This window comes from Myxocyprinus asiaticus, chromosome 28, assembly GCF_019703515.2.
Source record: "Myxocyprinus asiaticus isolate MX2 ecotype Aquarium Trade chromosome 28, UBuf_Myxa_2, whole genome shotgun sequence".
In the NCBI taxonomy this organism is placed as follows: Eukaryota; Metazoa; Chordata; class Actinopteri; order Cypriniformes; family Catostomidae; genus Myxocyprinus; species Myxocyprinus asiaticus.
This window is the reverse complement of record NC_059371.1, coordinates 36,127,891-36,232,877: the sequence shown is the minus strand read 5'-3', so window position 1 is coordinate 36,232,877 and position 104,987 is coordinate 36,127,891. Positions and strand designations below refer to the sequence as shown.

Here is a 104,987-nt window from a genome sequence, read left to right as displayed (position 1 = left end):
AGAGTTCAGACATCAATATTTGGTGGAATAACCCTGATTTTCAGTCATAGCTTTCCTGTCATTTTCTGCAAATAAATGCTCTAAATGACAACATTATCATTTGGGGAAAATGTTGTCAGTACTTTATTCTATAAAGAAGTTAATTTTACTCAAACACATACCTAGAAATTGTAAATCCAGAGAAACTGGTAATTTTGCCAGGTCTCTTAATTTTTTTCCAGAGCTGTATTATATCTTGTCATGTGACAGCTGAGAATACATGCTTTTTACACTGCGAGTCTGGTGTAATATTAAAAGATCTATGGTAATTATTTTATATAAACATAATAAAATACACACTGATATCCTTACAATAAATCACATTTAATGCAGTGCTGTGAAAAAGTGTTTGCCCCCTTCCTAAAATCTTCTAATTTTGTGTATTTTTCAAACTAAATTGTTTTAGATCTTCAAACAAGATAACAAAATTAAGGCAACCTGAGAAAACACAATATGCAGTTTTCAAATATATATATATATATATATATATATATATATATATATATATATATATATATATATATATATATATATATATATTTTTTTTTTTTTTTATTTTATTTTATTTTTTTTTTTTTTTATTGAAGCAAAGAAGTTATCCAACACCTATATCACCCATGTGAAAAACGAACTGCCCCCTTAAACTTAATAGCTGGTTGTGCCCCCTTTAGCAGCAACAACTGCAACCAAACGCTTCCGATAACTGGAGATCAGTCTTTCACAACGCTGTGGTGGAATTCTGGCCCACTCTTCTTTGCAGAACTGCTTTAGTTCAGCCACATTGGAGGATTTTCGAGCATGAACTGCCCGTTTAAGGTCCAACCACAGCATCTCAATCAGGTTCAAGTCAGGACTCTTACTAGGCCACTCCAAAACTTTAATTTTGCTTCTTTTGAACCATTTAGAGGTGGACTTACTCCTGTGCTTTGGATCATTGTCTGCTGCATAATCCAGGTGCGCTTGAGCTTCAACTCACGGACTGATGACCGGAGGTTCTTGAAGCAGCAAAGCATCCCCACACCATCACAATACCACCACCATGCTTGACCGTAGGTATGATGATCTTTTTGTGGAATTCTGTGTTTGATTTAAGCCAGATGTAACGGGACCCCTGTCTTCCAAACAGTTCCACTTTCAACTCATCAGTCCAGAGAACCTACCAAAAGGTCTGAGGATCATCAAGGTGTGTTCTGGCAAAATTCAGACGAGCCTTAATGTTCTTCTGGGTTAGCAGTGGTTTTTGCCTCGCCACTCTTCCATGGATGGCATTTTTTGCCCAGTGTCTTTCTAATAGTGGAGTCATGAACAGTGACCATTTATTGATGCAAGAGAGGCCTGCAGTTCCTTGGATGCTGTCTTTGGCTTTTTTGTGACTTCCTGGATGAGTCGTCACTGTGCTCTTGGAGGAATTTTGGAAGGTCGGACACTTCTGGGAAGGTTCACTACTGTGCCAAGTTTTCTCCATTTGGAGATAATGGCTCTCGCTGTGGTTCTTTGGAATAGAGGCCTGCCCTAGTCCCGTGGGACCCGACACAGAGTGCGGCATGGGACAAGTTTTGCTTGGTGAGTGCGGGGGCGGGCGGTAAGACACTCATGTGTGTGCAGGTTGCGGGAGAATAAAATTATTCGCGGGGATCCCGCAAAATAGAAATATCTAAAAAGAAATAAATTGTTATTTATCTATTGCACAAAAGCACCAACAACAACTTAAAAAAAAGGGCGCAAGGACGGTAGCTCATTCATAACTCTTTCTGGCGCGCTCCATATTTAAGACATCAGAGACAGAAATTTTAATGTAAGAACATAGTATTTAAAGACACCTAAAATAAAGTGAGACCTCACTTAATACAAACCTTATTTTAATCTTCAAAATACAACGTTTAATATAACATAATATAACTCCAGGAGCGGGAGAAAATAAGATATATTTTTTTGCGGGAGCGGGACAGAATCTAATGGGAGCTGCAATGAATAATCTGTCCTGCACAGGTCTCTACTTTGGAGTCCCAGAGCCTTTGAAATAGCTTTGTAACCCTTCCCAGACTGATGTATTTCAATCACCTTTTTCCTCATTATTTCTGGAATTTCTTTCAACCTTGGCATAGTGTGCTACTGGGTGAGACCTTTTAGCCAACTTCATGCTGCTGAAAAAGTTCTCTTTAGGTGTTGATTTGATTGAACAGGGCTGACAGTAATCAGGCCTGGGTGTGTCTAGTCCAGCTGAACCCCATTATTAATGCAGTTTCATAGATTTGGGGATTTAGTAACTAAGGGGGCAAATACTTTTTCACACAGGGCCCGTTGGTATTGGATAACTTTTTTACTTCAATAAATAACATTATCATTTAAAAACTGTATTTTGTGTTTACTCAGATTGCCTTTGTTTTATGTTAGATTTTGTTTGAATTTTTGACAAATTTAGTATGATATATACACAAAAACAGAAGAAATCAGGAATATTTCTTTTTCTTTGAAAAATACTTCTTCGCAGCACTGTAAATTAATCAAATAAATAACAAAATTACAAAAAAGTTACAATGATAATTTTAGGCTATTTTAATTAAATACTGTATATATATTTACCATAGATAGCTCATACATAAATCTAACAGATTATGAAATATATTGTAATACAGTCAAATACAATTTGTTTATATTACTATGTCTGAAATGTTTATGTTGAGGACTATGTACAGTACACTAAAAAAATATTAATTTATTCACACATTATGCAATTTAATAACAAATATTTGTTAAATTAATTTATAAATTACATCATAAAATTTAAAAACTAAATATAATTTAAAACCCACATTTATTATGGTTTGTGGTTTAAAGGGGAAATGATGACATATGAAGACCTTCCCATCTGCGATAAATACTCGCAGGCACCAGTCAAGAATTTATCTGAAGACAAAGGTTTTATATTCCCCATTTAGTTAAAGAAGAGACACAGTTTTGAAAATCAACAGAGCAAAGGGCAACAAGAATCCTGGTAAGAACAAAAGTCTGTAATTGTTTACTATATTCTCATTTGTACACATTACATGTAACATTAGATGACTGATGTAACCTTTCTCACTTGTTCTTTTGAAAAGGTGAAGATTATATTAATGTCTGAGTTGCCTCTCACATCGTCTGCAAAGAGTTTAACTCAGTTTAACCTGGCTTTGATTGGTTAACAACCTACCCCATTGGTCTGCTACCTACAACAACATGACTGTTGAGAATACAACAAATTATATTAATTTTGAATATGACTATGAATATGAAGATCAACTGTGTCACAAAGAAACAGTGCAGAAAGTTGGATCCATTCTCATTCCACTGTTTTTCACACTAGTGGTTGTGCTGAGCTGCTTCGGTAACATCCTTGTTCTGGTTATTTTAGCACTCTACGAGAGTCTCAAATCTCTGACCAATGTTTTCATCCTCAATTTAGCTCTGTCAGATCTACTGTTCACTTTTGGACTTCCATTCTGGGCATCTTACTACATTTGGGGCTGGACATTTGGAGAAATTGGCTGCAAAACCGTAAAATTCCTGTTCTATCTTGGGTTTTACAGCAGTGTGTTCTTCTTAACTCTGATGACTATTCAGCGATACATGGCAGTTGTTCATCCTCTGTCGGACTGGGAGAAATGCAGAGGGTTTTCAATCGCCCCCATTATCATGTGGATCCTGAGTGGATTGGCTGCACTGCTGGGCTCACTTCGTAGCAAAGTCCTACAAGAACAATCAAGTAACAGCACATATTGTGAATACGACAGTACTGAAGTGAAACATGCCATTATTTATTTTCAAAATGTTTTTTTCTTTATTGCATTTGTGATTATGGGTTTTTGCTATACTAGAATGCTTCAGACGATAACAAAAGCACGTACGAATAAGAAACACAAGACAGTTAGACTAATTTTCTGTATTGCGCTGGTGTTTTTTGTTGGTTGGGCTCCATTTAACATTGTTATATTCCTAAGATCTTTGACCGATCATGGTTTATACCCTTTCAGAGAATGTGAAATAAGCATTAACCTCGACTATGCATTTTATGCTTGCCGACTGTTGGCTTTTTCACACTGTTGCTTAAACCCTGTGTTTTACGTTTTTGTTGGTGTAAAGTTCAGGAATCATTTGAAAATGATACTGCAGAGTATTTTTCAGCAAAAAAAAAACTTCAATTCCAACCAAAGCAGATTGGCAAAAATTCATTCGCAGGGTTCACTGTACTGACAGAAATCTCAAGTACTTTCTCCGAATGCAACGAGCCAACCATGAGTTCTAAAATACTGTGTGTAATTGAGAATTAAGTTATTTCATTACTCTCTGGAATACTTGAGTGTAATTGGTCAATCGTGACATTCTGCAGTCGAATATTTTTGTATTGCAACAGCTCAACTATATAACTGTTTGTTGTCCCAGGCAACCAATTTTGTATAGCTGTGCTAATTTCACGTCTTTTGTACCTTCATAGAATATATACACTGTACAGTATATGAATTGGAGAGGTCGAAATGCTAAATTGTATAGCAGCTGTAGTCCTGTCTTAAAGTTAAAAGAGCCGATCGCTTGTTTACTCTGGCTTGTAGACTCTAGTCATGCACTAGCTGGACTAGCATGACAAATACTGTAGTTTTTTTGTTTTGTTTGTTTTTTTTACATTATTTGAGCTACAAACGCACCATTTATGATACCGATGTTGTCAAACTTTTTCCCCTGTTTTGAAATGTTATTTGAATGTTGTTTGTTCAACAGTTTTAGAGATTTTGGTCTGTCCCCATTCAATTAAATGGGTGCTGTACTAGCATGACTGGAAATTGCTAGCTGGAGGCATTTTCAAAATGGCCGCAAATTGAACTGACTTCCAATAAAGGGACTTTTTCAAGCTGTCTCTTTCTTCTCACATAAAATTATTTCAATTCAAAATGATTTCATTATATTTATTTTATTTAATAAGCATGCTATTTTACAGTCAGCCGCTGGAAATTTTAGCAAAATAAACCCCTGCAGGATGATACTTGACCCCCCATGAAATCATAGAAAAACAAATATTTTCTGTTAGTTTATAATGAAACTTCCACTTCACCTCACAGTTTCCATTATGAAATAAACTTACATTTTCACCAGAGTCAAATCGTAAAACTGTATTTCCACGAAACAACACTTAACACCAGCCAGAGCTCATCAATTAGTAGCAAGTTTTTTTCTTTCTTTTTTTTCTTAAACAGGAACAGGCTGTCTGTGAACGAAATGGAAAGCGACCGACCACAGTTTTAGTTTCAAGTTTTAGTATCAACAAAACCACAGTGTTCAGCTCTGTTGATGTACAAGTCAAGTCATCAAGTCATTTTTATTTGTTTCGTGCTTTTCACATCACATCATTTCAAAGCAGCTTTACAGAAAATCATGCATTAACAGAAATGAAACTGTAATATCTATAAAGTCTTAGAGTCATCATTGTGTAGTTTGATTAAATATGATTGTAAATTGTGTATAAAAATAAATAAATAAATAAATAAATAATTGTATTTAGAACTAGTGATGTCCAGTTCATGAACGATTCATTCTTTTGAACCGGTTCTTTTTAGTGAACGAGTTGAACTAGTTCACCAAATAGAATCGTTTGAAACAGTTCGTGTCTCGAGTCAACACTGATCCACAATTTACTCTATCTTAACCTGTCTCTCGGATGTGTCTGACACTCCGAATCGAAATGAGCCGATAACCGAGAGTAATATGATCCTACAACTGGTGATATCTGCTTTTGCCAACTCTTCTTTGTAATTAACCGCTCCAACTAGTTCACAAATCGGACTGAACGCTGGGGTAGCAACAGCTCTCGAGTCAACAGTACAATGAGTTGCTCGTAACAGTTCTCGAGTCAACAGTACACTGAACTGAGAATCGCATCTTTCGGAGGTGTCCGACATACTGAGAACCGATGAGCTGCTGATATTGAGCATGTGTATGGTTAAGGGGCAAAATGTATGTTTCAGATGTATTTTGCTGAACATGTTCATGAGAGTGTAACTAATAAAACATACTGGAAATATGTTTATGACTTGATTGTATTATCGTTTTATCAACATATGAAGATGATCCAGTCTACAGCTCACGAGTCAACAGTACATTGAATCGATCACAGCAGTTCTCGAGTCAACAGTACACTGATCCGAGGACAGCAGCTCTTGAGTCAACAGTACATTGAATCGATCACAGCAGTTCTCGAGTCAACAGTACACTGATCCGAGGACAGCAGCTCTTGAGTCAACAGTACATTGAATCGATCACAGCAGTTCTCGAGTCAACAGTACACTGATCCGAGGACAGCAGCTCTTGAGTCAACAGTACATTGAATCGATCACAGCAGTTCTCGAGTCAACAGTACACTGATCCGAGGACAGCAGCTCTTGAGTCAATAGTACATTGAATCGATCAAAGCAGTTTGCGAGTCACCAGTACACTGAACTGAGAATCGCCACTTTCAGACATAATACTGAGAACTGCTGATCAGTGAGCAGCTGATGAGCACGCGTGAACCGAGGACTTGAATGAGGGGGCAAAACTTTTCAGTCGAGAGATGTAAACAAATTTTACTATTGAGTATTGTGCATGCATATTATATCTGAAGTTGTGATGAGCTGGATCATGGTTTCTGTAAAAAAGGGTGAGTTGATTAAGACTAGTTTATTCACTTTTTATGCTTTAAACGTGTAGAACATTCACGTTTGGATTTCAGTGTCAGTATTGGGTGCTTTAGGTGCAAAACTTTAATGTAGGATTATTGTAAAATCACTGAATGAAACACTGATGACAATAAACAGCCTTATTATTATAACTTATTTAAATCAAATGTTATAATCAGCAATATTCCCTTACATATGGCTTTATTGAATGTGTTAGTGATTGTATTCTACGACGCCGGCGTGTTAGCATTATATGTAGTGACGTCATTACGTGATGACGTAAATGAACTGGTGAATCGGATCTGGCCAGCTCTGATAACCTCAGGATACCAGTCCTTTCAAACCTTTGTTTGTAGTTAACAAGATTTTAAAATTAATAAGAAATGTAACAGGTAGCCAATGTAACGATGAAAAAAAATGGGGCTAATATGATCATATTCCTTGGTTCTAGTCAGCACTCTGGCTGCTGCATTTTGAACCAATTAAAGTGTATTTATTGAACTTGCAGGACATCCTCCCAGTAATGCATTACAATAGTCTAGTCTTGAGGTCATGAATGCATGAATTTAGATTTTTGGCATCAGTAACAGAGAGTGTGTGTCATAACTTAGCAATATTTCTGAGGTGGAAGAATGCTGTTCTACAAACACTGGAAATTTGATTTTCAAAGGACAGATTGGTATCAAATATAACACCTAAGTTCTTCACTGTAGAAGACGATGTAACAGTACATCCATCGAGAATCAAATGATATTTTAGCAGCTTATTTTTAGAGGTTTATGTTCCAATAATTAGTACCTCTGTTTTGATGGAATTGAGTAGAAGGAAATTTCTGGCAATCCAATCTTTGATTTCACTGATACACTCTGCTAATTTGGAGAATTGTGAAATTTCTTTGGGTTTCGAAGAAATATAAAGTTGGGTATTGTCGGCATAACAGTGGAATCTTATTCCACGATTCCTGATAATATTTCTCAGGGGAAGCATATATAAGGAGAAAAGCAGAGGCCCTAAAAACTGATCCCTGTGGTACTCCATACTCCATACAGCTTTTGTTTGATTTGACAATTCCTCGTTTGCACAGACAAAGTGGTAGTGGTCTGCTAAATATGACCTAAACTGTGCTAATGCAAGCGAGGAGTTAATAATATTAAGAAGAGGTTCTAATATTACAGGGAATATCTCTTTTAAGAGCTTAGTTGGTATTGGATCCAACTTCCGGCACCGTAACGAGTGGCAGCTTGATACAACAGCTCTCTCTTTTTCTTTTTGCATTCGACTTTTTTCTTTTTTAAGTTTGTGTATTAGTATTAGTTTTTTAGTATTATGATAATATATAGATTGCTTGTTGGATTACGATGAGCAAGACAAAGAAGAACATTGTGACTAAAACAAAGACAAAGAATGCCATGACTATTGAACAACAATGTATAATGGTCTATTCACATGAGGAGCTCCTTCAGTGCCAGAGTCGAGCGGTTGCATGTCCAAGGGAGATTCCGGTGGAGTTAAGAATACAGAGAAGAGGAGCGCATACCGGCTTGTTGGTGAGAAAAAGGAAGATGGATAGGAGGTGGAGATACAAGCCGTGTTTTCCCACTGTTGTTATGGGGAATGTGCATTCGCTGACTAATAAGATGGATGAACTTTTGGCCTTGGTGAGCGGACAGCACGAGTATCGGGAGTGCAGCGTGTTATGTTTGACGGAGACATGGCTGAACGGGAAAATACCTGATTGTTCAGTGGAATTGGATGTTTTTGGATGCTACCCAAGCCATGTTACTATGAAGGGTACTGTCTGTACGCCTGATGTTGAGCTGTTGGCCGTCAGGTGGAGGCCATACTATCTGCCCCAGGAGTTTTCGGCCGCTACTGTTGTCATTGTTTACATTCCACCTTCGGCAATGGCACGTGCCCTTGACGTCATTCATTCCACCATTGCAGACCTGCAGACATGACATCCAAGTGCACTTTTTATAATAAATTAAGACTTTAATCATGCCAAAATTTCGAAGACTCTGACCAATTTTACCTAGTATGTAACCTGCAGCACTAGAGGGGATAAGACCTTGGATTTGCTGTATGCTACTGTTAAGGAAGCGTACAGTGTCACCATCCTTCCTCCCCTCTGTAAATCAGACCACTGTCTTGACACAGCTTACTCCTACACATACGCCTGTTGTTAGGAGACAGTCTATCATTTCCAAGACTGTGCAGCTGTGGTCTGTGGAGGCACAGGAGGCTCTGATGGAGTGCTACAGGATAACTGGTTGGGAGTTGTTTCAGGAAATTCATGGGGATGACATCGAGCGTCTCACTCAGTGTGTAACTGATTACACCAGGTTCTATGAAGAGAGTGTTGTCCCCACCAAGAAGGTTCGCTGTTTTCCCAATAACAACAAGCCTTAGATTAATAGGGACATTAAAGCCCTGCTGAATAGGAAGAAGAGAGCCTTTAGGACTGGTGACAGTGAGGAAGTTAAGAAGGGTATATAGAAGGAGCTGAGGAGAGTTAAGGAGTGTTATAAAAATAGGATTGAGGGGAAGCTGCAACAGAACAATCCAAGAGAGGTGTAGAGGGGAGTAAAGAATATTACTGGTATGAAAGGGTCAGAAAGTATAGTGGAGGGGACAAAGGGATGTGCTAATGAGTTAAACCAGTTTTTCAAAAGGTTTGAATCAGCAACACAGGTTGAAGTTTCCTCCATGTCTCTTTAAATGTCCTCACTCACACCCCTATGAAGGCAGGCCCCTCTCATACCTCGGCTATCCCCTCCTCTACAGATCTCCCTGTGGCACCACATGATGGGGTATGACAACTACAGCTGATCTCTACCAATTAGTAGATAATGCTGCCCATCCCTTAGAGAACGATATTACAACACTTCCCACATCTAGGAAGATAGCATTACCAACACAATCACCCTCCACCATACTCTTAACTACCCCAGACATAATGATCACGAATGATCAGGTGAGACGGAAGCTCACTAAGATTAGGACTAATAAGGCCAGAGGACCTGACAACATCAACCCGCAGGTGCTTCAAGTCTGTGCGTAGCAGCTGGCAGTAGTGTTTCGACATCTTTTTGTCCTCTCCCTGAGACTGCAAAGGGTGCCTAAAATTTGGAAGACATCCTGTATTGTCCCCATGCCCAAGAAAAGACACCCTGCTGTACTCAACGACTTCAGGCCTGTGGCCTTAACGTAACATGCAATGAAGATCTTTGAGAGGATGGTTCTGCAACATCTTAGGTCCCTGGTACGCGATTATCAAGATCTGTTGCAGTTTGCGTATCAGGCTGATATTGGTGTGGAGGATGTTATTATTTACATGTTTCACAGAGCTTACACACGTCTGGAGATGCCACAAAGTATTGTGAGGATAATGTTTTTTTACTTCTCAAGTGTTCCAGCCACTCCAGCAGGCTAAGCTCTCTGCGATGCAGGTGGATCAGGACCTTGTGGCATGGATTACAGACTACCTTACCAACAGGCCGCAGTATGTCAGGTTGAAAGGCTGCTTGTCAGATGTGGTGACGTGCAATACTGGTGTACCACAGGGAACTGTATTGTCACCATTCTTATTCACTCTCTACACCTCTGATTTCAGTTTTTATTCGGGAACTTACAGAAGTTCTCGGATGACTCCTCCATTGTCGTCTGTATTACAAATGATAAGGATGAGGAGTATAGAGATCTGATTAAGACCTTTATAGGATGGTGCAAAAGTAATCATCTTCAGCTCAACATTGGGAAAACTAGGGAGCTGGTGGTGGACGTTCGACGTAGTTAGAGGCCCCTCATTCCTGTTACCATAAAAGGAGAGGGAGTGGAGATAATGGATACCTACAAGTTCCTTGGGGTGCAACTTAACAACAAATTGGACTGGTCAGAAAATACTGAGGCCCTATATTTACATTTATGCATTTGGCTGATGCTTTTATCCAAAGCGACTTACAGTGCCCTGATTACAGGGACAATCCCCCTGGAGCAACCTGGAGTTAAGTGCCTTGCTCAAGGACACAATGGTGGTGGCTGTGGGGATTGAACCAACAACCTTCCACTTACCAGTTCAGTGCTTTAGTCTACTGCATCACCACCACTCCTACACACCACTCCTGGGGCAGATATATATAGGAAAGGACAGAGCGGGAAATTCTTTTTGAGGAGGCTCAGGTCTTTTAATGTGTGTTCTAGTGTGTTCTAGGACTTGTGGTGCCAATAAATTAGGTAAGCTGGTGAGGAAGGCAAGATCTGTGGTGGGGATAGAACTGGACAGTGCAGAGGAGGTGATTGAAAAGAGGAAGAGAAGAAAGCTAGAAGCTATTGTGAACAATCCATCACATCTGTCTAAACATACATATTGTGGCTTTTGATGTTTTGTTAAGTTATGTTAGCTCTTCATGATCTATGACAGCGAAGGATTCAAGCTGCTCATGAGGAAAATTAGGAGATACTGTTTTCTGTGGTACTGTGACAGATGATTGCATAATTTCAGTTTTATTTCTGATTATTTCAATTTGATCAGTTAAGAAATTCATGAAGTCATTATTATTGTGCTGCATTGGAATTTCTGGTTCAGTCAAGGCTTTATTCCTAACCAATTTAGGCACAGTACTGAAAAAACACCTAGGATTGTTGTGGTTATTTTTTATGTGTTGTGCCTGTCTATATTTATAGACACTATCCTTCCATGCACCACGAAATACCTCTAATTTTGTATTCTTCCACTTGTGCTCCATTTTCCGAGCTGCTCTCTGGAGAGCATGAGTGTGATCATTGTACCATGGTGCTGGGCTTTTTTCTTTAATTTATTTAATAGAAGGGGGGCGACACTATCAAGAGTGATAGAGAAGACTGTATTTATATTTTCTGATATTACTTCAAGTTCTTCTAGACTTTTTGGCTTATTAAATATATGAGATAAATCTGGAAGATTATTAGTGAAGCTAACTTTAGTGGTCGAAAGAATAGTTCTACCTGAATGATAGTGTGGTGTCGATTTAGTAACATTAGCTAATCGCAGCATACAAGAGATAAGGTCTTTGACATCTGAGATGTCATCGCTCTGCAGCAGAATTTCTATAGTATCAATATCAACTCCATATGACAGAATTAAATCTAGCGTATGATTATGGCGATGAGTTGGTCCTGTCACATTTTGTCTGACTCCAAGAGAGTTTTTGAATATCAATAAATGTTAATCCCAATGTGTCTGTGGTGGTGGGGGCATGGTTGAGCGCCAGCTTGTTAATGGAGAGCAAGATCAGGAGATGAGAACGGTAAGGATCATCACCTGGCATTGATTGTCTCTAACAGCTGTTTGTCACTGCTGTGAGAGTCAGAGACGGATTTAAGAGCGAGCCAGATGCCAGTGAGAGATAGAGAGAACTACAACACACACCCCGAGACTGTGTTAAGCTGTGTGCGTTGAAGTGTGATTATAAAGTGAAGTGCTGAAAAGCCAATTTTGTGTTATAAAATAAATACCGTTTGAGATGGATTTGCCGTCTCCTGCTTCCTCCTTGCAACCCCATTATGAACTTTGTTACACTGGTGCTGAAACTTGTGAATTAAGGGAGGAAGAATGCTGCCATGGATGCCTCAACTCTGGAGGACGTTTTCAAGACCCTCGCCAGCATCCACCACATATACAACATCAGGCCCTCCTCAAGCTGCACACAGAACAGGAGCAGTGGTTTATTGTGCTCCTCCAGGCCCAAGCAGAGGACCGGCAGGTGCTCCGGAGCTTGCTGCACCAGGAGGGTGCTGCCACCACAACCCCAGACCCAACAACCGCCCCGCCCCATGTTCCGCTAGTCAAGATGAGCCCCCAAGACGATCCAGAGGCCTTGCTAGAGCTCTTTGAGCAGACGGCGGGGGCCTGCAGATGGCCGAGCACCCAGTTGGCGGTCTGGTTAATACCACTGTTGTCCGGGGAAGCCCAACTCATGCCGCAGCAGTTACCTACAGAGAACCTCCTGGTGTACGCCGACTTGAGGAAAGCCATCCTGCAACAAGTCGGCCAGACACCTGAGCAGCAGCAGCACCAACACTTCCGCTCGCTGACCATTGGCGAGCACGGCCGCGCATTTGCCTTTGCCCAGCAGCTCTGGGATGCCTGCCAGAGGTGGTTGCTGGCTGAGCAACACGACGTCGGAGCTGTGATTGACCTGGTGGTACTGGAGTGGTTTATCACTCGACTTCCGAGAGAGACGGCAGAGTGGGTCCAGTGCCACTACCCAGCATCGCTCCAAACGGCCATCCAGCTGGCAGAGGACCACATAGCAGCATATTCAGGAGCCGGCGAGCCCCGAGATCCTTCTCTCTCTCTCTCCCTCTCGTCTCCCCTCCTTCCCCTTCTTTCCGTCCTGTTCCTCCTCCACGGAAACAGGTAATGCCCCCTCCCAAACCGGCTTTTCGGCTCTGTTTCCCCTGCCCCTCTCCGCTCTCACTCCCAGGTTGGTGGACCTGCTGCCATAGGCACAAGTGTAGAGCCTGGGCCAGTCTGTTGGAGCTGCAGGGAGCCCAGGAATTTCTGGGACCAATGCCCGGAGATGGAGGTAGAAAAATTGGTTCGGGCCCCCGACGCATCGCAGGCTGCCAACGATCAAGCTGGGACATACCACATACCCGTGAGTATTAAAGGGGGTACATACCAGGCCTTGGTGGATTCGGGTTGCAGCCAAACCTCCATCCATCAATGCCTGGTTCAAGATGAGGCTTTGGGTGCTAGTCACAAGGTGAAGGTAAGGTGTGTGCATGGGGACATCCATGATTATCCTGTAGTGACTGTGACGATTCAATTGCAGGGACAAAAGCATAGGGTCGAGACTGCGGTTAGTTCCCGTCTCACCCATCTGCTAATTTTGGGCACGAATTGGCCAGCGTTTTCCACTTAATTAAGGGAAATTTGTGCAGGTGGGTCCTGAAACAGAGCATCTCGGTGTGGGATTCGTGATGTGCTGGCTGGGGAGGCAGAGCCGGGGCCGTCTACATAAGCTCCGCATCAGGATGTCGTAAGGGAGGGGAAAGTCTTGGCTTCCCCAGCCATTAGAGGATTCCACACCAGAGATTTCTCTCTGGAGCAGATGTGAGATGAGACTCTTAGGCACGCCTTCAACCAAGTGAGAGTGATTGATGGTCAATGACTTAAGCCAGACATTGCACTCGCATATCCGTACTTTTCTATTAGAAATGGCCAGTTGTATCGAGTGATGCAGGACACTCAGACAAAAGAAGATACAACACAGATATATACCGAAGAGCCATCAGGAAATGTTATTCCAGATGGCTCAATATAATCCTGATGGCGGGTCACTTAGGGCAGGAAAAGACACTGGCCCGTTTCTATTGGCCGGGTATTCGCGGGGATGTTCGCAGATGGTGTGCGGCATGCCGTGAATGTCAGCTGGTGAATCCACCAGCCTGCCTTTGTGCCCGCTTCCTCTGATCGAGGTCCCCTTTGGAAAACTTGGTATGAACCTCGTTGGGCCATTAGAATGAACGGCACATGGGCATCACTTTGTGTTGGTTCTGCTGGACTACGCAACGTGATATCCGGAAGCAGTGCAGGATTTAAAGAAGGGTTATTGGCAGATCCCCTTAACACCAATGTCTGTGAGAAAGCAGCCTTCTCCACACTGTTTGGGTTACACCAATTCGTGACCCTTCCGTTCGGTTTGTTTGGGACCTGGCTACATTTCAGCACCTTATAGACCGAGTCCTCAGACTGCATTCTGCATACGCTGCTGCCTATCTGGATGACATCATTATATACAGTAATGTTTGGCAGCGGCATATGCAGCATCTGAGGGTGGTTCTGAGGTCGCTGCGACGGGCGGGACTCACGGCAAACCCCAAGAAGTGTGCAACTGGATGGGTAGAGTTACGGTATCTTGGGTTCCACTTGGGTCATGGGCAGGTGAGTCCCCAAATTGATAAGACCGCAGTGGTTGCAGCCTGCCTGAGACTTAAGGCCAAAAAGAAGGTGAGACAGATCCTGGGGCTGGCTGGCTATTATAGAAGATTTGTGCCTAATTATTCTGATGTCACAAGCCCGCTGACCGATCTCACTAAAAAGGGAGCCACAGACCTGGTCCAGTGGTCAGAGCCATGCCAACAGGCTTTTATGCAGGTGAAAGCTGCGCTTTGTGGCAGGCCGTTGTTACATGCTCCTGATTTTTCTCTCCCTTTTGTTGTACAGACCAACGTGTCGAATCAGGGGTTGGGATCCGTGTTGTCCCTGGTGGTCGAGAGGGAGGAGCACCCGGTGCTGTACATCAGCATTAAGCATTATTAGTTCAGAAGACTCAAACTTATATCCTGTCCTCTAAATAACACCAAAGATTTCACTGTAAATTTCAGCAACACCTCCTCCTTGACCCTTCAGGCGAGGCTCATGTTTATAACAAAAACCTGGGGAAGTAGATTCATTTAAACTAATATATTAATCTGGTTTAAGCCGGGTTTCAGTCAAACAGAGCGCATCCAAATTATGATCTGTGATAATTTCATTTACAATTTTGTTACGTATACAGGTACTTAAAGAATTAGTGGAAAATGGGTGCACAATACAAAAGTATTTTGTGACAGGACCAACTCATCGCCATAATCATACGCTAGATTTAATTCTGTCATATGGAGTTGATATTGATACTATAGAAATTCTGCTGCAGAGCGATGACATCTCAGATGTCAAAGACCTTATCTCTTGTATGCTGCGATTAGCTAATGTTACTAAATCGACACCACACTATCATTCAGGTAGAACTATTCTTTTGACCACTAAAGATAGCTTCACTAATAATCTTTCTTTAGCTAACATGATTTATTTTTCTGGTGCTTTGGTTGCTTATCTGATCTGTTATTACAATAATTGTGGAAGAAGTAGAACAGTTCATTTAATCATGGAGATCTATGGTTTCCTCTTAGCATGAGACATTCAATTATCAACGATATAGGTTGAGATTTGGGGGAGTATGCATGTTACTAACCTGTCTTTCACAAAAACGAACCTCACACATCATTCCAGAGTCATTCTGGTCTGTTTGATATGACGATAAGCAATAAGTTCTTTAAACTTTCAGCCAAGTTATTTTACACAGTTGATCTAACATCACTAATCGACAGGTGCCAGTCCAGAAACGTATAATTACATGCTTTCTATCATCACAGTGATGATTTGCATACCTAATAAGAAGTGTGACAATGACATGAATCAAGATTAATGAAGTTGGATATAAAGTTTTACCAATTGGCATTAAAGATTGTGCTAATGTGCTCTTTTCAAGGTTAAAATTAACAGAAATAAAAACATTTCTGAATTGTGTATTGTTTTAGGATACTCTCATTTGAAAAATTGTAGAAGTGAACTGATTGATATAACCATTTCTTTCTCTTGTTTGATCATCTACAAAGAGTGAAGAACTGAACCTGCATAAATCCAATTTGTGAATCAGTTAAACTGTCTGGATGCTAATCAACATGAATGCTGAGAATACAACAGATGCTTTTGAATATAAGTATAAATATGATGACGACCTGTGTATCAAAGAGGAGGTGGTGAAAGTTGGATTTATTCTCATTCCACTGTTTTTCACACTAAAGGTTGTGCTGAGCTGCACCAGTAACACCCTGGTTCTGGTTATCTTAGACTCTCTCTATATATAACTATATTTTTATAGCACCTTTTAGCAATTTAGCACAAAGTGCTTCACAAAACAAAAAGTCTTTTTAAACAAGACTTCAAAACAGACACAGATTCAGCAGATCTTATATCCCAGGGCAGGCTATTCCATAATCGTGGAGCCTTCACTACAAAAGCTCTTTCACCTTTAGTTTTGCATCTGGATCTTGGAACAGCCAACAGTTCATGACAAGAAGATCTAAGAGATCTAACTGTTTCAAAAGGTCTTAAAAGTTCTGCTAAATAATCTGGCACCAAACCAAGAAATGCCTTATAAGTAATTAATACAACCCTAAAATCAACCCTAAAATGAATTGGTAACCAGTGCAAAGAAGCTAAAACTGGAGTAATATGATTAAAAGTGCAACATTTTGCACTGATTGTAGCCCTGCTAAAGTGTGTTGATTTAAATTTGAAAACAGGGCATTACAGTAATCAAGGTGAGACAAAATAAAAGCATGAACAAGCTTCTCTGTATCCCTAAAACTTAGAACATGTCTCACCGTGGAAATGTTCCTTAAGCAAGACTGAACTAACTTCCTGACATGATATTCAAAATTTGAAGTAGTATCAAAATAGACGCCCAGATTTCTCACCACCTGCTAAATATTTGTGCCTTCCTGATTGAGTGCTGACTCAGTTTGACTTTTTTTAAAACCATGACCGATTATAACTACCTATTTTATCAGTATTTTTTATATCTGCTATACAAGCTTGAAGAACATTTAAATTAGTCAGATCATTGGGATTCAATGACAAATACAACTGTAGGTCATCTGCATAGCAATGAAAATGTATGTTGTATTTTCGAATCACAGAACAAAACGGAAACATATATAAAGAAAACAAAATTGGCCTTAACAGGGATCCTTGTGGAACACAATTTATTGTTGAAGAGGAGGACATCTCATCTCCAACAGACACTACAAATTTCCAATTTGACAAATAAGAAACAAATCAGTCTAAAGCCACCCCAGATATGTCCACCCATCTCTTCAGTGTATCAGTTCAAACTGAATGATCAGCAGTATCAAATGCTGCAGTTAAAACAAGGAACACTAAAAATGGAGCACTCTCCAGCATCCTCCACCATCAATAAGTCATTTGTCACCCTAAGAGGGGCAGTTTCTTTACTCTGGCTTTCTGAAATTTCTCAAAAATACTGTTATCCTTCACTACCTCCAGCAGTTGCTTAGCTACTGCTTTCTCTTATTATTTTAGAGATGAAAGGTCATTTTGAGATTGGTCTATAGTTATTCGAAACTGAAGGATCTAATGAGGGTTTCTGTAGAATCGGTTGAACTATTACAGTCTTTAACTCCTCTGGGACACATCCTGACACAAGCAAGTTATTTACTATAGACAACAAAGTATGGCCTAAAATCCCAATTATTTCCTTGAAAAGCCTTGAAGGAACAACATCTGTTTGGCAACTAGATGGTTTCAAATGATGAACAATTTTATATGCGTAGATCTTGCTCTGAGGCAGGCGAGAAAGAATCCAACGAATTCTCCCTACAACCCGATGTTTCCACACAAGGTAACAGAGGAATAATATATGCCCTTATGTTGGAGACCTTGTTAACAAAAAAAAAAGATTAAAATGTGTTACAATCTATCGGACAAAATGCAGCAACAGACACAGGGTTGATCAGATTATTAATTGTATTGAATAAAAACCTAGCGTTATGGTAGTTAGTAGTTGTTAGTTCAGAAAAATACACAGTTCTTGCAGCTTTAACTGTCTTATTGTACAGCAAAAGTGATCTTTCATATGCTCAAAGTGAACATGAAGTTTAGATGATTTTCAAGCACATTCTGCCTTCCAACACTTTCTCCTTAAAATGTGAATATCATCGTTTATCCAAGGGGATTCTTTACTTTTGAGCTAGTTCTTGTTTAGACACAGACAATTGAGTCTAACAGTGACACACACAAATAACTGAAATCTTTAAACTGATCAGTTGTGCTGGCATCATAAACCCAGTTTTCAGAAGAAGCAGAAAAATGGATGAAAATCTATTTACAATTTCTGGAGTTATAGTATGATATCGATATGAGCAACTTGTCTTACTTTTCATTGCAGTTAATATAATGTGATCTGACACACAAGTGTCCTCTATTTTCAGATTACTCCGCACTAACCCAAGAATAAACATCAGATCTAACGTATGACCTTGATTATGTGTTGGACCAGATACATGCTGCTCCAGATTAAAAGACTGAGTAATGTTTAAAAATATTTTAACCACAGGATCATCAGCCCTGTCTACATGAAAATTAAAAACCTCAACAATAATCATCTTATCATATTTTTTTGATTTTCTCCCCTTTTTCTCCTCAATTTGGAATGCCCAATTCCCAATGCGCTCTAAGTCCTCGTGGTGGCGTAGTGACTCGCCTCAATCCGGGTGGCGGAGGATGAATCTCAGTTCCCTCCGTGTCTGAGACAGTCAATCTGCACATCTTATCACGTGGCTTGTTGAGCGTATTACCGCGGAGACATAGGCTTCACGCTGTTCTCTGCAGCATCCACCCACAACTCACCACGTGCCCCACCGAGAGCAAGAACCACATTATAGCGACCATGAGGAGGTTAATCCAATGTGACTTTACCCACCCTAGCAACCAGGCCAATTTGGTTGCTTAGGAAACCTGGCTGGAGTCACTCAGCATATCCTGGATTCGAACTCGCGACTCCAGGGGTGGTAGTCAGTGTCTTTACTCGCTGAGCTACCCAGGCCCCCCATCTTATAATATTTTAAAACCAAATCAGAGAGCAGTTTTGAGAATTTATCCCTAAAATTGGTATTATAATTTGGAAGACGATATATCACACAACAAAATATAGGCTCTTTACCTGTTATTTTAAACTGAAGAACTTCAAAGGAAGAGTACGAGAGTCTCAAGTCTCTGACCAACATTTTCATCCTCAATTTAGCTCTGTCAGAATGTAGAATGTGAAAGAAGCACTGTTGGCTTTCTCACACTGTTGCTTGAACCCTGTGTTTTACGTTTTTGTTGGTGTACAATTCAGGAACCATGAGAAAATTATACTGCAGAGGATTTTTTTTTTAGCAAAAAAACATCTGTCCAATCAAGATAGACTGGCAAAAAGCATTCACAAGATTCTATGTACTGACAGAAACCTCAAGTACGTTCACCAGTTGCAATGAGCCAATCATGAGTTCTAAAATCCTGTATGTCATTGAAAATTAAGTTAATGCACGGTTCTCTGGAATACTTGATTCTGATTGGTCAATTGTGGCAGTTCGCAGTCAAACATTTTTGCATAGTGACCACTATACTATATACGGTTGACCCAGGCAACCGATTAACTGGATAGCAGTGCTAGTTTCATGTCTCTTATACCTTTATATACTGTATATGAATTGGAGAGGACATAATGCAAAAGTTAAAAAAGCCATTCACCTGTTTAGTCTATAACGCACGTTAGCAAGATGGGTATAACAAATGCTATTGTTTTTACATTGTTTGGGCTAAAGAAGCACAATTTATGATACCACTGTTGTCAGTTTTTATTCCTGATTAAAATATGTTATTTGAATGTTGTTTTGATCAACAGTTTTGGAGATTTCAGTCATTCCCTATTCAAGTAAATGGGTGCTGTGCTACTGTAGCATGATTGGAAATGGCTAGCCGGAGGCGTTACCAATGTGATTAGATAATACAGTTCCTCAAGTAGTTCATTTACAGTTACACTTAACGCCAAGTAAATATTTTCCAATTTCAGTAAAAATGAGGCCAATTTCAGCTCAATATCTTTGGTCAAATCTCTAAATTTTTCATCAGTTGGTTCCTCTAATAGTAAATCTTCACTCAACTTATCAGTGGCGACTGAATAAAATGCAGAGGGACTGCCGGTTTGTATATCAACTATTCCAGGTTTTAAATCGCTAACTGTAGATGAGTTATGTTTTCTCCCAACTTAACCCTTTGACGCATACGATCACGCCATTTGGTGCATGACGTAATCATACTGCTAAATTCAAATCTGTTTTTGTGCTATGGCTGACACACTGATATCTATGGAAGTGGCAATAACTGAGAAAAGCATTTCAAACATAAATTAACAACATGCTTTACTCATGTCAAACACACATTGTGTAGGTCAATATAATGTTTACTCAATTCTTCTCCCAGTTCACCAGCCACTCACTTTCACATCTTTTGGGAGAAGTGGATGAGTTTACGTAATGTAAATCCGACAGGCTATGACTCTGTGACTGCTTTGCAGCATAAACAAACTTTGCTGCGCCCATAGCCCGTTATAACTTACTGATCATCTAACATGATCGTTATAAAAGTAGTTAAATCATAAAATACATTTACTTACATATATTTAAGAATCAGAATATCATATATTTCACAATCTAGTCAAAAAGTTAATTAATATTTTAAATGAGTAATGGAATAAATGGAATAAAAATGGAATAAAACCGACACATCAGTCATACAGCGCCACTGTGACCGCAAAGTGTCACGTGACAAGCTTGATGCGTCACCATGGAAATAGGATTGTGAAAATAACACACCTTTAAAAAACTCATGTGTGAAAAAGAGATGAGCTGAATCACTGAGAACATTTCAGGTTTGTGCTCCAAAGGAAACTTTAATCCAATTAAAAAATAATGGATTTTCACTTAAGCATCAACTTAAAACATTTAGTCTGTACAAACAAAGACATGTCGTTGTCCTTTTCTGCATATCGCGTCCCCTTCGGCATATTGTGGCACCATTTTGTGGCCCTCTTTAGCCAGTTGTGGCCCGTTCGGCATAACGCGGCCGCCCGTTCAGCCCTGGTGTAAAGTTCAGGAATCATCTGAAAATGATACTGCAAAAGAATTTTCAACCCCCAAAAAATCTTCAACTCCAATCAAGGCAGATTGGCAAAAAATAATTTGATAAGTTCTATGTACTGACAGAATTCTCAAGTACTTTCACCGAATGCAATGAGCCAACCATGAGTTCTAAAATACAGTGTGTAATTGAAAATTGTACGTAGAGTTAATGCAAGACACTCTGGAACACTTTGTTCTGATTGGTCAATCGTGACATTTTGCAGTCAAACATTTCAGTATAGTGAAAGATAAAATACATTATATGGCCAAGACTATGTGATTGATGGACATTTAATTTTAAAACAATAGGATGTTTTAGGTGCTCCGATCCCTGATCGCCAGAGAGGGGGCTGGTGCTGTGACCTCCCCGGAGCCCACCCCACCCATGGCTCTGATGAAGATGGGGCCGGATGATGACCCAGAGGCCTTCCTAGACTTATTTGAGAAGACTGCTGAGGTATGGAGGTGTCCTCCTGACCAGTGGGTGGCCCGCTTATAGCCCCTACTCTCCGGAGAGGCGCAGCTGGCGGCACAACAGTTTCCCACTACCAGCCTCCTTAACTACCAACACCTAAAGAATGTCATCCAGCAACGGGTGGGTCGCAGCCCCGAGCAGAATCATCAGCTCTTTAGATCCCTGAGCTTTGGTAAGCATGGCCACCCGTTCGCTTCTGCCCAACAGCTTCGGGATGCATGCCAGAAATGGTTGCTGGTGGAGGGAACCCGCGGCACTGTGGACGTTGTCGATCTGGTTGTACTGGAGCAGTTCATCTCCCAGCTTCCTCGAGGAATGTCTGAGTGGGTCCAGTGTCACCATCCAGCGTCGCTGGAGGAGGCTGTCCAGCTGGCAGGGGACTACATGGCGGTGTTTCCAGGAGGCAGTGATGCAGTGTTTTTTTCTTCTCCCTCTTCTCTCTCAACCCCCTATGTGTCACTCTTCCCCACCTCCCATCCTTCCCAGTCCCGCCAAGTTCCAGCTCCCTGGAAGTGGGGAGGAGCCCTGCCCAAAACCCATCCCCGGTCCAGGGGACCCCTCCCCTGTCCCTCCTACTCCCCCCGTCTCCCTCCGCTATCCTTCCCAGGTTGACGAGACTGCCCATATGAGTGTGGAAGGAAAGCCTGGGCCGGTCTGTTAGAGCTGTGGGGAAGCCAGGCACTGCCAGGATCGATGTCCGGTGATGGAGGTGGGGACACTGATCCAGATCCCTGACACTCCACAGGTCGCCCCCGATCGGGCAGGGGCATATCAGATACCGGTAAGAGTAAAAGGGGATACACATCAAGCTTTGGTGGATTTGGGTTGTTCCCAAACCTCTATCCACCAACTCTTGGTGCAATTCGGGGCATTGGGTAAGAATAAACAGGTGAGGGTGAGGTGTGTGCATGGTGACATTCACAAGTATCTGGTGGTTACCACTGAGATACAATTCAGGGGAAAAGAGCATAGAATTGAGGCTGCAGTTAATTCCCACCTCACCCATCCACTAATTCTGGGAATTTTAAATAAATTAAAAAATGTATTGAGGAGAATGTGTGTGGATAGGTTCTGCAAAGTGGCATCGCAATGTGTGACATGCGACGCTATGGCTGGAGAGGCGGTACCAGGGCAGTCAACGTCGGCCCCACGTCATAATGACGCAGACAAAGGAATTCCCATACTCAGGTGCCTCCCTGAGGGGGATTTTCCTCTGGAGCAGTCGCGTGATGAGTTCCTCAAGAACGCTTTTGACCAAGTGAAAGCAACTGATGGTCAACAGCTCCAGCCCAAAGTTGCGCTCACATACCCATACTTTTCTATTATTAAAAAGCAGATGTATCGAGTGACGCAGGACACTCAGACCAAAGAGAATACAACTCAGCTATTAGTACCAAAGAGCTGTCGGGAAACACTCTTCCAGGCAGCTCACTATAACCCAGTGGCTGGCCACTTAGGTCATGAAAAGACTTTGAACTGTATAATGGCCCATTTTGTTTGGCCGGGCATTCACGGCAACATATGCAAATGGTGTGTGGCATGCCGTGAATATCAGTTGGTGAATCCACTGGCCACCCCAAAAGCACCATTGCGCCCTCTGCCATTGATCAAGGTCCCCTTTGAGAGAATTGGCATGGACCTCATTGGGCCATTAGAGCGGACTGCACGTGGGCATCACTTTGTATTAGTTCTGGTGGACTATGGAACGCGATATCCAGAAGCAGTGCCTCTACGCAACATCTCAGCACGTAGTGTTGCGGAGGCACTCTTCAAAATTATCTCCCGAGTGGGGACTCCAAAGGAAATCCTCACTGATCAAGGCACAACATTCATGTCATGTACACTACATGAACTGTATGAATTATTAGGCATTAAATCGATTCGCACCAGCGTTTATCACCGGCAAACCGACAGGTTGGTCGAACGATTTAATCGTTCGACCTTAAAAAACATGATTAAGTTCGTACATGAAGACGGTAAAAATTGGGATAATTGGCTCGAACCCCTGTTGTTTGCAGTATGAGAGGTCCCGCAAGCCTCCACGGGGTTTTCCCCATTTAAGCTTTTGTATGGGCGTCGGCCGCACGGCTTGCTCAACATCATACGGGAAGCTTGAGAGGAAGGACCTTCGAATAGCAAAAAACAAATTCAATAGGTTCTTGACCTTAGAGCTCCACACTTTGGGGCAGGTAACACAGGAGAATTTGCTCCAAGCGCAAGAACGTCAATGCCGAATGCACGACAGGGGCACTCGACTACGCAAATTCGCACAGGGAGATAAAGTGCTTATATTGCTGCCAACTTCAAGCTACAAATTACTTACCAAGTGGCAAGGACCCTTTGTGGTCACATGACGAGTTGGAGATCTCGATTATGAGGTTAGGCGAATGGATAGGGGAGGGGCATGTCAAATCTACCACCTCAACCTCCTCAAACAATGCAGGGAGGCAGTACCTGTAGCCTTGGCGGCGGTAGTTCTGGAGAGGGTGGAGCTCGGGCCGGAGGTGACTCCCAAACCAAATTAATTCACCCTGGTCCCTTGTGGAGACATTACCCGGTTGCAAGCTGAATTCACGAATGTGTTTTCACCCCTTCCCGGTCACACAAACGTTATAGAGCACCATATTGAGACCACCCCAGGGGTGGTGGTTCGTAGCTGCCCATATCGTCTTCCTGAACACAAGAAAAAGATCGTTCAGGAAGAATTGGTTGAAATGGGCATAATACAAGAGGCAGGCTGGATGTTACCCCGGCCTGAGTCGGCGGTGAGGGTATGTGGCATGGGGGTGTGGTCATGTGTCTGTTTGCGGGAGAGTGAAAGCAGTAAGGCTCGTCACCTGGGCTGTAATTACACTAACACCTGTCTGTCATTATAGTGATGGCGGAGGGAGACCTGATAAGGCACACCAGAGCATCAGAGTGGGAGAGAGAGTGGCAAAGGAACTGGTGTCTGAATGACTGGCAGCAATATCCAGAGACTGCATTTATATAGTTCTATGAGCCCTGTTTGAGTTGGCCACTGAGAGCCATTTTTCTGTTGACCTGACTGTGTGGAGGAAATAAATACTCACCTCAGCTGTTTGCTGTCTCCTGACTCTATTGCCCACAAACTTAGATTCTTCACAGTTTTCTTTTTCTTAAACAGGAACAGACTGTCTGAATGACATGTAAAGTAACAAACCACAGTTTGTTTTGTATCAACAAAACCACAGTGTGCAACTCAAGTCTATTCACAGGTTATACAGACAACACTTAAGGAAATAGTAGAAAATGGGTGCCAAATGCAAAAGCATGCTAACATGATTTACCTTTCTGATGGGTTTGGTTGCGTTTCTGATCTGATGTTACAAAAATCATGAAAAAAGCAGAGCAGTTTGTTTAATCTTGGAGATCTCAAAGCCACTTTAGTTTCCTTTGTGCATGTGACGATAAATTATCTACAGTATAGGTTGAGGTTTGGGGGAGGATGCATGTTACTAACCAGTCTTTCATAAAAACAACTCTCACACATCACTCCAGAGTCATTCTGGTCTGTTTGAAATGACGATAAGCAACAAGTTTATTAAACTTTCAGCCTAATTATTTTACACAGTTGATCTAACATCACTAATTGACAGGTGTACTGCAATCCAGGAATGTATTAAATGTTTTCATCACAATGAGGATTTGCATAACTAATAAGAATGCAACTGTTTTGTGTGACTATGGCATGAATCAAGATGAACTAAGATGAATCCAAAGTTTTCCACTATGCAAATCTGCATCGTATGGTAAAGTGCTGTTATGCTTTTCAAGGTAAAAATCAACAGAAATAATAAGAATTCAGGTAAAACAAAATGTTCGAGTCTTGTATTTTATATATTCACATTTGAAAAAGTTGTAGAAGTGAACTGACTGATATAAATGTATCTTTCTCTTGTTTGACCATCTTCAAAGGGTGAAGAATTGAACCTGCATAAATCCAATTTGTGAATCAGTGAAACTGTTTGCATGCCCATCAACATGAATGCTGAGAATACAACGGATGCTTCTGAATATGACTATGAATATGAAGATGAACTGTGTATCAAAGAGGAGGTGGTGAAATTTGGATCCATTCTCATTCCACTGTTTTTCACACTAGTGGTTGTGCTGAGCTGCATCGGTAACATCCTGGTTCTGGTCATCTTAGTGCTTAACAAGAGTCTCAAATCTCTGATCAACATTTTCATCCTCCATTTAGCTCTGTCAGATCTACTGTTCACTTTTGGACTTCCATTCTGGACATCTTACTACATTTGGGGCTGGACATTTGGAGAAATTGGCTGCAAAGCTGTGAAATTCCTGTTCTATCTTGGGTTTTACAGCAGTGTGTTCTTCTTAACTCTGATGACTATTCAGCGATACATGGTAGTTGTTCATCCTCTGTCGGACTGGGAGAAATGCAGAGGGTTTTCAATCGCTCCCTTTATCGTGTGGATCCTGAGTGGATTGGCTGCACTGCTGGGCTCACTTCGTAGCAAAGTCCTACAAGAACAATCAAGTAACAGCACATATTGTGAATACGACAGTACTGAAGTGAAACATGCCATTATTTATTTTCAAAATGCTTTTTTCTTCATTGCATTTGTGATTATGGGTTTTTGCTATGCAGGAGTACATCAAGCGATAACAAAATCACAAACCAATAAGAGACACAAGACTGTCAGACTAATTTTCTGTATTGCACTGGTGTTCTTTATTGGTTGGGCTCCATATAACATTGTTATGTTCTTAAGATCTTTGACCGATCATGGTTTATACCCGTTCACGTTATGTAAAATAAGCATTAACCTCGACTATGCATTTTATGCTTGCCGATTGTTGGCTTTTTCACATTGTTGCGTGAACCCTGCATTTTACATTTTCATAGAAGTTCCAGAATCATTTAAGAACAAATCTAAGGAGGATTTACCATCAGGGGCGGACTGGCCATTGGGAGAACCGGGACTTTTCCCGGAGGGCCGGCCACGAAACGGGCTGAAATGGGCCGCCGCGTTAGGAGGAGGCGTGAACCGGCTGAACGATCAACGTAACTTTTAATGTAAAACTCAACATAACACAAACAAAAACAAACACACACACATGCAGCGTGGCCGCGTGCGTCTCTCTCTTTCTCGAACTGGCGTCTCTGGCTCCCCTTTATCTCGCTCTCCTGCTGATCAGCTGATTCATCGCCAGCTGTGCAGCCTCACGGCCCGGCCATGCCCTCCTCCTCATCACAATTTATTTTGTACTTTTTTCTTTTCTTTGTTTTACTATTTTTCTTATTTTGTGACAGTAAATAATATATTCAATATATTTCTTATCAGACCAATGCACACGCCAAAAATGTGGATTTCAGTTTTTCATACTGAAAATAGTTACATATTAGGACTGCTAAAGGTCATTTATTTTATTACAAGCTTTAAAAAAAATTTTTTAAATACTTTTTAAATAGGTAATGCATTTATGCCTACTTCATTTGACATCAAAACGTTTTGCAATACAATTTTCAGTTATATAGTCAGTTATAAACATAAAATATGTTAGTTCAGTGTTTGTGAAGGTGGATATGAAATTCATAAATTCTCCTGACTTACTGTAAAAAAAAAAATAATAAAAAAAAAATATAAACCCATAACAACTATAGATAGGAAAATGCACATTATGCAGCTATGCTTTTGTGAGTTGACTGGAAAGTGGCATTTTCTTCCTTTACGTGACAAAATGTAAATCTGTGTGGTCTTTGTGAAAGGAAGCATAACATCATTGACCTACAAAAACAGGAAACATAAGATTTGAGATCATACCAACTTTATTTCTTTTTTCTCCGTTATTTTTAAGAGGTTAAATATGATAATCAAACAACAAAAATAAAAGCGGCAATGTAGATCTTTATATAAAACATGGTTTGTAAAACCAATACACCTATGTGTATTGGTGTATTACTTTGGGCAGTGGTAGCTCAGCGGTTAAGGCTCTGGGTTACTGATCAGAAGGTCGGGGATTCAAGCCCCAGCACTGCCAAGATACCACTGTTGGGCCCTTGAGCAAGGCCCTTGACCCTATCTGCTCCAGGGGCGCCGTATTATGGCTGACCCTGCACTCTGACCCCAGCCTAGCTGGGATATGTGAAAAAGAAGAATTTCACTGTATATGTGCAAATGTATAATGTGTGATAAATAAAGAAAATTATAAAACCCAATTTTCAGCTATTTAATAACACTGACTGGGCAATTTTGTACTTTCGCTGCTGATTCCAAACTATACCAAACGAAATACAGTATGCAGTGTTTCTTTGAAAAGTACACTACCAGTCAAAAGAAACACTTGATTAAATCTACGTATCTATGATCTATGCTTAAATGCCTGAGAGAATGCCCAGAGTGTGCAGAGCTGTAATCTATAGATGTCTACTTCAAAACTAAAATAAGATTTATAAATATAAGATAAATACCTTTTGATTTATTTAAAAATTTCTATACTTCCCATTAGTGTCATCACGGTACCAACATTTCAGTAGTCCAATACCAATTTCGGTACCACAGCATAAATATGCTAATATGACAATATGCTATTGAACAGTTACATTTCAATATAAGTAATAAATTAAAAGAAATGTATGTTTCCTTCAACTGTTTCTCAATCAAGGATGCATTGTTGAAGTGTTTTTAAGTAGTGCCCTACTGAAATCTGTTTTATTCTTTACCAAATCATGTTTTCCTTTTTATTATTATTATTTTCCAGAACTCCATGTTTTAGAATTTCATTTCATTTCATCATCAAAATTATGTCTAATCAATTAATTCTTAGAACTTTTAACTTTTCAACATGTCATTGCATTTTTTTGCCAAACTTACATTCATCAGCAGCCTTGCTTGTGATATATTACTTAATTATTATTATTATTATTATTATATCATTCCAGTAAATATTACATTTCACTATACAGTTGTAATATATTTCTGTCACAATTTCTTCAATTTCAGGGCTCTAGCTTATTTTTTGAAATGTGCTTTTATGATGATGTGTATTTTTTGCCTGAAGCTTCATTTTCCAGATAAACAGTTTGCAACAGGGAGACTTTTAATGTCTGAAATCTCATCTCTTTACACTGTCCTTTGAGTCTGACAAATTAAATGAGGGACACAGTTTTGGACTGTTTGTGTTTTAGATTAAAAAATGACCATATACACAAACACCAGTAATGTTATGTTTTAAATGTTATTACTGTGAAGCACTTTGGTCAACTCTGTTGTTTTAATTGCTATATAAATAAAGTTGAGTTGAGATTAAAGCGCAAATGCTGTGATTTAATTATATAAATATATAGTTTACATGTGCTGCGTGGTTCACAATAGATTAGTGCTCTGCTCTGTCATCTGATACAACGTGTCGTGAATGATTCCACCGTGTAACAATTTAATTTTTTTGGTTCTTGGGTAGTAAGTGTTATTTCCTAATTGCTTATGCCTCAAAAGTATAGAAAATGGCTATTACTCCCCACAAACTTTGCTTTTGTGACCAGGACAGTGATATTTTGAAATGTACCTATTTTCCAGAACATTCCAAATAGATTCAGTGCTGAGTAAACTTGGAGTAACTTCTAGAACTTTCTAGAACTTTCCAGTAATATCAATAGTAGTATAAATACAGGGGCCTTAAGCCCACCAGTTCAGTTGCCTAAGTGGATACATATCTGCATTTTTCTGAGATGGCATCAAGAGGCTGCAAGCATCCGGCAGACGCATTTTGCCATGTCTGCGGCCAATTTATCAAGATGAGAGCAAAAAAGTACTCTGTGGAAGCATCTGCTAAGATGTGTGAGGCCTACAAGGCATATTTCGGCATGCCTGTCGGGGATCAAGATAAACCCTGGGCACCTCATTTTACCTTCGAGCACTGCAAAAAAAATTCTGGAAGGTAAGATGGACAATTGTTGCTCGGAATTTTGTTATAAAATGTGTTAATTTAAAAAATTGTAAAAGTTTTTAATTTTAAAATGTTTTACAGTTTTCAATGTTATTGAAAAAATATATCATATATGAAAAAGGTTGTGAGAATCTCTTATACATTAGTCATGGGTGAAATAAATGTATTTTTGTAGGATGGTACAGAGGGGAAAATAGAGCCATGAAGTTCGCTATCCCAAGAATTTTGCGGGAACCCACTGACCACTCAAGCAACTGCTACTTTTGCGTGGTGGACCCTTCCAAACGTTGGACTGGCAAGAATGCACCTGCTATCATGTATCCGGACCTTCCTTCATCCATCGCCCTGGTGCCACACTGCCATGAGCTCCACGTACCCACTCCTCCGGAGAGAGATCAGCCGTCTTTAGAAGAGAGCAGCATGTCAGAGAGCGAGAAAGAAGTTGTAGATCCAGATGACAATTTCAGAGGTGGAGCTGAGGGGAGAAACCTATACTACCCCAACCAAAAATACCTCAACGACTTGATTAGAGATCTTGGTCTCACCAAGTCCAATGCTGAGCTTTTGACGTCTAGGCTCAAGCAGTGGAACTTGTTTGATGAAAGTGTGCAAGTTGCAGATCAGAGGAAGCGTCACCAACCTTTTTCCAGCTTCTTCACCCGTCAAGATGGGCTCTGCTTCTGCTCGAGTCTGATCGAGGCAATCGGAATCGCCTTTAACCAGAATGAGTGGCGACTCTTCAGTGACAACTCATCCAGAAGCCTCAAAGCCGTGCTGGTCCATAATGGTAACAAGTACCCGTCTCTTCCCCTGGCTCACTCGGTGCACCTCAAAGAGGATTACAACAGCATCAAGACCTTGCTGGATGCCTTGAAGTATGATGAGTACATCTGGGGGCTGATTCGTGAAAGTGATTTACAATATAATCATAAATCTCGAAAAACTACTCACTTCTAAATCTTTGGTAGTCATTTTTGTATTACTGTAGTATAAATACATGTTAATTTGGATTCATATGTTGGTTTTTTTCAGACTTTATGTGAACGAAAAGACACAAATTCGCCCGTTTTCTCATTGGAAATAGGTACATTTCAAAATATCACTGTCCTGGTCACAAAAGCAAAGTATGTGGGGAATAATAGCCATTTTCTATACTTTTGAGGCATAAGCAATTAGGAAATACCACTTACTACCCAGGAACAAAAACTGTTACATAGTGCTCAGTATGTGTGGAGTTTGTAGTGGATGAGTTAACCAGTTTTATGATTATTTGCACATTTTCTTGTCATACAACAGCACTGATGCAAAAAATGCATATCATATAACAACTGAACTTCTACATGGACATATTTCTGGGGGATATGTGGACGCCATGGGAAGCCCTATAATAAGAAAACTGATAAATACACACACACTCACAAAGGAGGTAATAAGAGACACTCCAATCTAGGGCACAACACTGCTTATGCGCATCCCGAGCACAGTGATGTCCTAATGTAACCAGAGTGCTTCAAAAGTGTACATGTAAGATTATTGTGAGTGCGCAACATGTAGTTCATGGCATTCAACAGTTTTCTTTTTTTCCGCATCATTTTATTAAAGCAGTCCGTTGTCTGTCAGACACCCCAACATAAAGAACCAGCAACAGACTCTAAATACTGTCCACAACACCTTACAAATAAACCTTTGGACTATGCATAATAACAGGAACTTTGCTTACAGCAGGCAATTTAAGGTCCGATCATGACTAAAATTGACATTTATTGCTGAATGCGGCGAATTTTCGAAAGACGCAACTTTTCAAAGTTTACTCATTGATAATAACTACACGCAATGCACCATGCGCTGTCAGCATGCTTAAACATTACAAAAAGTGGCATCTTTAATTCATCACTTTAAAATCACCACAGCTAAAAATATTAAACTTAGTAGTTTGTTGTTGGATGACTAGTGGAGCATCCTGTCCTCAGGATGCATTTCTTTCTAGGACTTCTGTCTGCTTGTTTTACATCTGTTGTCTTCAATCAGTCATTTAAATGCTTCCAAACAGCCGATTTAAGTCGCTTTTTTTGATGGATATGAGCCTGGTAGATCAAATTCCTCTGGTATATTTTGGAATTTGTGTGTTTAAGCTTCAGTTTCACGTGAATTGAAAGTTCATGTTCAGTTTGTGACACATGGCTAAGCACCACCGTCTGTAACCATAGCAACAGCTCCAGTACCCACACAGGCACAAGAGTTTTCCCATTTAGTTTTTCATAAGATTTTGTAAGCCTATTTTATATTAAACAATATTTTTTTTCCATGTGTAAATAAAGCATTTCACGTTTTTTAACCATGGATTCTAAATTCTTACAGTTAAATTAACCATATTCATCATATTTTTTAATCACGGTTAATAGTCTCTAATCACTAATTCTTAAATATGTATACACTGTATCATATCAAACATTCAGAAAAGCATTAGGGTGAATGTTTCAGAAAAAAAATATACCCTTTCAGAAAATTACAATTCTTACCTGCTCATCTGAAATGCCTACTTGCTTTCGTCACCATGAAAAACAACTGATCATTTACTATGGACGCCTTTAACATCTTCATTGACTCCACATATGACTCGTGCAGGGTTGGGAGGGTTACTTTTAAAATGTATTCCACTACAGATTACAGAATATATGCTGTAAAATGTAATTTGTAACGTATTTCGTTAGATTACTCAAGGTCAGTAATGTATTCTAAATACTTTGGATTACTTCTTCAGCACTGGTAGATTTTTTCACTTGTTTTGACTATAAAAGTTCTGCCAGTACAGTAAGACAGAATACACGTTAAAAATACATTCTCTGAAAAACCTAAATATCTTATGCAGTGTTGTTACTAAAACAAGATAAATCAAATTGATCTTGTTTTAAGGATTCTCATCAAGAATAAGATTTTTGTCCTAATGTGAAAGGTCTTACTAGAGAGACAAAAATATAATCGAACGTTTATTTTCTTGATAAAAAAAATATGACCGTGCTTGGTAACGTGCATGTAAAATGGCTAGAAATAGCATTTTAGCTTAGCATAAAGATATGTTCACATGGCAATTTACACAAGGTTTATTTCTATTTCTTCTGCTCCAAACTTTCTTCAAACGTACTTCTCTGTCTGCTCGTATGAATGTAACACATCATAAGAAAGTGTTTCACCGCTGTTCAAATGCACTTTGGATTGCATCATGTATTTGTATAAATGTTTTCCATCTGAAAGGACTAAATATTAAATGAAACAAATGACAGTAAAATGCAAAGTAATCTCTTCAGTAATCAAAATACTTTTTGAATGTAACTGTATTCTAATTACCAATTATTTAAATTGTAACTGTAGTGGAATACAGTTACTTATATTTTGTATTTAAAATACGTAATCCGTTGCATACCCTGCTCATGTGTTATATTTTATGTTTTTTAAATTCATAGGGAAGTTTTGTGTGGGTAACAGACCTACAGACCAAAACTGCACCTTGTCAGCCACTGACTGTCTTGTGAGTTTTATTTCTGCAGGGGGCGCTTGACGCTCTGAAAACAGAATCCTCCAGTCATCCGCATTTAAATCTAAGAATGCTTTATATCTATTTGGAGACATTTTACACTGGATAGTTATTTTTACTAACTGATTAAATTAAAACTGATAATTACAAGGATTCATACCTGTGAATGAAAATCCGCCTTGGCATCATCTATAAAAGCATTTTTAAAAATACTCATCCAGTAATAAATGACTGCGAGGCTGAGTTCGGAATGGCATACTACCCAAGTACGGATTAAGACCTGAGAGGCCCATCGGCTGGTCCACCGTGGAGGCCCCCATGACGTGACTATGTTCACCTTCATATGCTACAGGACGCTTGGCAGATTTGGTTGGATTTTTCAAATAGACGGAAGAAAAGTATGTAGCAATGTCTGACACGGGCAATTATATGTACTTTTTAATTATGAACCGATCCAAAATCATGTGTTATTAATAGGGATGTGCACTGTATTCAAATACCAAAATCACTATTCGGTTATTCTGCACGTGTTTAGAGATCTTCAACCTGATTTGAGTCCGACGGTACCTGACAAACCTTCAGATTTTGGGCCAGGTTCGGGTACATTTTTCAAGTAGCTATAGGGCGAGTTACAGGCTGTTCACACTTGCGTCTGCGCCGTTTTTAAATTGTTTTTCTATGTAAACACGCACTGGACGGAAGTCTTTGATCGTTGCACCACGCCACAAATCAGGACCGTCTCATTTTTTGTAGACACTGCATTAAGTTTAAAAGAACTTTAATATTTATAACCGCATCTCGAGACACCTATGTTCTGTTTCATCATCTGTTGCGCTGCATCAATGCTGGTGTCACACATTACCATTCTGATGAAGTTCAGGTTGCAAAAGGACTTAATGTGACTATTACACGTGATTCCAGATTGTTTTTCACCTGGCAAAGTTCCAGCGCTTCTTTCAGTCCTTCAAATAAACGCGCTGCACCCGTGAGACGCAGATTCCTTGAGCGTGCACTCGAGTGCCTGTGCTCGCGCTGCTGTAGTCCAGCACGCATTCGGCCGAACAAATGGTATTTCACATTTATGTGAATTTATAATAGATAACTCAAAATAAATAATTTATTTAGAGCTCAGGGCCCTTTGGATTCAGAGGCCACTGGGCAACGGCCCAATCGGCCCGGTGGTTAAACCGTCCTTGATACTACCCATACTACTTCTGCCATACAATGGTGGCCAAAAGTTTGGAATAATTTACAGATTTTTCTCTTTTGGAAAGAAATTGGTACTTTTATTCACCAAAGTGGCATTCAACTGATCACAATGTATAGTCAGGACATTAATAACGTAAAAATTACTATTACAATTTGAAAATTACTTCAAAGAGTTCTCATCAAAAAATCCTCCACATGCAGCAATGACAGCTTTGCAGATCCTTGGCATTCTAGCTGTCAGTTTGTCCAGATACTCAGGTGACATTTCACCCCACACTTCCTGTAGCACTTGCCATAGATGTGGCTGTCTTGTCGGGCACTTCTCACGCACCTTACAGTCTAGCTGATCCCACAAAAGCTCAATGGAGTTAAGATCCATAACACTCTTTTCCAATTATCTGTTGTCCAATGTCTGTGTTTCTTTGCCCATTCTAACCTTTTCTTTTTGTTTTTCTGTTTCAAAAGTGGCTTTTTCTTTGCAATTCTTCCCATAAGGCCTGCACCCCTGAGTCTTCTCTTTACTGTTGTACATGAAACTGGTGTTTAGCAGGTAGAATTCAATGAAGCTGTCAGCTGAGGACATGTGAGGCGTCTGTTTCTCAGAATATCTTGTTTAGTTGTATCTGGGCCTTCCACATCTCCTTGTTAGAGCCAGTTTTTTGGCAATTTCAAGCATTGTATAGCATTCATTCCTTAAAACAATGATTGACTGATGAGTTTCTAGAGAAACTGTTTCTTTGTCATTTTTGACATGCCAGTCTATTGCATACTGTGGCAACTCAAAAACAAACACAAACACAATGTTAAGCTTCAGGTAACGAACCAAATATCTTCCAGCTGTGTTTGATATAATGGCAAGTGATTTTCTAGTACCAAATGATCAATTCAGCATGATTACTCAAGGATAAGGTGTTGGAGTGATGGCTGCTGGAAATGGGGCCTGTCTAGATTTGATCAAATATGACTTTTTTCAAATAGTGATGGTGCTGTTTTTTTTACATCAGTAATATCCTGACTATACACTGTGATCAGTTGCATGCCACTTTGGTGAATTAAAGTACCAATTTCCTTCCGAAACAGCTGAAGCTTGTGAACACTACAGTTTGTTGTTAACTAAGTTTTGAAACTCCCATTTACCAGCTACTACCTTAAAATGTAACTAGGAATAGCCACAACACTAACAAACAATCACTTTCATTGTGAAAGCAAGTTTCATTTCATATTTTTTGTACACGTGTACAAGGTTTGAGGTAGGTGCATGTTACCCTCCCATTCCTTATAAAAACACTCAAACATCACTCCCAGAACAGCAATGCTATTTAAGTTTAGCTTTAATTTGTTGCTTAATTTTCTCAGTTTGTTTCAGTTTGCTGACAGTTTGAAGAGGTACTAAGACTGTCAAAATTTAGGTAATTTATTTATTTGTATATTTCGTTTTTAAGTTAAAAATATGTAAATAATAATTATTCAAATGTTTTAAAATAATTATTGAAATATTTTGCTCTATTCTCTATTTTCCATTTAATATTACAACTCCAGTCTATAAAGAGAACATCATGACTGAGGAGTTCACAACAGAGTATTATCCAGAGCCAGACCAACTTTGTCACAAAGAAGAGGTGGTCAAAGTTGGATCCATCATCATTCCACTTTTCTTCACTCTTACGGTTGTGCTTAGTTGCGTTGGTAACTTCCTGGTTCTGGTCATCCTGGTGTTCTACGAGAAGTTAAGCTGCCCGATCAACATCCTAATCCTCAATTTAACTCTGTCAGATCTACTGTTCACTTTTGGACTTCCATTTTGGACGTCATACTACATTTGGGGCTGGACATTTGAAGAAATCGGCTGCAAAGCTCTGAAATTCGTGTTCTATCTTGGGTTTTACAGCAGTGTGTTTTTCATAACTCTGATGACCATTCAGCGATTCCTGGCAGTTGTTCACCCACTGTCAGACTGGAAGAAATACAGAGGGTTTTCAATCGCTCCCTTTATCGTGTGGATCCTGAGTGGATTGGCTGCACTGCCAGGCTCTGTTCGTAGCAAAGTCATGTCACATAATACAAATCTATACTGTGAATATGACAGCATTGAAGTAAAACATGCAGTTGTTTATTTGCAAAATGTTTTTTTCTTTATTGCATTTTGCGTCATGGGATTTTGCCATGTCAGAATGTTTTGGACAATCAGAAAGTCACAAACAAGGAGGCGACACAGAGCTATTAAAATCATTTTCTGTATTGGTTTGGTATTCTTTATAGGTTGGGCTCCATTCAACATTGTTATGTTCTTGAGAACTTTGATGGATTATGGTTTATACCCATTCATAATCTGTGATGTATCTATTCGTCTTGATTATGCATTTTATGCTTGCCGTCTGATGGCTTTTTCACATTGCTGTTTAAACCCAGTGCTCTATGTTTTTGTTGGTGAAAAATTCCAGAATCATTTAAGGGCAATACTGATGAAGATTTGTCCAAAACAAAAACAACTACCAACTAGCCAGACTGGAAAATTGTCCACGATAAATTCTTCTAATTAAAGAATACACCCAGGAACATGTAAAAAAAACACACACACACACACACACACACACACACACACACACACATTGGTTTAGCTATCCTTATGAGGACTCTCCATAGACAATGATTTTTATACTGTACAAACTATAGATTCTATTCCCTAAACCTAACCCTCACTAAAAACGTTCTGCATTTTTACATTTTCAAAAAAAACATCATTTAATATGTTATTTCCCTTGTGAGGACCGCTGGCTGGTCCTCACAAAGCAGGTGATCTCAAGTTTTACTCATTTGGTCCCGACAAGGATAGTAAAACCTGTACACACACACACGCACTTCATTATGTCTCTTTCCTCACTTGGTCAATTTGATCAATTCACATGTAATAATCCTAATTTCAATATTAACATTATCATAATTATTATACTTACAGAATTGTATTAAATAGCATAATTAAATGTAAATACAGAACTAAATTTTATAAAATGTCTTTTCATTGCATCTAAAAGTTGAGAAAATAAAGCATTCTGTACTCTGTGTGTATATATATATATATATATATAATAAATGGGTGTTTTTTTCAACTTTACATACTTTCATGTCCAAGGGGTTGATTTTTATTAAAACAGATTTCAACTTTTTTCCTTTTTGTTATACGAGGGTCTCATTAAAACTAAATTAGAAACTCTTTACCATGTCTTCACTGTTATTTTTTGGTACGTTTCAACTGTCTTTTATGTATAGATTTGATTGTTTTAGCCCTGTCCTCTGGAAATGACACTGTGATGAAAATTTCATGACTTTTAGAAAAACATAAATGACAAAAATGATGCATAAACACTGTTGGACACTGTTACTAGACAAAAAAATAAATAAAAAATTACAAATGTGAAAAATGTTTTAATGAGACTTACTTTCTAGAAGTCCACAGTGTTAAAAGTCCCCGAACTTGAACAAACACCTACATATATCAATCAAAAACTTAAATATATGGTTTTACGAACAACTTAAACAGAAATTAATTCTGCTTTTGAACCGTTTGCCAAAAAAAGAAGAAAAAAAAAAAAGAAAAAAAAATACCCCCTTTTCTAAACAGTTGCTTTTACATGCAGAAGTTTCATCAAGGTTAGTAACTTAATTTTTAACAACAGCCCTCATTTACGGTGACATTTATCCTGTTAGGGATGCATGCAGCAAGCACATTATGTCAAGTTACAAAATGAAGCAGTCTTAGTTGTTTCTGAACAAAACATTTTATTGCTTTTGATCATCTGTACATGCAATATAGATCGAATTGGTCGGGAAAAAATCCTTCAGTTTTTCAATGTGGTACTCAGTGCTGTTGATTTGGTCAAGGGCACATAGGGCTTTATCAGATTTATTTTTTGTTAAATAATACAGAAGATTAAGTATTCACTGAGAACTCTGTCTCTCAGTGAAGTTGTGCTGGTCTTAAACCCTCTCTCACAGTTTCCCAAGATAATGCTGTCAGATTTTGTGCATCTTGTATTAATGCTTTATACTGTTAATGCATTTAGAAATTTATTTTGTGTCTGTTTAGACTTATCTGATATGTAATCGATCCCTGCCTTTATTTGCATTGTCTCTTGTAACTGAAGTCTTTGTTGTTTACAAGGACAAAGTGGATTATAAAGTAGTGTTCCCTATAAAGGATACTTGGTATTACATAAGCCCTCTGTCATCATGATATCACACAGGACTTGGAAGGAAAGTAAAATTAATACATGATGTAGCAGCACTGAAAGGGCTAAACCGACAGCATTTATTGGAAGCTTCATAGATGAACTAAGGATTATTTTTAACACAAAAAACAAATCAGCCCTTAAACAGATAAAGAGGTCACAGGTTACTAACAAGTCATCAAAAAGTTACTTCATCTGATAAGGCAAAGGAAAGACATAGGTAGCAGCATTTAAAATGTAAAGAGATTCTGCTCATTTTTTATTACAATTGATTTTGCGAGATTTCATTCTTTATAGTGGTGCACCGATCAGGAAATTTGAGGCTGATACCGATCTCTGATTTTATTTTATTTTTAAAGTGCTCTTTGCCATACTTTTGAAAGTTATATGCTGCAGTTATATGTTTATGCCCCACACAGTAAAATTACGGTAACACTTTACAAAAAGTTTCCATTTGTTAACATTATTTAAAAACATAAGTTAACATGAACTAATGAACTTAATGTCAGTTACAACATATACTATACATTTTTAAAATCAAAAGTTGTATTAGTTAACATTAATGCACTATGAACTAACAATGAACAATTGTATTTGTATTACCTAACATTATGAAAAAAATACACTGTTCATTGTTTGTTCATACCTAATGCATAAACTAATATAACCTTTTTATAAAGTTACCAAAATTACATTAATTGTGAATTGCTAACATTTATTTGTTTTGAAACAGTTATGAATAGTTCTGTTGTCAATATCAAAAGGTCATTGTGACATACTGGCAATCAGTAAAAACCATGAGAGCATCACACACAGCAGAGGTATGTTCAAAAATAAGAAAAATATATCCATTACAAGCTCTAAAACTGCTCCAGTGAGAAATCATTAATATCTATGATTTGTTTACTGTCTTTGGTGTCTTGTTGTAACACAAATGTTATTAGTGGTATTGTGACCAACATTAATCTGATTTAAATTGGGACGCTCACAGAATAGCGCTGGGATGAGTGGCTGATGAGATATTGAGAGCACCTGGAGAGCGCTTATGTTAAAGAGAGTAAAGCTAAAAGTGCTCATGAAGGCTCAAACAGTCTCTAATCGCTCCACACAGCATCTGATTGTCACGTGTACTCAGATTTGTATTTGCATGTTTATTTGTTGTTTAATTCGTTTTTATACCCTTTAGCAGCCTCTTTATCCTCTTCCTGCTCACAGTGCAGCGAGTCAGAATTACTACCGTAATAACTCTAGACAATGGGCAATTTCGTAATGGGCAATGTGCAATTCTTACACATTTTTAAAAACAAAACGGCATATTCATGTGAATTACATCATGTCTGAAAGTTTAAATTTGTGAATGCTTAGAATTGCCAACAACTCACCCTCCAAAGGCCACTCTGTCATGCTTCAAGGACTAAACAAGCGCTCATTCGTTACAGCGGCACTGTATGCGCAATTCCCTGCATGCTGCAAAAAAGATCGACCTGATTCTAGGCATGATCGGCTGGCTGATTACGGATTTAAGATGAAGATCAGCTGATTTTGATCGGTGGCCGATCGATCGGTGCACCCCTAATTCATTATATTCATTTTTTTATTGGATTATCTTGAATGGATTCTATCGATGAAATAGACTAGTTACAAGTTCCTCTTTCATATCTGTGATTAAAGTTACACAGAACAACGCGGCTAGCCAACCATCAAAAGAGAAGCTCACGAAAAAAATATCTAAGTCACATTTTACCCCAAAATCAAAATGAAGCCTATGTTCTCAAAAGTGATTAAGTGTAAAAAGATAATAGTGATTCATGTAATGTCATTACAATTGTTTTTTATATACATAAATTAAATCATGATAAATTACTGGCATTGCAACAAATACTACCATGACGTATAAATACTTTACAATTTAAATAATATATACGTATTTTTTGGCATTACAGTTATGAAAACTGTGTGGAAACTGTGTACAATGCAAAAAAATGTTAATGGTCCTAATAGGCCTAATTTTCTTTATGCAAAATTTATTATTTCTTTGTTTTGATTTTGGGGGAAAATGTGACCTGGATTTGTGATATTTACTCAAACGTTTGCTTTGTTCAGATTGCGCAGACAGCCGTATGCTGGGGTGCAATGGAGCAAGAGATCTTTGCAACCATACCTGTAGCAAAATTCATCATTTAAGAGGCAAACATCTGTTCAAGCTTTACAAAGAGGGAGGAAAATATGTTCTATTCATTATTAACAATGAATAATTAATTATACAAAATTAAGCAGAGAGTTCGGTCACTCCATTGCTGGCATAAAGGGAGCAAAACTAGGAGGTTTTGCCATAAACCTATGTTAACATAATCACCACTACTCTCTCGTCACACATTCCTTAAGCACTTCATAGGAGTTTCCATGACAGAGACCATACAATTCTTCAAGTATTAGATATGACTTTATAGTCACCAACAAAGAGTGGCCCCACTCCATTAACAGTGGATAATTAGTTTGAGCCGTACCACCTTCAGTTTGGGGAGATTGGAGCGGATATTCAGGAGATCCGTCTCCGCTGTGAGGAGATGGTCAGAGGTTTTTCCTTCTTAATTTCTCTTTGCAGTTTGAGGTGTCTGAGTGTCAGAAGGAGGGAGATACAGTGAGGGGTCTCCCTCTGACTCGTCCTATTTTTCTTGCCTGTGTTGCACGCAGCACTCCCATCATTATTTGTGTTCATACATCATCTGCAATTAAAGGAAATCAAAATCAGATAAATGGGGACATATGTTCTTATGTTGGCTTCACACAGCCAAAATATTTTTATTCTACAGACTGTTTAGGGTTTTTTCAAATTCCTTAAACCAAGACCAAAATTATGAATTGTAACTCCTCCTAGAGCTTTCAAGCTATATCAACCAAACATGGCACAGACCTTCAGACTGTTCTGAATTGTGTTGCTGTATATTTTCTAACTAATCGGAATAATTTTTGCACAGCAAACCATTAAATATCCCAAAACATCCCACAGAGTTACACTGACGGAATATTCCAACACCAAACAATCATACACAAGGCCTGGTTTTAAGTTACAATACAACTCTATACATCTTTCTGACGGTTTTATCTGAAGGTACTTGACTATCCATCTATCTATCCATCCATCTATTGTTTTAAAACTTTCAGACAAAGGCTTTGTCAAGCCAACATCATATCTTTTCCTTGACTAACTTTACCTATAGTTAATATTTAAAGGGGTCATGACATAAGGTATAAAATGGTTCTTGATCTTTTGACATAAGAGTTCATTGTACAATAAAAAAATACTGTATGTTTCAGAACTCAAAACTTCCTCCTCACTGCAAAAAGAGCATTTGTTTGAATCAAATGACTCATCCTCTACTTCCTCCACATTGTGATGTCACACTGTGGTAGACATTTGCATCTGCCCGCCTCTACAACAACACATCAATGCCTATTTTACCTTACCACTTCAGTAGGCCCGCCCAGAAGTGGTGAGCAGTCAGATGGCAAGGAGAGAGCAGGTCAGTCAAGAGCAGAGAGCCAATCATAAAAGTGGCCATTTACTGTCAAGTCTTAAAGGAGAGGCAGCACCAAATCAGAGCGTTTTTGAAAGAGGGTCAGAATGAGGGTGGAAAATCATGTTTTACAAATTGAAAAAGTGAACCTCAAGGAACGTATTAAAATAATAAAAAAGACATGTTTAAGAGTCCAATGTACTACATCCTTGAATGTTAACAACACACAAAAAAAGCCTCTCCCCAATCCATTTACCAAACATAAGCTTCCTTAATGGTTTGTTCAAAAAATTTCCATCACAACCATAAGCACATAACATTTGAAAAACCACATTTACATATCAACGAAAAAAGTAGCAAAGAAAAAATAGCTTTATTCCATGTGACCCACATTTGGTTTTCAACAACTGAAAATGGGTAAAATTTAACAATTCACACTTGGAGCCACATTGAGAGCCATATCTCTCAGGGATTTAACCATATAGGGCCTGAAAAATGAAGATACAAAAGGTAAAGTTTGTTCTGAACCAGAATCTACAAGAATATTAAGATTAATACGGGGCCTGGGTAGCTCAGCGAGTAAAGATGCTGACTACCACCCCTGGAGTTGTGAGTTCGAATCCAGGGCGTGCTGAGTGACTCCAGCCAGGTCTCAAAAGCAACCAAATTGGTCCGGTTGCTAGGGAGGGTAGAGTCACATGGGGTAACCTCCTCGTGGTCGATATAATGTGGCTCTTGTTCTCGGTGGGGCACATGGTGAGTTGTGCGTGGATGCCGCGGAGTATAGCGCGAAGCCTCCACACGCGCTATGTCTCCGCGGTAACGCGCTCAACAAGCCACGTGATAAGATGCACGGATTGACGGTCTCAGATGCGGTGGCTGATTTTAGTAATAGACCTACCTATCTCTGTGTAAAAATAAAATAATGATGCAGCCATCGTTCTAAAGTTCTTTTCTGACCTGTAGTTTTGCTCCAAAATCAAAGGTGAAAATTGTCATTTTGATCCCACTCAACAAAATAATAGATTACTCCGTAAATATTTTTCCATGGCATTTAATACTTTGGCTTTCATCATTATTTATGTTCATCTTTTACCAGTAAAAATAAATATATATCAAAAACTAGATTTTGAGCCAGGGACCTCTGGCTGAGATGACTCAGAATGACCTTTTAACTATTTTAAATTTTGAAGACTGGCAATTTTGGTATGATTTCACGTGGCGTTCTTACCAGCTCATCCAATGTGCGCACGTGTTGAGCACATGCCTCTTCACTGTTTCACAATATCATGTAAACGTGTATTCCTTGCTTTGTCAGATTTTTTAAATAAGCAGAATTTCGAGAGTAATCACGTACTGGTGTGCATGCAAACATGCTCATTGATGTGATAGAAGATGCTAAGGCCTGATTGACTCACCTGCACTCTACAGTGCTGGATTCTCCTCCAGTTCACTTATATTATGTGTGCTGCTGTTCCCTCTGAAGGCCAAGAAGGGAACCCTTCTCTTCTCCTGCTCTTCATTTGCTACCTCCTCTCCGTCTCCTTCTTGACGGGACACTTGGGCCGCCATGGCCTTTATCTCTGAAACAATGCCATTTTCTCTGAGCTGGGCAGCAACACTTGTACTGAAGACAGAAGAAACAGAGCCTTTAATACCAAACTATAATATTTTACATCAAGTTTGTATTTTCTCTGATTAAGCATGGCTTAAAAGACATTATAGTCTTAAAGAAAATGTTGTGAATAATAAACATAAACCTACCACTGAGTGGTTAGTAAATTGATAAGCAGTTGTAAACAGTGCTCACGCTTCTTGTAAACTGATTTATTAAAGCTTATAAAGTAGGCAATGAGTTACAGTTCCCACTGTAACCAGCAGAGGGCAGGAGAGAGACATTCTTCTACATTACTTTGCATTAATGAATTAGTATGATTTGCTCTAAAGTGCCACACAAATTAGGAAAAATAAAATAAATTTGAAGGCAAAAAATATTAGCTGTGCTATAAAACTGAATTTTAATAGTAAACTAAAATAGTTCAGTTAGAACAGAAGTGCAATTTAACACACCTCGCTAATATCAAATAATGAATTAGAGTCATAGAGCTAAAGAGTTACTATACACGGAATTGCTTAAAAGCACAAAAAAGGCCTCGAACAAAAAAATCTCAATATTATTATTGCTTTTTTCTACTGCTGAAAAATCTTCATAATAAAATAAACAGAATAGATTACTTCACACTCACAGCGGTTTAAATCCAGAAAAATCTGTGATTTTCTATTTTTGGCCTTTTTGCCACTTTTATTGATATTATACTGGAGAATGGATCGAAAATGAAGAAGAGGGGCGAATTGGATTGGAAGCATGTGTACTAACCACTAAGCCATGGCTCGGATCGTTTATTATTATGATTTATTATGAAAGTAAGCAGTGCGCTGGACTCACCTGTGACCTGCAAGTGGCAGTATAGGTGTAATGAAGCTGGGGCCCATGTGTCCATTACTGTCACTACGTTCTGTCACAGAGGTTTCAGGAGACTTAGGGGATAACACACTCACTGACGGGCTACTGGATACTGTACTCGCTAAAAAAGAGAAGAGAGAGTGAACTTATGATGTCAGATTCGCAAATGAATCATTCTGTTTATAGCTTTTTAAAAGATTCACTTACCTGAATCATGTCCACTCTGTTGGCTGACATCACCATTTCTCTGAGGAGTTATTTTCTTCAAGTGAAACAGAGTGTGTGTTAGAGAGACAGCCAGTATCTCAAATTATTGGCATCAATGCTGTAAAGGAGGCAGCAATTACATGCAGGTATCAAATCTTACCTGATCAGATCGGCGTGTGCGTTTCATAATTTCTTCAAGGCGCTGTGACGCACAAGAACATACACGATACTTTTCACAAATTGTCAAATAACATGCCAGCTTTCTCAAATTACAAATCATATTTAATTCTATTAATGTCTCAATAAACTGAACTCAACAGAACTAGAAAATTTTGTGTTCACAGCGTTTTGTTGACATTACCTTCTTCCTCTCCAGTCTCTCGGACTCTTCTTTCTGGAAGTGTTTCTCTCTTTCCTGGCGCAAACGCTCTGCCTCTTCTCTCTGTCGAGCCTCCTCTTCCTCTTTCTAAACAAAGGCACACATTTGGATAGACCTCTAGCATATCTTCAACAAAAATTTTTTTTAAATACACAAGATACATTTACTTATTTTTAGGGCTGCCTGAGATAACGCGCTATAAATGTTTAAATAGTTTTTAAATATGTTTAACACTGATCAATTTAATGCACTTAAAACTATTGAACACACTAAAACTGCATTATTCTGAATGCACTTCATTTTGAAAGAAAAACTGCAATTCAAATATAATTAAATATGATATATAATATATTATATATAATTAAAAATATAATTCAGAATATGATATTAATAGCATTAACTAAAAAATAAATTAATTATTTGAGTCTACTGACAGGCCTAATGCTTCAATATATTCTTGTGGCATATTTTGCATTCACATACCTTGAGCGAGTGTTGTATGTGTTTGTGTTTATTCATCTGTCTGGTGTGATTAATGAGTGTGATTGTGTTGTGTGTGTGTGTGTACCTGTCTCTGCAGACATTCAGCCTCTTCTTTCTCCCTCTGTGCTCTCTCCTCCTCTATACGCTTCTCCTCCTCCTCCTCTTGTCTCCTCCATTCTTCTGCCTGCCGCTGGGCCTCCTCCTCTCTCTTTGCTCGCTCCTCTGCCTTTCTGCGTGCCATCTCCTCCCTGCTGCGTCTGTACACATAAAAACACAATGATTTGAAAATGAGTTCAATTCAATAGTTCCATCAATAAAAACTGAATAAATGAGCCGTTGTAAAACAGTCAACATGCTGTGACCGCACACCTTTCTGCCTCTTCCTGTTTTCTCCTCTCCTCTTCTTCTCTCTCTCTTTGATCTCTGGCCTGCCGTCGTTTCTCAGCCAGCAGACGAGATGCTTCTTCAGGATCTGTTGTACCTGCAGAGGGCCGAGCTGATGAAGGACTTCCAGTACCTTCTATACATAGAGGGAGGAACAGAATAAATTATGATTGTTAAATTCAAGCTGAAGTAATGGTGATGAAAGTGATGGTTAATGAGTTATTGAGCATAAATACTGACCTGCAGTGGGTTCAGGTTTAGTTGCAGGGGCCTCTGGTTCAGTTTTAGGAGGGTTGGAATTTGGACCCTGCTCCTCTTTTTTGCCCCCCTCTCCCTCTGGAGCAACTCTCGGGCTCTCTGGTGCCACTCTGTTAGACCTAAGACTGCCAGGCATTAATGAGGGGTTACTAGGAAACAGAGGCATTGATGCGGGAGGAGGTGGAGACCTGGACTTTTTGGGGTTAGGAGTCTTCTGAGGGGGTTTAGTAGTGGAGGTCCTGGGAAAAATTAAAAACAGAATTGTTGAGTGGAAAGTAATTAATCTATTCTCTTATTCTGTCCAATGAAACCCACAGCAAAATTTCGAGGTCACAATTTCCCCTTGATCACTACAGACAGAAAAAAGTACAATTATTTTGCTTTTTATAGCCTATACATTTTCTTCTTTTCCTTCTTGACCATCTTTTCTACATTTATAAATTATAAATAAAATGAATAATAAATAAATACAATTACTAAATTAAAATTAATTTTTGTTTTTATAATTTTTCATCAAAATGTGAAAACGTTCTCTGAAATGACTTTCATTTCTGATGATGTAACCAAGACTGTGTGGGCAGAGAAAACAATATTGACAATTCAAAATCCAATCATGCATTAAAATCAAGTCCCATCCTACATTATTTCCTGCTGAATATTTAGTTTCACACTGAAATGTGTCAAATTCTGGAATGTAACATTATGTTTCTATATAACATTATATTGATATCTGTATATCAAAGGCAATACTGTATGTGCATCTGTGTTCTTGTATACCTGTTGGGAGATGGATTGGTGACCCTGCTGCAATTACTGACAGGTGAAGGAGCTCTCTTAGGTGTGAACGGGGTCAGACTGGGAGTGGGATATGAAAGATTGCTCCATGACTTCCTCACATTGTCCTTATCCTTTCTGTCAACCTGCAAAAAGAAGCACAAAATACGTTTTCATTAGGGATGCACCGAAATTTCAGCCACTGAAATTTTTTTGGCCGAAAATGTCATTTTCGATTTTTGACAGAAAAGGGAAAAAAAAAAAAAAAGGGCAGAAAATCTTGACCAAAATTTTTAACAGAAACCGTTAGTTTAAAATACAGTAACAGAAACACTCACATGGAGAAAAAGCTTTGTTTATGTTGCACATTAAAGTTCATATCCCCACAAGTGAAATGATTGCTCTCTTGGTCATTACCACATTAATAACAAGCATTTTTCAGTGTTCTGGTATTGTGTTATTGTATGTCACGGTCGTTACCATCAAGCTCCAAAATGACATTAAAGAAACATAAAAACACAATTACAGTAGTCCAACATGACTTATGATCAACATGAATTATAATCAAAGTCTCTTGAAGCCATTCAATTGTTTTGTGAATCACAAAGGATGCGTTTAATAAATAAATATACAGTCTGCATTCGCAGCACTCTTCAGTGCATAAGTTCTGGTCTGTCACTGACACACACACACACAGCACATGCTATGATGCGCTGCTTTTTTCAACACTGCGGCTTGCAATATGTGAGCGCTCCACATGAACTCAATCTCAGATGTAGATGCTTGATAGTTCGGTTCACTTAATGCATTGAGAATGGCAACAGAGGAGCATTCCACCTGATGAGAAGCATATTACAACTACTGTGAACTAGCCTACAGACAGAAACGTGAATTTCTTCCTGGAGTGTTCCACCAAAATAAAAGCCAGAGGGTTTTAAAGTTAAGAAATTACAACTGAAATGTTAAGTATAATATAACTATGATTATTATTATTATTAATAATAAAAAACAATAATAATATATTACAAATTACAATATTTAAATCGACTGAGTAATGTGATATCCTTTCACAACTTTTGAAGACAAAAGAGATCCACTAAAGAATCCATTCCACATTTTAGGTTCACATACATTTAGAAAAAGAAAATCAAAATAAATGTGCCAATAGAACTGGAGCCAAAAGAACAATATAAATGTTCACTAAAGATTTTCACCTGGAGCTCCGGCAGCTAATTCCAGTTACATTGTTCAGTCAGTTACAATCAGTCAACATGAACACACCGGCATGCAGAATTATTAGTGAACTGGTGCAAACTTACCTACATCTGTACTTGTAGAGACATTTTCCAAGAACATGTCGTGCAATTTTTTTGTTTGTTTGTTTGTTTAGTTAGTCTTTAAAAAGGAATCAAATCTACTCAAATACTCTTAAGTGTCCATTCACTCATGTGCCATCTGCAGCCATTCACACATCTGCCCAAAGTAAGATGCCTATCACAATTCTTTTGTCGGTATTCTACCCATTAACACGCTGTTATACACCCATCTTTGCAGTAGTATCAGTATCATTAAAAATACAATAATAGGATTATCGGGGCATTTTATGGCCGTGTATTGTGTATTAGCGCATTCCAGGTCTAAAATGTATTTAGCGCATTATCGCATATAGCGCATTATCGCCATGAATGCAAAAGGTAAACTATATAAATTACACATTATCTACTGCATACATGTTACTTTAAATCATTAAGTAGTTAAAACAGCTTCTTTTACTGATCTTGTGTGAATTCTACTCATAGATTGAGGGATGAAGTCATTGATATCACATTTTTAATGTCATATCAGTTGATGTTTTACATGTAGTCTTAAGCATTATCATATGTAATTATCATATGCCTCCCACAGTGGTGTGGCCGATGTCTGAATGTTCATAAACAGTATGTCATTGCTCATCTGTTTCTAACTTCTTTTTGGCTCTGAGCGAAGAACAAAGAAACATTTTGCCTCGAGTGTGCCAGAGCAAGAATCCTGCTTTCCACAATATGACCCCTTTAAACTAAATTAGGGTTATCTACAATAAATGACATCATTTTAGTGTTAGCCCTTAATTGGAGTAAAGTCTGTTGAGGTTCTAGCAGGATCAAGGCAGTGGGTTGGGTACAGCTGGCACCAGCCCTTAAGAGGAAGATTGATGGAGTCTGATACAGGTCAGTGGTTCCAGGGCTTTAAACACAAGTCTCTAATGACACAAGCACCTAACACAATCATACATAAAAAGACTGAAGAATGTGAACCGAACATGGTAAACGAAAAATATTTGTTTTGTGTGATGCAGCATCCAAACCGATAGGTGTCAGTATAAAGTCCAGCACCACTGCTATATCAGCCGCAAATTAATTTCAGACCAGGAATAATTGGGCACAGACACGCAAACTCAAGTTTACAACAACACATGTATAAGCAGGCTTACCAGTATATTCTGAGTGGTCTTTCTGCGAGTGCTGTTGCCTTGAGGAACGTACCCTGCTCTAAGGGGTCTCTCGAGATTAAGGCCAGCTTTGATTGGTCGCTCGGCGCTGTGACACTGGAGGGACTTGAAGGACATCGAGGTCATTGGGTGACAGGAGGCTGAGCGAGGACAAACGGGGATCACTGTACCACGGTCAAGTTTAACCAACCGACCAGTGAGTATTGACAGATAATTAATTTATTCAATATGGAAATGAGGAGCGACAGGGAGGGAGGTGGGAAGAAAAGACAGGTAGGGAAAGGGTGAGTGAGTGAGTGAGTAAATGGAAACAGTGGAAGGAGAAGAAAAAGAGTGTGTATTAGTGTCTACAAACCACTAGAGAGAAATTAGGTAACTCTTGGAACATCACTGATCTGTGAGTCAAAGAAACTGTCAGGCTATGATCGGAATGGCATACTACCATACTACTTGTACTATTTCTGCAGTAGACAACTTCCATTTCCAATGTGACAAATGAAAAGGAAGCAATATCACAATTTTTTAAATACAAACAGTACTGTGCAAAAGTTTTAGGCACTTGTGAAAAATGTTGCATAGTGAGGATGTCTTCAAAAATAATGCCATAAATAGTTTTCATTTATCAATTAACATCATACAAAGTCCAGTAAACATAAAAAAGCTAAATCAATATTTGGTGTGACCACCTTTGCCTTTAAAACAGCCCCAATTTCTCCTAGGTACACCTGGACACAGTTTTTCTTGGTTGTTGGCAGATAGGATGTTCCAAGCTTCTTGGAGAATTCGCCACAGTTCTTCTATCTATTTAATCTGTCTCAATTGCTTCTGTCTCTTTATGTAATCTCAGACTAACTGATGTTCAGTGGGGGGCTCTGTGGGGGCAATGCCATCTCTTGCAGAGCGCCCTGTTCTTCTGTTCTAATCTTTTTTATTTGCAAAAGTAATGTTTGGGAGTCTAAAATGTATTTTTCCTATTGACACACTAAAGCTGAAGATAAATAAATAACCATCTTAAGACAAATGTTTTTGTGAAACATCTTATGTGCCCAAGACTTTTGCCCAGTACTGTATGTATATATATATATATATATATAAACTGATGACTTGGACCAAATAATAAAGCAGCCAATAAGTGCCCAGCATATACATGGGAACTCCTTCAATACTGTTTAAAAAGCATCCCAGGGTGATGTCTTTGCATGTGTGTACATGTCTGCAAATTCTAGGCAAAGGGTGACTACTTTGAAGATGATAAAATATAACATAGTTTTGATTTATTTTGGATTATGTTTAGTCACAACATAATTTCCATAGTTCCATTTATGTTATTCCATAGTTTTGATGACTTTACTATTATTCTAAAACGTGAAAAAAAATTAAGAATGAGTAAGTGTTTCAAAACTTTTGACCGGTAGTGTATATACACACACAGTTGAAGTCAGAAGTTTACATACACCTTAGCCAAATACACTTAAACTCAGTTTTTCACAATTCCTGACATTTAATCATAAAAACATTCCCTGTCTTAGGTCAGTTAGGATCACTACTTTATTTTAAGAATGTGAAATGTCAGAATAATAGTAGAGGGAATTATTTATTTCAACTTTAATTTCTTTCATCACATTCCCAGTGGGTCAGAAGTTTACATACACTTTGTTAGTATTTGGTAGCATTGCCTTTAAATTGTTTAACTTGGGTCAAACTTTTTGGGTAGCCTTCCACAAGCTTCTCACAATAAGTTGCTGGAAATTTGGCCCATTCCTCCAGACAGAACTGGTGTAACTGTGTCAGGTTTGAAGGCCTCCTTGCTTGCTCACGCTTTTTCAGTTCTGCCCAAAAATTTTCTATTGGATTGAAGTCAAGGCTTTGTTATGGCCACTCCAATACCTTGAGTTTGTTGTCCTTTAGCCATTTTGCCACAACTTTGGAGGTATGTTTGGGGTCACTGTCCATTTGGAAGACCCATCTGCAACCAAGCTTTAACTTCCTGGCTGATGTCTTGAGATGCTGCTTCAATATATCCACATAATTTTCCTTCCTCAAGATGCCATATATTTTGTGAAGTGCACCAGTCCCTCCTGCAGCAAAGCACCCCCACAACATGATGCTGTCACCCCATGCTTCACAGTCAGGATGGTGTTCTTCGGCTCGCAAGCCTCACCCTTTTTCCTTCAAACATAAGGATGGTCATCATGGCCAAACAGTTAAATTTTTGTTCATCATTTCTCCAAAAAGTAAGATCTTTGTCCCCATGTGCACTTGCAAACTGTAGTCTGGCTTTGAAGCAGTGGCTTCTTCCTTGCTGAGCAGCCTTTCAGGCTAAGTCAATATAGGACTTGTTTTACTGTGGATATAGATACCTGTCTACCTGTTTCCTCCAGCATCTTCACAAGGTCCTTTGATGTTGTTCAGGGATTGATTTGCACTTTTCGCACCAAACTACGTTCATCTCTAGGAGACAAAATGCATCTCCTTCCTGAGCGGTATGATGGCTGAATGGTCCCATGGTGTTTATACTTGCATACTATTGTTTGTACAGATGAACGTGGTACATTCAGGCATTTGGAAATTGCTCCCAAGGATGAACCAGACTTGTGGAGGTCCACAATTTTTTTTTCTGAGGTCTAGGCTGATTTCTTTTGATTTTCCCATGATGTCAAGCAAAGAGGCACTGAGTTTGAAGGTAGACCTTAAAATACCTCTACAGGGTACACCTTCAATTGACTCCAATTAGCCTATCAGAAGCTAAATTAGGCTTGACATAATTTTCTGGAATTTTCCAAGCTGCTTAAAAGCACAGTTAACTTAGCGTATATAAACTTCTGACCCACTGGAATTGTGATATAGCCAATTAAATGTGAAACAATCTTTCTGTAAACAATTGTTGGAAAAATGACTTGTCATGCACAAAGTAGATGTCCTAAACGACTTGCCAAAACTATAGTTTGCTAATATGAAATCTGTGGAGTGGTTTAAAAAAAAAAATAAAAAAAAATAAAAAAAAGAGTTTTAATGACTTCAACCTAAGTGTATGTAAACTTCTGACTTCAACTGTATATAAACTCAGCAAAAAAAGAAACGTCCTCTCACTTTCAACTGCTTTTATTGTCAGCAAACTTAACATGTGTAAATATTTGTATAAACATAAAAAGATTCAACAACTACACTGAACAAGTTTCACAGACATGTGACTAACAGAAATGTAATAATGTGTCCCTGAACAAAGGGGGATCAAAATCAAACACAACAGTCAGTCAGTATCTGGTGTGGCCACCAGCTGCATTAAGTACTGCAGTGCATTGCCTCATGGACTGCACCAGATTTGCCAGTTCTTGCTGTGAGATGTTACCCCACTCTTCCACCAAGGAACTTGCAAGTTTGCCATAGCCTCACCCTGCGATCCAACAGGTCCCAGACGTGCTCAATGGGATTGAGATCCGGGCTCTTCGCTGGCCATGGCAGAACACAGACATTCCTATTTTGCAGGAAATCACACACAGAACGAGCAGTATGGCTGGTGGCATTGTCATGCTGGAGGGTCAAGTCAGGATGATCCCGCAGGAAGGGTACCACATAAGGGAGGAGGATGTCTTCCCTGTAAATCACAGCATTGAGATTGCCTGCAATGACAACAAGCTCAGTCCGATGATGCTGTGACACAGACCATGACGGACCCTCCACCTCCAAATCGATCCCGCTCCAGAGTCCGACCATCACCCCTAATGAGACAAAACCGTGACTCGTCAGTGAAGAGCCCTTTTTGCCAGTCCTGTCTGGTCCAACGAAGGTGGGTTTGTACCCATAGGTGACGTTGTTGCCGGTGATGTCTGGTAAGGACCTGCCTTACAACAGGCCTACAAGTCCTCAGTCCAGCTTCTCTCAGCCTATTGCAGACAGTCTGAGCACTGATGGAGGGTTTGTGCGTTCCTGGTGTAACCCAGGCAGTTGTTGCTGCCATCCTGTACCTGTCCCGCAGGTGTGATATTCGGATGTACCGATCCTGTGCAGGTGTTGTTACACGTGGTCTGCCACTGCAAGGATGATCAGTTGTCCTTCCTGACTCCCTGTAGTGCTGTCTTAGGCATTTCACAGTACGGACATTGCAATTTATTGCCCTGGCCACATCTGCAGTCCTCATGCCTCCATGCAGCATGCCTAAGGCACGTTCACCCTAGTTTTTATAACTGTGACCTTAATTGCCTACCGTCTGTAAGCTGTTAGTGTCTTAACGACCGGTCCACAGGTGCATGTTCATTAATTGTTTATGGTTGGAAAACATTGTTTAAACCCTTTACAATAAAGATCTGTAAATTTATTTGGATTTTTACAAAATTATCTTTAAAATACAGTGTCCTGTAAAAGGGACGTTTCTTTTTTTGCTGAGTTACTACATATATATATATATATATATATATCTGTATATACAAAATGTTTAATGTTTACTTTACTACTGCATAATTTCTCACATTTTTTTCAATATGCAGTATAGAGTACATTCTGTGAAGTATGTAGCATTCCATTCTGAACAAATCCTAAGATACGTGTGGAACTGGAAAGTTGTGTGCATTCACTTTAATTTAAATCATAAAATTTCAGTCAGTGATGATTCAGTTCCCCATTTTTAAAGCCTTAAATCAAATGAATTAGGTTTACTACCATAAAATCTAATGAGAAAAAAATGCCCAAAGCACCAATTAGTAAGAAACACACATACAGTATACATCACACACGCACAAGCCATTTGAGATAAGTTCTGGCTCCATTTGCACAAACACATCAATTTAAGATTAAGTGGGCAGTAACCAAGTTGCAGAAAGAAATCCTTCTGAAAGAGGTGTTTCGTTTGAGAGCAGAAACGGCTCTCACAGTTCAGCAATACACTCATTCCTGTCTTTTCCTGCTCTTTCTTTTAGTACTTGTTTGCTTGTATATGAATCCACCACAGAGTCACAGATCACATCAGAGCTAAGATTTTCAGCAGACAGTTCTCATGTTACGGTACACCATTACTTAAAAATAGCTTGTTACGGGACTAGCTATTTGAATTACTTGAAAAACAACTGAGCTAGTGAAAGAAATAATTAGGCTCGTAGCGTGGCTACATTTAGTTAGTCCCTCCCAGCACTGCTCAGGTCTGTGTCTGTAATTTTTACTAGTAGTAGTAATATGGGAAGTATTGCTATATTCTGTTGAGGCATAATACAGCACTTTAACCTTACTCATCTCATATGACAGCAGAATTCAGGGCTGTGTACTTGTATAAGTTGTCTTGTTGTGTTTGTGTTCTACCTGCATCTCCAGACAAAGACATGGCGCTGCGACTCCTGGCCAGAAAGGAGTGTGTTGGTGTCTGTAGTCGACAGACTACAGTATTCTCCCATGGGGTCAGAGGCATTCGACGCATACCTGGACAGGCACAAACACACACATTTAATTTTTATTTACGGTCTCTTATATTCTGTCTTAAAAAAAAAAAAAAAAAAAAAACATAATAATATTTCAGATCAGCGAACATAAATGCTAAGCAAATAGCTTCAACATGCTACCAGTGAACAGTCACATCCCAAATGCATTCACCAACTTCAAACCCTCTATTTGCCCAGAGTGAGTTAACCCACTGACATCAGCTGGTGACTGTAAGGCAGGCATTAAGGCTTTGTTTTTGTTTAGTGAAATCAACTAATCAAGGAAAAACATGGTTAGTTAACAGCATTAGTCACAAAAAGGTTGCCACCTGCTGTAGGAATAAAAAAAAATGCAAAATCAAATTGCAAAGATGATGACAGCAGTTAGGGATGCATGATATATTGGTGACCATTTCACTATCAACCAGCACTTTTTTAAATTATCATCACTGGTCATTAGCAGAAGCAGATCATTTCAAGGCTTAATTTTTTTACAACTCAAACAGTAAACCCTTTATCTATGCCACATTTGTTAAGTTTTAAACAGTTATACATCTTTTCTACTGCATATTAAAAGATTTTGATGGCTGATTTCACTCAAAACAATTCTAAATTGGAGCTATTTATAAGATAGGCCAACATATCAGTTATTGACCATAAGATTCAAACAATTAAGGCAAAATTATCTACATCAGTGCATCCTTATTAGGAATGTCTACAGCCAAATGACAGCACAGTTTCCCAATATGAAGCATGCACTCAAGCACACACAGCATAACTAGAGACTATCTCACTATTTTGGTGGATAATGGGATATCTGCAAACTCACTTAAACCATTTCAAATGAACACTGCACAAATACACAATACACTATTACACACCACATTTGTAACTGGGTCATTGACAAATAAGGTTATCAGAGGTGATAAAATCTAGTTTAAAACACACTTCAAATTTGTTGGAATGCAATCTTTGTGTTCATGCTGGTTTCATACATTTTTATAAAAACATTTATAGCATTTTCTACAAAATAAATAATTGTAATGACTTAAAAAATGTCAAGTGGTGTAACCATCAAGTAAAAGGTATTAAAATACTTTTCTTGCACTGTGAATTGACGTGTGTACACAACTTAACTATTAATTTAAAAAAAGTAAAAGATATTCTGAGTCACAAACAAATAAGTTTCCTTAGGGTTACTTCATTTGACCAAACAAAATGTGCCTTTTCATAAAAAGGTCAAAATATCAGTGTTTTATTTTTTTTAAAAACATCACACAGTAATGAGGGTCTAAAAGGGTCCTCTCTGTTTTATTGTTTTTGTCACATCCAGGGTTTTAAATTAACACCTGCCAACCCGCCAAATGTGGGTAGAAATCGTCAGTGGCGACTCCATCACTCTTACTAGCCACTTTGGCAGGTGACGTTTTCAGGGTTTTTCCTGCATTGAAAATTCTGTGAATATCAGGTGACTCCGGCCACTGCCGAAGCAAATTTAATTGTATTCATCTCACATTCAGCACCTTATAAGCACTAAATATGCACATCACTGCGGGGTGAATGAAGCACGCTTTTGTGCGAACCGGCGCAGAGCACATCAGCGTGCTCCAGATATAACATCGTCAGAGCTCTGGGACAGCACAGAGCGAAACTTGCACGATTCAGTCGGGTTTCACTTGATTGTAGTGGCCGGCAGAGACCACAAAACTTATGTGACCCTTTTGAATTCTACTGAGAACATTATAGTATAAAGCACTATGTGGAGGAACTCAAACCTCTCAAACTGCTAGACATCCCCTTCATTATAAACAGCACTGATGACGTAAAGAGGAGACAAATGCACAACATCAGTTTTTAAAATACACATCTTCATATTCATCCTAAAATGTTTTTCTTTCTTTTCTTTTCTTTCTTTTGTTTACTGCAGTAACATTTATTAGTAACAGATATAGATTCATATTAAATATATTATGGTGAATCTATTAGACTTTTTTTATTACAACTCTGAAAGCTGTAGTTAAAAGTTTCTAAATGTGTTTAGGCTATTAGTTTTTGTTTGTTTGTTTATTTAGATGTTTTTTTATTATTATTATTTATTTATTTATTTTTAGAAAAGACTATCTCTACATTAACCTAACCACAGTAATGAGGAGCATCCTGTGGCTATTGCCTTATTATTACAAATGCCACTGTTAAACAATGGTAAACTTTCATATAGGCAAGTACAATTCAGAATGAAGGGGTTTGAACTTCCATTAATTATGGACAAATTATTGACAAAGTTATCCTCCTGTTCTATCCTACTCCTGTTCTAACTGGCCATGTTTGCCTCTAGATATTTTAAAGGTGACTTAAATCATTAGGCCTGTGTCCTGCTAAACTCATATCATTCTCGTTCAAATAAAATGTCCAAACAAATGCAGGCAGTAGTTACAGTCTCCAGTTACCTTGAAATGAGCATCACATCATTGACCCAAATACTGGAATAGAAAGACAGACTGCAGAGTTCTGTGTGTGTAGCACATGTTTGATCCCGGTTGAAACTAATCAACAAAGATTTATGGATGTTTTAAATCCACCTGCTGGTTTGTTTTGAGGGATCTTCTCTCTGGAGATTTGTGTTTTTTTTTTTATCAAGCAAGAGGACGAGAGAGACGTCTGCTTCTGTAAGGCTTGGATCAACAGTACAACACACAAATATTACACAACACACAAATACACATATACACAGAACATACACAAAAACAACAAAAATGTTCAATATCAAAACACAGAGGAGGGGTGGTTTAACTGATGGTCTAATCCCATAAATTCCTGTTAAATTTCACATTAAAATAATCAAGTCCAAACTGTTTGTGAGACACTTATTTCACAATACAAGTCATTATGTGATAGTGTATGGACATCTTGACCCAAAAACAAAAGTACAAAAGAAAGATTTTAAGTAATGAAATAAGTGTATGTTTGCATTTACCTCTATCTGGTGAATTCAGCAGTGTTGCTGAGGACGAGGACAGACGTTTGGAAATGACTGGATCTGTGTGTTTGGACAGATTCATGGTGGACACTGACCGTCTTTCAGCATCTACACATAGACAGACACAACATTCAGCATCAGACGCACAACTCCGGTGCACAAACAAGTGATCAGAATCACCCAGAATCAACCTCTAAACATTGTTGCTAATTCACATGTAAGGGGTTAAAGAATCATAAAGGAGCTCTGAAAGAAATGTTAGCAAAAAAAAAAAGAATTCCAAGGGTCAAAGAGAAGGTGAAATTGGTCATGGTAAACAAAATTATGACTGTTTTTATGCAAGAAACCTTTTTTTTTTTTTTACAAGAAACATTACAAATGAACTTGAGGAAAACAAAAATATAAAAGGCTACAAAAGTGTGTGATACAACCCCTTTAAAACAAAAACTACAGACTGTTACTACAGTACGGACATGTCACTCTATACAAATACTACAAAATAATTACAAGTCAGATCTAACATACTATTGTTCAAGCAGTTCTTTCATGTTTATGTCTCCATGTCAAGTGCTCGTGGTGAAATTTGCAGAAAACTAACTAGTTAAAAGAGCTACGGACTGATGCTATGAGCTCTGGCTAATGCTGCTACTCTGCTGCTCCACACTAAGAGTCATATTCACATTTAGAGCAAAGCTGCTGCTGATGGGCCAAGCTGAAAACACCATGATAGTGCCCCAGCCCAGCTAGATCCAACGGAAAGAGAGCAGACTCATCAAAACCTGGAGAGAGAGAGAGAGAGAGAGAGAGAGAGAGAGAGAGAGAGAGAGGGGCAGGGAAAGACAGAGAGAAGGATGCAGATAAAGAACCACATATACAAAGAGAGAGACATATTGGAGGAGAATATAGAGGGAAACAAAGGTAATGTGCTGTGAGCTCATAGCTCTGAGTCAGCAGATGTATGCAAAGAATTGAGATGCTGTACTGCAAATGTTCTTTTGAATTAGATTCACACTACCACTCTGACATTCACTCACGCAAGCACACACACGTCACAACCAAATGCAAGTGATCAAACAAATAACAGACAGAGGCACACATTAATGAAACAAATATCAGGATTGTAAAGAAAACATGAAATAGCATTCACAATGTACTTAACTTGTGTAAAGGCCTGTTCACATCAAATCCATGACTATTTTGCGAGACGAACTTCCAACGGAAGGTCTAGTCACACAGAGTCCGTAAAATATTAAACTACAGTAGGCAGCGCTGTTGCTGTTCTACAAACCTTCACCCTTCAGCTGCCAATGCTGGAGACAAAAAGCACCTTTTTCCTACTACCCCTGATGCTTTGTGCAAAATATGGGCGTTACTTCCGTTAGGAGGTAAACAAGGTTTAATTGTGTCGTATGTCTATTTATTATTTCGTTGCAGTGTTGGTCATTCATTCATACACCTAGATACGGAAGCACAGACTGATGCAGCTTAATAAGGACAATAACTGGATACCCGTTCATTCTTTATTAGATGGCTGGGAGGCTGATTTAAAGTAGCAGCCTTGGGTTGAAATCATGCCCCTGAGCTCCGTATGGATATCATAACATGTTCCAGCCAAAACGACTTGAACAAAGCATAATACAATACTCAATAAGAACTTGTTTAAACCTGGTCACTCAGATGCATCTCCTGTGACCCCTTGTGTTTGGATTTGGAGGGGTCTCTGATTACTTGACCACATACATCATTCACTCTGTTAGTCTGCGTTGCAGCATAATAAAACGCAAAAATGTTTTGTCAAAAAAAAAAAAAAAAAAAAAAAAAAGCCCATGACTTTCTCCAAAATTCAGCTGAAATTATATCTTCCACCCTGTAACACTGAGCAAAACAAAAAAAAAATTTTGAAGAGAAAAAAAAACAAAAATGTTTGAAGAGAGAAAAAAATGTTTTAGGATGAGAGAAAAAAAAAAACAACATTTAGGAAGAGAGAAAAAAAAATGTTTTTTTGAAGAGAGAAATTATTTTTTTTTGAATTACGAATTTCGATGAACGATTATGAATAAAAAAATAAAAAAAAAACATTCTTTAGAAAAACATGTACTGGCAAATCATTATCACCAGGGACATTTTTAAAGAAAGTGAAGTGTCAATTTTGATTTCATGTTGTCTTTAAAACATGCAAACCAAACTACAGTGAGCCTGTATCAAAACCAGTGCCGTGAGTCGATTAAAATATTTTTAATTTAATTAAATCACAGTTTTTCATAGTTAACAGTGATTAATCGCAGATTTTGAAAGTGCTAAAATTTCACTGTATATACACTTCTCTTGTCAAAATGCATTTATTTTTATCAAAGCTGAAATTATTTTAACTGGGAGAACTCCAACAAGCTAGCCTACCACAGTGGTCCCTTTAAGATTGTTAAGACTTGACGTGCTTCTGTAGTAATTAAATCTGCCTTAAAAAGGCAACAAACTACTTGATTTTTGTTACAAGTTCCATCTGTGTTTGTTTTGTAAGAGGTCCGTTCTCTCACTTGATCGTTTAAATTGATTTGCTGTTTTGTGTGGGTTTGTTGTGTGTGCATCAGTGTAATGTCCCTGGGTGAACACATCGCAAAGGTTCTGCCCAATTTCAGCCAGTGTTCAAACCTCACACAGAGCTGAATAAAATGTCATAATGTGAAAATTGGTAAATGCATTAAACGTGATTAAGAAAAATTAACACGTTAAACATTTTACATTAATCCTGCGTTAATGCATTAATTTTGACAGCTCTACTTAAAACAAACCAATAAAACAAAGACACTATCTTAATGAAGTCACATGACTCTAAAGCCTATACCTAGAAACTCTTTACACTGTATTCAGGTTTTTCATTCTGTGCATGTGTGAGTGTGCGAGTATGTGTTTACCACTGTTGTGTGAGGTGCTAGCAGAAAGTGTTCCACCCCAGCTCCAGCGGTTTGATTTTGGCCTGGCTCTCTGACTCCTCTCCATGGTCCTTCTGATAACGGCTTCATACCGTGCCTGAAAAACACACATAATGAGTATAGATGAGCACTGCTTTCTCTGCAGAGCAATAATAGCTGTAAGCCTGAGAACAGTAAACTTTTAGCACAAGCAGGAAGAACAGTTCAAACTCAAGCTCAGACTGATACATTTCAGAGAGTGCACGAGGTGCGAGCACTGGATATGCATACATGTGTCTGTGAAACCATAAAAAAAATCGACAAAAATACTGTGTATGCAGTGTAAACACAGGATGCTTTTTTGCATTCCACCTGTGCTATTTTTTAATTGCTAGTTAACGTATACAGACAGCTTTGGCTGATGCATTTTTAAGATGCTCTGTTACGTTCAACATATGTCATGCAAAATATTAATGTCAGTTTTAAAATGATGGACCAATGAGAACAAGCTGGTGTCTGGACAAGTATCTGGAGAATAATCAGTGCTTACAGAAGCAACCGTAACATTTGTGCTACATAGAGCCAGGACGATTACTGATATTTTCCCCCAAAGTAGTAGCTAACAGTATTGAAGTAAGTTAGCCTGCTTTATGGATAACTGGCAACAAGCCTAGGCAATAAAACGCATCTCAAGGCCCCTGCATTATGCTCCATTCTCCACTACAGTACAGTATTACTATTTATGCAGGCATATGCTTGATGTAAATAAAAAGATAAACAAACAGGAGGTAGCTTTATACGTTTATTAAACTGCTGAATGATATCTCTCGTAGATCGATGTTTTCTGGTAAGCTCACCTTCTCCTCCTCTAGTTTCTGTCGTCGTTTCTCCTCCACCGCGGCTCGTCTTCTCTCTTCCTTCAGACGCTGCTCCTCCATTTTTTTCCTGCGCTCCTCCAGCTGTCTCTCATGAAACTGTCGGGCCCTCTCCTCTCTCTCCAGCCACTTAGAGCCTTGTGCAGCTGCAAATAAACACAGGCATTTCAATTAATCATTTGGTTTATTTCATGTAATGACTTATGGTTAATCCACACTAATTCTTAAAAACCTTTGAAATTTGAGTAAAAAGTGAAGTGTGTAGTTTTTTTTTTTTTTACCATTACTGTCACAAAAAAGAACTGAAAAAAAAAGAATGCCATTGTTTGAGACAAAGTTGTGATGTTGGGCCGCTCAAAAAGCATGCAATACCATTTGGGGCCACGAGCAACGCAAAAAGGAATTTAACAGAATTTAACTTGGCAAAACCATATGTCCTTTTGCCCAACAAAGGTCCTGGAAATGTTACATTTATGTGGTTACATTGTCAATGTACTCTAACAGTTTCTTGGACATGGTCTGTAACATTTATAACAGAATGGCCCATATATTGTACAAATAATAATAATAATAATAATAAAAATGCAGATTTTATTTTTATTTTATTTGGTTGTTTTATACCATGTCAGCATCTAAGGTTACTTTCATGGCAAGAGCAGGGTAAAATTTGTAAAATAGGTAAATAAACCAATTAATAAACTTATTTAAAAGGAGATAAAGGACAGACAAACAGAATAAAAAAAATAAGTTAACGTCCAAAAAAATAAAATCAATATATGATTTTTTTTAAGGTGCACTTGTGATAAAAATTCTATAGGTTTTCATGCTGAAACTTTACTAAACACATTCTCTGAAGTACTTTCTGAATGAAATCATTGTCTGATAAAAAATAAGGTCAGATTATGGTCACCATTTTGAATTGCAGTTGCATCAGAAGACACAACACTTAGAACAACATCTTTAATCTTGTCCACAAAATAAATCAAACTAAAAAAAACAATCTAAAATGAGCTAAATGAATCCCTGAATCTCTCTCTGGCCTATCTGTCTTTTGTCTCTTACCCCTTACATAAAACTGGGTGTCATGGCGACCACTTTGCCAACAGCTTACATAACAAGTGCACTTCACCTCAGCAACCTGCCCTATCAAGTTAGTCATGCACAGAAAAAAATATACAGTACTGGGCAAAAGTCTTGGGCACATAAAATGTTTCACAAAAGCATTTGTCTTAAGATGGTTATTTATATCTTCAGCTTTAATGTGTCATTAGGAAATATAAATGTTAGACTCACAAACATTACTTTTGCAAATACAAAAGATTAGAATAGAAGAACAGGGAGCCCTGCAACAGATGTCATGGCCCACACAAAGCTCCCCACTGAACATCGTGTCAGTCTGAGATTACATGAAGAGACAGAAGCAATTGAGACTAATGAGCCTAAATAGATAGAAGAACTGTGGCAAATTCTCCAAGACACTTGGAACATCCAATCTGCCAACAACCAAGAAAAATTGTGTCCAGGTGTACCTAGGAGAATTGGTGCTGTTTTAAAGGCAAAGGTGGTCATGCCGAATACTGATTTAGCTTTTTTATGTTTACTGGACTTTGTATGACATTAAGTGATAAATGAAAACTATTTATGGCATTATTTTTAAAGACATCCTCACTATGCAACATTTTTCACCAGTGCCTAAATCTTTTACACAGTACTGTACATGTCCAGCGAAAGAGAGAGAAAGAGCAAAAGATATAAAAAGGCAAGATCAGTGAAAAGCCAATTAGGTGTAATTTAACAGCGATCAGTTATTGGACGGCGGCTTGTTTTGACAGTCTCAGAGGTCAGAATCTTAATCCATGGGACACAAATAACAATTCAAATGAAAATGTAGGTTAGATCAAACACAGAAATTAAAGCAATCCTCCTAGTCCTATGTTAACATTTGTAACTCAAACATCAATTGAAAAATGAATTCTGTCCGAATAGTGCTAAAATTCACTAACATCCTCCACATCTGAAACTTATTTTCTGTTGATGTAACCAATATGGAAAATAAATAATATAAATAGATAAAGTCTCATCCCACATAATACATCACATTACAGAAGTTAATTGTGTTGCCTTTACAATGTATGTATAGGTGAATGGGTCATACCGCTCTGTTTCTCCAGCTCCTCCCTCCGTTCGCGGGCAAGTCTTTGTCTTTCATCGATCTTCAGTATAAGAGGTTCTGCAGCTACACACACAAATGCTAGATGAGCATACACAGTAAAGCTGGAAACTGAGTTGGCATTAGTGTATGGTGTGTGTCTGTCTGACCTGGTCTGGTAACAGTGCGCATCTCTGTCGGACTAGGAACGGTGTAGGTTTTCTGTCCAGAGGCAGATGACTCAGGTCGACTCCACGACAACTTCTCATCTGCTCTGAGATGGTAGTCAGAGCCTGGATGACAAAGAAAGAGTGCATTATTATGGGAAAACACAAAGGTAGCTTCCCAAGAACAGAGGGTATTTTGGCTGTTCGTTCATCACCAAAACAAGACTTCATCTGAAGAAGGTGAAAATAAAAGTGTTTTATATTTTTTAAAAACATCTAAGCATTTCAGAGGAGCTGGTCACACTGACTGGGAATACCCAGATGGAGGAAGAACCACTGAGAATTCAGAGACGAGGCTCATAACCATAACACATCTTAAGGAGGACAAAAATATGGCATATGGGGGTGAAAGTGATCCAGACAGATCAATATTTAATATATACTTTTTATCTATTTAAATTTTTCCTCTTTCCCCCACTCTCTCCCACAACACAGATACTACATTCCATATATACCAAAAGCTACTCCATGTTCCTCACAAACATTTAATTTGTCCAAAACACACACACACACACACACACACACACACACAATTCTACATCTGCAATGTTATTTCCCCTGCATTTTGTTTTTGATGTATTTCTTTCACCTCTTATTTATTTCACCAAAACGTCACACAAGCTATATATATTTTCTTCCACCTTCTCTTACGGGGTGCCTGTCTTATACTGTGTTCATATTGTTTTTTTAATGTTAAACACAAAAAGAAGAAAATCATCTAAGCCTGTCACTATCACTTATGTTGGTTATTTGAGTAATCTATCAATTATTTTGAGGATTGAGGATTTAAAAAAAGGCTTGATAAATTGTTTTTTTACTTGAACAATTTCAAACTATTTGTTGCATTTCAAAGAAAAAAAAAAGTTAACAACAGGGCTGTAAATCATGAATCAATATTTATTTATTAATTAAATCACACATTTTCTGTTATTAATCACGGTTAAATTATGGTACATGATTCATTCCAACAAACATAAAAAAAATTAAAATAAATCACCATAAATATATTTACTTTATACTTAAAGTAACTTATATTTTAAATAACTTGCAAGAAATTGGTTAGTCATCATTTATGCGGATAGAGTTAATTAGACAAATTAGACAATACATGCCATAAAATCAATGGACATGTTGTAATCACAATTTTGGCAAAATCTTTTTTAATAATAGGATCAAATGGTTAGATTCAATTCATATCAAACTTTATTGCAAGAGAAACTTAAGTGTACATTGCTAATGCATTATATGACGCTACATATACAGATATAAAGAATATTGAATGCTGAAGTTTAATTTGCTGAAGTTTAAAATCTCAAAACGATTATTTTCTCTGGCTGCCATTCAGTCTCTACAAGTATACCTGTCTGCAGCTTGCTGAACGGCCAGGTCTTTCTCAGTCTCCATTACGCACACGCTAGGTCTCACTCGGGCAGTTTCACTTTTTAAAAGTGGTTCAGATAGAAATGACAGAGTGTTTTCACACGATGCAAAAAGATACAGTAGCTTTGCCGTATCACTCGCCTGCTTGCGGATCAAGAATCTTCATTCTCCATACAGTAAATCCGCTCCCGTGTCACACATAGTGAATTGGCATGCACTGCTTCACACAATCAGTTTCTGATATAAAGTCGAGCGTGCAACTCCAGAAAATTTATAAATGCCAATTTTAGCCACAAAGTGGGGAAATACAATGATGAAGTTTTGCCAACTGTTCAAAAGTGCTTGGGTTGTTCCTGGCAGGCACCAGATGCCCTAACCCCACCCCCACCCTAATCAGAGCCTGTAAGGCTGCGTAGCCTGGCAGGAACAACTCGAGATACCTTTCTCCTATCGCGTGAAGTTTCAGGATGTAAAAAAAAAAACAACAACAAAAAAACAAAAAACAGATACTGCATTAATTGCGTTAATTTGTTTTAACATATTTCACCAAAAATATTAATCGCAGAAATTAACGCGTTTAATTTCCCAACCCTAGTTAACATGTTACATGATAAACACTGTAGCAAAAATGCATGCACATGGGTGTAGACTTTTACACTCTTTAAGCTCTCATTAGCTTTCATTACAAAAGAAATAACAGAATAATATAAAATCTTATACCAGTTCAATATCCAAGTATTTAAAAAAATATCAATTTTAATAAAGTAAACTTAATCAATAAAAAAGCATACCTAAAAACTAACCTTATCCTGCTTCCTTGTTTTGCTCTATGTGTTCTACAGTTTCCCATTACTGTTTAACTGAGTGGGAAACTACAGTTCTGCACTTCCTGGCCACCAGAGGTCTCAGGTGACACAGTGGGTGAACCGAAAGTGATCACCCCTACGCCCTACTCACTACAAAAGACGGAGCTCTAAAAAGAGCCGTCTCACAGAGTCGTGTGTTTGGGAATCAGACAACAGTTGTTGATTCACAAAAAAGAACCAGCTCTAAAGAGTTATTTGTTTGTGAATCAAATTACACTGTCGCTTGTTATGTCTCACGGTGTAGATGTGGGCACTCTGAAGGGTGCCCACATCTTCACTAAAAGTCTTCTGAAAGGGCCCTTTGTGAAAAAATTTACTTTCTTACTTTTGTTTGGAACAACCTTTCGAGTGGCATCCCCTTCACGAAATGCCCTTCAAGGGTGCAAAAATGCCGTTTGGAAAACACCCAATGAAAGCAAGGCTCAGGTCTCTTATCCAATCAATGCATGAGCCACAACTTCATGCCAACACAGGCTGCTACTCATATTTTGATTGTTAGATTGTTACATCTGCAAGCAGCCTGTGATCAGTTACAGATACCGAAACAAACAGCAAGTGTCAGAATCAGAAAACTGGTTAAACTGTGTTATGGTTGCCACTCTAAAACCAATCTGAGGTATATGGTGTCTTATTTATTAGATGCTTTTTATACAAGGCGACATACAATATAATGTCAGGAATTATTGCCCTGAAGTAACCAGGGGGTTAGGCGTTTTGTTTTCGAATAATATTCCATAATAATACTGTAGATGAGGTACATTCAGACACTGGCAAGACAGCCATGTCATATCTACAGGGCAATCTACAGATTCAAAACTCATGTCAAATTTACCAAAGCTAAAGTTGACCAAAAAGAGAGACTTATTTGAAGTACTTAGAAATATTTTGATATTTAAAACATTATTTTTCAAGTCAAGGTTTAAAGTCATAAAAATGAAATCATAGTTTATTCCTATTTAATTTTTTGATTTATATATTTGAAGTTAAATATGTAAAAATGATTTCTTAAGGTGTATGACAGAAATGACAGAAAAAGGCACACCTTAAAAAAATATGACAATTTGTTTGACAATTAATCGTGAAAGCCCTTAATGAGACAATTAATCGCCACAGCCCTAAAACAGACAATTAATCATCATAATCGCAATTATTTGTTTGACAATCGTTATACAATATCGCGTTATACAAAATATAGCAAGATCGCTATTGATTGAAACTTTATATCATCGCCAAGATATCTATTGTCATATCGCCCAGCACTAGCATGTATTATGGACATTCCCACAAAACACTGATCTTTAAAGAGTGCTACCCACAATACTGCTGTGGGGGAGGAGATGAACAAGCCATGGGCAGATGGTGTGTCTAGACGAGGAGGAAATGGATGGGGGGGGGGCAATCCTAACCATCAAAGACCACTTTATCAAAAGTCATTGGTGACTGATTGTCACTAACAAATCATCCCATTCCAGCTTCATTCATAAAACAACAGTTTCTCCAAAAATTTGCTAAACTGACTGAGGATTATGACAAACACGGTAATAGTATTCATTCTTGTCTATTTCTGTGTGTCTGTGGTTTTCCGAGGAGATAGAACCAAAATGTCCATCACTTGCTCTAGATTCCCTTCAAGATTTCCAGGACAACACTCCAGCACCAAACTCTGTCTGACCCATTTTACCTCTTGCCAAAAACACAAGATATCACCTTTCTGAGACAAACAATGGGCCATGTCTCAAATGCTAACTGAGGACAAGTTCTGAAATGATTATTCTTCAGAAAAGAGGGAAGTGGTTTGATAGTGATGAAAGTCTTAAATGTTTCACATTTCAGACAGTCAGTAAGGATTAATTATACAGAGTTTCTATCAGCCCTGTGGGAAAAGACACAAACACAGAGAGAGAGAGAGAGAGAGAGAGAGAGAGAGAGAGAGAGAGAGAGAGAGAGAGAGAGAGAGAGAGACTTTATTACTACAGTAATACAATCTAACCTGGAATTATCAGTTCTCCACTGAGACTTAAGCAAAAACGTTTATCAATCCCTGAGAATGTGAAGCCTAAAAATGAGTGTGTGTGTGGGCGGGTTTGGGTGGTTTACGAGGACTTTTTTTTAGGTTACAAACTGGTAATTACAAGGGTATTATGCTATAAATGTGGTTTGAGGACATTTCTAGTTTCCCCATAATTAAAATCGCTTAAAAAAAACAAAACATACAAAACGATGTTTTATTGAAAATGTTAAAATGCAGAAAGTTTTTTGTGAGGTTTAGGGTTAGGGTTAGGGGATAGAATCTATAGCTTGTACAGTATAAAAATCATTATGTCTATGGAGAGTCCTCTTAAGGATAGCAGGGTGGACTACGTGTATGTGTGTGTGTGTGTGTGTGTGTGTGTGTGTCTCACAGCTCTGGCTCATTTATTTGATGGTGAGGGAGACCCAAAAGCATTTATCCCAGATTACCTGAGAGCCAATTTAAAAACACAAGGCCAATGCTCATGCATACCGTCACCAAGACGTGCAAAATGAGATTCTCTGACTACTGATGCAAAACATACTGATATTGACACTCCTATCCATGATGCTAGAGTGTTGTCAGGGCTTTGCTATGCGGTTGCTAAGGTGTTCTGGGTGGTTCCTAGTACACTCAGAAAAATATTGTAACCTTTTTTGGAATAAAATTCCATCTAATTAAATTGCGTAATCTTTAACTAAATTAAATTAGTACGTTTAATCAATTAAATTTAGTTAAAGATTACGCAATTTAATTTGATGGAATTTTGTTATGAAAATGTAAAATGCGTAAATCTTAAAAAATAGGCTAACATATATTTTGAGTGTAGTGATGGATACAAATATTGATTCTGCGATTGCCCTGCGTTCTACATTTGAACAATCCCCTTATCCAGGGTCCGAAATTAACATTTTACCAAGGTGGCTGGTAGATGAAAAAATTTACCAGCCAGTTAGATTTCTTACTGGCCATTTTTTTCTTTCTTTCTTTTTATTTTATTGCATTTTACAAGTGGATTTTACAGACATATGAGACAAATAAACAGTACTGCATGCATGTTTAAAAGTGAACTGCATTTTTAAAGAACTGTATTGTTTTATTATTTATGAAATATTTAATTGCCAGATAGTCCATTTAGAATATTTTTCAGATTAGTCACTTATTTCAACAAAACTACATTTGTATTTTAAAGTACATGTTGTCATATGAACGACCAGTAAGTAACTCTCATCAGCCTAAAGTCCACACAACACAGTATTAAGAATTATTGGTTTACTTGGAACGAGTCAATTAATTCAGTCAGCTCCAACGGATTCATAAGTCTTTTTGATTCACTAAAGAGCCGTCTCAGAGTCATGTGTTTGGGAATCGGACAACAGTTGTTGATTCACAAAAAAGAACAAGCTCTAAAGAGTTATTTGTTTGTGAATCAAATTACACTGTCGCTTGTTATGTCTCGCAGTGTAGATTCAAAAGAACCGGCTCAAGAGTCATTTCTTTGGGAATCGGTCTACTGGTAGGGCTTTATGTCTAGTCTCGCACTGTAGATTTAGTAGCAGCAATGCTGCTGTGGTGCTCAACAGTAATACAGGAAACAGTGTTTGAGTATTTTAGTCTGGTTTTCTGTCCGCATCACCGGAATAATGCGCGTTCGAGAATCGTTAAAGAAACCGAACATCAAGAAAATTCTCATTCTCATTACCAGAGAATTTGTATGTGTGGTTGTGGGTAATTAAAACTTAATTGCACATCCACTGTAAATTCAAGAGAGGTCTTCTCTTCATCCTGATGGCATGAACGCTCCTGTACATTACTTTCATCTTGTATCAAGATGTACTGCTAATGGTACGTGCCCACTGGCGCAGAAGAAATCTAATGATGAACTAACATTTTTTAAATTAATATTTTCATAATCTACGGTCCCCTAAGGTCCCCTGTTTGATTGACAGCATTATCTGAGAGATAATTTATTTAATATATAATCAATATAGACCTTATAACTGAAATATATGCAAATGAATCGAATCAAATCAGGAAGTCTGTATCAATACCCAGCCCTAGGCCTGTTGCGATTATCAAATAAAAGTTATTTGTGATAACTGCGGTGATTGTGCACTTTAAATTCCAACTACATTTTACTGTCAAAGTAAGGGAATGAATGGCGTGTTTGAGTGTCTCATTCAATAGAACTCTGACGTCTCACTGAGGCACTGCGGACTGGACTGAGTGCAGCTCCTGAAGAGCGCGTGAAGATTAACAATTTCTGAAACAGACTTGAAGCGCTGAGATGCATGCGCCGTCTGCAGAGGTTCGAGCCAAACTCCAGCGAAAATATAAATGAGGATTTTAGTGAATGCAAAGCGCTCCAGTTTCACTTTAATATAATGATTGTGTAATGGCAAATGTTCTTTGTCGTTGTGGGCTCATACACACAGTGTTAATGACACATAGTGACAGAGAAGAGCGCTGTATCATGCACGCTTACTATCTTATTTCTTAGGACAAGACAGAATGAAGAAACACAAAATCTCAAAGGTTTTCTTCATGTGAAATAAGGTCTTGTGGGTTTAATCAGAGAACCTTAAATTAACGTGTGAAAGTAAATACGTTTGGAAAGAAATATTTTACCATTGCATAATACAGTATAATATAATATAATATAATATAGGTTGGCTAGGTTTCATCATCATCAGTGTAAATGCAAAATGGACACAGACTCACACTGACCAAAAGAGAGACAGATATTGTAAGTATTTTGAAATATATTGACATTTAAAATATTATTTTTAATGTCAATATATTTCAAAATACTTACAATATCTGTCTCTCTTTTGGTCATTTAAAATATTATTTTTAATGTCATACGTTTTAAAGCCTTAAAAGGAACTAATGCAAAAGGTAAATATGAATAAATGACTTCTTGAGGCTTATGAAGCACACATAGCCTACACCTATGACAAATTATAGACAGTATTAATGACAATTAATCGGCATAATCGTGACAGCCTAAAACAGACAATTAATTGTCATTAGTGTTGTCACGACGCCAAAATTTCAGAAGTCGGTACCGATACCAGTGAAATTACATAGTTCTCGATATCAATTTCGATACCACAGCAAAAACGTGCTATTGTGGTAATGTGCTATTGAACTCAGTCTTATTTAAAGTTAAAATTCAATGTATCGCCCACCCCAATACGATTTAATATATGCAGCCTTTTTTGGTAGATTTTCCAAAAACAAAACTAACTATCATTATTATACCATGATGGTCATCTTGCCCACCCCTAGTACCATCATATATATTTACAGTCCAAATTCTTCCAAACATGTATGCACTTGGATTCACAGTGTGTTGCAATGAGCATTCCAGGCTTTATTCCGGCCGTAGACTATGTAGGTTAAAGAGGATTTAGGGGAACATCCTCCATACAGGCTTTGTGATCATTTACACAGAGAGAGGTCATGGCTAACACCAAATCCTACATTAAAAACCCACACAAGATGTGTCCTCCATAGGGATGTTAATGATTAATTGATAATTGATTAATCTTCATTAACAATTTGATCGATTAAGCTTATCGATTGTTGATTAATTAGTTTCAGAACAACTGCGTTCAGTAATCATGCCAGCAGACATTGATAAGGCTGTCTATACAGTCATCTGCAGCTAGAGGGTGCTTTAAGAGGAAAATGTCTATACTTGCATTTCTGGAGTGTATTAATTTAGGCTACATGCACATATTATTTGGAGTCCTCCATATGTGTTTTGCTATATTAACGTAAATGATTAATTCGTCGTTAAATTCCACAACGATCAATTCCTAGTCCTCCAAAATCCCTAGCCAAACAATGACTCTCCCAAATCTATATACTACTTCAAATAAGAACACAAACAGATAGATATGCAAACTAAATGGACCCATTCTATCAGTTTTAATTGCATGAGTGCATGAGATGTGACACCCTAAAGTAAACTCCCTTTTTTTCACACCATCTAACTTTCCTTCCTGTCTATGTCAGTCGTCCATCTTGGCTCTGTTGTGCACTGTCTCCATGCCACTGTGTGCAGCAGAGCAGAACTGCTAGAGTCAGAGCGAGGCTTAAGTCAGAGTACAAAGCATCGGATAAATGCTTATGTAAATCAGGAGCCATGTTTTGTTACCCAAGATAATGTATGGGAGGGAAGAAGAGAAATATCTGCCTAAATTGAATGTTTATTTAGCAGCTTTTATTCTCTTAAAAATGTTTGTAATGACACGGGCTGCAGCCCAATTCACACACTGTTCTAAATAGTATGCTAGATTAGGATAAGTGCATCTCAAATCATAGAACATTGAAAAAAGTATGCCAAATAGTATGCAAAGTGTTTTTGCAAAGCTTTTTGGGGCTAATATTGCCCCAAAAATCCTTTGAGCAACGTAAAAGTTTAGCCTATGATGTTATGTTGCAAAAATAATTTTGACTCATCCTCCTTTTCTTTAAAGTTTTAAAAATCAAGGTTACATTGAGGTTCTTACAATGGAAGTGAATGAGGCCAATTTTTGGGAAATGCGAAGCTTTGATTTTATAAAGCACATTCATTCGTCTGTTAAAATGTGTATTATTTGAGCTGTAAAGTTGTTTAAATCACAGTTTTTATGGTCACTTCTGACTTTCAGTGTTTATGTCATTATGTTGTCATGGCAACGAAGTTGTAAAATTGGATATAGGCCTAACTTTACACAGAAAAGGTTAGTAAGCAGTTAGTAAAAATGTATTGTAAGGCGATTCATTTTTGCTAAATGCTAATACTTACATGCAAAGAAAACAGTATGGGACAAAGAGGTCATTTGTATCAAGACACAATTTTATGACATGGTAGCGTGTCCTAATATCAGGGTACTGTCTTACTAAATACTGAAAAGCATGTAGTTTCCCCATCAACCGCAAAGTAAATACATCCAGTGGATAGAAGTATTCAAATTGGGATCCAGCCTTTTCTGAGAAAACATACAAATTAATTTGCAAAGAAAATGCGTCTAGAACAATCTACCATCACATGATGTCAACATTCAACTTTATGGGCAAAGGTCAAAGTTGAGCCTTGATTTCCCTCGATTGTGTGCCAATAACACCACCTCACACCATCCAATCACAATCAACCCCTCCAGCCGCCACGTCTATAATCCCACAAATCACAAACCACTCCATGAGCACCAGACACATTCAAATCTACAAACACACTCCAAAATATAGCAGGGCAGAACAGGTTTTGTTTGACTAATGTGAGCACTAACCAACACAACTCAACTAAACAGTCAGTTACCAGTCACTGCTAGTCCAGACTAAGGATTTTGTCATTGTTTGGTTGTGATGAAGAACATACAGTGTTTCCCTTCATGGAGAAAAATACATTTCAACTCAAACAACTGAGTTCCAGAGCTTTTGTTGACCTCAAGTTGAGACGGTGAACTTCATAAGCAAAAAGTGACTTAGGGCTGCCACGATTATGAAATTTGGCTGACAATTAATTGACATTGCGATTATGACGATTAATTGTCTGGTTTAGGGCTATGATGATTGTCTCTTTAAGGGCTTTCACGATTGTCATATAAATTGTCATATTTTTTAAGGTGTGCTTTTTTTTCTGCATGTGTGCTGAATATCAAAATATTTCTAAATACTTCTCTTTTTGGTCAACTTTGGTTTTGATCACTTTGGTTTTTACATTTACACTGTTGTTTTTTTGAACATATATTTTATATTATATATTTGTATAAAAAATGTAATATAATTTTTATATATATATATATATATATATATATATTTATCTAATATTTATATTATGCAACAGTAAAATATTTCTGTCCTAATTTCTTCACTTTCGCACATTATTTTAATGCTCTGATTAAACACACGAGCCCTTATTTCTCATGAAGCAAACCCTTTGAGATTTCGTTTAATCAATTCATCCCCTCCAAAGAAATAGAGCAAGCATGAGTCGTCTCCTCTGTGTCACTGTGTGTCATTAACACTGTGTGTATGAACCAGGAACATTTGCCATTACACGATCGTTTAAAGTCAAACTGGAGCACTTTACGTTCACTATCACAGTTTATACTTGTTCGTTTATATTTTCACGGGAGTTTGGTGCGAGCCTCTGCTGAAAGCGCGTGCATCAGTGCGCTTCACGCCTTCCTCCAGAGAGGAGCTGGTTGACGTCCGTGGTGCAGCTCAGTGACGTCTGGACGTGGAGTTCAACTGAATGACACACAAATGCGCTGTGCATGGCATTTATACAGTATATTCGCTTAAAATTCCCCTTTTTGGGCATTAAAATTTGATTGGAATTAGAATGCCAAATAATCATGGTTATCTCAAATAACCGCGATCAGATGGTTATTTAATAATCGCGACAGGCCTACTTAGCACATAACTACTGACAGTCCTTACCTTGAAACTCACTCATAGTTCTGGAGAAATTTGGAATGGTTTTCCTGGTTCTGAAAAACCCACGCAAACCTCTTGTTTACATCGCCAATGTAGCAATCCTTATCCAATTCATCAGATACAAACTCACACATATACAAAGTCCAAAGGAGACAACATCCATCCTAGGCTGATGATAATGTGTGTGCTCTTTCATTGAAAAATAAGGAACAATATCTGTGTATCGGCTTGTTCCTAACGAGAGAGATTGTTTGTGGGAAGGGACACCAAGGGGCCGGTCTCCCATCCCACCCCATAATCTGAAAGAGAATGATCAAAAGGAGACAGTAGATCCCCATCTCTGAGTGTGTAAATGTGAGATTATGAAACACAAATGTGTATGTGATTGTTGTGTGTTCAGTACAGGCGAGGAAGATTATACAGAGAGCGAGAGAGAGAAGAGACATCAGCGATTAGTGTGCAATTCTCCACATGGCACCAGGGTGCGTGTGTGTGTGTACACGCATGTTGGTGTGTATTGGGGCAGTAAGGCTCAGAGATCTGAGCAGCTTAACTCGGCTAATGCTAAGCTTACGGAAAGAGAGAGAAGAGGGTAGCAGAGGCCAGCATGGCCTAACCTTCGACAACCAGACAAATCAGAAAGGACACAATTTAACACTTTATGCTTGTGCAGTGCATGTAAGACAAAATCAGCAGTGTGTTTTACACCAGCGACCATCAAGCGCTTACTATCAGTAATCACTTATGAAGTCATAAGTCAGTGCACTACACGTACTGCCTTTCTTGCCCTGCTAAACAACAGGGTGCTAGTTTATCCATTGACCAGCATTCAAAAAGAATCAGACTACAGAATAAGGCAGCCTGATCTCATGAAAATAACGTGACTGTGGCAACACTTTTACAAAATGACATTACGTGGTTCTTTACATGTATCGCGGCAGTCCTAAAGTGAAGTTAAATGTTCTACAAAACATATTTTAAGGGCAATGCTCTATCAAGTTTGAAATCAATAAAACCTACCTTGCTACCCTAAACTTTAAACCTAACCAAAAGTGTCAATCCAGTTTGGATAAAAACGTACTTGCTGAAAAAACGACATCATTTTGAGGTGCTTCTTTTTGTGTGTGTGTTTACCAGCGTGTCCACGAGAGAATCTATTGTTGCACTTCATGGTGAAAAACACTAGATGTGCTTTTAAATCAATGTACTAGTCAAATGAATATGGGGGCAGACTACAAATATTTACATTTAAACAAGTATTTTGACTGTTTATATTTAGAACAGTATACGGGCGTTAATGTGTCTATAAAAGCACCTTCTGTTCACTTCCATTGTGCTCCGTCTAGCTGTTCAGTATCCAAGAACACTTCCTGTCTGAATGGCTTTCAAAAATGTGCATGTGTTATGCATAAAGGCTGTACATGGAATTAGCTCCAGTGAGGCAGCAGTGTTTCAATTCTAAAGGATTTTAACCAAGCTGAGCCACCCTGTACAGTCTTGTGACCCAAATTTGTGCATGTGAAAACAGTCAAGGAGGTAGTGAAGTTAATAAGGAGCTTACATTCACATGCTCGTTGCTTGACATTTTAATCAGGGTTGGTATAGGCCCGTTCTTGTATGAAAACTAACATTTAACTTTTCATAATTCTGCAATGTAAGAAAGGAAAAAGATCTAATTTTAGAAAACATACAACAGAAAAAAATGATTTTACTAGTAACTTTTTTTATTCAGACAATCCGAAGGACAAGCACATGACAATGCACAATGTCAAGGCCTGCTGATTACTAGCAGTAACCTGGATAGGGCACAATGAAATCAGTTTTATTCTTTTCCTAATTCGGTTTTTATTTTTTCCTAAATTCAGTGTTTTCCGTTTTATTTTCTGAATTCCGTGTTTTAAGGTTTACTTAAAGTTTCTTAAAATCAAAACAACTCATAGAACTTAAATCGAATGAAAACAAAACAATTACTTTTCAATATAAGCAGTTCACTATATGTCTTAATGTGCTTATCAAACCTCTAAAGGCTGCAATTTAATTATATAAAAATAATGACCTTATTTACAGCTGCGCCATCTTTGATTTTTGACGGGAATTACAACAAGGCTGTGAGGGATAGACGTAGCTTCATCAATGGGCTGTACTGCGGTTTGAAGTGTTTTTGGATAATTCCGTGGACAAAACATTAAAAAAATGTATTGAAAAATATCTCTGACAATTCAGTAGACAAAAAACTCCAGACAACATGAGTTGTGGAAAATCAGATGGGATCTAGGAGCTTTATACAAATTTATACAGTGTGTGCCATTGAAGAGATGGTAAGTCTATCCCTAAAGGCCTTGTTTTCATTCCAGTTAAATATCAAAGATGATGCTACTGTGAATAAGGCAGAGACTGCAGAGGAGTTATTAAAATGAATGGTGGAAGGGGGGCCTGGGTAGCTCAGTGGTAAAAGAGTTCGCTAGTTCGAATCCCAGGGTGTGCTGAGTGACTCCAGCCAGGTCTCCTAAGCAACCAAATTGGCCCGGTTGCTAGGGAGGGTAGAGTCACATGGGGTAACCTCCTCGTGGTCGCCATAATGTGGTTCGTTGCATGGTGAGTTGAGCGCGGATGCCGCGGTGGATGGCGTGAAGCCTCCACACGCGCTATGTCTCCGTGGCAACGCGCTCAATAAGCCACGTGATAAGATGCGCAGGTTGATGGTCTCAGACGCGGAGGCAACTGGGATTCATCCTCCGCCACCCGGATTGAGGCGAATCACTACACGACCACAAGGACTTAAAAGCGCACTGGGAATTGGGCATTCCAAATTGGGTGAAAAAAAAATAATAAAAAAAATGAATGGTGGAAATTGGAAGGCCCAAAGGTCAATGGATATAGGAAAGGAAGTCCTATATCCACTGACATGTAAAAGAGCCAATCACCTTTTCAGGGCTCCAGCCTAACATTTGAGAGCGGTAGCACCAATGCCACCAAGTTCCACAGATGATTACACCGATTGGGGGGCGAAGCTAAATTAAAATACTCTGACAGTGGGAATGAGTTTTCTTTCAAGGTTTCTTTTCATTAGGATCTTGCTGATTAAAATACAGTCATCTGAAGACAACCAAAGCCTTTTTCTACAATCAGAGAACATTAGAAAACATTTTACACGAAGGAAAGTTCCATTGTATCCATAGTTTTAATTGTTGTATTTGCAATAATCACTGTAACCAAAAGTAAAAGTAAAAACATGATTAGATGGACAGTAACCATAAAACAAATTCTGCCATTTTTTATAAGAATACGCATCCATAAATTAAATTGTATTCCCTCACTACCCTGTAATATTTCTATATTAATATTCTGATAGAAGTTCATGGTAAATATTTTTTCAATATCTGTGATATTACATTTAATATGATTTTATACTAATTTAATCATCGACACATTATAGGTTTTCATAAAGGTTTTAAACAAATAATCAACGGCACTTCTCGCAGTGCTGTTTATGATGATCTGCGCGACTGAGCGCTCGAGGTCGGTCCATGTGTAAACAAATGCACATGCTCTGCACTGATCTGTCTATTGAGCCACGCTGATTGATCCGAGTAGAGCCGTTTCCATTCACGTTTGAAACGTTTGCCATTTGATATTTCTCATACGCAAAAAAACAAAAACAAGAGCACACAATCACAGAGTCAGCTAAATTTGTAGTCACACCAGTGCGACCTCTTGCAAAGTTTAATCGCACTGTTAGGAAGACCATTAGGTCGCAGTCTGGAACCCTGCTTTTATATACAGACATCATATGTCAGTCAACTCGAGAATGTGCATGCGCATTAGCTCTACAAGCTGGGAATTTTTTTTCTTCTTTTTTTTTTAGCATAATCTGAGGTAAAGAAGCACAATTGATGATACCAGTTTTGTCAGATTTTACTGCTGATTGGAAATATGTACTTTGATTGTAATCTTGACCGGCCGTTTTGGAGATTTCAGTGTTCCCCATTCAAGTGAATAGGAGCTGCACTTTCATGACTGGAAATAGTGGGCGTTCCAAAGATGGCCACGGAGTTACCTGACTTACCTAAAAATACTTTGGAATAAGGTCTATAGTCTGCATGTGCTGAGGGCTCTGCTGTTTGTCATCTATTTCACACACAGAACACGTGATGATTGTTATGAGGTATCAGTCAACAAACAAACAGCTTCTAAATGTATTATGAAGCACGCACTACATGCAGACTGTACATTTATTTACATCTCAGCCTTTTGGGGTTTAATCATCATACTTGGGCATATCACGATTTTACTTTGATTAATTGTGCATTCATATATTCATTTAATCCCGAATGTGTCAAATTCCGTGACATTCCGTGTTTTATAATTAATTATGTTTTTATGACTGGATTACATGATACCATCTGTGTTTGGCCATCACAAAGCCTTGACCTCAATCTGAGGGCAGAACTGAAAGAGCGTGTGCGAGCAAGGAGGCCTACAAACCTGACTCAGTTACACCAGTTCTGTCTTGTATTGTGAGAAGCTTGTGGAAGGCTACCCAAATGTTTGACCCAAGTTAAACAATTTAAAGGCAATGCTACCAAATACTAACAAAGTGTATGTAAACTTCTGACCCACTGGGAATGTGATGAAAGAAATAAAAGCTGAAATAAATCATTTCTCTCTACTATTATTCTGACATTTCACATTCTTAAAATAAAATAGTGATCCTAACTGACCTAAGACAGGGAATGTTCTCAGGGGAGGGGTCTTTGTCTCCTCAGGTGTGAATCACATCAATATTCATGATCATTCACGCCTCCTCGCATATTCCTCGCATGGCCTTTCTAACACTAAATATAGTCTTACAAAAGTTAAATGACTATATTGTTTTGTATGAATGAGTGATCAGAATGGTTTCACATCATTTCTGTAGCAAAAACTCTAGGCTACAAGATCCAGTTCTCAAAAGTCTTGTGAACAAACGTTTAGTATGTGTTATATGGCCTTATTTCAGTGACTTAAAAACCATGCATAAACGTTATTTTCTCAAAAATACAAACACGTACATACATGTTGTTCACATATCATTGTAGCCCAGTTTGTGCTGAATACAGTGTTATCAGATTTTAGCCATTAATATGTTTTTAAGCAACTGAAAAAAGCACAAATGTCAAGGCATGTCAAAAATTCTCCAGGGCCCAAAACACCCTCAGACCCCAGAGGGTTAAATGTATTTGGCTAAGGTGTATATAAACTTCTGACTTCAACTGTATATAAATAGTTAATTTCTATATTCATTGTCTAGTTATTTTTATTTAAAGGGACAGTTCACCCAAAAATGAAAATTCTCTCATCATTTACTCACAGCCATGCCATTCCAGAAACATGGCTTTCTTTCTTTTGCAGAAATGAAGACAAATGAAGCTTTTTAGAAGAATACCTCGGCTCTGTAGGTCCATAAAATGCAAGTGAATGTTGGCCAGAACAGAGCTCCAAAAAGCACTTTAAGGCAGCATAAAAGTAATCCATAAGACTACAGTGGTTAAATCTATGTCTTCAGAAGTGATATGATAGGTGTGGTTGAGAAACATTCACTTTCATGGGTGAGATCAATATTTAAGTCCCTTTTTACTCAATCTTCAGATGTGAAAGTGAAACTAAACAGTCATCACATGCGACTTTCAGATGTGAAAGTGAAGATTTAGAGTACAAAAAGGACTTAAATATTGATATGTTTCTCACCCACACCTATCATGTTGCTTCTGAAGACAGTCTTATACTTTTATGCTGCCTTTTTGTGGTTTTTGGAGCTTCAAATTACTGGCCACCATTCACTTGCACTGAATGGACCTAAAAGCTGAGATATTCTTCTAAAAATATTCGCTTGTGTTCAGCAAAAAGAACAAATTCATACACATCTTGGGTGTCATCAGGGTGAGTAAATGATGAGAGAATTTTCATTTTTGGGCGAACTATCCCTTTTATTTATTTTGTGTGTTAAATCATAGTTCCGTAATAAAAAGTTAACAAAAAAAGTCATACAAAATTTTGTTGTGTTTTTTTTTTAATGGGGGGGGGGGGGGTAGGGGTTGTTCTATCTCGCCTAGGGCACCAAGTAAGCCAGAACCGCCACTGACAATCATCCAAATGAAATTATATATAAAATAATTATTACAATATTAAGATACCATAATATAATATAGTCAATGCAAAAATAAAATAAGGAATAATAATAATTAGCCTATATGAAATAATGACGATAACCAAAAATGTCAGTGTGGAGGTGAGGCTGTGGTCGAGCGCCCGTCTGGGGAGAGAGAATTGAGAATTGTGACTAATTACCATCTCTATGTTCACAGTGAGAGTCAGGGGAGATAAAATAGATGGCCAGTTCACAGAGAGAGAGACAGACCGACCAGAGTTTTCGTGTCTGACCCCTGAGAGGGAGCCTGGTGTTGTGTGAAGCTGAAAAGCAGACTGTTTATTTGAGTGACACTGAAAAGCCCTCTTATGTTTTGAGTGAAGCTATACAGCGATTGCTGGTTATTTGTGAATAAAAAAGACTCATGTGAACTGTGGAAACCAGTTCCTGCTTCCTGTTTATCTGCCCAACCTGAACCTTTGTTACAGTCAGATTAAGTTTAATTGCGCCTATGAGTTATCAGTTTGTCTTCAGTTTGTCACTAAGTTTAATTTTTTATAGGGCTATCCATCTTAATTAGAGAATATTTTGTTAGCCTATACATGTTTTAAAGTCTTATTTAAAAAAGTTTTTTAATAAAGCCTTTTAAACTAACTTTTTGTCAGCAAAAAAATAGGCAAAGTGATATTACTGCAAATAGGAAAATTAAATTAATAGTGACCGTGTGAAGAAAGCTTACATATAGCCTGATAAAAGGTGAAATGATCGGTATTGGGATCGTTTTAGGGTGATCAGGTGACAAGAAGATCGTGATCGGTATCAGCTGTAAAAATCCTGATCGGAGCATCCCTATTGACAATCTGTATTGCAATCGTCATAATCATGACAAGCCTGAAAACAGAAATTAAATTGTTCATTGCAATTATTTGTATGACAATTAATCACCAGCCAAATTCCATAATCGTGACAGTCGTAATTAGAAGTCATAATGTAATTTTTGTATGAAGGGTTAAAAACACATAGGCTGTGTCCCAAAATCTAGTGAGCTGCCTACCTAAACATTTAAAGGGTTAGTTCACCCAAAAATGAAAATTCTCTCATGATTTACTTTCCTTTATGCCTTCCCAGATGTGTATGACTTTCCTTCTTCAGCAGAAATGAAATGAAGAATTTTATAAGCTCATTTCAGCTCTGTTTGTCCATACAATACAAGTAAATGGGTGCCATCAGGCTGCTGGCTGTTTGATGGTCCAAAAGGCATATTTAGGCAGCATAAAAGTAATCGATCAATTAATGTCTTCTGAACCGAATCGATACATTTTTGTAAAAATAAAAAAAAAAAAATTTTTTTATTGATTTTCTCCCCAATTTAAAATGCCCAATTCCCAATGCATCATGGTGGCGTAGTGACTCGCCTCAATCCAGGTAGTGGAGGACGAATCTCAGTTGCCTCCGCGTCTGAGACCATCAATCCGCGCATCTTATCACGTGGCTTGTTGAGCGCGTTACCATGGTGACATAGCGCATGTGGAGGCTTCACGCTATTCTCCGCGGCATCCACGCACAACTCACCATATGCCCCACCGAGAGCGAGAACCACATTATAGCGACCACGAGGAGGTTACCCCATGTGACTCTACCCTCCCTAGCAACCGGGCCAATTTGGTTGCTTAGGATACCTGGCTGGAGTCACTCAGTACGCCCTGGATTTCGAACTCACGACTCCAGGGGTGGTAGTCATGAATCGATAATTAACAATTTATTAACTTTTAAAAATCACTTCCTGCCAGCAGTTGACGTATCACGTTACCGTCACGTGACGAAAGCACAATGGCGCGTTCACGCGAGAAGTCGGAAACCCGTGCTTTGTTTACAACAGAGGAATGAACGTCACACGAGAGTTAGGTCATTTCAAACTAGGGGTCGACCTGGCCGATAATCGGATCCGATAATCATGATTTTTCTAATTATCAGAACTGCTATTTTGTAAAATGTGCTCCATTGGCTCTAATGCCACCGCTTCACTCTGAAAGGTTACTGCTTGTAGTCTGGCTCAAATGTTCTGTCCACAGTATTATCAGATTGATTATATGACACAAGTAAATGGCCAATCAACACTGTACTCTGTATTCGTGGGGGAGAGGTGGGAAAGAGGAAAGCAGCGAGAGAAAGTTGCATCACTAAAAGGATAAGCTGTTTTCAAAGGTAAGAATGCAGATACTGAAGTTGCAATAAACATCACAATACTCTATGCCACCGCAAGCGCTCCGGGACGTAGATTGCACTGATCTTTCAGTGCATTGTCTTTGAATATTTTCTCTAGCACCGAACTACTAATTTCACTGACGTTTACACAAAAATTTTGGAGTCGACTAGTCTACAAACAAACCTTCAGAAAACAGTCAAAAACATTTTTGTTTATGTGACACATTTAAAATACTTAATCTTTTGCAAATCCGACGTTAAATTCCGCTGAAGAGGGGCATTAATCTGCAACGTGCTCACCTTGAATTATCATCAATGTACATTAAATATAGAAATTGACTATGTATATATGGCAAATACAAGTTTATTTATTGAAAACAATTGAATGAATAGTGTAAAAGTTACATAACATATTAAAACAATCAGGACATTGTTGAAAATAATTAACATGCAGACCAAGCCAATTAAATAGAAACAACGTCAACAATAAAAAAAATTGTTGACAAAATTTTTCATTGTCGAATAGTCGTTTGATGTCATTTAACATAACATGAGATCATATGGAACTCTAATGATGACTGAGGACAGGAAGAAGACACAGCTCACAGTCCAGATGCACTCCAAACTTTCCAAACAGCTTCAGGTGATGTAGATCGCAAAGTATGAGGGAATTCTAATGCAAAAATACAAAATAAGTAAATACAGAAGCACTCCCGTTGTGGAATATGCGGAGCTGGAGCTGCAGTTCCGCTGAAGCAAAACTTGCGTGTCGAGCGTCTTTAAAGGAAACACCGCGGCGTTACATTTTAAATGCAGTTATATTTAATGCAGCTTTATTAAAGTTCAAATAATAAGGAAGCAGGTCATGTAAATAACTACAAACTCTGAAACTGGCATTTCTCTGTGCGGTCAGTGGCTCTTCTTTGAGTTGCGCAAAGTATCCCAATCTAAGGGGGAGAGATTGAAACTGCACCTGGCTGATGCACACTCTGTCGCGGGGACGCTCGTCCCGAGCACACGGGCTTGCTGCAGCTAGATTATGACGTGATGGCTTGCAACTAATTGAATCATAATGTATGCCACTGTGCATTTCTTATTGTGAAGAAAATTGACAATACACAGCTTTATTAATAAGAGTTTGTTGCTTTGTGAGTTAAAGATGGATTGAAGTGAACAGAAAGGTGAGAGAGGGTAGTCTTCGCCCCATTATACACTGCAACTAGGGCTTCAGCGGTATACCGGTTTCAAGGTATACCACAGTATGAAAATTGACGGTTATAATACCATGTACCTATGCTTATCTACGGTATTGAGAAAAAAAATGCAACCGGATGGAGAATCTCACCTGTGCGTGCGCATCTCCTTTCCTCCTCGACTGCCTGTCAGACTCGTCAACTTGCGCCACACACACACACGTGCAGCGGAGAAAATGTCAGAGAGAAGCGAGGGGGTCTGACAAAGTGAGTGTGTGTGTGTGAGTTAAAGCAGTGTTTCTCAACTGGTGGGTCGCAGGTCTATTCGGACTGGGTCGTGGACAGCAGGGAAAGAACAATGACATGGTTCTCCCATTGAAGATATTTTGACGGCCGCCCAAGTGATAGCCTATTTAGGACTGCTGAGGCAGATTCAATGATAATCTCGCAATCAGTTAAAGGCTTCTCATCTGCACTTTCACACGAGTGTAACGAGCTCGCGATCATGATCTCTGGCGTGCGCGTGCAACAACCGGGCTTCCCTCGATATTGCGGTGCACAGACCTCAAAACTGATGTGACCAATTTCAATTCTAGTGAGACTTTTCTAGTTTAAAGCGTTACGGAGAAAGTCAAGTGGAACCTCTCAAACAGTAGACAGCCCTGACATGCCAAACAGCCCTGAGGAGGAATAGAGCAACACAGTGTTATGCATAAATTTTTTGTTTCATTATACATCATCACCTTTACAAAGTTGTTTCACGATTTTACATGAGTAAAAGTAACTGTTATATTTTGACAAACCGTTATAGTTTCATATGACATAATCTAAAGGTAGAATCTATTAGACCTCATTTTATATCAACAGTGGCAGTTGTAGTTAAAAGTTTCAAGATGTGTTTCAGCTAGTACTTATTTATTCATAAATACTATCATTTATTATTATTATTACTATTATTTAAGACTAGCTACACTGACCTAACCATGGTAATGAGCAGCCTTTCCTCCTGTGTAATATGTTTGTTTTGTTTGAATTATGTTTGGAATTCGGAAACAAACGGGATAATAATGGGCTCATATAAGTAAATCTGCTCTTCAATTATTAAAAGGGGGAGAGAAAACTTCCTGTAGCTTTTGTTGTTGACGTCAACAACAAAAATAATGTCACTTGATGCATGTCCTTATACTTGAAAACCATGAACAAAACTATGCAACATAAAAGGAAATGTGACCCAGGATACATTAAATACAGGTTATGTTTTTACTATGGTGGGTCGCCACTTGATTTCCAATGTAAAATCTGGTACTGAAGCAAATCCAGTTGAGAACCACTGAGTTAAAGGGACAGACATGCACCTACAGTATATGTAATTATTAATAATCATAGGACATTACTTTAAAAGCTCACACAGCTGATGTTATTTTTCATTTATTAGTTAATTTAACATGCTATGCTAACATGTAAATTAACATGCTTTAGTTATATAACATGTTATAGTTACATGCTATTTTTTATCATGTTTATAATTCGGTTTATTATAATAATATCTTTTAGCTTTCTTATATATTCTATTTATTTTATTTTCAAAAGGGAGAATGTTTTTACACATACTTCCATTTAAAAAAATGGTTTCAAGTTTCAATTATAATAAAGCATTTGTTCAACCCAAAACATAATAATAATTGTGTAATACCGTATACCATGATACCGTGAAACTGTGATATATTCTGAGACGGTTATCGTACCATGAAAATCTCATACTGTTGCAACCCTAACTGCAACAAAACACATTTTTGATTTGTTTTTGTTTTGGCTCGTTTTCCAATATAAATATCTAAAACTCCTTTAAAACAACGTACATTTTCTTTAGCAGCTATACTGCAGAAGAAAACATTGTTATCTGAGAATGCTGAATATAATATTAAAAATACAAATATTTTTAAATATCTAAAAATCCTTTAAAAAAAAGATGCATTGACCTGAGAAGCAGCATATAAGATGTTTAGACTTGCTTTTAGAGAATAGATCTTGAATATAAGTATATTTTGTCTTTACTGCACTCGCAGAAGTATAACCAAGTGAAAAAAAACACTTATACACTTATAATTTAAGATAGATTCTCTTAAAGCAAGTCTAAATATCTTATATGTTGGTTCTCAAGTAAATGCATCCTGTTTTAAGAATTTTTAGACAATTTTAAATTGACAAAAACTCTTGAAAACAATGGGATCTTTCGCAGTGAATTTCTTTAATGAATTAAACTTAAAAGTATTTTTTCCCTTTAACTTGACTCACCTGAGGCGGCTATCCTGCACTTGAAAGCACGCTCGATGGGAAAATAACTTACAAGCATGCACAGATTTAAAGAAGACTCAAATGCTAAAACAACCGACTTTCAAGCCGACGTTTCGGAAATCTGTTTCCCGCACCACCACCGAAGTGATTTCTATAGCTACTTTGCTGTGTTTTCTTGTCTACAAGAGCACATTTTCCTGCGCGCGCCGCAAGTGAGAGAGGGAAGCATGTGCAGCCTGCAGTGAAATGAAACTTTGTATCTCCTCTTTTCTAAATAATATTTGTATTATTAATTATATTTAAAATGTGTAACATTAATTTGACTGTAATTTTCAGCCTCTGTAAAAATATATAACCAAACGTGTGTAAAACAATTTAAATGTAGAAAAATATCAACCGCCTAGTAGTGTCGACTTGCAGCATCAGAACAGTTTAGTCGACTAGTCTCGCACATTCTTACACCGAAAACACTTCGTTGGCATTTAAAAGACATTTTGTGTTTGTGTACATTTTGACTAAAATTTTACATTTTTACTGCAAATGTATATCGGCCCCAAATATCTGTTATCATTCCTCCTTGATAACTAATAATCGTTATTGGCCCTGAAAAAAACATGTCGGTCAAACCCTATTTCTAACAGCAATCCAGCGCTGGCCGGAAGCAACGATTTAAAGTTAAAAACATTTTAATTATCAATTTGTTTCTTACATAAACCTATCAATTTGCTTCAGAAGACATTAATTGATTGACTGGAGTCGTGTGGAGTACTTCTATGCTGCCTAAATATGCCTTTTGGACCATCAAACAGCCAGCAGCCTGATGGCACCCGTTTACTTGTATGTATGGACAAACAGAGCTGAAATGGGCTTATAAAATTCTTCATTTCGGTTCTGCTATAGAAGGAAAGTCATACACATCTGGGAAGGCTTAAAGGAAAGGAAATCATGAGAGAATTTTCATGTTTGGGTGAACTAACCCTTTAAGGCCATCATATGCGTGTTCAAACTGGGTTTACATACAGCTATACATTTAAGAAATCAACTTTACAAACAGTCTCAGAATAAAGAGAAACTCTATCTGAAGTACTAAGTGACTTCCTATAAGACTTTAGGTCTGAATCCTTACCGAATCAAGACTGTAAAATAGGTTGTCCTGAATTATTAGTAGGAGATTCTGGATTTATACCAAAAATTCTGCACCGTTACGCCATATTCTAATGCTACAACAAGCTCAGAAAGAAAAAACAACTTCACTTAAAAAAAAAACAGCAAGAACAAAACACTTCCAAAACCACAACCAATGCAGGCATAAAAACATGCACACACAGACATCTCTTTAACCAGCCAAGTATTAGCTTAGCACTGCTATGGACAACACAAAAGACAGATATATTTCAGCCTTTTCCATCCTTTCCATCTCCCTCGTACCTCCTCCTCTCCTGCGTCTCTTGCGGCTCCGCTGTCCCTCCTCTTCCTCGGTGATGGTGGAGAGAGAAGGGATAGCCGACCTGCAGGCCCCCCTCCTCATCCTGAGGGGGGCCGGCATCCTCTCTGGTTCTCTATCTCTCAGTCCACAATGCTGCTAACAGCTAGCACCCTGCTCATTTCATCATATGTAGGTTCTCAGAGAGAAACGAAGATGATATGGCATGCAACAGGAAGAGACAGACACAGAAAAAGCTGGAAGACCAAGCAAGCCAGATTGAGAGGAAAGAGATTTAAAGTACTCAGAAGTGTAGAGACGAGCCAAAACTCCTTCTATAGTCCACCCAGGCTTACTGACGCTCATGTAATCTGTGACACACGGCGCTCTTCCTCCTTAAGCCTGAGAGTCACGATTGTTCTAGTTGCTGATGCTGCCACTGATTAGGGCTGAAACGAATGATTATTTTGATAATCGATTAATCTAATGATTATTAGAACAATTATTCGACTATTCTGCATATAACTGCAGCTCCAGCTCCGCATATTCCACAACAGGAGTGCTTCTGTATTTACTTATTTTGTATTTTTGCATTATAATTCCCTCATACTTTCTGATCTACATCACCTGAAGCTGTGTCTTCTTCCTGTCCTCAGTCAGGCGCAAGCTGGAGTGCTGCTCACACACGCCATCAGTTTCATATGATCTCCTATTACATTAAATGAGATCAAACGACTATTCGACAACGGAAATTTTGTCGACAATTTTTTATTGTCGACGTTGTCGATAACATCGACTAATCGTTTCAGCCCTACCACTGATTCTCTCATGGTCTGTCCTACTCTTCCTCTCTCCTTCTCTTTGTTGCTCGCTCTCTCTCAGGCCCTTATAGAGAAGCTCACATGAAGTACCACAGCACAGACTTATAAATGCACAAACTCGGAGTAGGGGTGGGCGAAATGACCAAAATCTTATATCATGATATGAGAAATTTTATATCACGATAGCGGTATATATATATATATATATACACACACTGTATATATGTGTATATATATATATATATATATATATATATATATATATATATATATATATATATATATATATAGCTAATTTTTATTTATTTATTTTTTTACTGGAAAATCAATACAAATCTTTGAATGCCTATTTTTGGAAAATCTAGTCAGTGAAATAAATACTTTTTAAAGGAAAACTACACAAATGCCGAAACATCCACAGCAACTTTCAAGTCAACGTTTCAGAAATGCGCTTCCTGCAACCACCACTGAAGTGATTACATAGATACTTTGCCGAGTTTGCTTGTCTTGCAAGAGGACTTTTTCCTGCGCACACCACAAATGAGAGAGGGAAGAAGCACACGCAGCATGAGGTGAAACTTTGTATCTGCTCCAGATATCCTCTTTTTTAAAATAATATTTGTATCATTAATTATATTTCAAATGTGTTCCATTAATATGACAGTAATGTAAGCGCAGCCTCTGTAAAAATATAAAGCCAAACGTAAATGTGTAAAAACAGTGAACAGTTTAATATTGAATAGTTCACTCAAAACTGAATATTCTCTCATCATTTTCTCACCCTCAACCCATCCCAGATGTATGGCTTTCTTTGTTCTGCAGCACACACACACACACACACACACACACACTTTTTCTGTTCTGTAGGTCCTTTCAATGTAAGTGAATGGTGGCCAGACATTTGAAGCTCCGAAAAGCAAATTAAGGGTGCATAAAAGTAATCCATATGACTCCAGTGCTAATCAATGTCTTCTGAAGCAGTCCAGTTGGTTTTGGGTGAGAACAGACCAAAATATAACTCCTTTTTCACTGTACATCTTGACAGTAGTCTCCTTGGCAATCATGATTTCAAGCTCGATTACATTTTCTACAGCGCCATCTAGCACTATGCACATGTGTCAAGCACTAGGAAGTGTAATTGAGCCAGAAATCATGATCGTGCTCAAGACTGCAATGGCAACATGAACAGTGAAACGGGAGTTATATTTTGGTCTGTTCTCATCCTAAACCAAATGTATCTCTTCAGAAGACATTGATTAAACCACTAGAGTCATATGGATTACTTTGATGTTGCCTTTATCTCCTTTTTGGAGCCTCAAAGTTCTGGTCACCATTCACTTGCATTATATGGACCTACAGAGCTGAATTATTCTTCTAAAAATCTTTGTTTGTGTTCTGCAGAAGACAAAAAGTCATACAAATCTGGGATGGCAGGAAGGTGAGTAAATGATGTGCACCGCCAATCAAATAAGTTGCCATGGGTTTAATTAGCTGTTCCGTAATTTATGGGATTTACTTGTACTTTTGATACTTAAGTAAATTTAAAATCAGTTACTTTAATACTTTTACTTAAGAATTTTTCTCATGAGCTAATTTTACTTGAGTCCATTTTCATGTAGGTATCTTTACTTTTACTTAAGTATGACAAATGGGATACTTTAGGGGAAGTGACCCAATTAAGCCCACATACCATATAAGCCCACTTACTGTTTTGATGACCTCAAAAAAAGCTATTTTTCTGGAGTGAGATGAACAAACCGTTTGAGGAATTATACAAAAAAAAAATAATTAAATAAAGAGATTAATAAATCAAATGATACTTGATTTTATTGACTTTATATTTAACAGCTATATTTTGTATTTGAAAAGACGGATTTGATGAGTATCTGAAGCTAGTGCAAGACACTGCCTGAGTGATGGTCATAAAGATCGATGCAGTAAAAGAAAATACATTTATAAAAATGAGTGATCGACCGATATGGTTTTTTTAATGGCTGATGCCGATATCCAGAGAGCAGGGTGGCCGACAGACCGATACAATGCCAATATATCACACAATTTAAATTTTTTAATAAATGTAATAAAATAACTTTTTTAGCACTATATTTACTCAATTTCACACAAAACTTTAACTTTGTAAAAAAGAATGAAAAAATAATATTGTATTTTAAAATGGTAGATAGCTGCAGTTTCATCTGATTTCTGTTTAGTCATCAAATTATTGTACTTTATTTACACATTAAGAAATTGTTAATATATTAGGAAAAATGAAATAACAGTACACACAGTAGTCCAGCAACCATGGATGGCATGTCCACATTAGCAATCGCATTTAAAAATAAAATAAAATACAGAATCAAAACAATTGTGTGAATAGTGCATAGTGTGTAGTGAATAAGACCTTTACTTATAGCACACGTGAAGTGCTTTTACTTTGAAGTTGCACTCACGCACTCATGTGGATTCAGCGCGAGCTAGACTTGTCACAGTATCATAATTTTCACACCGGTGCGGTGTTCATGTTCAAACTGACTAACACCAGTATTACCGCTGGTTGGATGCTAGGTGGTACTATGGAGTAATCTTCGTTAAGCAATAGCCTACTAGGGCTGGGACGATTCATTGACGTCATCGATTACAGAAATACGTCGATTTGCATAACATGCGTCGGCACGTCGCAGTGGAGTAATTAAAATGGCAGCGCCCTGTTTAAGTATGGATTCCCCCGAAGAACAAGCTGCAGCTAAAAAAAAAAACTCACCTACAGTCATCTAAAGCATGGGATTATTTTAGCCAGAGACCCAACAATGTGGTGCTGTGTAAGCTATGCAAATTGGAAATGGCTTATCACAGCAGTACAACCGCCATGAATGAACACTTCAAGCGAAAGCATCCCAGAGCGCTTTGTCAAGACGGCAGCATGGCAGCACCGTAAGTCCCGTTTACTTTTTGTCCCCACCCAAGCATGACATTAGTATTACAACATGCGTTTCTGTTAGTAGTAGTCACTTTAAACTGATTTTCTAAATGTTTCCTCATCGCCCCCATGTTAAAAGTAACTTCTGCACCGCTGCTAACGTAAGGTGACCATACGTCCTCTTTTTCCCACAAATATCCTCTTTTTCGGACCTTAAAAAAGCGTCCGGCCGGGATTTCTAAATTTGCAAAAATGTCCGGGATTAGGCTTTAGTTGCATTATGATGTGCATCTGGTCTAATACTTCATTGTGTGTGTGCGCATATTTGCACTGCTTTAACCCCTCTTTGTAAGTCCCGCCTTCTCGCACACCAATTGGTCGATTATAAGAGGCTTGCAGCAACTACTGGCCAAATACCTGCCTGTCAATCTCTCCGGGAACGCGTGAAGCGCTGTTGTGTTCGGCATCAAAGTCGCTTGACAGCAGCAGCAAATGACAGCTGAGTGGAAACAATGCCCAAACCAAAGTGCAAATTTACAGAAGATTTGCACCAAAAATTCCCATGCTTTCGTCCAGGTCGAGATCCGTGGGAAGCAGAATGTATGACATGTAAAGCTGGCACTTGTGTCAGTTGCTAATAAAGGTGCAAGTGATTTAGAAGCACACATTAGCTGTGCGAAGCATAAAGGGTCAACAAAAGGTGAAAGTTCATCAGGTAAATTAACAGACTACTTTTTCGACCAGGTAAATTTGTTATCACATTGCTTCATTTTCCATGGCCATTCAAAATAATAGTAATAGTAAATGAAGGTACACTCATGGCATCAAATATATTATTTTAGTACATGGACATTCAAAAGAATGTTGGAAATGTTTATTTATTTATATATATTTATGTTATGCTAACAGAGTGTCTTTTTCACTGTATTAAAGTTTGTATTCGTAGTAACACTGTTTTTTGTTGCAGAATAATGCCCTGCAGTACACACTTTGTTTCTTGTACATTTGTTTGTGTTTAAGAGAAGATGATTTAATAAAACATTGAAATATTAATGTGACAAGTTTTGTATATTTATTTTGGATTAATTAATTGTTATATTAATCAAGTAATAATTATAAAAAATCTTTAGAATAATCGGAAAATTAGTCGTTAGATTAATCGATAAAAAATAATCGTTAGGTGCAGCCCTATAGCCTACACAATAACGCAAGGCAGCTTCATTTCAAACTTTGAACTTTATTTTTTTATTATTGATTTTAACTAAAAATCTGCAATTAAAATTGTGTTGTTCAACTTTTAGAAAGATGGCTTTTCAACAGTTGTGAAAGGCAACATCTCTTTGGAAACTCACCTACTTCATCCGTGCATTCTCTACCGGTCACAATTTTCCACAATTTGTTCACAATATTTTTATTTACAAATTATATTTCTATATGATGGACCGGCGACTATTCTTACATAGAAAATGTAATTAATTTATTTAAAAAAAAAACTCAAAACTCAAACCAAATACATTTCTAAATTCAAATAGCACTTCAAACAAAACGGAAAAGCAATTAAAATAAAGAAGTGGTAAAGAAAAAAAACATGTATAACCACCTTTCATTTACCGTCACGCAAATATCCGTCTGTGACAACTGCGGAAAATTACTAATACAAATTAAGATCTAAAAACAATTCTAAATGTAAACATAATAATTATAATGATGATAATAATCAGTGAAATATAAATCATGGTTCGAGGTGAACGTGTTTTGTATTATTTTATGATTTAATCACAGATGTATAGGCTATATATAAAGTGACCCTGCAGAGTTGCGGTCACAATGAACTGCTCTGTGGAAATAAAGCGAACTGAACTCAAAACACCTCCTGAGCTCCTGAGGTCATTTGCAGCATTCTCATAGACAAGAAAAATTCAGAAGACAGAAAGAAAGAAAGAGTAAGAACCTTTTACATGCGCGTGTTCCACGATATTGCACGCCTCCGTATCAGCGCGTCATATAGCCTATGCACATAGACGGCTGTCATCTGTTCTTAATAATATAATAAAGTGTGTTTCTTCTAGCATGTGTCTGTGTCTCTACGGGCAAATTATTTGTAATATTAATTTGATAATAATAATAATAATAGTCTAATAATAATAATTTAATACATGGGAAAATGAACCAAATATCATCTTGACATGGTCAAAGTCATCAGCTATTGGCGATCATTCTGACCATCGTTGATCCCCGAGATCATCATCTGTCGGCACAACCCTAATGTGCATTTCTCTCTATAAATTAACTAAATGTTTAGACAGTCTCCTTGCTGGTTTTTCTGACATATTCAGAATCATTACTGCTAATTTATATTTTAAAGGCTCATTATTACGGTTTAGTATTTCTCTGTAATGTAGAACAGCGTTAGCAATGTTACTTATAACATTCTTTCTCAGTCCTGGAACTCAAACCATTTTCTGATGCCCCCCCAATATATTATATATATTTAAGTAATTCAATTATTATCATAAACGTGTGACAACTAGTCAACTAATGGCTTAAACTAATGACTACTAGTCGACTAGGAAAATCTTTGGTTGGGGGCAGCCCTACATATTTCAAATAGTGATGGTGCTGTTTTTTTACATCAGTAATATCCTGACTATACTTTGTGATCAGTTGAATGCCACTTTGGTGAATTAAAGTACCAATTTCCTTCCGAAACAGCAAAATCTGTACATTATTCCAAACTTTTGGCCGCCAGTGTACATGTGAAGTTCGTAGAAATATCATCTTTGAGTCCATGTTAGTTTCACAATTTTTGAAATACATTTATAGCAATAAAAAAAAAAATAATTTAAAAATTTATTAAACAACTTTGAAAATGTCATGTGGTGTAACCATCGAATAAAGGTATTAAAATACTTTCCTCGCACCTTGAATGCATGAGTGTACACAAGTCAATCATTAATTTCTAAATGTTTTTAACACATTTTTTCAACATAATTATTATTTTTATATATATATATATATATATATATATATATATATATATATATATATATATATAATACATTTTTTGGTGAAGAATAATAAGATGTTTTCTAATGGTTACACCAAATGACAACAACAAAAAGTACCTTTTCATAAATATGTCAAAGTATTGATATTTAAAGATATGACAAAATAATTATTATTCTTAAAACTTCATAAACTGTCTGGAGGTCTAAAGGGGTCGTCTATGTTTCATAAAAAAAAATCCACGTGACCTACATATGGGTCACACCACATGACTTTTATTGGACACATTTGTTTCATGTCAACATTTCGATTTTCAAGAATTTCAGCTTTGAGACTTTTTTTTTTTTTTATTATTCTGTCTCCTGACAGTTTCACCACATGACATTTTTTTATTTTAAGCCACCTAAAAATATCTAAATGACTTTTAACTCAGTAATTAAGAACATAACCATCATAGTAGACGTGTATTCAAGTAACTGTTTTATGTGAATTGCATTTATAATGCATTTCTGAATACATCTAGACAAACTCTGGACAAGACAAATTAGTATCACCTCATTGACTTAATCTCTCTCTGGTTTTAGCAAGACGACAGGCTAAGGTTCAAAAAACTTTATGAAAGTATGTCAACCCAAACTGCCACTCGTGAGACGCAAGTGCGCTGGCACGTCCAAATTAAAACAAACCAATAAAGCTTGTGAACATCGTTCTATTCTAAACAAATCGAGCTGCACTTCCCGGTTGTATTGCGTCAGTTCTAGCGTGAACATGCCAACATGCCAGTTCTAGGAGAGCACGTTTGGTGTCTGCACACTCTTGTGCACTCACATGGGCAACAGTGTGTGCGTGTCTCTGAATGAGAAAGGACTGGCCGATCACTAAACTAACACATTCCTAAAAAGTACAGTCCATGTTTCGAACTCAAGCACACACACACAAAGCTGCTATGCAGTAATGAATTACTGCTATCTGATCCCCTCTTCACAGACACACTCATTACAGGAGTTCACAGTCAACTAAACCATAAATAACCAACAAAAGATTGCATCTATTAAAAACCATCCTACTTTAATCCACTAGCCTATACCTCTAATAAAGGCTACTGTTTATACATTAAATACAACACACAATTATTCCCACATTTTCCGTTGAGCTTTTCATGGTGTAATATTGAATCTTTTATGCTGTCTTTGACATCCATGACTGTATAAGGGAGGTTAAACATACACTGAAACATTTAACCATGATGCATGTGGCATGACTAGGCCTATACCTGATAGACGTGTGTACCGAAGCTATAAAACCATAAAATGTCTGCAAATGCAAACTGACTCTTGTAATGATTAAAGGAATATTCCGGGTTCAATGCAAGTTAAGCTCAATCGACAGCATTTGTGACATAATTTTGATAACAAAAAAAGTGAATGGAGTCAGTCCGTAAACGTTAGAATTAGGGATGTTAATGATTAATCAAAAATTGGTTAACTGTCGTTAATAATTTGATGGATTACGTTTATAGATTGTCGATTAATGAATTTCACTAAAAATGCATTCAGTAATCATGACAGCAGACGTTGCTAAGGCTGTCTATACAGTCACTCGCCACTACAGGGCGTTGCGCGCTGCATGTCTTGTCTTATCCGCTTCACAGAAGATGAGCCTCATATGCGCACAGATTAGAGATGAAGCGGCTTAATGTAAACAATGTTGGAGTGTTTCTCTATACATGAATGTTAATGTTTTCTGCACACACCGTGATAGTGTGTTAAAGTACAACATGACAACAAGCACAGTTGATCTCCTTGTTTCATCCCAACCTTCAATTACGTCAGCGATCGCCGGGAAAGAACGAAGGCGCATTCATCTGACATCTCACCAGCACTAGAGAAGCGGTAGCCTGTGTTATGTACTGTTTATGCAGCGTGTTATGATTAGACTTCATTTCTAATAAATAAACAAGTCCAAAATATCCCACGATCCACAACGTGAAGTTTTAATTAACTCAAATATGTATTAGGGCTGGGCGATTTATCGAATATAACGATATAATCACGATAATTTTGTCACGGTAATATTCTCATATTAATTGCCTTAAACTGTGTTTGTGTGCAAACAGACAATGACAAAGCAGGCTAGCTGACAAGCAGACCAAATGTAATTTGATTTTGAAGGGAAGTGCAAAACAACCACAAACATGCACTCAATCTTTCACACACATTTCCCATTCACAACCGTCAAAGACGGACCGCAATTTGATCTTTGCCCCTTCAGTCCCAAGAATGACAGTAATCTTACACTTTAACCAGATGCAGCATTGTTGTCTGTGCATGCAGGCTATTATTTCTGTATCTACTTATGTTCTAAACAGGACATTTTTCAACTTTTCTTCTCAAATAACAGGTGCGTATATGATAGAATCACAATTTCTACAGAAAAGCATACCATGCCGGGGCTAAATTGCACACAAGAATGAACATAATAGAATTTTGATATTAAAGGTTGACAAATATGGGTTTTTATTGGGCATACTGATATAAATAAAAAAATAAAATAAATAAATAAATAAATAAAAAGCAGGGTGGCCATTCTGGTCAATAAGCAACATAAAAAATACAATTTAAAAGAATCGTTCACCGAAAATGAAAAGGTTTGTTCATCCCAGGTGTGTATGAATTTCTTTCTTCTGCAGAACACAAATCAAGAATTTTAGCAGAATATTTTGGTCCTTTGGTCCTCAGCTCTGTTGGTCCTTACAATGCAAGTGAATGGTGACCAATATTTTGAAGCTCCAACAAAGCACATAAAGGCAGCATAAAAGTAATCCATACAACTCCAGTGGTTTAAGCCGTGTCTTCTGAAGCGATATGATCAATTTTGGGTAAGAATAGACCAAATTGTAATTCCTTTTTCACTTCACATCTTGCCATTGCAGTCTCTAGGCACGATCATGATTTCAAGCTCTATTACATGTCCTAGTGCTTGATGCATGCACAGAGCTCTAGATGGCGCAAGGAAGTGTAATTGAATTCAAAATCAGGATCACCAATGAGACTGCTGATTAGGGATGCACCGATCCGGTACCTGGATCGGTATCGGCTCCAATACTGAAGCTTTTAGTCGGTCCGACGAGCCCGATCCAAATCCGACACTGTGTGTTAGTCATGTTCGTTACTGTCAAGCTCAAAACATGACATAAAAGAACCATATAAACACAACTAAAGTAGTTCATATGACTCGTGCATTTTATTCAAAGCCACCTGAAGACGTGTAATAGCTCTGTGAATCACAAAAGGCTGTTTAATAAGTAAATATATAGTATGCGCAGCTCCAGCGTGTCAGTGAATGGCGCTACTCTGTTTACACACACTCGCGGCTATTTTTAGCACTGCTCACAAACAACATCTCAGATGTAGATGCTCAGTAGTTCGGTTCACTTATAATATGCATTTAGAATGGCACTGGAGGTGCATTTTTACCAGAATTTGAATAAGAAGCGAATTAAACTACTGTGAACTTGTCTACAAACAGACACATACAGGACTTCCTGGAGAGTTCAGAATGTCAAAATAAAAGCGTGAGGGTTTAAAAGTTAAAGGTGCATGATTGAGATATATTACTAGTATAATATATTATTATTATTATTATCATTTGTTTACAAATTATAATAATATTTATGTTGAACGGGTTCCAAAAAATAACTGTGTGAATGAAAAGTGGACTGATGTCTTACAACTAAATTGAACAAAATAGAGATCTGAATCCTTTAAAGTCCAGATACAAGTTGAAAGAATTTTGCAAAAAAAAAAAACCGCTTCTTTTCTACTGATCACTTATACTGGAATTACTGTTAATTTTGCTGCTACATTATCCAGTATACTAGTTAACACTAAAGTGTTTCTTAATAAGCTATACATTTATATTGAAATAATGTGTAGTTAGAGGTTTGTGTTTCTTTACATATTAAATAAACAATTAGTTCCACACAATAATGTAAAAATATTCTAAACTGATTATGCAAAAATCCAACACTGGTATCGGATCCGGATCGGTGTCGACCGATACTGAGAGTTCCGATATCGGAATTGGAAGAGGAAAAAGTGGTATCGGTGCATCCCTACTGCTGATGAAAAAGGAGTTTCATTTTGTTCTCTTCTCATCCAAAATTGACTAGATCGCTTCAGAAGACATGGCTTAAACCACAGTCTTATTAATTACTTTTATGCTGCCTTTATGTGTTTTTGAAGCTTCAAAGATTTGGTCACCATTCACTTGCATTGTTTGAACCTACAGAGCGGAGATATTCTTGTAAAAATATCTGTTTGTGTTCTGCAGAAGAAAGAAAGTCATGCACATCTGGGATGGCATGAGGGTGAATAAATGATGATACATGTTTTATTTTGGGGTGAACTATTCCTTTAATGATAGCCATTAAGATGTACACTAAATTGCTAAATTGGAATTAACATATTTTACTCTTAATTCACTCAAAAATATCTTTACTGATACAAACCAGTCATGGCATTTTTACCATTTTTCCTACTTTACTAACAGTTTTCTTTTCTCTGACATAGTTCTCGAGAGAAAAATGATATGGGTTGGATCTGACATTATGGTCACTGGGTTTATGTCAAATAAGCTGATAGTGGATAATAAGTGGGGTATGTACTATGTAGATGACGTAGACGTGGTAATTGACTATTTGCCCAGTCATTTGTCTCATAGGACACAATCTGACAGTGATTCACACACCTGAATATTTATTTACAAGACAAAACCAATTAAGACAGCATAATCACAGCTGATTCGCATTTCTCAAGAACGGCTTTCACGGTATGTCTGATTTAACAAATAAAACAAATAGCCTCCTTGACCGGTCACATCAGATGTGTGCGCGCGCACGTAATAATAACAACAGGTGTCTCGCGCAAAGCTGCTGCAAGTTGTAAACGAGTTTTAAACCAAATAAACGGAGACGGTGTCACATAAAACCACAAACCAATGTGTTTTTCTTCATGAAACCCCGTTGGCAGCGCTTAGGTTCAGCGTCTAGGCTGATTTACTGAATTAATCCCTTTCCACTGACCAGCTCGCGCTGCTTCTGAGTTGAAAGTGTTTCATTCCTTGACAGCTTTACGAATAGACTAGAATATGCTGGAGTGATTTGAGAAGCGTAATAGTAGTTTAGACAAGCTTTACGTGAAAAACATGAACTCTTACCTCGGCTGGAACTCTGACAGGCGTCGCTTCCATCCCGCTCCGCCATTTCAACGACGTCGCATGAGAGGATTAGAGAGAGCGCGCTTAGTACAAAAGCAGCGGGAACGCGCCTCTAGCGGACAGGTGCAGAATAACACCCATAGATAGAAAGAAAGATTGATAGAAAGATAGAAAAGAAAGATAGACAGATAGATACAGTGCATCCGGAAAGTATTCACAGCGCTTCACTTTTTCCACATTTTATGTTACAGCCTTATTCCAAAATGGATTAAATTCATTATTTTCCTCAAAATTCTACAACCAATACCCCATAATGACAACGTGAAAGAAGTTTGTTTGAAATCTTTGCAAATTTATTAAAAATAAAAAACCGAAAAAAAAAATCACATGTACATAAGTCTTCACAGCCTTTGCCATGACACTCAAAATTGAGCTCAGGTGCATCCTGTTTCCACTGATCATCCTTGAGATGTTTCTACAACTTGATTGGAGTCCACCTGTGGTAAATTCATTTGATTGGACATGATTTGGAAAGGCACACACCTGTCTATATAAGGTCCCACAGTTAACAGCACATGTCAGAGCACAAACTAAGCCATGAAATCCAAGGAATTGTCTGTAGACCGCCAAGACAGGATTGTATTGAGGCACAGATCTGGGGAAGGGTACAGAAAAATTTCTGCAGCATTGAAGGTCCCAGTGAGCACAGTGGCCTCCATCATTTGTAAATGGAAGAAGTTTGGAACCACCAGGACTCTTCCTAGAGCTGGCCGCCTGGCCAAACTGAGCGATCGGGGGAGAAGGGCCTTAGTCAGGGAGGTGACCAAGAACCCGATGGTCACTCTGACAGAGCTCCAGCGTTTCTCTGTGGAGAGAGGAGAACCTTCCAGAAGAACAACCATCTCTGTAGCACTCCACCAATCAGGCCTGTATGGTAGAGTGGCCAGACGGAAGCCACTATTCAGTAAAAGGCACATGACAGCCTGCCTGGAGTTTGCCAGAAGGCACCTGAAGGACTCCCAGACCATGAGAAACAAAGCTTTAACTCTTTGGCCTGAATGGCAAGCGTCATGTCTGGAGGAAACCAGGCACCACTCATCACCTGGCCAATACCATCCCTACAGTGAAGCATGGTGGTGGCAGCATCATGCTGTGGGGATGTTTTTCAGCGGCAGGAACTGGGAGACTAGTCAGGATCGAGGGAAAGATGAATGCAGCATAGTACAGAGACATCCTTGATGAAAACCTGCTCCAGAGCGCTCTGGACCTCCGACTGGGGCAACGGTTCATCTTCCAACAGGACAACGACCCTAAGCACACAGCCAAGATAACAAAGGAGTGGCTACAGGACAACTCTGTGAATGTCCTTGAGTGGCCCAGCCAGAGCCCAGACTTGAACCCGATTGAACATCTCTGGAGAGATCTGAAAATGGCTGTGCACCGACGCTCCCCATCCAAACTGATGGAGTTTGAGAGGTCCTGCAAAGAAGAATGGAAGAAACTGCCCAAAAATAGGTGTGCCAAGCTTGTAGCATCATACTCAAAAAGACTTGAGGCTGTAATTGGTGCCAAAGGTGCTTCAACAAAGTATTGAGCAAAGACTGTGAATACTTATGTACGTGTGTGTGTGTGTGTGTGGGTGTGTGTGGGGGGTGTGTGTGGGGGGGTTTGTTCAAGTAAATTTGCAAAGATTTCAAACAAACTTCTTTCATGTTGTCATTATGGGATATTGTTTGTAGACTTTTTAGGAAAATAATGAATTTAGTCCATTTTGGAATACGGCTGTAACATAACAAAATGTGGAAAAAGTGAACCCATGGATCTTTACCCTCAAAATAGCTGTTGTTGAGTGGTCCATGCACATTTGAGAGATGAGTCATTTTATTTCAGGTCATGGGCTCTTTGTATCAAATTAGCAAACAATACATAACCTATTGGGACACTAGCCGATGCTAAACGAAATCGTTCAAGCCTCCTTCATGGGAAAGCTGTGATCGCCTGTTGGGTAGACTACATCAGTCTACGTTACACCGGTATGATGACCTACGAATCTGAATGTTTCTTGTGCATGTAATGACATGGAATATCCAGAAGGTGGAACCAACTTCCACAGTACGTGCACTCCCTTCCACTGCTCTGAATGCATTCCATTGCAGCCAGTCAATCAAAGGACGACTAGCCTGTCTGGATATAGGCTACACAACTGTATGTACTGTGTATTTCAATGTGGGCCTTATGTCTTTCATTTATCATGTGATATCAATATATCTTTACAGCGCTTTTGCAATGACTGTCTGTAACAAGCTGATTAATTGAGCATAAATCATTACAGGCAAACTATGCAGAAAGTAAAATGTATTTGTGATTGTGATGGGACTTATGGCTTCAGTAAATACTTTGTCATTCTGACAGCATCAGCCATCAGTCATAAATGTCCTTTTTAAGAACAAACCTAAAAATATCAATTGAAACTTTTATAAGGAAAAACACAAACATTCGAACAGACAGATGATAATAAATATTCAGTGTTAAACTGTTCTCTGTTTAGTAAGCCCTAACGCTGTTTGTTTTTGGCTCCTTTATGATAAATTGCTTGTGTTTTCCCTCATTTGTAGGTCTAAAAAAGTCTAAATTATGTTCATAAAAACTGTAAAAACCTCCAAAAATGTGAACTCCAGGTTCAATATAAGTTAAGCTCATCGACAGCATGCGTGGCATTATGTTGATGAAACGCGTGTAATATTTAAGCTGTAAAGTTGTTTAAATCTTAGTTTTTAGGATAATTGGATATAACTTTACACAGAAAAGGTTAAGCGATTTCATCGCACTAAAATCATGTTAACACACATATTGTTCATGTTTTGTGGCTATATTTTTGAAACCGTGAGTTCGGTATTTTAATGTTTACAGATTGGCCACATTCACTTTCACTGTAAGTGCCTCACTGTAACTCAGATTTTTGCTTTTTTAAAAGAAAAGGCAGGGCAAGTCAAAATTATTTTTGTGATAATCAACATTACGCCATCAATGCTGTCAGTTGAGCTTAACTTGTATTAAAACCGAAATATCCCTTTAAATGCTGGATCATTCAGAAACATATTGCGCAGAAGAATGAACATGGAAACTATCAACATCACAAGCAATCCCTGGGTTTGTCATGTGGTCCTTATAGCACCTCATCAACAGCAGTATTTGTATATGAGTGAGTTGTTATTTTTGGGAGTGTACCGCCTTAAGACCTAGAGGTGTGTAAAACACATGATACCCCTAGCCTCTTTCTCTCTCTTACTCACACAAAAGGACAATATATTATTTAATAAAGACTTCTGAGAGCTTAATGTACAAATATAGAACAATAACCTGTTGAGTGTTGTTACTGAAATGTCCCTGGATAACCTCTGTCTGCTCAAATCTACCACCTCCATCCCTCAAACCACATCCCTTTCTCTGTATCTATCCATCATCTCGGCTACTCACATACATCACACATCACACATGGACATTACAAAGTATTAAGAAGTAGATAAATGAGAGCATGAAGAACTAAACCTCTCTCTCTTTCTCCCGTTCTATTTATGAAACAGCACTGGTGTTTTGGGACTGGGCCATCTCATTAGTGGGAGTTTCATTTTGTTACATAAGCCCTGAACACTTTGTCTCCCCGCCTTTCTCTTTCCCAACCCAAGCTCTGACATCAGCACCCCCAAACACACACACCTGCATGGGCATTATGCAATAGAATGGGGACATCTTTCTATTTCAGTCAGGTGAGAATCTGCCTGATTTCTGTGAAACAGGACATGTTTAGCTGGAAGGTTGTGTATACCAGTTATGTTTTTGCTTTACTTGCTTTCAAAAAAAATTCTTAAGACTTATAGCTCCCTATATACCCCATGAATGTGTATTGTGTATGACAAGTAGTTTTGTATTGTATAGTGATATATTGTATGCTACATACTTTATTGTACATTGTATTATGGCTGTGTCGATACAATCGAATATCGATATATCGTGATATTTTCTCACGATATTGTACCGATACTTAGATCCATGTAAAATGATATATCATGATATTTTCAGTGCAGTCAGAGACGCTTCTACGAGGTACGAAAGAGACAAACTGATCCTGCAGGATTCACGGTTTCTCTCACTGACATGCTAGACCTCTCTCATGCATTTGGATCTAGGACATGAGATCTATTATCTATATATATTCAAAAATATAGATTTTCTACTTAATCTTCATTTGTACAATCCCAATGTAGATTCTTAACATGCCAAGATAACTCTTTCTATCTGCAATCCCCAACAATCAGATGTGCATAAATACTTCCCAGTTGCTACTGGCTGGTAATTTTTTAGATTTCACTCACCAGTGTTTGAGTGGTGTAGTGGCATAGAATGTCAGCGCAGAGATATTTTCACTGCGTAAAAGTTTTGACTCTTTCTGTGTAATGTGAGTCCAAAGACTAGATTCAAGCAAAGGGGGGCGGACCAAGATGGCAGTCACCTGTATGAGCGAGGATGAGACGTTTAACCTGGCCGAAGAGGAGTTCCCAGCATTGCCTTTGCCTGCTACACCAAGCAAGTCACCAGCTGCTAAGAAAAGGGCGAGTAACAATGCAAGTGTTGATATCTCGTCTCAGTTAGCCAACATAACGCAGCTAATCTACAGCCACTCTGACATGATAAAGAGGAAGATCTCCGACTTGAACAGAAAAGTGGATGCTGTGTCGTCTGAGTTAAAGACTGTAACAGCAAAGGTGATGTGCCTAGAGCGGCGTGTGGACCAAATTGAACAACCGATTAATCAGATGTACAGAAGAATGGATGATCTAGAAACCTACATGAGACGGTGCAACCTAAAGCTAATGGGTGTTCCAGAGGCTGCAGAGGAAAACATTTATCTCGAAGTCATCAAGATTTGCCAGGGTGTTCTTCCCAGCAA

At 38.1% G+C, this 104,987-nt stretch overlaps 4 protein-coding genes across 9 annotated transcripts; 3 read left to right on the top strand and 1 right to left on the bottom strand.

Annotated features, from left to right (window-relative positions):
• The first annotated feature begins 2,940 nt into the window (after positions 1-2,940).
• LOC127418809 (chemokine XC receptor 1-like) lies at positions 2,941-5,491 on the top strand. Its single transcript, XM_051659648.1, has 2 exons — positions 2,941-3,034; positions 3,138-5,491. Exon 2 carries the CDS (start codon positions 3,256-3,258, stop codon positions 4,267-4,269), a length of 1,014 nt encoding a protein of 337 aa, XP_051515608.1. The 5' UTR covers positions 2,941-3,034; positions 3,138-3,255; the 3' UTR covers positions 4,270-5,491.
• Positions 5,492-25,752: 20,261 nt separating this feature from the next.
• Positions 25,753-28,327, top strand: LOC127418806 (chemokine XC receptor 1-like). Its single transcript, XM_051659638.1, has one exon. It carries the CDS (start codon positions 25,753-25,755, stop codon positions 26,809-26,811), a length of 1,059 nt encoding a protein of 352 aa, XP_051515598.1. The 3' UTR covers positions 26,812-28,327.
• A 7,390-nt stretch (positions 28,328-35,717) lies between these two features.
• Positions 35,718-37,817, top strand: LOC127418813 (chemokine XC receptor 1-like). Its single transcript, XM_051659656.1, has 2 exons — positions 35,718-35,832; positions 35,963-37,817. The coding sequence occupies exon 2, from the start codon at positions 35,980-35,982 to the stop codon at positions 36,961-36,963; it is 984 nt and encodes a 327-aa protein (XP_051515616.1). The 5' UTR covers positions 35,718-35,832; positions 35,963-35,979; the 3' UTR covers positions 36,964-37,817.
• Positions 37,818-38,165: 348 nt separating this feature from the next.
• On the bottom strand, positions 38,166-88,278 carry map7b (microtubule-associated protein 7b). Of its 6 annotated transcripts, none has more exons than XM_051659542.1 (19): positions 88,084-88,278; positions 64,090-64,212; positions 63,926-64,006; positions 61,753-61,916; positions 60,899-61,013; positions 58,667-58,765; positions 57,984-58,094; positions 54,894-55,010; positions 49,587-49,768; positions 47,120-47,262; positions 46,325-46,581; positions 46,070-46,220; positions 45,786-45,957; positions 45,200-45,304; positions 44,999-45,040; positions 44,839-44,893; positions 44,614-44,752; positions 43,586-43,794; positions 38,166-41,375 (listed from the first exon to the last, which is right to left on the bottom strand). In XM_051659542.1, exons 1-18 carry the CDS (start codon positions 88,199-88,201, stop codon positions 43,593-43,595), a joined length of 2,376 nt encoding a protein of 791 aa, XP_051515502.1. In that variant the 5' UTR covers positions 88,202-88,278; the 3' UTR covers positions 38,166-41,375; positions 43,586-43,592. The 6 variants fall into 6 exon arrangements, with proteins under 6 accessions (XP_051515502.1, XP_051515503.1, XP_051515504.1 ...); XM_051659543.1 differs by having other exon boundaries at positions 46,070-46,217; XM_051659544.1 differs by having other exon boundaries at positions 49,587-49,744.
• Positions 88,279-104,987: the final 16,709 nt, after the last annotated feature.

What these genes read in the sequence shown, in the direction of transcription:
- LOC127418813 (XM_051659656.1), top strand. Translation starts at nt 35,980, where the DNA reads ATGACTGAGGAGTTCACAACAGAGTATTATCCAGAGCCAGACCAACTT.
- map7b (XM_051659542.1), bottom strand. Translation starts at nt 88,201, where the DNA reads ATGCCGGCCCCCCTCAGGATGAGGAGGGGGGCCTGCAGGTCGGCTATC. An exon ending in GTCTTTGTCTGGAGATGCAG is followed by an intron (nt 49,769 to 54,893) that starts GTAGAACACAAA and finishes ACCGTGGTACAG; the next exon opens with TGATCCCCGTTTGTCCTCGC. An exon ending in AGACCACTCAGAATATACTG is followed by an intron (nt 47,263 to 49,586) that starts GTAAGCCTGCTT and finishes TTCTTTTTGCAG; the next exon opens with GTTGACAGAAAGGATAAGGA.
- LOC127418809 (XM_051659648.1), top strand. Translation starts at nt 3,256, where the DNA reads ATGACTGTTGAGAATACAACAAATTATATTAATTTTGAATATGACTAT.
- LOC127418806 (XM_051659638.1), top strand. Translation starts at nt 25,753, where the DNA reads ATGAATGCTGAGAATACAACGGATGCTTCTGAATATGACTATGAATAT.